The sequence below is a fragment of the Suncus etruscus genome, chromosome 2 (assembly GCF_024139225.1).
Source record: "Suncus etruscus isolate mSunEtr1 chromosome 2, mSunEtr1.pri.cur, whole genome shotgun sequence".
NCBI classification, from domain to species: domain Eukaryota; kingdom Metazoa; phylum Chordata; class Mammalia; order Eulipotyphla; family Soricidae; genus Suncus; species Suncus etruscus.
Genome location: NC_064849.1, coordinates 7615865 through 7724786, shown reverse-complemented (window position 1 = coordinate 7724786; position 108922 = coordinate 7615865). Strand labels below are relative to the sequence as shown.

At 52.0% G+C, this 108922-nt stretch overlaps 3 protein-coding genes across 6 annotated transcripts; 1 reads left to right on the top strand and 2 right to left on the bottom strand.

The window, feature by feature from the left end:
• Positions 1–6713: 6713 nt before the first annotated feature.
• Positions 6714–26494, bottom strand: SEC14L5 (SEC14 like lipid binding 5). Its single transcript, XM_049768553.1, is given in 22 exon segments — positions 6714–6892; positions 7079–7150; positions 7152–7226; positions 8105–8165; positions 8168–8273; positions 8275–8334; positions 8579–8713; positions 9315–9449; positions 9666–9837; positions 10505–10575; positions 10669–10757; positions 11825–11846; positions 11848–11880; positions 11883–11908; positions 11911–12016; positions 12368–12477; positions 13077–13266; positions 14113–14241; positions 15016–15147; positions 15392–15541; positions 25519–25614; positions 26328–26494. Coding segments are annotated over 21 exon segments (2049 nt in total). The 5' UTR covers positions 25582–25614; positions 26328–26494; the 3' UTR covers positions 6714–6780.
• Positions 26495–38803: 12309 nt separating this feature from the next.
• PPL (periplakin) lies at positions 38804–67633 on the top strand. The gene is made up of 24 exons (XM_049768878.1): positions 38804–38865; positions 39674–39879; positions 42940–43171; positions 49322–49421; positions 51736–51890; positions 52110–52230; positions 53238–53363; positions 53435–53476; positions 54092–54253; positions 54338–54445; positions 54691–54786; positions 56951–57073; positions 57156–57302; positions 57483–57634; positions 57904–58001; positions 58093–58250; positions 58968–59146; positions 59222–59360; positions 59757–59950; positions 61768–61918; positions 62538–62621; positions 63444–63560; positions 63817–63909; positions 64970–67633. The coding sequence occupies exons 1-24, from the start codon at positions 38804–38806 to the stop codon at positions 67631–67633; spliced, it is 5709 nt and encodes a 1902-aa protein (XP_049624835.1).
• An 836-nt stretch (positions 67634–68469) lies between these two features.
• Positions 68470–105571, bottom strand: UBN1 (ubinuclein 1). Of its 4 annotated transcripts, XM_049768439.1 has the most exons (17): positions 105129–105571; positions 101396–101482; positions 99981–100076; positions 99377–99511; positions 98470–98573; positions 97365–97803; positions 85373–85443; positions 83402–83531; positions 83161–83279; positions 82775–82900; positions 82449–82595; positions 78208–78258; positions 78077–78119; positions 73587–74798; positions 72501–72744; positions 72166–72255; positions 68470–70569 (listed from the first exon to the last, which is right to left on the bottom strand). In XM_049768439.1, the coding sequence occupies exons 1-17, from the start codon at positions 105375–105377 to the stop codon at positions 70520–70522; spliced, it is 3393 nt and encodes a 1130-aa protein (XP_049624396.1). In that variant the 5' UTR covers positions 105378–105571; the 3' UTR covers positions 68470–70519. The 4 variants fall into 4 exon arrangements, with proteins under 4 accessions (XP_049624396.1, XP_049624397.1, XP_049624394.1 ...); XM_049768440.1 differs by lacking the exon at positions 72166–72255; XM_049768437.1 differs by lacking the exons at positions 82449–82595; positions 82775–82900.
• Positions 105572–108922: the final 3351 nt, after the last annotated feature.

Sequence of the window (108922 nt, the reverse complement as noted above, 5' to 3'; positions counted from 1 at the left end):
GGCAGGGCCCGGTGAAGGAGTTTGATTTTGTTCCCAGAATGTGGAGCCTTGGGGCTCTCTAGAGGGGAGATGTAAGCTGTGGGTGGCGGGTGCCAGGATGGGTTTGTGGGGAGAGCAACAGAGCCTGGGAGGTGTCCAGCCTTCACCCAGCCCTTCCCTTTAGGCTCCTTTAGCAAATTTGTGAATGTGATCTCTGCGCGGACGGCCGTGGGCCACGACCGTAGTGGCCGCCTGCTCTTCTTCCACGCTGACGGGCAGACAGGGCAGCGGGGGTGAGTGTGGCACCACAGCCCCCGCAGCACTCTTCTTGGGGACATCTGTACCCACCCATTCTCCTTTTGTCCCTGTAAGAATCATTGGGGTCAGGCCCAGAGAGATAGCACAGTGGCGTTTGCCTTGCAAGCAGCCAATCCAGCACCAAAGGTGGTTGGTTCGAATCCCGGTGTCCCATATGGTCCCCCGTGCCTGCCGGGAGCTATTTCTGAGCAGACAGCCAGGAGTAACCCCTGAGCACCACCAGGTGTGGCCCAAAAACCAAAAAAAAAAAAAAAAAAGAATCACTGGGGTCTCCTATTCTCAGGACTCTCTGTGTTCCTCACACTCGCGTTCAGTCACCCCAACTTCCACCCTCTCCCTTGAGAGCTCCCCTTGGAGAAAAAGTAGGTGGAGTAGGTGGAGAAGGGACCCTGAGTCCCGTCCTGGCAAAGCATTCACTGACTGTGTGACTGCAGGCAAGTGGCTCCGCCTTTCTGGGCCATCCCTTCTCCCTGTCAGCAGCGGGTACTAGTTTGCCATTGCCTCACTCTCAGGGAGGGATCACAGGTCCCGCTGGGATCCTTGCTGAAAGACTGGGGCCTGGGGTGTCCTTTGGAGCCTCCTGGAAGTGCCCATCCAGAATGCTGGTAGTGTGGTTCCTTGGGACTGGAGGTTCAAGGTCTGCAGGGGGATGTCCCCACTCCTCTCCTGGGACCCAGGCCCATATCTATCCAATTCCCCTAGCGTCTTCTCACTGCCCCCTCCGCCACCAGCCAGAGAAGAGAAAGCCCTGTTTTGAGGGCCCCCCAAGGCACGCATAGAGGGACTTGGTGCCCCTTGGGTGACAGGCCTGCATGGCTCCTGTTTGTGTCACAGCGTTAACTTGTGGGAGGTAGCCGACTTCCTGCTCAAACAGGATGTGGTCAACGCCATCAACCTGGATGGAGGCGGCTCAGCCACCTTCGTGGTCAATGGCACATTGGCTAATTACCCGTCAGACCACTGGTGAGTGCCCAGATGGAGCGGGTGGGGGAGTTGTCTCGAACCCAGGCCTGTCCCACCTGCACCTCATTCCAGTGCTTATTCCTCCAGGGCTGGTACCTACCCGGGAGTCCAGAGCCCAAGTCTCTGCCTTTGCTGTTCTTGGGCATAAGGTGCAGAGGGTCACCAGTACCCCAGCCCCTAAATGGGGCTGAAGGGGAGGGACCCTTAGAAAGAGTCCAGTGAAAGGTCCTCTGCGGGAACTGGGGGCTATGGCCCCTCATCACTGGTGCCCCCTTAGCCAGGACAGCAGGTGGCGCTGCGCCCGCCGTGTGTCCACCGTGGTGTGTATTCACGCGCTCCGCTGCCAGCCCCCCGACTGCAACGGCCACGGGACCTGCGTCGCTGGGCGCTGCCAATGCAGGGGGCACTTCTGGCAGGGTGATGCCTGCGACTGGTTGGACTGTGGCCCCTCCAACTGCAGCGGCCATGGACTCTGTTCCGAGAGTGAGTTGGGGTGCCCGGGAGGCCTCTTATGGGCACTGTCCCCCCAATCACCCGGGCCCTCATCCGGCCTTGTCCCTCTTGCCTTGGCAGCTGGATGCCGCTGTGAGGCTGGGTGGATGGGAACCAACTGCAGTGAAGGTGAGAGACTATGGAGGGATGGAGAGGGGAGCACAGGAGGGGCACAGAGAAGGCCAGTGGTTTATTCATTCATTCATTCATTGGTTTTGGGCCATACCCAGCTTACTCAGGGGTTACTCCTGGTTCTGTGCTTCAAAATTGCTCCTAGCAAGCTCGGTGGACCATATGGTATGCCGGGAATCGAACAGGGTCCGTCTGGGTTAGCTGCATGCAAGGCAAATGCCTTACTGCTGTGCTATCTCTCCCACCCCAGAGAAGACCAGTGGGAGGAAGGGAGGAACTTGGCTGCAGCCTGTTCAAGCTTCCAAGCTTCCATGGTTTTCTGGGGAAACCACAGGCATCTGCAGGCCAAGTTTGGGGTGTCTGGGCCCCCTGCAGTCCCTTGGGCTTGACCAGGTAGGAGAAAGTGGGGTGAGCAGCAATGCCTCCCTGCCCCCCAGCATGCAGTAGCGGCTTCTTCGGGGAGGACTGCGCTCGACCCTGCCTATGCCAGAATGGAGGCACCTGCGACCCAGTCCAGGGAACCTGCTCCTGCCCCAAAGGCTTCAGTGGAGACACGTGTGCACAGGGTGAGCCAGTTGTACTGGTGCTGGGTCTGGCTGAGAAGTCCTTGGACAGCATTGCGCATTGCGGTTGCTGAGCCCTTTGCCCCATGCCCTCTGCAGTGTACCCTGGGCTGGCACGGGCTTGACTGCTGGCAGCTCTGCAAGTGTGAGCATCAGTGTCCCTGCAGTTCCCACTTGCCGCCCCGCCAGCCCTTTGCCCCTCATCAGTCCCTCATCTCTCCTCGTCTCTTACAGTGAAGCAGTTTTTCCAGCTGCCCGAGGACACCCCACAGACCGGAGAGCCCCCATCTGCTCACAGGGTAGGTGCCTCTGGTTCCAGCTGGAACATCTCCCAGCCTCACAGTTCAGGGGCCATGTCAGGAAGGTGGCAGCAGGCACCCAGATGGTATGTCTCCGACACCAATGCGAGGGAAGGGCACCCTGGCTCCTTCTCGCCTTTCTGGGTGCAGAAACCTCAGCTCCACCTACTTGGATCCCTTTTTCCTGGTACTTGGGGCTCTGCATGCAGTTTCTGCAGCGGAGAAGGCGTTTGCCTTGCATACACTTGACTGGGGTCCAGTCCTCAACATCCCCTATGTCCCCCAAGTCCTTCAGGAGTGATTCTTGGGCACAGAGCCAGGAGTAAGCCCTAAGCACCAGCAATTATGTCCCCAAAACAAAAACAAACCCAAGAAATATCTGAAAAGCATTTTCTTTAAAAAGCACACTTAAGGGGCCGGGCGGTGGCGCTAAAGGTAAGGTGCCTGCCTTGCCTGCGCTAGCCTTGGACGGACCGCGGTTCGATCCCCCGGTGTCCCATATGGTCCCCCGAGCCAGGAGCAACTTCTGAGCACATAGCCAGGAGTAACCCCTGAGTGTTACTGGGTGTGGCCCAAAAACCAAAAAAAAAAAAAAAAAAAAAAAAAGCACACTTAAAAAAAAAACAAAAAAAAACAATATCCAGCCTAGGGGCCGGAGAGATAGCATGGAGGTAGGGCGTTTGCCTTTCATGCAAAAGGACGGTGGTTCGAATCCCAGCATCCCATATGGTTCCCCGAGCCTGCCAGGGGTGATTTCTGAGCATAGAGCCAGGAGGAACCCCTGAGCGCCGCCGGGTGTGACCAAAAACAAACAAACAAACAAAACCAAAAGCACACTTTTTTTTTTGGTTTGGTTTTTTGGGTCATACCCAGTGGCGCTCAGGGGTTACTCCTGGCTCTGCACTCAGAAATGGCTCCTGGCAGGCTCAGGGGACCATATGGGAAACCAGAATTCGAACCACTGTCAGTCCTGGGTCAGCTGCTTGCAAGGCAAATGTTCTACCGCTCTGCTACCTCTCTAGCCCAAAAAATACACACTTTTACAAATAGTTTCTATATGACTGTTGGAAGAGGGGACAGGAATTGATGGTACCTCCAGCAGTGGCCCCATGGCTTAGCTGCTCACCCACAATCCTGACTCTGCCTTAGCTCTGGGTCCTGTCTGCCCCCCTTCCCCACATACACACACACTGAGTTGGGAATCTCTCCCACCCCAGGACTGCCTGGCTGGGCCTCACCCTGGCCCTGGGCTTCTGTCTGCTGGTCAGCTTTGCTGTCAACTTGGCCTTCATGCTGGGCTTGAGAGCTGAGCAGAGCCGGCATCTGGATGGCACCTACGACTACCACCCACTGCAGGAGATGAATGGGGAGCTCCTGGCCCCTGAGAAAGAACTGCCCAGTGACACCGGAACCTGCTCAGGGACTGACCACCCTCCTGCCTGCACTCGTGGGGCCACTGAAGGCTGGTCTCCATCCATCCTGCTTCTGTAGAGCTTTGGACCCTCTGAATGTCCACAGCCTGGGCCCAAGTCCAGCATATGTGCCTCAGGCAGCCCTCACCTGTGGTCCACCACCATAGGGCAGCAGCCGCTGGAGGAAATGGCCCTTTCTGCCATTCCTACTCTACAGCGCCCCTGGAGGTGGCCCTCTACCTGCCATCCCTGATCTGCAGCGCCCCCTTGAAGAGGACTGTTATTCCTGCTGGTTCTGCAGCGCCCCCCTGGAGGAGACTTCTTCCCTTCCTGCTGGTACTACTTTGTAGCACCCTCGGAGGAAATTGTCCCTTCTTGCAGACCCCTCCAGAGTCTTCTCCAGGAATGGGGTCTCTGCCAATAATAAATGACTGGAACTCAATACAATAAGGTCAAAGTGCTGGACTGGAAGAGACCCAGGATCCCCCCATCTGGACCTCACCTGCCAACTTCCAGAAGCACAAGTGCTAGAAGTCACCGGCTCACTTCTTCCCATCTCAGGACACTCCTGCTCTTGAACATTCACACCTCGGGGATTTTTTTACGCTTGGAATAGTAAAAGGATGTACCGAAGGGAGGAGCCCTGGCATTGTCTGCATTCTGGAGACCCTGGGATTGGGGGCTGCCCCTACCTGAGAAAGGTGAACCCACCAAAGTGGCCAAAGATGTGGATTAACAGGTCCCTGGGAGATGTGCCTGTGGGATCTGGGACATGGTGCACAGCCAAGGGCTGCACAGGGAAGATGGTGGGGTGTATTCAGGCTGGGGGGGGGGGTGCTTAGCAGGCAGTGGGGCACACTGTAACATGCTCCCCTTCCTGCAGCTCACTCAAGAGTCTAGGAGGCACCTGCAGGTATGCACAAGCCCTCTGGTTGGTCCACAGGGTCTGAGAGTACAGGGTCACACACATATCTGTTCACAGCATTTATTTTGGGAGCTTCCTGTGGTCGGGAGAACAGGATGTGAGGCAGGATGAGGATGATCCCAGAGTTTACCCTGCCGTGTGCTTGCTCTGTCCTGAGAGAAGCAACTACCAAGACAAGATATCAGAGCTACCTACTTGCTGGGACCCCAAGGAGCTCACAACACTTGCCAGAGGACTCCCTGGGTTGCAGAGATTTGGGCACAGGCTTCAGGGAACAAGTCTCAGGCATGGGAGCTGGGTCCCCGCAGAGGAGGCCCTCACACCTCTGTTTCCCTCCTGCTCTGAAACAGGTGCCGGGGATCCCACAACCCAGGCCTTCTCCCCAGAATGTTCAGGCCCCAGGACAGGGTCGTGTCCCCGTCCCCCTCGTCTGCCACACCTTCTCCTGGATACCTGGCCTGTGATATAAGGACCCACCCCAGGTTTCTGTTTGTATATCTTTTTGGTACATCTTTTTTGTCTCAATTTTGGGGCCACACCCAGTAGTGCTCCAGGGACCTTGTGTGGTGCTAAATATTGAATTCAGGTCAACCTGTGCAAGGCAAATGTTGAACTCCTATGCTGTTATCTTCAGCCTCCCCTTTCCCTCAAACACACACACCGGGATTCTTGAGCTGGTTGCACTATAGGTTCCCCCCAGTCTGCTGACAGTTTTACCTTCTGCAAAGCCAAATCCAAGTACCCCCAGCACAGAGCAAAACGAGGCCCGGCACAGCCGTTCTCTGGCACATGTGGGAAGGTGCTGTGTTTTGAGTGACGCCACTAGTGATGCTTGTGGGTTGAACTGGGGGTTCTTGCATGCAGAGCCTATGCTCAGCCCCCTCTCAGCCAGCCCATAGCCCCTGCTTTTGCCCTCAGGAGGGAGTCTGGACTCCTTTGGGGAAGCAGCAATCAGGTGGCCAGAGACCACCTGACATACAGCTTCCCCTGCCGGGCACTGCACCCAGACCCCTATGATCCAGTGGATGAGGTAGGCACTGTCTCCACCTGGCAGGTGAGGAAACCTGAGGCACAGAGGTGAAGGAGGGCCCTCAGCTAGTGAAAGGAAAGGTTTGGGTTTGAAAACCACCCACCCCCAACGTAAAATGGCCAAAACCCTGACTCCTACACCTCACTCTGGCCCAGCCACTACAGAGAAAGCAAAAAGAGGGTCGTCTGGTCAGCTCTCCTGACCAGGGCAAGAATCCCCTATGGCTTGATTTCCTGGGTCCCTAACTGCTGGTCAGGACTCAGTTCTGGGGAATTGCTATGGACATTTGGAGAGAGATTTCCCTGCAGCTAAGTGAAGTTGATGGAAAGGAAGAGAATTCCAAGGATGAATAGGGTCCCCTGAGTGGGGAAGGCACCTGAGAAAGAGGGGTCCATAACAAAGCCATACCCCATATAGCCCTGATCCTCTTGAAACCCCATGCCCCAACTTGGAGCGGTGCCTGCCACCCCTTGGACTTCTCTTTGGGAAGCCCAAGACGAGGTTCTGTCTGGCACTTTCAGCCCTTACCTGCATCATGCTTGCACCAGAATCACTGTTTTTGATCCAGGCTCCCAGGCAAGCCGGGCTCCCCTGCCTCGGTGTTTGCAGCCTCTGGTGGTTTGGAGAGGCACGAGGCTGCCCCAGTGCCCCCCAAGGCTCTGTGCCACTATCTGGAGGGCAGGGAGCTGCTGTGGGACTGGCCAGAGGAGGAGGACGAGGTGGTGGCACTGAGCTGGGAGAAGCCACTGGTGCATGACTCCAGGCTGGACATGGAGCCCCTAGGGAACGAGGAAGTGCTGTGTTAGCGTCTGTGCAGCTCAGCACTGGGCACTGGAAAAGCTGTTGACTCTGTAAATGAGGCTCCTGGGTGTTCGCCCTGCTGGCGGCCCTCCCAAGGCGCACACAGCAGGCGCAGAGGAAATGAGCAAAGTCACTGAGACTCGTGTCCCCCGTCCCGGCCTTACCTGAAGTCCTCAGATGCCAGCACCTCGTAGTAATAGAGGAGTTTGCACTTGGGCCCAGAGCTCTGCAGGGCGTTCGTCCAGGCCTGGGGGCTCATGTGTCTCCCACTGCAGCACGTAGACCCCAGGCCAGCGAGTCACATGGGAGCCCCTGAAACAGCAGCCACACGTGACGGGTTAGAGAATGGAAGTGACGAAGGGGACAGGACGGGCAGAGAGCCTCTCACAATCAGTTCCCCAGCATCCCTCATGTTCCTGAGGCTGTCTGCCCCCCCCCCCCAGCCTGCCTGTTCTCTTATAAAAATCTTGGGGGACCCACGACTGGGCACAAGCAGCTGCAGAATAAGCCAGTCTGGTTCAATGCCCACACAACACTGAGCGGGGGTCCCAGGGACACCCCAGGGTGAGAATCCCGTTTCCCCAGGGTCTGCTCACCTGCTGCATCCTGTGTAGGTACAGATGAGGAAGTGCATCTGGGCAGGGCATGTGGTGTAACATAGTGAACAGCGTATGGTCTTTGTGCTTCTGTGTGTGAGGTATGCATGTGATTTGCTATGAACACAATTGCATGAATCATGCAGTGTATACAACATTATATGCATGTGTGTATGTGTATGGTGTAAAAACCGTGTGCTTATATGTGTGCAAGTGGCTTTTCCTGCAAACACAGGCATTGTGGAACACAGAGGAGGTCAACTCGTGTCCCAGTTCCACCTCTGGGTTTCTCTTCCTGGGCTCTCAGGTCTCTCCTGGGCTAGGCCCCTGAGCCACACATGTGCATCCAGGAAAGGGATGGTGAGAAGCCTCATCTCTGCATCTTTGACCGATGATCAAAGATGAGGCCTGAGACAGGGGCATGTGGTGCCCCTGTGAGATGCTGAGTCCAGCATCTTTGACTAGAGAGAGATGCTGGGGCCTGAGATGGGTTTTTGAATCCCCAGGGCCTAAATCTGCTGGGACCCTTGGGACCACTTGATCACTGCCAGCAGGGTTTTCAAACCTGCCTGCGAGTCCTGCGTGGCCACACACCTGGATGCTCTCCGCCTTCCTTTGCACACAAGTGGGGCCTCCACGCGGCTCCAGATCAGGGCCCGGGCTCGGGCTGGGGCTCTGCAGACTGCACTGTGGGTCCGGGGGCTCCTGCGGGTTGGCCCTGGATGGCCAGCCGCGTGTGGTACAGACTGAATACCACATCGCCTCCTGAGGATGTCAAAGTCCCAGGTGATCACAGACTCCCCCTCCAGGATCTCCATGGCCACCTGCGGGGACAGGCAGGCCCCAAGGTTTGGACTGGAGTCCACAGCAGGATAGGGGAAACCTCAGTCTTGCAGGTACCTGGCACCCCCACCCAGAGGTTTGAGCTCACCCAAATGCCCTGTGCAGAGCAGATGCCTGCCCCCCTCCACTACTGCCTCCTCACGGCGCAGCTCCAGGCTGCCTCCTCTGTGTGAGACCTCGCCCCGGATAGCACCCCTCCGGTCCTCCCAATCAGGACCCAGCAACCTGATGGGGAGCCCCGCGAAGCACACTGGCTGCCTGGTACGTGTCCCGCCACTGCCGTAGCTGGTCCATGTGTCCCTGCTCGTCCTCATTCAGGTAGAGGGACTTGGGGACCAATCCTCCTTCAGGGACATTGCACTGGAGACCAAGAGCAGTGAGGTCAGGGCTCAATCTGACCCGGCGGAGCCACAGAGGGGAGCTGTGAGCCCTCAATAAGCTGAGTACTGGCCACTGGGTCCCCCTTTCCCATCAACACTATTTCCTCTCCGTTTCCACAGAGGAGACAGGCACTCGAAGAGAGGCCAAGCCACTCACCTGAGATCACAAAGCAGAGAATGGCTGAGCGGGGGTGAATGCCCCCCAAATGTGTCAGACCCTCACCCATCTGCTGGTCTGGACTTGGGGTCTCTTCAATAACCCTCAGATTGGGATCTACCCCAACCCTCAGATAGAGGGATAATTTCTCCCAAACCAAAGGCATTCTGGCTAGCTAGCCTCCCCACCCCACACGGAAATCTGCCCCACATGATGAATTTCCCCTGCCCCTAGACTTCTGGCATTCTGGAAACTTCCATCAAGGTCTGGAATCTCCAACAAGTGTGTTAGAAAGCAGAGACTTTCAAAAGTAAAGGCTCTCTGGTAGCTTCTAAAATAAGCCAGCAGAACCTCCCCAGGGACAAGCACCCACAGAACAGGATCCACTCCCCCTGACTCTCCCATTCCCCCTCAAGGTCCTCACCACGCACTGTCCGCCCAGGAAGTCCGGAATCACTTCCTTATCCAGGTAATCCACGAGCCCCCCTGGGCCCTGGTAGTTGTTGCCACTGTAAATAAGGAACTTCTGCCTGGTATTCTCGTTGATGAAGGGGCTGATCTGAAACGGGCAGGTGTGGGGGGCACATCGTTCATGTCACAGATTCATCTTCCAGTGCAATAGTGCAGCAAGGAGAGCATTTGCCTTGCATGACCCGGGTTCCATTTCCCGCAGAGCGACCTCTGGCCACAGTAGCAGGAACAAGCCTCCGAGCACTGCCAGACGAATGCCCAGCCCTCTCCCTTGTGCAGCCAAGATGCTGTGCCCTGAGCTTACCAGCGCCCAGAGCACGGGGAAGACCCGTGGCGCACGAACGATGAGCAGCCTGCCCAGGGTCTCTGGATAGTTCTCCTCCACCACCTCGATCATGCGCAGCAGCGCCTTCACGCCCGGCCGCCATAGGTGTCGCATGTTCAGCCCCTCCAGGTCCACCAGGCAGGTCCATGAGCTGTGGCAAAGGTGAGATGGCTCTCAATGGGATGCCCACAAAGCCAGTGCAGCGGACGCCTCTTTGCAGGCACCTGAGCTCAGTATGCATCCAGGGCCAGCAACTGCTGCTGAGCAGAGAAAGGCAGCAGCTCAGTAAAACTCAGAGTGGCCTAGTCATGGGACAGTAGGTAGGGTCTTTGTCTTGCTCACAGCCAACTCTGCTTTGATCATCGGCATCCCCTAGGGTTCCCTTAGCACTGTTAGGAGTGATTCCTGAGCACTGCCAGGTGTGGCCCCAAAACCAAAACAAAAAAGAACTTGGAGCATTTGTGGCTAGCGAATCTGGTTGAAGTGCAAAAGTTTGGGGGAGTCAGGAAGAGGTGATGGGTGACAGGGTATCCCTGCAAGGGTGTCCCCTAGCAGTCCAGGACATCTCAAAACACAAGGTCAAAGGGGTCATGCAGGGGTCCTAGGGACAGACCCTAGAGCCTGGACCAGGTAGGAAGGTCTAACCCCAGCTCTAGGCCACAGGCTTAGCCACTGTATACTAGGCCATAAAGAATAAAACAAAGCCGGTTGCCCCATGGGCCTGCTGGAAGGACCAGAAGAGGCCATGTTCCACCCTCTGCACCCCCTCTGGTCTAAACTACTTTCAGGTCAGGAGCAACCCCCCCCCCCCATCTTGCCTGATGGGCCGGCCAAACTGCCTGGTGTTGCCTTCACACCGCTTCTGCCCCTCCTCATTGACAGACAGAACCTGGAGGTAGAGAAGATGCCAGCAGGCACTCACTTGGCCACCCTACCCACAGATGGACCCGGGGACTCCAGGAAATGGGCTTCCCCCACTCACGTGCTGCAGCAATGCATCCTCCCCTACAGCCTTCATCAGGCCCTTGGTGTCCATGTGGCCCAGGCGCAGGATGTAGAGGGGACGGCCATCTGGGAGGGCAGGTAAACAGAGGACAGCAGCATTCAGAGCTGGATCAAGGCAGCCCCCTGCAGTTCCCCTTTGGGACTCCTCTTCAGGAGGAGGCCCCAGATGGGGTCAACAGGGGCCCCTTCTGTCCCTGAGTCACTAATATCTGCCTGCTCCCAAAGGGGAGCAAATATTTCAGATCTGGGACCTAGGTATGGCTCAGCAGCAAAAGCATATGCCCTGCATGCAGGAGACCAGAGTTTGATCCCTGATACTGTCCAGGTACGAGCAGAGCCCTACAGCACTGAACTTATCAAACACTCAACCAACCAAAACTAAAAAGATGGTCTCCCCCCCCACCCCCGCCTCTCTGAGCACCACTGAATGTGACCCCTATTTTTTTAAAGTGGGGCCTGTGACTATCATTTGGCAGTTAAATCCCACCTTGTCTGCATGAGTTTGGACTCAATCACTGGCACCACAAAAATAAATAAATAAACAAGAACAAACTGTTAGCTTTTTAACTTCCTGTTGGCTCAAGCCAAAACAAAACAGAGAAAATTGATGCTGAGGGCCAGGGCGGTAGGACAATGGAGAAAACACTGGTCTTGCACCTGTCTGACCCAGGTGTGATCCCTGGCACCAAATATGGCTCCTCAAGCCCCACCAGGAATGATATGTGAGTGTAGAACCCAGGAGTAAGCCTCTGAGCACTGCCAGGTGTAGCAAAAAGAAAAAGAGGACCTGTACTCTGTTGGGTGCCCTGGAAAATGGGAAACAAAGGGGAACATAGAGAGTGCAGCAGAGAGTGCTGTGAGGTGGGAGAGGAGAGATGGCCCCTGAGGTCTCCAGAAGCAGGAGAGGCAGAAAGACCCTGCGCCCCCACTGTGTGCTCTGCCTATGGGGTCGGACCCGCCAGAGTCCATGGTTAGTGGCAGCTCAGGCCAGGGAGGCACAGTCTCAACTCACAGCTCCCCATGAGCAAGGGGACCCACCCCTCCATAAGGCACTCCCAGGGCCCCAGGAGTAGCCAGAGAAGAGCAGAGTGACCATGTGCAGAGATGGGGGCAGCCACTGTGGCAGCACCAACCTGTGTCATGGTAGTGCCAGCCAACCTGCATAAAACTCCTGCAGCAGTGCCGGGGGTCCGCCCAGCTCTGCAGAAGCAGGTCCCCTGGTGCAGCCGGCGCCAGCTCAGAGACTGGCGCAGCATCTCCCGGGCCTTGTCCACGTGGAAGTCGCGGGCACGCAGGAAACGCAGGATGTGCACATCCTTGGGGATCTGGGGGTAGGAATAGAGCGACCAGAGAACCAGGTTCCCCAGGAAGAGAGAGAGCAAGGTCCCCAGGCAGAGGGTCCAGAGAACAGGGTCCCCCAAGCAGGGAGAGAACTGGGTCCCCCATGCAGAGCATCCAGAGAACCATATCCCATACACAGTGTGACCCTGGGGTGGAGCCCTGCAGTGCTGGGGTCCAACTCAGACCTATGTGTTCCAGCAGGGTCCACGACCCATGTCAACCCCCTACCTTCTTCAGATGAATATTGGCACCAAGAGAGCCTCCTTGTTTCCATTGCCTCCCTCACCGGGCAGCAGTGCTGACCCTGTGCTCCAGCCCTGAGCCCTGGAACCTACCTTGCCTTTGTGGGTCTCCTGCAGCCAGAGACGGAGCTGGATGAGACAGCTCTCCTGTAGGGGTGTGAGCTGGCCCAGGCACCTCTCAATGTACTCGGTGTCCAACTTGTCTGAGGAGGAGAGACATCAGGGTAGGGCAAGGGTATACAGCCCCCCAGGAATATCCCAGCACTCAGGCCCCTCCTGGGTGTTTCTGTGACCCCAAGCGGGTCTGGCTCTCGCCACACACACACTTCCCACCCTTTGATTCTCACAAACAAACAGGATTCCGTGTGGGGTTAGGTATGAACATGGCTGTGGTAGGGGTCCCGGACAGCCTGGGGGCTGCCTCTGCTTTGAGTCTTTCAAGAAGACAAAGGCCGAGGAGAGTGAAGGGACTGGACCGTGTACCCCAAGAACACTACAGTGTGGACCCCCTAAAACAAGGTGTAGGGCAGGAGGTTTCTGTGCTGTGTGGGTCCTCAACAGCCCTGAACAAGCCCCCCCCCCCCCCACCCCCACCTCTGGAAACGGGAAGGTTCCTACTTCCTGCTCTGTTCTGCATCTCCCGGGCAGTTATTTCTTGCTCACCATGATCACGCATTACTCACATGATCAAAAATAGCACCAGAGACAGAGGGGGGCGGGGGCCAAAAGCGGGGACCCTTTTTGGTCCCGGCCAGAGAGAACCAGCTCTGGTCTCAGGAGACTCAGGTACCCCCAGACTTACCGTCTATACCCACGGTCTCAGGGGCAAGGCTTTGGGGGCTGCTGGGACTGGCAGCCTCCAGGGGGGCATCCCTGGGCACAGCCTGGGCACGGGGGTCCTCCTCACGGACCGGGGCAGGTGTCCATCGGGGGATGTGCGAGGTACCCTGGGCAATGAGTTCATTCAGGTAAAACTCGATCACTTCTTTCCCCTGAGGACAGAACAGACAGGATGGGACCAGCAGGCAGCAGGGATCACAGCTTGGGGATCCCCTAGATCCTTTCTAGTCCCCGACTTCAGTCTTGGCCCTGCTGTGAGCCCCTGAGCTGGATCCATCTGAATGGAGAAGCGGTGAGCATGGAATTCTCACAGGGGAGCCTGGGAGCTGGGTCTAAAGGTAGACGATGACCCTGCAGGTGGGAGGTTCTGAGTGTGACCCAGAATTACAGGTTCCCCAAGCAGCACTAGGAATGACCTCAGTGGTCTTTATAAAAAATATCAAATGGGTTCGGAGAGATAGCATGAAGGCAGTGTGTTTGCCTTGCATGCAGAAGGACGGTGGTTCAAATCCCAGCATCCCATATGGTCCCCCGAGCCTGCCAGGAGCTATTTCTGAGCGTAGAGCCAGGAGTAACCCCTGAGTGGTGCTGGGTATGACCCAAAAAACATATGCATATTTATGTATATATATGTATATGTATATATATAAAGCCAGGGATGGGAAATGGCTCAGTAGTAAAGCTGGGGTGTCCCATCCTTATCCCAAGTCTGAGGATCAATTCCCTGACTCCCTTCTTGGGGAGGCTGATACCCCTATGGCAGTACAGACAGGAGGCAGGACTATATGAGGATGGGGTGGCCCCCCAGGCTCTGTGAAACCCCCATTGCCCTCTTTTGGGGGGTGTTTGAGGTCACAACCAGTGGTACTCAGGTGTTACTCCTGGCAGGCAAGGGAGACCATATAGGATGCTGGGATTTGAACCACCATCTGTCCTGGATCGACTACGTGCAAGGCAAACGCTCTCTGCTGTGCTATCTTTCTGCCACCCCCCATTACCCTCTTGATGTTGGCTGTGTACTGCTTCATGGCGATCTTCTCCAATGCACTTTCGAAGCCGAAGAAAGAGTGGATGTCAAGTGAGGCAGACTGCTCGAAGGACGTCCACTCTTGGTTCTCGGGGTGTACCTGCAAGCCGGGCACAGCTGGGGTGGGCGAAGACCCGGGCCCTCTTTCAGGCCACACAGACAAAGTTCCTGCCTTCTTGTTGCCCCCCACCCCCGGCTCAGCAGCCCTGAGATCGGTCTGAGGACTGAGATGTCCCACCATGGCTCCAGACCCTGGCTGGGTCCTTCTGTGGTGCCAGCATCAAAGCACAAGTCTGCTGGTGGGTGACTGTGTTTGAACCCGGGACCTCACACCCACTACACTGTCAGCCCGAGACCGCCATGTGGGCCCCTCCTTGAACAGACGTTCCCTGAGGGCACCCACAGGGTGATGGACCTGCACTAGGTGCTGGAGGCTAAACAAAGCCTCGAATAAGAACTCAGCCACAGGACTGAGGAGACACAGGCCAGGTCCCTACACCGCCTGGGTTTGATGGCTGGCCCTGAGCCCAATTCACAAATGTAGAAACTGAGGCACAACTCCATGAAAGAGAGGAAAGAGATAGAGTAGGGGGGCCTGGCTGTTGTCTATAGGATGAGTCTCAAGTCTGGCATGCCACAACCTGGGTTTGATCCTCGACACCCCATACTGTCTCCAGAGCACTGCCAGGAGTGATTCCTGAGTATAGAATCAGGAACAACCCCTGAGCACTGCCGAGTGTGGATGAAAAACAAAACAAAATCCAAGACAATATAGGTAAAATCTCAGCTAGACAAGGGCACAGTTTGGGGAGCGGGAGACAGGTGCTAGGGTGCAGGGAGGAGCTGCCTGTAGGAGGTGCCATGCGGTGCTCACGTGATAGCTGCAGTGTTCCTGGACCACCACGCGATTGGCAAAGGTCTCGTTGTGGGCATCAATGAGCAACGTCCGCTCTCTCCAGTTCAGGATGTTTCGCTGCACGAACACCACATGTTCCACGCCTGCGATCTGCGGGGGCCGAGTGGGGTTTGCTGCAGGGCATTTTGGGGTGGGAGGACAGGGGAACATGCCCCTCCCTAGCAGGTCCTGGTCACTCCCAGGGACACCCAGGGTTCAGGCCAAGACCCTTCCTTCTCCCACGGACCCTGCTCTGCCCTCAGATTGGACTATCGAATCTAGAGTCCCACTCCCTGCATGAGCCCTGGACCCCCGGGTGGTCCCCCCAAGATGCCCCCTACCCCCAGGCTCCCACCTTGCGCAGCAGCCGGGGGGCCTCAACACGCAGCCGGCAGCTTCGTTCCACCACATGCACCGCCCCGTCGGGACTTCGGGACTCACTCAGAACCTCACTTCCCAGGAACACAGGGATCTGTGGGCAGGTGGGGAAGCGCTTCTCATAGGCCTGAGGGGCAAAGCGAGGACTGAGTGAAGGAAATGGGGAGCTGGACTTCTCCCACTCTGGCTGCTGTGTCCCACATCTTCCAGGAAAAACACTCCAAGATCCTGATTGAGTGGCAGGAGGAGAAGGAACTTCCTGGGTGCCCTGACATCATTTGACTGGCCCCATAGTGCTCAGAGCTAACTCTTGGCTCTAAGCTCAGGGATCATTCCAGGCAGGGCTGGAGGGATCATATAGGGGGCCAGGAATTCAACCTGTGTAGGGACTGAGTCCAGGAAGCAGGCATGTATCCTCACTTCTATTATCTCCGGGTCCCACTGTATTTATTTCATGTTAGTTGGGGACCACACCTGGGTTGTGGTGTTGAGGGCTGCTCCTGATACAGTCTCAGGGATCACTCCTGATAACCTGGGGGGACCCCCTGTTACCAAGGTCAAAGCCAGACTCCAGTATGGGCTCTCTGGCCTAGACTTCAAGTATTTTTGTTTTGTTTTGGTTTGGTTTGGTTTTGGTTTTTGGGTCACACCCGGCAGCACTCAGGGGTTCCTCCTGGCTCTACGCTCAGAAATCATTCCTGGCAGGCTCAGGAGACCCTATGGGATGCCCAGATTCGAACCACTATCCTTCTGCATGCAAGGCAAATGCCCTACCTCCATGCTATCTCTCCAGCCCAAGGACATCAACGCTTTTTAATTTTTTTTTCCTTTGTTTTTTGGGCCACACTGATTTCCTGGGACCCTCAGCTGAAGAGGGTGACTGCTCACAGTTCTGTGCTCAGGCCTCAGGCTGGGGTCAAATCTGAGCCTCCTGTGCCAGAGAGAGTGACCGTGCAGCAGGGAAGATGCTCGCCTTGCATGCTACTAACCCAGATTCTATGGCAGGCACCCCATAGAGTTCCCCAAGCACTGCCAAAAGTGATCCCTAAGCTCAGAAGCAGGAGTCATCCCTGAGCACCGCTAGGTGTGGCCCCAAAAAGCAAACATGCAAAATATGAGTCTCCTGGGCCCGGAGAGATAGCACAGCGGTGTTTGCCTTGCAAGCAGCCGATCCAGGACCAAAAGGTGGTTGGTTCAAATCCCGGTGTCCCATATGGTCCCCCGTGCCTGCCAGGAGCTATTTCTGAGCAGACAGCCAGGGGTAACCCCTGAGCAATGCTGGGTGTGGCCCAAAAAACAAAAAAACAAAAAACAAAAAACAAAAATATGAGCCTCCTGTACACTACATATGCGCTCAGCCAGACCCTGGGAACAGCATTTTCTTTTTATATTTTTCTTTTTTAATTTTTATTTTTGGTTTTGGGGCCATAACCTATGGTGCTCAGGGGTTACTCCTGGCTCTGCACTCAGAAGTCTCTCCTGGGGCCCGGAGAGATAGCACAGTGGCGTTTGCCTTGCAAGCAGCCGATCCAGGACCAAAGGTGGTTGGTTCAAATCCCAGTGTCCCATATGGTCCCCCGTGCCTGCCAGGAGCTATTTCTGAGCAGACAGCCAGAAGTAACCCCTGAGCACCGCCAGGTGTGGCCCAAAAACCAAAAAAAAAAAGTCTCTCCTGGCAAGCTCAGGGGACCATATGGGGTGCTGGGGATCAAACCCAGGTCTGTCCTGGGTCAGCAGCGTGCAAGGCAAATGTCCTACCACTGTGCTATCACTCGGGCCTAGAACTTTCTCTTTTTTTTTTTTTTTTTTTTTTTTTTTTGGTTTTTGGGTCACACCTGGCAGTGCTCAGGGGTTATTCCTGGCTCCAGGCTCAGAAATTGCTCCTGGTAGGCACAGGGGACCATATGGGGTGCCGGGATTCGAACCGATGACCTCCTGCATGAAAGGCAAACGCCTTACCTCCATGCTATCTCTCCGGCCCCAAGAACTTTCTCTTTTTTTTAAATTGTTTTGTTATTTGTTTGTTTGGGGGTTTTGTTTGTTTGTTTGGGTTAAGACTACATCTGTATGTGGGGCCAGTCCACAAGGACGGGAACCAATCAGGACATCCAGGTTCTTGCTCCAGACTACACCAACCTTCAGCCTTGTGCAAGAAATGAAACCAGGGGCCCGGAGAGATAGCACAGAGGCGTTTGCCTTGCAAGCAGGACCAAAGGTCCTGGACCAAAGGTGGTTGGTTCGAATCCCGGTGTCCCATATGGTCCCCCGTGCCTGCCAGGAGCTATTTCTGAGCAGACAGCCAGAAGTAACCCCTGAGCATTGCCGGGTGTGGCCCAAAAACCAAAAAAAAAAAAAAAAAAAAAAAAGAAATGAAATCAGCCAGAACCAGAGGCACCGGCAAAGTGGGACCTGCCCTGCTCTTGGGAGACCACTGGGGGCATCTGTGACTGGCAGTGTCCATGCCAGGTCTTGGCCACGTGGCCCAAAATGAGGATCAGCTTGAGCTCCAGAAATAGTGTCGTCAGTAGAAGTCATGTGCCTCCTCCATCATGCCAGAGGCTCCCGGCTCTGCTGCAGGGGTAGGGCCCAAAGAGACAGATGGGTCAGAGCCAAGGCCCTTGGCAGCACCCACCCCCCATCCTGCTCAGATGCATCACACGGCCTACCCAATCTGCAGGCCTGGTAGGGCTGGGAAAGCAGCTCAACAAGCCTGTCAAGGATCCTCCCAGTTATTCTCCTCCCAGTGGAATCAGACACAAGACAAAACCGAGGAGACCTACTCAAGCAAAGGCCCCCACTGCCCGCTCCCTGTTTTTCCACTGTCCAGACAACAAGAATGCATGGGGTTGCCTTCAAGTGAATCACAACTGTCCCAGCTCTGAGAGGTCCCCCCCCATCCCCTGGCCGTGCATCTGGGGATCAGGAGCCTCTGGATAAGGACCCTGCCCATGTCCTGTCCATGTCAGGGCCTGTCTGCAGGGCATCCCTGCCAGCTGCACTGCCATGCTAGCCTTACCAGGGTATGCAATGCCCCACTGATCCCCACTTTGCAGACATGCAAGCTGAGGCTCATGAAGGCAAAGAAGCTTTCGTGGCACCCCAGAGTCATTCAGCAGCCTCCACGACCTGACCCATGCCAGACCTTGAACCTCCCCCTCTGCCCCTCGGGGTTCTGAGCAAAATTGACAAGTATTGGTGGTTTGCAAATACCAGACATCTAGAAGCCAGGGAGAGGGACCTCAAGTGGCTGGTTTGCATCCCTACCCGAGGCCTCAGATGCTGCCCTGAACATGCCCTGCTGAATACTCTTGGCCCCTGGGCAGTCAGCACCAGCAGGAACTTCCACTGACAGGCTCTGAAGCCCGGCCCCTGCTGCCAACATCTTACTGTCATTTCTCTGCACACAGCTTGACATGGACTGAGTCACTCTGACCCAGCCTGGCTGCTCTGTCTCTCAAGGCTCCACTGTTTCTAGAACCTTCCAGAGGGCAGGGCCTCATTCCTTCCTCTAGAGACCCCCTATGAAATTAGAACACGCCTGATCCCCCACCCCCCCACATGGCACTTAGGACAGTCACTGGGGCAGCAGCAGCCAGGCTTCTTCCTTCTGCAAAGAGACCAAAATTGGGGAATTCCATAAGGCACTCAGAGAAGGCCCTGGAAGCCAGGACAGCACCTGCTTCAAGCCCAGAAATGCTATTTCTGCTCAGAGCTCAGAGCCTCCTCCTCCTTCCTGCGCTTCCTCATGCAAATTCAAGGATGCTGTTCTCCCTACCTCCTGCTGCCTAGGGTGTGAAAAGAGGGGACTGTACTCAAGCTTCTAGCCGGAATCTCATCTTCCCTTCCCAGAACCCAGAACACGGAGAGCCTGTTAGGAGATGGGCCAATCCCCAGCCTCTCAGCTGCTGCTTCTACACCGGGGTTAGATAAACCCTCACCCAGAGATGCTCAGAGGCTCCTCTTGGCTCTGTGCTCAGGGATCACTCCTATTTGGGGGGGGGGGAAACACCTGTGATCTGTGCTAGGAACCAAACCAGGGTTGACCATGGGCAAAGCCAATGCCCTCCCCCACTGTGTTCTGGTGCCCGCCCCTTAGATGGTTCATTTCGTTTTGTTCATACGTGGGCCCATGGGACACAGGAGCAGGACTTGGATGTAGCTAGTGTGTCTGTTTGTTTCTAGTCAGCGCTTGTCTCGTTTCTAGGCCTCGCTTCACTGGGGACCCGAGAGGCCGGCCCGCTCATGGGATCTGGGAGGAACCCAGAGACTCACAGGAGGGAGAAAGCGGGGTGCTGGGGAAGTAGGCAGATGTGAGTGCACCAGCCAGACCAGGAGGGGGCCACAGTCCATCTCAGCACAGTGGCTGCTATCTACACTGTGAGCGGGATGTGGGTTCCCAGACAGATCTGGGGACCAAGGCACAGCCCATCTCAGCAGAATGGCTGTTGTCTACACGGCAGGCACCCCCACTGGCAGATTCTGGGCACTGCTGCTCACACTCCACTAGGGAGACTGGGAGGAAGTTGCTGATCTTCCTGATGACTCAGCCCAGAGTGCCCTTCCCCCAGTGCTCCCGGATCAAAGCAGCTGCTCCGGGGCACTGACTCAGCCCACACACACAGACTCCTCCAGCCCTCTTGTCTTTTTATATTTGTCATTCTGGGAGGGAGGGAGAGTCTGGGGCCATGCTGAGTGGTGTCGGGTATGGAGCCTGATGATGCTCCGAAATCCATATGCAGGTCCTGAGACTGGACCAGGATTCGACTACATGCGAGATGCACTCCTTTAGTTTCTACTTTCTACACACATACATGTTCATAGATGCTCACATTCCCTCACAGTGCACGCATGTACACATACACACATGCACATGTTTAACATATGCGTGCACTCTCACACAAGCACACTCACACATATGAACACCCTGCACACACAATTGTACTCGGTAACCAGGAAGAGAGGAGTGACTCCAGGATCAGGCTATTTCTTTTTGTTTGTTTCCTGGACCACATCCGGTGGTGTTCAGGGATTATTCCTGGCTCTGCACTCAGAACTCACTCCTGGCAGGCTCAGGGGACCAGGCTCAGGATGCTGGGATTCGAACCGCCATCCATCCTGGATCAGCTGCGTACAAGGCAAATGCCCTGGGCCCAGAGAGATAGCACAGCGGCATTTGCCTTTTAAGCAGCCGATCCAGGACCAAAGGTGGTTGGTTCGAATCCCGGTGTCCCATATGATGCCTCGTGCCTGCCAGGAGCTATTTCTGAGCAGATAGCCAGGAGTAACCCCTGAGCACTGCCGGGTGTGGCCCAAAAACAAAAAAACAAAAAAAAAGCAAATGCCCTACTACTGTGCTCTCTCTCCAACACCCAAAGTTAAGTTCATCTTGACCAGGGTAGGCTATTTTTGGATGGTGCAGTGTGGAGCCTGTGTTGATACTCAGCTCTGACTCGAATGAAAAAGGCAAGCTCTGTGTTGTGTGTGTGTGTGTGTGTGTGTGTGTGTGTGTGTGTGTGTTGGAGACACACCAGGCTGTGCTTACTCCCCACTCTGTGCTCAGGGATCACTTCAGGAGGTTCTCAGGGGACTCTGTGCAGTGCCAGGGATCAAACGTTTCCACATCATCTTGGTGCCAGACCAAGCCTTAGTCCCTGCGCTACCTCTGCAGCCTGAGGGAAAACATGAGAAACAGAGGAGGCCTTTGGATATGCCAGGAACGGCCACTGCGGCTTCTGTGCGATGCTGCTTTGCACCTCCATCCTGGCTGGGAAGTGTCCGAGGTGATGGGGTGACCTACATGCCTGCCAGGCAGGGTGCTTACACCCTCCGCCCAGTTCTCAGCAGGACTCATCTTCCTATGTCACTCAGCATTCACTTCTGAGGGGGCACTGACTGACCGTGTCACAAGTAGGAATCAGCGGTGAACTCACATGGGTATGTGACGAGTTAAGTGAGCAGTGAGGGCCAGCATGCACCCTAGAACCTCTGAAATCAGAGGATTCCCTCTAGTCAGCAGCTCCTGTCCTTCTCCGAGGGCAAATCAGAGTCCCACAGGGCACAGGGCCCTGTTCAGCTCAGTGATCCAGGGTAGAAAACATTGCTTCTCTTAATCTGTTAGCAACAGGATCAGATGACAGGCCCTGGAGAACTCATTTAAACTCATTTAAATTAGGTCCCTGCTGCTTTATTAAAACTACCTCCCTGGCAACCACATAAGGAAAGAAGGCCCAGGCCCAGGTGAAGGGCTGTCTGTCTGTCTGTCTGTCTGCAGAGAGCACTGGTGAAGAAGCTCTTTGCTCAGTTACAAGCTGTTTACCAACAAGGCAGCCAAGCAAGGCAGGTTCTTAAATATTTTAGCAGTTGCTGGCTGCAGCTGTCACCTTCGTAACCTTCCTGAGACAAGGCAAGTAAACGGTTGGGAAATCCTACTCCCAATTCTAATCCTCCTCTTGCTCCTGTAGGTGATCAGAAGCCAAGCAGGGGCTGAGCAGATTCTAAGTAAAACCTGAACCCCCAGAGCTGCCAGATTCAAGACCATCCTATTGGGCCCTCTGGTTATGACAAGAGATTCCCAAAGCCTGAATAGTGGCTAGAGGGACACAGGACCTGCAGATACAGGATCCCAGATGTCTGGCTGTGAACCCCGACTGAGATGCTTAGTTTTCTGACCTCAAATCTCTGCCACGGGGCCAGAAGAATAGCACAGTGGATAAGTGCTGGCCTTGCCAACAACCAGTTCCTATTCAAATCCCAGCAGCATATATGGTTCCCCCCAAGCACACCCAGAAAAGATTCCTGAGCTCAGAGCCAAGAATAGCCCCTGAGCACTACTGGGTGTGGCCCAAACACCCCCAAAGAAACCTCTGCCATGTACTTTCTGATTCCTCCGAAAGTCGTGTGCAATCCAGACACCTGGACACGTGACTCAACACTGGGGTGGAGTTCAGAGGTCACCGGTTCTAAGCCCCCCTTGACTTTCTCCACCCTCTGATAGGCCTGACTCTGAGGGATGCAGGCACACCCTAGTAATAATAGCCCGTTATCCCTCACAGGGTTCAGACATTAACCTAGTCTCCGTGGGTCCCATCTCTGCAAAATAGCAGGGTCCAAGAGCCATGGGGTACAGCCTGCCTACAGTGCCCTCTCTGAGCTTTGATCTCAAAGAACCTGCCTCTATGGAGAAGTACTTGATAGGACAGTGATTAAGATGCTGTGTGGGGTAAATGGCTAGCTGGGCTTCGATCACTGGTACTGAATAGGTCCCCAAAAATATAAACCTTGAGCATTGCCAAATGTGGCCCTGGTTCCAAACAAAAAATACAACTAATAATGATTTAAGAAAAAAACTATTAATAATAACTAACTGAAGTGATACTCAGGGGCATTAATAACATGCCAGGCTCTGTCTTGGCACCCACTTCCCTTCAGTGCTCACCTGAGACTTGGAGGAGCAGGGCCCAGAGGGTGGGCAGTTCCCCACCTCCTGAAGGGGGTGTCCCGAGAGAGCTTCCCAGGCAGTCCACTCATCAGATAAGCCACACTTTTTTATTTTTTGTTTTTTGGGCCAGACCCAGTGGTGTTCAGGGGTTACTCTTGGCTCTGCACTCAGAAATCACTCTTGGCAGGCTCTGAGGACCATATGGGATGCCGGAGATCAAACTTGGGTTCATCCCTAGACGGCTGCATGCAAGGCAAACACCCTACCACTGTGCTATCTCTCTGGCCCCTAAGCCACACTTTTAAATGAAAGACAGAGAGGATCATATGACAGTGTGTGTAAGCTCACAGACCTACATGTGAGCCTCAGCCACTGGTGGTACCAGTGGATCAATAGAACAGTGATCATTTGGTCAGTGGATCGGATATTGGGAATCCACATGTTAAACAGGACTAGAAAGGATCTCTCAGGGCTGGAGTGATAGGACAGTTGACCTGCACAAGGCCAACCTGGGTTTGATTCCTGGCATCCCATAGGGCCCCTGAGCCCACCAGGAATGACCCCAGAATGAAGAAGCAGGAATAAACCATAAGTACCATTAGTGTGGTCCCAAAGGCAAAAGAATAAATGCATAAAAGAGGAAAAACTGAAGAAGCAAGCTTGTCTGGCTACCCGGAGGCTATAAAGGGCCAAAATGCGCCTGGCATCTCACCCCTGCTGAGGGCCAGTGTCCAGCTGATGAACAAAGCTATACACAGGCTCAGAAAACCCCCTTTGTGCCCACACTGAGTGCAAGTCATGTTGAGCTCTGCAGCTCTCAGGGCACAATGATGATTTGTAAACAGTCAGCAAAGTGGCTTTGTTGCTGAGGTCCGGGCTGAACCAGGCCTGGAGGGAGATAAAAGGAGAGAGGCTTGGCTGCCTCAGAATAATGCCAATAATCAATGAGCAAAGACAGAGGGAGCAAAGGCTGCAATCCAGTTCCCTGCACATCCCCAGAGCCCCCATCAGCATCCACCATGAAGGTTTCTTGCATGAGGGGCTTTGAATCCTCCTCACTGGCCCTCTGGGGCAGCCACACTTCCTGACCAAGGTGGTGAGCCCATCTTCCTGCCCCGCTACCTAAACAGGCATGTTCTACAGAAAAGCCAGCATCAATGTTTCTGAGAATCGCAAATGAACTGAATGATGCTTATGCATACTAAGCCCACACAGCAAGGAAACATTCTGAACTTTCCAACGACTTTCCAGCAATACATGTCCATGGCTGCCTGGACTCTCCCAGAGAAACCAACAGAGTCTCTCATCTATGGAGTGAGAGAATGAATGAATTCCAGGGCCTAAGAATGAGTGAGCAGTTAGGAGCCCTAGACAAAGAACAAAAAAATATTCATCTTTAGTCCCCTTATAAGGGGGCTTCTGGTTTGCCCCAACACTAGCCGCAGCAAAAACTACCTTTAATCTCCAGAAGCAGCAACAATCTAAAAAAGTGCCAGAAACATCCCAGCTCCACAGCAAAGGACTCACACAGAGAACTCAGCAATACTCCAAATCTCATTCCAGGTCCTGACTCTTCTTTCCCAGGTTCGATCCCCACCACTTCCAAAGGGTCACCCAAACCCCACCAAGAAGGTTTCCTGAGCACAGAGCCAAGCAGGACACCTGAGCACATCTGGGTCTGCTCCAATAAACAAAAAAGGCAAAGAAAAGAAAGGCAGGTTCTTAGAGTAAAATTGTGCGGGACACACATGTGCACACAGACACATACGCACCTGAACACACATAGTACAACATCACCCGATATGCAAGTCCTCAGTGGGAGGGGCTGGGGTGAAATGCAGAGGTTGGGGGACACTTGGGAGTTGCTCAGACTTTCGATATAAATGGGGACAAGGACCATGTGGTAGAATCCGCTTCCCACAAATGCCTATTTGTGCCAGCCCTGTGAAAGAGCCCAGAAAGGGCACATTTGCTCCTCAATACACCACCAGCAGCTGCCCCTATACTTCTAGGTGCAAAGCCAGTGATCCACTGACCCCAGGATCACTGATCCACTAAGCCCCTGATGACTGACCAATGGCCACTGATCCAGGAGTAGAGTCTTTGAGCCACACCAGGGACCTGTTGACAGATCCCAGCTGGATCATGTAGTGCTGGGACTCAGCTCTGGAGGATGGTGCCTGGACCGTGCCCCTGACAGCCCTGCTCTCAGCTTATTGCAAGGCAGGACTCAAGCATTTCTATTTTCCAGACACAGACCTCAAGGGTCCTTCCCATACCCAGCCTCAGTTTTGCGGTAGCAATGTGGGACTTCTGCAGGCGAACTGGGAATAAAGACCATCCAGTGAACCCTGCTGGGTGTTCTCGGCCTCCTTCCAGTCATTGTCATTGTCATTATCACACTTAAGGACATCACTGGCCTGACCACCCCAGAAGCCTACTTTTCAGGGGTATGTGTGTTCAGGGGGGGCAGAGATGAAGGAGCAGACACTGCTCCATGAGGGAAAGACAGACCTTGGGATATGAGCAGTAGGCAAAAATCTAGGACGTAGAGGGGTCAGGGACAGAGGGGTCTCTCCCAGGTCAGCTGAGAAGGCCCCCTGGGCACCTCCTTCCCACCACAACTGTTCTCCTGCACACCCAGACATCTCCTACTCCCCACTCACCGCCATCACCAGCTCAAAGGGGTACTTGTAGATGCGGACAGGAGATTGGTACTTCTGTACCATGGCCTCGCAGTAGCCACTGAAGGAACACAGAGCCTGGGGCAAAGAGCGGTAATGAGACTGCAGTTCCCAGCCCACTGTGGACACCCTTCTGCCAGACCCTCTGGTCCACCCACACTAACCCCCCCCATCCCATCGTCAGCAAAGCCATGGGAGCATGTTCTTCAAGCTGGGCCAGGCCTACCTCTCGCAAAGCTGTGTTCTTCACTGGGCCACCCAAGCACCTGCCTTGTTCATTACCCACCGTTCCTCCCTGAACATACTCATCCCTCAGCAGGCAATTTGCACCCCCAAACTTTTCCCCTTCACAGCAAGGGCCCAGAAGCTCCCTTTGCTGCCACCCACATGCACGCATGCACGAGCATTTCCTGCATTTCCAGGATTCACTTCACCCACGCATCCGGCCATGCCATGAAGGCATTCTGACCCTGGAGCCCACCCCACCCCACCCCCAGAATCTCTACACTCGGCCCCCCTGCTTTGCTCCAAGTCACCCTGATACACTCTGATACAAATGCCCTCCCTGGAGACCACACAACTTTGCACATGTTCCCCCCTCACCCCCTAGCTGCTGCAGCCAGCGCCTACCCAATGCCAGCACGCACAGAATTCCTCCGAGGCACGCACACACACACACACACACACACACACACACACACACACACACACACACACACACACCCGCGGGCACGCACGCACACATCTGCACGCACAGCCTCCTGCCCCCAACCCCCTCCACCCTCACTCACCCTTCAGGATGAGTCTCCGGGGACACAGCCCCAGGGGATCGCAGCCCCGTGAAGGTGTGGCCTGGCCTCCTCGGCCGCTGGGTCTGGGGCGTCCGGACCCGCTGCACGCGCTGCGGCGGCCCTTTGATGCGGCCTGGCGGGGCCAAAGCGAGACCTGCCCGCTGAAGCCTTCCAGGACCCGGGACAGCGGAGACCCGGCCTAGCCCCGCCCCCGCATGGCCCCGCCCCTACGCAAGGGCCCGCCCCTCGCTTGACAATTTCAGCCTTTTGACCACGCCGCCACCCGGCCCTGGCTCCAGATTGGCTACATCTCAGGAGGCCACGCCCCTCCTGGCCACGCCTCTACGAGCTCCCAACCAACGGAAGGCCCCTCCCCTGGAAGGCCCCGCCCACAGCCTACGCGGCCACGCCCATGTATCTTTCATGTATCTTTCATTCACTGCAGCTGTGACCGAACGTCAGAGATTACTAAGGAGGAAACCGAAAGCATCGCCTTCGCCTCCGTGGTTTATATTCCGGTGGAGGGGACAGACATTGAATCAGGCAAACTTATGAGAGTGAAAGAGGCCCAGGGGAGAAAAAAGAAAATACTAGGGCTGGAGAGATAGCATGGAGGCAGGGCATTTGCCTTACATGCAGAACGACGATGGTTCGAATCCCGGCATCCCATAGGGTCCCCTGAGCCTGCCAGGAGCGTTTCTGAACGCAGGAGGAACCCGTGAGCACTGCCGGGTGACTCGAAAAAACAAAAACAACAACAACAACAACAACAAAAAGAGGCCCAGGAAAAAGAAAAGAAGCAGAGAGGCAAAAAAAGGAATGTGACTGGGCCCGGAGAGATAGCACAGTGGCGTTTGCCTTGCAAGCAGCCGATCCAGGACCAAAGGTGGTTGGTTCAAATCCCGGTGTCCCATATGGTCCCCCGTGCCTACCAGGAGCTATTTCTGAGCAGACAGCCAGGAGTAACCCCTGAGCACCGACAGGTGTGGCCCAAAAAAAAAAAAGAAAAAAAAAAAAGAAAAAGAAAAAGAAAAAAAGAAAGGAATGTGGCTCAGGAGTGGAATATTTAGACTCATTTTATTTTATTTTATTTTATTTTATATGAACTCATTTAACACACACCAAACCCCTCCAGCTCTCCCAGGATGGCCTCAGGTCTCCATCTCCCTTCCCTCCAGATCCCCATCTGTGGATTCTGGAAGCGTCTGAAAGTGGTCTGTGAGATAGACGTCTTGTCAGCATTCTGTCTTGTCAGAATGTCAGCATTCTATTCAGTAAATAGAATTCATTTACTTGGGTTTGCTGAGCACCTGCTACTGCCAGCCTGTGGTGGCCTTGCCCGTGCACAGGTGACTCAAACAGGCATATCTGTCCCTTGCAGGCCCACAGTCCTGGGCGTGGTACTGAGGGAGTTGTGGGCGATACAGCTGATACAAGTGTATCAGCCAGCTCTGATCACAGTCTCCGTGATTCATTCCTTTTATTTGTTTTGTTTTGTTTTATTTTGTGTTATTGCCACTCCCAGTGGTACTCATGACTTACTCCTGACTCTGCGCTCAGGAATCACTCCTGGCAGTGCTCAGGTGACATGGTCTAACCTCAGTCGGCCATGTGCAAGGTCCTTCCTGTTCTACTATCTCTCCAACCTTTCACTTGTGGGTCATTCATTGTCTCTTTGGGGATACTTGTGCTCTGCCAGGGCATGGATCTGTGTCTAACCAGTGTCCTAAGGGTTTCACTGGGATCTTGGGACTTAGCAGCATGTGCGAGGTAGGGGATTGTCTTGACAAAGGTCGAAGATGGGGATGGAACACGAGATTCCTGATATTACCACAAGGGGGCAGCAAACAAGAGTTCATGAGTCCCGGGTCTGCACAGGTCTGGGTTGAGGGGTAACAATGTCCAGGGACATTTCTTGGAACCCCAAAACCTCAGGGAGATGCCCAGGTTCCCGGAGAACAGTTTTTGCCTGGCACAGACGGGTCACAAAGCCTGTTATTTGTTGGCAAAGTATAAAGGGTGAGTTGGCACAAATCACAGGTACATTCTGTGCCTAAAAGAATGTGGGGTGGTGGTCTGTCCAGCCCTTCCATTTCCTAACACTGCCCTCCAGGATGCTCAGTGCATGGCAACCCTGGAGTAGCCAAACTGGGAGGTGGGGGAGGCTCTGTTCAGAAACGCCACCGCCTGGTCCATCCTACAACCCCTGCATGAGTCTCCTTAGCCACAGGAGGTGACAGATGTGGGCCTAGAGAAAGGGGACAAAGGAACAGGGAGGAACCCCCAAGGCTCTGGGGGAGGCTTTGGGCTGCTTTCCTGGCCTATTCCACCCTCCCCAGTCCCCAACAGACTCTTGAGTAGGAGGGGCCCAGCTCCTGGGGCCCCAGGGGAGCAAGTAATAACACCACCTACCATGTGGTGCCTATTATGAGCTGTTTCCCCACTAATTATTCCTGCCATTACCAGTCCTCGTGGTACTTGCTGTACCGGGCTTACTCCTAAGGCCTTACAGATGTTCATGCATTTAATTCTCAAAAATCAGCCCCCCCCCCCCCAGAATGCAGAAAATGTGTGGGATTCTGGGGAAAAGGGGGTACAAATGCCCCCACATGGTGTGAATCACACAGAGCCACACAGGCATTCTGTAGCTGTCACCCAAATTAAAAACCAAAACCAGAAACAAGCTCTCAAGGTCAACCCTATTTTTTATTTTATTTTTGGGACACACCCAGCTGTTGTTAGGGCTAACTTCTGATGGTGCCCAGTCAAACTGAGCTGGCCACATGCAAGGTAAGCACCTTTTAGTTTTGTTTTAGGGCCACACTCAGCTTTGCATTCAGGAATCACTCCTGGTGGTGACCAGGGAAACATATGGGATTCCAGGAATCAAATTCAGGATGGCTGCATGCAAGACCTCCTATGTTTTCTCTGGCCCCAGATCCAAAGTATGTTCATCGTTGTTTTTGTTTTGTTTTGTTTTGTTTTTGTTTTTGGGCCACACCCGGCGGTGCTCAGGGGTTACTCCTGGCTGTCTGCTCAGAAATAGCTCCTGGCAGGCACGGGGGACCATATGGGACACCAGGATTCGAACCAACCACCTTTGGTCCTGGATCGGCTGCTTGCAAGGTAAATGCCACTGTGCTATCTCTCCGGGCCCTTTCATCCTTGTTTTATTTATTTCCAAGAGGAACCTAGGAGGCCCTGGGACTCCATTGTCAATTCTCAGGTGACAATTTAATTGTGGGGTATGAGAATTGGGGGTATCCAATATAGTGAGCCATAGGTATTAGTTAAAGATCCCCCATCTCTTGAATTGGACAATATGGTGAAGCCAATGTCTTTCCTAATCCACATCTCTCAGAGCTGAAAAGCAGTACCCGTGTCTCTCCATATGGGAAGTGGACCACGTGCCCTACCAGCTCCCAGAGTGCCCCCAGGATGGGGGGGTAGCAGTATAAACCCTAAATGCAAGCTTCCTTCTCTGTTTCTCCTTCTAGGGTGACCACTGCCACACCCACAAAAGTAGAGCCCTCATCCATCAGTATGTGTGGAGACTCGGGGCTCCAGGAGAGTTGGTCCTGGAATTGGGGTGCACCTGGCTCGCAAGATAGATGACCCCTTGAAGGGAATGAGAGGAAGGGCCAGTGAGATAGGGGCAGGGGTTAAGGCACCTGCTTGGATTGTGGCAGATGTGGATTTGATCCCTGGCACCCCCCAAACTACAGGCTGGCTCAGAATTCCCTGCAGGCTTGGTCCAGATAGCATCAAGAAGTGCCTGGAGGAGGCCCTAGAAGCACCGCTTAGCACACATACCTCAAATAATAGTGCAGAGGGGCCGGGCGGTGGCGCTAAAGGTAAGGTGCCTGCCTTGCCTTCGCAAGCCTTGGACGGACCGCGGTTCGATCCCCCGGTGTCCCATATGGTCCCCCAAGCCAGGAGCAACTTCTGAGCACATAGCCAGGAGTAACCCCTGAGCGTTACCAGGTGTGGCCCAAAAACCAAAAAAAAAAAAAAAAAATAGTGCAGAAAAGAAAGGAAGGAAGGATACTAAAGGTGCAGACAGCCTGGGGTCAGAGTGATAGGGCTCAGGGGGCTGAAAGGCTGGAAGGATCAAGCCTGAACCCCCTGTCCCATCCCTGGATATGCCCACTTAATTTTTTTGGGGGGGCCACACCCGGCGGTGCTCAGGGGTTACTCCTGGCTGTCTGCTCAGAAATAGCTCCTGGCAGGCACGGGGGGTGGGGGGACCATATGGGACACTGGGATTTGAACCAACCACCTTTGGTCCTAGATCAGCTACTTGCAAGGCAAACACCACTGTGCTATCTCTCCGGGCCCTGACCACTTAATTCTAAGATCCAAGTGAGTTGATCCAGCCTTGGCTTTCAGCACCAGGGAAGTTTCAGGAGCAGCTGCCTGAGTGGAAACTTCACCCCCAAAGTTCCAGGACCACCCCGCTTCCCAAAATGACTCCTCTGCCCTTTTCCCACCCTCTCCGACAGCAGCCTCACCATAGCCTCACGGAGAAGCCCCATGACTGTGAGACCTGGGAGATCTGGCATGAATCCCGTGTCCTGGTGCATGAAAGAAACATCCTGAGATTGTCTCTCACTTCCCCTCACTGCCCCTCACTTCTGCTCACTTCCCCTTACTTCCCCTTACTTCCCCTCACTTTTTTCACTGCCCTTCACTTCTGCTCACTTCCCTTCACTTCCCCTCACTGCCCCTCACTTACCCTTACTTGCCCTCACTGCCCTTAACTTCCGCTCACTTCCCCTCTCTTCCCCTCACTTCCTCTTATTTCCCCTCACTTCCCTTCACTGCCCTTCACTTACCCTCACTGTCCCTTAATGCCCCTTACTTCCCCTCACTTCTGCTCACTTCCCCTTACTGCCCCTCACATCCCTTCATTGCCTTTCACTTCCGCTCACTTCCTTTCACTTCTCTCTCACTTCCCCTTCCCTGTCCCCTCACTTCCCTGTCACTTTCCGACTCCTGCACCACCACCAGCACCTCCGGCCCCATTATTTGGCCCCCAACGGAACAGTTTGGCCAGTACTCTTTCTTCTCCCTGAGTGGCTGCAGGCTGGCTCCAAGCCTGGCGGCTGTGACCTGCATGGGTGTAGATGCGCTTTCAGGGTGAGTTCCTCGGGCGATGCCCTGGAGTGGTATCGAGGCTACACAATCTCCACAATCTCCATTTCCTTCTCTCTCTCTCTCTCTCTCTCTCTCTCTCTCTCTCTCTCTCTCTCTCTCTCTCTCTCTCTCTCTCTCTCTCTCTCTCTCTCTCTCTCTCTCTCTCTCTCTCTTGCTCCCATTTCTCTCTGTCTCTCTCTTCTTCCCCACTTCCCCACTCTTTTCTCTCCACACCTTTCGGTACTCAGGGCTGACTCCTGGTGAGTCTTAGGGGACCATACTAGATGTCAGGGATCAAACTCTGTGCAAGGCAGGTATCTTAGCCATGTCCTATCTCTCCAATCCCATTTCCTCTTTTTAGAAGAGTCTCCATTTCCTGTTGGGGAAGCATTTTGCACCCATTCTCTCTCTCTCTCTCTCTCTCTCTCTCTCTCACTCTCTCTCTCTCTCTCTCTCTCTCTCTCACACACACACACACACACACACACACACACACACATACACACACACACACACACATGGTTCTCATATTTTCTTTGTTGCAATCCTCCCTGAAGCTCCTTTCCCAGCTCTGAGAGATGTAGGTCTTTCCAGGACTGGGCGGGGTGGAGCTGGAGCAGGGACCCAAGAGCTAGGAGGACTGGAAATGTGACCAGAGCCAATTGAGGTGACTCGAAAACTGCACCCCCAGCAGGGATTAAGTCTTAGCAGAGCTAAGGGAATGGCCGGAATGTAGCAGAGTGGAAAAACGCTCGCCCTGCCCAGCTATAGCAGGCAGAAGGCTCCCAACTGAGAGGGCAGATGACTGCAGATGGTAAAGAGCCAGAACTACAGAACAGGAGGTGGTAAGCCTGCCACCCCCAGGTGGGCCCCTGGTCCTGACTGAAGAAGTGGCTAGTCCTGGAGCTGCTGTGTCCAGCTGGGTCCCAAGTCCTGTAGGTGCTTCATGATAGTGCATTCTTGGCTTGTGCTGAAAAGCTGAGAGTTCAGACTGGTCAGGTTGAAACTTCCTGTTGAGAGCTTAGCATAGCACAGGGTTGTTGGTAGGGGTCCCTTTCCACCCCAAACCCTGATCACCCTCAGTCTTGGGTAGAAAGTCTTTTCTCCCAGTGTCCCCAGACCCTGGGACCATGACTTTGTTGGCTAGGGTGGTCTACTGTTGGGGACCCAGAAGAAATACCATCAGCACCCATAGCCAGCCCCAAGCCTATATCAATCCAGCCAACCCTGATCCTCTAAAACATTTCCCAGATCAGAACTATATTCCTATACTCTATTACTTTATATCAAGGGCCACAGCTCTTATTACATAAAGTGCTCAACAGATGGCTGCTTCATGAATGAATGAATGAATGAATGGAAATTCTCTCTCCCCCACCAAATTCTGACTCATAATTGTCCTGTTGGTTCTCTGGAAACTGTCCATAGGACCCTCTCAGTGCATTAATCTTCCAGCCACCTACCCACCATGGCAACTTCTGTTCATGTGTCCATTCATTTGTCCATCCCTCGATACGTGCATCCACTCAGTTAGCTGACTGTCCATCTATCAATGCATCTATTTGTCTGTTAATCTATCTATCTGTCCATCTATTATTCTACTTTTGTATCCTTCCATCCCTACATCTATCCATTCATCTGTCCCTCTCTACAGTTATATATCTACTCACCACTCTATCTGTTACAATATCCCCCTATTCACTCATACTCATTCACTCTTCCATCCATCCATCGATCCACCAACCATCATCCATCCTCCTTCTACCCATTCATAATTCATCCAATTATCCATTCATCTACTAATCCACCTATCCACCCATCCATCCATAAACTATCCATCCATCCCCCATCATCCAACTACGCATCCATCCATCCACCCACCGTCCACCTACCCACCCAAATGCTCTCACTCATCCATTACTTCAACAAAGCCTCTCTCCTTCATTTCCCTGCTGAGTAGTGGCAAAAGTAGGGCAGGCTGAGGTTGCAGGTTTAAATCCTGCGATCCCCTGAGTGTCTTGAGCAGACATTTTTTTTGTTTTTGGGGGTTTTTTGGGGGGGGGCCACACCCGGCGGTGCTCAGGGGTTACTCCTGGCTGTCTGCTCAGAAATAGCTCCTGGCAGGCACGGGGGACCATATGGGACACCGGGATTCAAACCAACCACCTTAGGTCCTGGATCGGCTGCTTGCAAGGTAAACACCACTGTGCTATCTCTCCAGGCCCTTGAGCAGGCATTTAACATATTCACATCTGAAGATGGTGAGCAGAGGAGGCTCGTCCAGTATCTCTATGTGGTGATGGTCCCCTCATAGAAACACATGTGCCAAGAGTCCCTCAACTCCAAGTCTTAACACGGGGCAGGATGCAGCTCCACTGTCTGACCCACATGCTTTATTCACCAAGTCCTTCCAACCTTTGTGCAAAGGCTGGGTGACTTGCAGTGGTCGGTTGGGAACTGAGGGCCAGAGCAATCAGCCCTCCCATGAGTTCTCATGGAGGAAGGCTCCATGGAGCAAAGATTCTAGCCAAACAGGCTTCCCACCAAGCAAGGGGCAGCTCATGGTCTGCCCCGCCAGCACAGAGTCCCTGATCCCCCAAGCTCAAGAGGGCATGGGGTCCTGACCTCTTGACCTGACCACTTCCCAAGGCTACCACACCCTGGATGGACGAGGCCCCAGAAATGCCACCCCACCGGTCTGGGCAGTGGATGCCCCTGCAGGCTGGGCAGGTGGGGTGGAGGAAGTCATTTGGGTGGTGAAGGGAGGAAGAGAGTTTTGGGGTGGGGTTGGGCTGCACGTCCTGCAAGAATCTCAGGCAGTGAAGAGCCTGTGGGGCCTCACCCAGGCACCCCCTGCTCTGACAGAGTGACCTGGTGAGGCACTCTAGGGGAGTTTTTGGTGGCTGCGCCTGGGTTTGGGGAGTGGTCAGGGAGACTGGCTGGAGATCACTTAGCTGCCTGGATAGCCCAGGACAGCGCCTATGTGGAGGGAAAGCTGGGGTGTGGTGGGGGACCAGCTGCCAGGTGGACATTGGGCAGCCAGGTCAGGAGCTCCAGGGGCCCTGATGGGTGGGGACATGATTACATTCTTGGGACCTGACTCAGGGTGGGCAGAGCAGCTGATTCACCTCGGACCCTCTCCTGGTTCTGCCAGGGCTCGGGGCTCAGCCTCTCCTGCAGCTCAGCCCCAGGCAGGTCCCCACTGGTGACTCAGTGTCAGGCCCCAGGGCCAACCTGACTTTCCATCCTTCCCATTGTTCTGGAGAAGAACAGTAAACATGTGTTACCAAACATGGTGCTACACCAGCCCCTGTCCCCACCTCCTGGACCGAGCATGGAGGGGGCAGCCAGAGGACCTCTGTGCCAGGAGGCTTCGAGCACCCCTCCAGCGCAACTCCATCTTACAGTTGGAGATCTAGGGTTCAGAGAGGGCAAGTCCCTTACCCATGCTCACACAGCAGAACACAAGGCAGGCAGCACTCAGACTTGGGGGGCTTAGCATTCTTGGGGACAGACAAACCAAGGGGACATCCTGCTCATAGCCCCCCTCTCTTGACCCTGAGTCCAAGTCCTCCTTCCACCCCGGATCCCCTGGAGGCTGACTGACTCTGGGCCAGGGACCCAAGCTTTGCAGTGTTCAGGGAAGCAGTGGGGACAGCCCTGCGAAGTTGGGGAGGTTGGGTGCCCACAGGAGCACGCCCCTGAACTGGGAGGGAGGACGGATCCTGCACAGCCCAGGAATGCTGCCCTTCTGGTTCCAAACTGGTTCACAGAGCACCGAGGAGAAGGAGGAGGAGGAAGAGGAAGAGGAGGAGGTGGTACCCCAGTTGCTGGGAGACAGTGACAGCTACAGGTGGGGTGCTGGTCTCCCCTATAGACTTGATACTTCCAGGGTGTTCGCAGCCTGACCCTGCTGATGAGCAAAAGGGGACAGAACTCAGGGCTGCTGGGGGCACTGACCTCTGCAATCTCCACCCACTAGGGACCCGCCAACAAGAGGCTGGGTCCCGGCCAGGTGGCTCCAGAGGGGATGAGTCACTTGGCAGGAGAGGGGCCCCCAGAGCTAAACAAACCCATCTGCCTGGTGTAGAGGGGAACAGGGCCCGGCCAAGCTGGCAGCTCAGGCCAGCTGATGTGTGTCTTGTACAGGCAGCTGTACTGGCACAGATGTCAGGAAAGGAGAGGGAGGAGCTGGGTGGTGAGGGGACCCTGCAGTTTCTCCCCAATTGGCTCCTTCCTCCCCACTGAGCTCCGATGAGTCAACAGGAGCCCTGCCAGGTAGAGGCTGTGGCAGGAGTCCAGTTGGGGATTCAGGGTCTTAGTGGCCTTTGGGGATAAGAAAAACATTGGTGCAGCCCCGCCCAGATACGGAGATAGTCTCCCTCTTCCTGGCATGGCGTGTGTGTGTGTGTGTGTGTGTGTGTGTGTGTGTGTGTGTGTGTGTGTGTGTGTGTGTGTGTGTATGTAGGAGCTTGAGGACAGCCCCTTGCTGGCGCCACGCCATGTGGCTGGACAAGAAGTCGCCAGCAATAAACCCCACAGGGCGGGCTCAGTGGCCATCACCAGCTGTCATTGTCACCATGGCCAGGGCCTCCCCAGCAGTGATCGTCACCTCCCCAGGAGCTGTGGAGACAGGAACAGTTCCAAGTTTCGAAACAGCCCTAAGACCTGCCAGTCCTGGGGATACCCCAGCTGGGCACTGCCCTCCCTCTGCAATGTTCTTTCTGCTCTTGTTTCTCAGGTGTCCCAGTGTGGGCCACAGAGGGGGTCCTGCTGTGCCCGTCTCGCAGACGAGAAACTTGGAGACCGCCCTGTGAGCTTTCACTGCTGAAAGGAGCAGAATGTGTCTCCTCCATAGCTGCCCACGCCTACCTTCGGCCTTTCTGCCTGAGCCCACCTGCCACCTCCCACCTGCCTGTCCCCGCCCCTGGTTCTGCTTCACTTCTGTGAGTCAGTCTGTCCATGCCCTTAGTCAGTGCCACCCCTGCCCCAGTGCACCCAGACACACACACACACACACACACACACACACACACACACACACACACGTAAGGAGAAAGGTCAGGGGGCATGAAGGATGCTCCCCTCTTTGAGCACAATTCACAGGAAGCATCTGTGGCACAGAGCAGCTACTGCAGAACTTGGGTCCAATCCCTGCAGTTGCTGAAACCTGAATCAAATTGGGCACCTAGGAGGTGAAGCCCAAAGGGTTTCTGAGTCAGTCATAAAGAGGAAAATGCTCCCTTTTCAGCTGTAAGGAGTCTCTGGGGGCCAGCCTACCTTCCCACTGCACACAGATCGAAATGAATTATGTCCAGTAGCAGACCAAACTCTCTGGCACCCAGAGTTTCCCAAGACAGAGCTCAGGTCTTACACAAGTGTGCCAGAGAAAGACTGATGCCCAGTGCCATGCTCTCTCTCTCTCTCTCTCTCTCTCTCTCTCTCTCTCTCTCTCTCTCTCTCTCTCTCTCTCTCTCTCTCTCTCTCTCTCTCTCTCTCTCTCTCTCTCAGGGTGGTCCCTAGAAAACAAAGAGTGTGGGGTGGAGAGTTAGTAAGGCAGGAAGGGTACTTGCCTTGCATGTGATAACCTGAATTTGATCCTTGGCATCCCATACAGTCCCCTGATAGAGCGTTAGGAGTAATTCCAGAGTTCAGGGCCAGGAGGAACCCCTGAGCAGCATTGGGTGTGGCTCCAAATCAACAACAACAACAACAACAGCATTCCAGCTGTTCCAACAGGAGGCCAGAGGCAGTAGCACAGTGGTAGGGTGTTTGCCTTGCATGTAGCTAATCCAGGATGGACCTGGGTTTGATACCTGGCATCCCATATAGTTTTTTAAGCCAGGAGCAATTTCTGAGTGCATATCCAGGAGTAACCCCTGAGCATCACTGGGTGTGGCCCCCCCCCCAAAAAAAAAAAAAACACTGTTCCAACAACTGAATTCCAGCTCTGGGGCTGGAGAGAGAGCACAGGGGTTAAGGCATTTGCTTTGCATGTGGCTGATCCTGGTTCCATCCCTGGCACCACAAACAGGAATGACCCCTGAGCACAGAGCCAAGCACAGATCCTGAGCATTGGTAACTCCCAATTTCAATTCTGGGGCCTGCCATCCCAATGGGGACCACAGGGGTATCTTCCCCACTTAATCTGAGGTGAGGGCATTGGCTTGATGACTCAGAGTGGAGCTAAAATCTGCTCTGCTACCCCCTACCCCCTTACCCCAACCTCTCCTGAGCCCTGAACATTGCCCCCCCCCCCCCCCCCCCCCGGCCAGACTCTGGGCTCCAAGTGCTGCAGCATAATGTAGGGACATGATGTCAGGGTTGTGTGCCAGGTCATGGTGTCAGGGGAGTGTCAGATCAGAGTGTCCAGAGCTGGGGTCCTGTCTGGGGGAACGGACTATTCCAAATAGGAATCTGGTGACATCTCAGCCCTGAGTTACTGCTGTCCCCAAGAGCTGGAGTTAAGTTTCAAAGGAGGTTTTATTGAGCCACAATGATGAAATTTCTCTGCTCTCTCAGAGGGGGGCTGGCCCTGATGTTCAGATTTCATTGCCAATGACCCCCTAGGAGTAATCTCAAAATTCTTTGGGATGGGGCCAGAGAGCCAGTACAAAACTAAGGTATTTGTCTTGCACTCAGTCCTTCGGGGTTCAGTCCCTGACATCATCTAGTCTCCTGAGCACCAACGGGAGTAATCCCTGAGTTCAGAGCCCGGGAGTAACCACTGAACACCTCTTGGGTGTGTCCCCAAAACCTAAATAAATAAAAAAATAATAATCTTCGGGGGTGGTGCAGGTGTGGCCAAGTTGACAAATGAAGACACTGTAGGTGAGGACAGTGGAAACCTCGCCAAGGCGGGTGCAGGAGTCAGGCACACTTGGGTAGGGAGAAATTGGGTAAGGAACCCCCTTTTCTTCAAGGTCATCCTCTCTGCTGCTCTGAATATGAATAGCTGGTCCGGGCACACCTTTCTGGGGATGCGGGACTGAGCGAGCTGGGAAGAGGCTCCGTGCCCGCCAGGTCGGTCGGTGTCACTCCAAGGAGTGTTTGCAGCAAGGCTGGGAATAGCGGGGTGTTGTCCGAACCCCGAGTCTCCGCCCAGCCTGCCAAGCAGGACAGCCCCGCCCTGCCCTGGCGCTGGCGCTGGCCCTGGCCCCTCCCCGGGAAGGTAAGCACCACCTTCTGGGGTGCGGCCGGGGAGCAGTGGGACTGGGGTGCAGTGGCCTTCCCGCCTGGGCCAGTAGTGACCCCGCGCCGCCTCCGCGCAACACTCGCATTCGGGGCTCCAGCGCCGCCGCCGCTCGCTCGCCTCCGCCCCCCTAGGGCCCCCCGACACCATGAACTCGCTCTTCAGGAAGAGAAACAAAGGCAAATACAGCCCCAGGGTGCAGACCCGGAGGTGAGCGGCGCCGGGGGTGGGGTGGTCAGGGAAGGGGCTTCCCAGGTTCGATCCCGGAGCGCGCGGAGCCAGGAGCGCAACTGCGGGGCGCGCGCGCGTGGGAACCGGGTGTCGGGGAACCTCAGCGGGGTGCGGCAGATCTGGGGGCATAGGACAGAGATTGGAACTTGCATCCTCCAGAGTTGGCGAACCCCGAAGTGCTGACTGAGACGCCTACAGGGAGAGACCTAAAATTGGGGTGCAGGGGATCTGCGTGTTTTGGAGTCACTTTGGAGATGGGGGGTGAGACCTAGGGCCCAGGAAGACCCTCCAGGGTGAGATAGGGCGAGGTGGGGGTACAGCCAGACCAGAGCTGGCATCTGGAGGAGACCCAGGAGGTATCCTGGAGGATGGGGCTGGGACATAGGACTATGGGGGTGAGTGGGCACACCTCCCCCACTCTGCACTCCTGAGGGGTTGGTGGGCACAGGCTGGGTGGATGGGGCACAGGCTGAGTGCTCTGGTCCTCTGGGGACCCCCTCCGTGCCAGCTTCTCAGGCCTCTGTTGTCCCTCCTGCCAGCCCCCTTTCACACACACACACACACCCCCAGCCGATACTGGCATTCCCAGGGCAGCCTCGGGGGTGACAAGTCTGGATGTGTCTGCGCTGCTGCCACTTCGTTTGATAAACTACACGGAGTCAACTCACATAATAACCGGTTTGGGGAACCTGGTGGAGATGCTGAGATTGAGGGAGGGCTTTTTTTTTCCTAGTGTTTTCTCCCAGGGACCCCAGGCACTGAGGGGGTGCTGTCCTCCTCCTCACAGTGCTCCCCCCCATTCAGGCCCCATACAAGGCAGGAGACTAGCAGGAGACAAAGAAGGCAGGAAGGAGGCCGGGCAGGAGGAGACGTGGCCGCCCCGTATGGTCCAGCCCAGTGGACCTGTCAGACAGGTGCAGCCAGACCCAGTCATGGGGCGCTCCGGGCTCTCCAGCGTCCTCCCTGCATCCTGCTCTGGAACCCCCAAGTCCCGTGAGCCCCCCCCCCAACTACCCTCGGTGCTTTGGCGCAAAGACATTTCTTCCTTCTGCCCTCCCCTTTGAAGCCCTCTTCTGTGCCCCCTTCTTTCATAATCCCCGAGGCCTGTGTGTCCAGTGCCTGAGCCTTGCACAATCGCTTGCTTCCTGCCAGCCTCTGAGGTTGTGCTGCCCCCCTTAAGGACTCTGTGCCTCCCTCCCCCAAACCACAGATGGTGAATTGTCAGAAGTAAGCCGAGCTCGACTAAGTGAGTTCCAACTTCCCATCCCAATCATATCTGTCAAATTATACTTGATGAGCCAGAACAGAGATGATGGTACCGGGAGGAGGTTAAGCCACATGTCTTGCTTGTGGCCCAGGGTTTCCCTAACACAGCCAGGAGTGAATCTATCCCTGATAAGTCCTGAGCATTAGCCTGGTGTGTGTGAGATGTTCCAATAATAACTATATTTGATGGAAGTAAATATAGTTAAATTTTAACCTTAGGGGACCAGAGTAATAGCACAGTGGTAGGGCATTTGCTTTGCACGCAGCCCGACCTGGGACAGGCCTGGATTCAATCCCCAGTATCCCATATGGTCCCCAAGTCTGCCAGGAGCAATTTCTGAGCACAGAGCCAGGAGTAACCCCTGAGCGTGGCCGGGTGTGGCCCCAAAACCAAAAACAGTAAAATTTAACCTTAGGTGAGGTATATGTGTATGTTGCATCCTGTCTCTATCAATTTTCTTCCTTGTGATCATAATGTCTAGTAGCTGCTTGCAGATTCCCAGCCTCTTTCTCGAACTTTTCTTTCCCAATCATGAGAGCATTGAGGAGCTTGGCGCCTCTCTTTCGGGCCCTGGGCTGTCAGGACAAGCCCGTCTTCCTGGGTTAATAGCTGGTTAATATCTAGGGGTGCACCTGGGTCCTTTCACTCCTTTGCTCCGCTCTGCAGGGTCTTGAGTGTCTCTGAGCTGCACTTCCTCATCCTGGTTGCTGAGTCCCACATTTTTTCTTCACCCCAACTTTTGTTTGTTTGTATGTTTGTTTGGGGGCCACACCCAGCGATGCTCTGGGCATATGTCTGACTCTATTCAGGGATCACTCCTGGTGGGGCTTGGGAGACTCTCTGTGATTCTGGGTTGGTTGTGTGCAAGGCAAGTGCCCCCCATCCTCTGTGGGGCCCAGGCCTCACTTCTGGTCCCCGCAGATACTGTGGAAGTTGGGTATCTTATTGGCCCTTTTTCTAGTCAGCAGAGCAGGGTGGTGCTTGGGGTGGGTAACTTGCACCCAGAACACCCTGGTGCACAGGCACAGCAGATGAGGTCATTCTCATTCCCTCAGCTGAGGTTTCCCTGAACCACAGACCTGCACATCCTGGGCTGGGGCACTTTATACCACCCCAGCCCTGCCTCTCCCCACTTGCCTAGCAGCTCCCTACTGAAACCAGGAGCACTGGGTGTGAGCCTGGTTCCTAATGATGGTGTGTGATCCTATGTCATACCTGCACTAATGACAGGGCCCGGCTGATGCACAGGTCAGCGGGGACAGTGTCCAGCCTGACAGGAGGAGGGTCTGGAGGAAACAGTGTCCAACCGAACAGTAGGGTTTGGGGGATCGATCACTGTCCTGCTGGAAGTGAGCACCACAAATCTCGCACCCCAAAATCAGCTCAGCCTTGGGCAGGGCTGGGGAGAATCAGGAGCAGGAAGGGTGTGAGAGTCTGACCCAGGGACAGTCAGGCACCTGGGACAGGGTCTATGCCAGCCCACCCCATGACCCCTGGTCCAAGCAGGACAGAAACGGCCTGCTTTGCTCTGTCTGGGTTCCTTGGTGGCACCATCGGGCCTAGATGGAGGCTCCTAGCTGCTTCCCTGAAGAACCCAACCCTAGCTCCAGCCCTGGCCCCTCCTTCCAGCACTAGTGCCCATCCTCTCCTGCCTGTTCCTCTGTCTCATTAGATCTGAGCCTGGTCTTTGACCCTGCACCATGGCCTAGGATGCCCCATGCTACTCAGCCCTTTCTCCTTGCTCATTCCCCTCTTCCCTCCTCCCTGCTTACCCCCTCCTTCTGTACCCCTTGGCCTTTCCCACGCCCTTCCTCTTGTGTCTTCCTCTTGCTTTTCCTCTCCAGGCTTGGCATCTGCTTTGGGCCACCCCAATTGGCCTTGCCTAGCCTCTCCTCACCCCCTATCTCTATACCCTCTGCCCATGCCCACCGGTGGCCTGTCTTTGAGCCCGACAGGGCTGTGCCCACTGAGCAAGTGATGTGAACCTCTCACATTCTCGCCCTCCTCAAACACCTGTTGGGGGACCCTGGGTGTGCCCCTCATCTATTGAACCAAGAAGGTAAATGTGGGTAGAAAACGAGAACTGAAGGGGGCTGGAGAGATAGCATGGAGGTAGGGTGTTTGCCTTGCATGAAGAAGGACGGTGGTTCAAATCCCAGCATCCCATTCCATATGGTCCCCCGAGCCTGCCAGGAGCTATTTCTGAGCATAGAGCCAAGAATAGCCCCTGAGTGTTGCCGAGTGTGACCCCAAAACAAACAAACAAACAAACAAAAACAAACAAACAAACAAAAGAAAATGAGGCCTGAGCTGAGAGTGAACTGTAGCAGGAGCCCCGGAACAGCAGTGCAACGCCTTGGGCTGGGGTCAGACTGAGATAGTAGTGAGGGGGCCTGGATGCTGTGTGGGGAGCATTGGTTGTGGGGCCAGCGCAGGGGCAGAAGGGCTGAGGGCCCACCCAGAGGTACACAGGCAGTATGGTCCTGGGAGGTGTGGCTGGACTTTTGTCCTTTTGGGTCTGAAATGGAGTTGGGGGTCTTATAGAAACTGCCAAAGTTCATATTTCTCCATAAACCAGGGACCTCCAAGACCCCCAAGGGCTTGGCATGCAGGACTGGGCATAGGGCACATCTGTGGCAGTGAAACTGGTGACAACAGAAGGCACAAGGGCAGCATAGCAGGGCCCAGAGACCTGAGGGGGTGTGGGAACACGGGGAGTGCCCAAGCCAGTCCTCAGGGTGTGGGGAGCAAGGCCCAGGGCTGTGTTTTGCATAGTGTCCCAATAGGCCACAGCTCCAAGGTTTCTGATGGGAAGGTTCCAGATGAGAAGGTTGTAGACGACAAGGTTCTGAATAGGAAGGTTCTAGACGGGAAGTTTCCTGATGGGAAGGATCCGGATGGAAAGGTTCCGGATGAGAAGATTCTTGAAGGGAAGTATCTGGATGAGAAGGATTTTGACAGCCCCACCCCACCCCTGCCTGACAGCCCCACCCTCCTTTCTGTTTTCAGCCCAGCATGGTCCCCCCTGGCTATGAGGAGCATTGTTCCTCTGTTCCTGGGTGGGAACTTTCTGTGTCTGTCTCATGGTTCAGGAAAGATTCCTAGTTTGTACCACCAAGGACAGAGCTTGTTCTTGTCCCACTGCCCAGACACAAAGCCAAGCTCTTCCCAGGCATCAAAAAGGGGCACTTATGGGGGAGGAGAGGAGGGCAAAGAGCCGGGCACAGACACCGGACCTAATGCCTGGCGTCCTTTGTCTCTCTATATCTCTGTCTCTTGCTCCGGTCTTGCTGGTCACTAAAAGAACTAATTTCATGGCCAGAGTGATAGCACAGTGGTAGGGCATTTGCCTTGTATGGGTTCAATTCCCGGCATCCAATATGGTCCCCTAAGCCTGCCAGGAGCGATTTCTGAACACAGAGCCAGGAATAACCCCTGAGTGCTGCCGGGTGTGACTCAAAAACCAAAAAAGAATTAACAGGGGCTGGAGAGATAGCACAGAAGCAGGGCATTTGCCTTGCATGCGACTAATCCAGGACTGACCTGGGTTCAATTCCTAACATCCCATATGGTTCCTTGAGCCTGCCAAGGTGATTTCTGAGTGCAGAGTCAGGAGTAACCCCTGAGTACCGCCAGGTGTGGCTCAAAAAAAGCCAAAATAATAATAAATAGTTTCCTGTCCCTGTGTCTGCCTGTCACTACTCTCTGCAGGTGCTGGGACGTGGGTTTGGGATGCACAGGTCACAACTGGGCTGGCAGTGTGAGACAGGTGGCAATTCCCTTGATGTGGTTGTAGCTGTGTGTAGGGTCCATCCTCCTGTCTACCATGTCCTCAGTAGTGACCCTCAGTGCTCAGAGGCTGCAGTGTGCAGAAAAGTGCAGTTAAGACCCTGTGCTCCGGGGCCAGCGTGGTGGCGCTAGAGGTAAGGTGCCTGCCTTGCCTGTGCTAGCCTAGGATGGACCGCAGTTCAATCCCCCGGTGTCCCATATGGTCCCCCAAGCCAGGTGCGACTTCTGAGCGCATAGCCAGGAGTAACCCTGAGCATCACCGGGTGTGGCCCAAAAACAAAAAACAAAAAAAAAGACCCTGTGTTCCTCTGCGTGGCTGGGACATTTCTTTTGCCCAGGACCACGCTGGTATTTGTACCATCTCTCGAGCCCACCAAATGAGCAGCGAGCTCAATGGCTGTTGGAGACACTGCGGGATCCCTCCTGCTGGACAACCCCACCCTGCTGTCACCTGAACACCTGTGCACGTAGAGCAGGGAGGGAAAGAAGGTCTGACATGGCTGAGCCGTCTAAAGGGCTGGCACAGAGTCACCCAGATCAGGCCGCTCAATAGGGCATCCCCGTGCCAGCCATCCCCAGTTTAGGACCTGCCTCCTCCAGACTAATGCTGGGCATGGAGAAATGGAGAGCGGGACTAGCGTGGGAGTTCCTGGCAGGGAGAGTGCCAGTCAGTGGAATCATTACGCAGGCATTCACCGGATGTCCGAGGGCCTAGGACCTAGGACTGCTACTCATTGGACAGGCTTCCAGGGCGGGGTAGACAGTTCCAAGGGCAATGCCTGCTTTCTAGGCTGAAACCTGACTCCCACCTTCCACACCACAGGTCCCCCAAAGCCCTCTGAGAGGAGAGTCCTCCAAGCTCTAAACCTTCTCATGCACTATTAGATGTAGCCCTCCAAAAAAAGAAACTTCTGCTCACGATCTGGGGCTTCTTCATTCTTCTGCCTTCCTCACTTTGGAGCTTGGAGCTGAACTGTGGGCCATGATTTACTCTCGCTCTCCAGCCTGGTTGCAGAACAGAGGAGCAGTGAGGGGAGAACCATGGTGAACCGGAGGCCCTAACTGCCCCATGTCATGTGTCTCATAGGCTCATCCTGCTGAGCCTATGCCTTTGCTTTCAACCCTCGGGCTCAGCCAGGTGTCATTTATTCACTAGGAAGCAAGTTCTGGTGGGGGCCCCTCAGCAGTGGGTTGACACCCCACTACTGGCCACCACCTCCCAGCCATGTACTCCTCATTCTTTTTTTTTTTGGGGGGGGGGGCTCACACCCAGTGGTGCTCAAGGGTTGCTCCTGGCTCTGTGTTCAGAAGTTCCTCCTGGCAGGCACAGGGACCATATGGGATGCCCGGATTCGAACCACCGTCTGTTCAAATCAGCTGCGTGCAAGGCAAGAATGTTTTACCGCTGTGCTATCTCTCCGCGTCCCCTCCTTATTCCTAAGCATGACCACTGCATGTTGGTGGACTGGAATGGGGGGAGCCAACCCCCAGCATGCTTCCAAGTTCCCTTGTATGTTGGCCAGAGAGATACTGCAGGGGTTACAGTCTTGCATTGGCAACCTTGGTTTGCTCCCAGCACCTGATGGTCCCTAAGCACCACCAGGGGTCACTTCTGTGCAGCAAAGAACAAACTCACAAGCGCCCCCAAGTAACAGAGTTCTGATGCTCTATGCCCCCCACTGTTCCCCATCTCTGCGTGGTTGTGTCCTATTCAGATGTCCAACAGGGCAGCTAGCAGTGGGTGGGTTCCACCCTGCGGACTGTCTGGAGTTACTGATGACAATCACTGAGCTGTCTCCCTTGCCTGCCATTGGGCTGTACAAGCTAGATGCATTCAGGGGATGTCAGAGCCCTTCGTTCCAGGCCTTGCAAGAGCCCAAGGGGTGCTGAATGGGGCAGAGGGTTTATCCTGGTGGGCGAAGTGGATCCTTGGAGGCTTGTCTTGGGAGAAGGGCCTCGCCTGGGCTTTGGGGTGACACAGTGGCACTGGGACACGTCAGCTCTTTTGGGATGTCTAGAGGTGCGGTCCCTCCTACTCGTGTAGAGGAGAGTCTGGTGTGAGGGGGTGAGAAGGAGGTTGTGCTAGGCACCATGGGGGAGGCGAGGCTCATAGAGGGACCCCCCAGGCCAGTTATTTTCCCCTAAGCCCCCAAAAGTCTCAATTAGAATGATGGTTTGGGAAGCCTGTGGTTGGCCACTGATGGACAGGAGAGCCCTGACCCCATGCCCCCAGATAGCAGGGCTATGTCTGGTGATGAGTGCTTGCCTCAACACCTGGGGGCCCCTGTCTGAAGAGGGAACTGACACCACCCATCGGGCTACAGGGGTGACCACCAGACCTCAGCTGCTGTCTTCATTTCCATGGGTTTCAGTTGTCTTCACTGGACCTCGGGCAGAAGGGGGCAGCTGTTGCTTGGACACCCCAAGTCTCTGCCGGCTGGGTCAAGGGTCACAGAATCTGCTACACACACACACACACACACACACACACACACACACGCACACGGCCCCAAGAATGAGCTGCATATGCCAAACACTAATTGTCTAAAAGGTGGGAGGAAGGGAAGTGCCCCAAGACCACAGAGCCTGTACCTGAGGGCACCCCCATAGGGCTGGCAGGGAACCCCGGAACAGAAGACTGTGCAGCAGGCAGGGAGCCAGACTCAGTGGGGCGGGGTTGTTGGGGGTGTGCCCTCCTGGCCCTCCTGAGCATTCCTGCCATTCCCAGGGCTGCTCCCCACCCCTGCTGTGCCTCCCTGCACCCCATTAGACAGGATTAACTCAGAGGCAGGAGCCAACCCCTGGTCCCTGGGGTTGGTAGGTTGGTCGAGGGGTGGGAGTGAGTCAGGCACCATAGCTGGGGACAGACCTTGTTTCTGCTGTCACTAGGCTGTGTCTGCCCCCCCCCCACCCCAGGGAGAGTCAGGGCTGTCCTCAGCACTTCTGAGGCCCCACCCCAGGGCATGTGCTCTGTGGGCTGTAGCTGGGCCCTGAGTTGGAATTGGGCCAGTTTATGCCAGGTGTCTGAGCAGTGGGCGTGGGCACCTGGCACAGAGCTTGCAGACAGAGGTGTGGCAGAGAGGGGGCGGGGCGTGCACAGAGTAGGGTGGGGGATTCCCTGAGCCTCCTCCACCTCTCATTTCAGAACCCCCAAAAGCCACTCAGGAGCCACATAGAGGACTTTGGGGGGGGGAGCCAAACTCTCAGGTCCCAGGGGTGCCCTTGGCTTGACGGATGGAAAAAGAACATGGGATGTGCAGTGAGTCATTTGGGCCTGACTGCCAAAATGGTTTCTCTGCATGTGGGTAAAAATCTTTTTTTTTTTTTTTTTGGTTTGTTTTATTTTGTTTTGTTTGGGGACCACACCCATGCTCCGGGCTTGGCAATCACTGTTGGCTCTGCTTAGGGCCCTGTGGGGTGCTAGAGACCGAGCCCCCATTACTGTTCACATGATCAGCACCTTCCCCGATGTCCTGTGGCTCCGTGAGGCACATTTCCTGAACTCTGCTGCCAGATGAACCTGAACTCAGCCTCTCTTCTCTCCCCCATTTTCTTCCTCCTCTCTCTTCTCTTACCCACCACCATGATGACCCCTATTCACAGAGCGGGAAACTGAGGCTCAGAGCCACTTCCTAAAGATGAAGCCAGGATTCATGTCCAGACACCCATACTCCCTTATCGACAAGTTGCAGAGTGGCTACCCTCATGTGACTATGGGCCAGGCTTCCCTCAGTCTGCTCCTCCGTGTAATGGGCAGGTGGACTGGACTACCTCCAAGATCTCTCAGCCCCAGTAGTCACTGCCCAGCACCCACATTCAGTTCTGGCTTCCCTCTGGGCAGGAGATGGGATTGCTGAAGGGGCTTGTCCCCTCCCTCTTGGGAGCTGTTCTGGCCTCTTCCCCGTAATGGGAGGCACCTCTGTTTTCCTGGCCTCATGGGGTAACACTGTCTTGGGGCCAGGGCAGGCCAAGAACAGCCGTATCTCAGCCGCCATCAGCCCTGTCGCATGTGGCTCATTGGTGAGATGGAAGCCAGCCCGGACCAACCAGTTCCCGGCCTCCTGGGGCCACACCCAGAGCGCCCGGTCTGTGGGTGTCCAATAGTGCTCAGAGGGTGATGCAGGAAGGAGCAGGACTCAAGTCTTTTGTTTTGTTTTGTGTTTTGGGGGGCCACACTCATTGACGCTCAGGGGTTACTCCTGGCTATACGCTCAGAAATTGCTCCTGGCTGGGGAACTATATGGGAGGTGGGGGGATCGAACCAAGGTTCATCCTGGATCTACCGTGTGCAAGGTAAATGCCCTGCCTCTGTTTTATCAGTCCAGCCCAAGGACTCTGGAGGACCCCAAACCCAGGACTCCAAAACCCCAAAGGGTTTTAACAGGACCCCAAGCCCAAAGGGCTAAATTGCCAGGGCTCTGGATTCAAATTCCAGCCCAGGATTTGCTACTTTCTAATAGTGGACAGGGTCCTAGTTGTCTCCCATTCTGTGCCTCAGTTTCCCCATCTATTAAGAGGCGAGCAGGGCTGCATCAGCAGGCAGCAGGATTCCAGACATGGTCCAGCTGGGATTCTCTGGGGGCCACTCAGCTCCCTGCATGCTCCCTCCCAACTCCCAGAGCAACCAGGAGAGGGTGAAGAGCTTCCACAGGGCATGGGATACTTCTTACTGGTTATTTGTGGGGCACGCCTGGCTGTGCTCAGGGCTTCCTCCACTATGGGGGGTGCATATCACCAAACCCTTGGTAGGGGTGCTACCGTGATGCCTCTGGGGTCATGTGGGGAAACTGAGACACCTGTGGCCCCCCCCAACTCACTTTTGTACCCTTCCTAGAGTGCCCAGCCCCTTGGGGTAGAAAAGATTTATGCACTGAGTCCCATACCATGGGGGACTCCTGTGTACAGTTGGATGCAGGGGGTTTCCTCCCATCAGTCCTTGTCCAGGGTGGGACTGGATGCCAAGGATGGCCCAGAGTTGAGGAGGCATATGATACTCAGGGTGAGGCAGGAGAATGATAGGAGCCTTGGCCCCAAAATGGTCCCAGTTTCCTCCTCCCTGAAGAAGGAACTTTCAGGTCCTACTTCCCAATACCAGTTTTCTCCCCCCATGGGGGTTAGAGGGTATAGCAGCCAATAGTTGGGGAGTTCTAACTGCTTCCATGTGCCCTGAACCCCTTCAGGGAGTGGCCACTCTGAGGGCTGCACATACTGTCCCAGGGCATCCTGGCTGATGCCTGCAATCTCAGTGCCGTAAAGACTTGCTTTCCTGGCACAGACATTCCAGAGCAGCTGCCCCTTTGTCCATCCATCTGTCTGTCTGGTTATTTTTTTTGTCAGTCTGTCTGTCCCCATTTTGCTAACCCCTGGTTCTGCCTACAGCATCTCCAACAAGGAGCTGTCAGAGCTGATCGAGCAACTACAGAAGAATGCCGACCAGGTGGAGAAGAACATTGTGGATGTGGAGGCCAAGATGCAGAACGTGAGCTCAAGCCCCAGCCTGCCTGCCCACCCCTGCCTGCTTGCTGCCTACCCCACTGCTCACTCCCTGCCCACCCGCTGCCACCCCTGCTTATCTCAGCCAGGGATGTGTCTGGCCCAGACACATCTTTATTTTGAGGTGTTCTGAGCTCCTGCAACATGCAGATGCTAGAGAAATGTTGACTCAGGGCCAGAGGTGCTTGCAGATGTCATATTTGTAGTTCCACACTTAGGACAACTGGATCTTTCACTCGTCAAGGTGCTTTTAGGTGTCAGAGGTTCAGTGTTGTGGGAAGGTCTCCTACGAGTCCCGAATCCCATGGATCTGGAACTGTTTCCTCAGCATGCCCCAAGGGGCACCAGCCAGAAAGGCTAGGCATGGGTAAAGCCTAAAGGCAGGAAACAGGGTGCAGGGAGAGAAGGGAGAAACAGAGCCCTGCTCCTTGCCAGCAGCCCTGAAGCGTTTCCGGAAGCTGTTTCTCTGATCCTCTCTGTGCTCCCCAAACCCCACTACCTCCCCTTTCCAAAATAAAAACAGCTGTGCAGGGTGTGCCCTGTTTTCCTTCTTGCAAAGCAAGGGCTGAGAAACAAACTGAGTGAAGCCAATTAAAATAGTGTTTAAGGGGCCGGAGAGATAGCACAGCGGTAAGGCGTTTGCCTTGCATGCAGCCGATCCAGGATGGATGGTGGTTCGAAACCTGGTGTCCCGTATAGTCCCTCGAGTTTGCCAGGAGTGGTTTCTGAGTATAGATAGAGCCAGGAGTATCCCCTGAGTGCCACTGAGTATGACCCAAAAACCAAAAAAAAAAAAAAAAATTGTGTTTGAGTCCACCACCAGGGATCTCAGATCTGCAGGTGTGAATGAATGCAAATATATAGAAGTGCAGTTCTGTGTGCGTGCGTGCGTGTGTGTGAATGCGAGTATATAAAAACTCAGCTGTGTGCGTGTGTATGAATGCACATTTGCCGTGTGTACCCATGTGTACCTGTGATTGCATGTGTTTGAACGTGTGTGTGAGTGACTGCGTGAGTAACCGGTGTGGATGTGTGTGAGGGAGAGAGGTGCGGAGGGAGGGTGGAATTTGGACTTGCCCTCTCAGTTTATTTGCTTCATGATTCCAAGGAACAAGAGTGTATTTGGAGCATAATTTTGAAATGATTTTGAACTTCAAAGGAGCCAAGTTGCAAACAGAAACATGCTTTGAGTGAATCAGACAACCCTCCCTCCCTTCCTTCCTCTTCCTTGCCTCCCTCTTTCCGGACACAGCATTGTTACCCAGAGGATCTGGAATCTTCTTTTATTTATTTTTTTTGAAGTAAAAACAGATTTTATTCAGAGGTACTGAGGAAAGGGAGGGAGAGGAGAGAGAGAGCGAGGAGAGAGAGAGAGAGAGAGAGAGAGAGAGAGAGAGAGAGAGAGAGAGAGAGAGAGAGAGAGAGAGAGATCAATGTGCTCAAGAGTGTGGCAGAGAGAGCCCTGGCACATGGCCCAGCATGAGAATAGAAAAGTCCACAGCTCAGGAGGGGAGATGTAGGTGCCATGTGCTTAGGCACTCTGGACCTAGGTAGCACACGAGTGCCTGGAATTCGTTTTTTTGTTTTTGTTTTTGTTTTTTTTTGGTTTTTGGGCCACATCCAGCGGTGCTCAGGGGTTACTCCTGGCTGTCTGCTCAGAAATAGCTCCTGGCAGGCACGGGGGACCATATGGGACACCGGGATTCGAACCAACCACCTTTGGTCCTGGATCGGCTGCTTGCAAGGCAAATGCCGCTGTGCTATCTCTCCGGGCCCTCATTTTGTTTTGTTTTGGGGTCACACCTGGCAGCGTTCAGGGTTACTCCTGGCTCTGCCCTCAGGCATCACTCCTGGCGGCTTAGGGAGTCATATGGGATGTCGGGGTTCGAACCCAGGTCAACTGCCTGCCAGGCAAATGCCCTACCACTGTGCTATCTCTCCGGCCTGGCCCTGGAATCTTTTTTTATTGAGTAGAGTGAGTCACACCAAGTCTCCCATCGAGGCAACTGCAGTGGCATGATGCACTCTCACAGCCTTGCAAGATGTTCCAGAATAGTCTCCTGGTCCCGAAGGGGAACCCCATATGCGTTCGCCATGACTGCCCCCTGACCCCACAAATCTCCTGAGCTCTCTGGCTCAGAGTTCACTTCCACAGGACTTTCATAGCAGTGCAGAGCAGCCCCCACCAGTCCCACCTCAATTTGTGGGGTTCCCTGGGAGTGCAGTCCATGTCACTGCCATCTGGGGGGTCCCCAGAAGGAGCAGCTCTGCTGATTCTGCCTCCTCTGCCCCCCCCCCAGGACCTGGCGCGGCTGCAGGGGGGCCGGCAGCCTGAGCACCGGGATGAAACCCTGCAGAAGGTGTCGGACTCGGAGAAGCTGCTGTATGTGCTGGAGGCCGACTCAGCCATCGCCAGACACATGAAGCACCCCCAGGGGGACATGATCGCCGAGGAGTAGGTCCCCCACCCTGGTCCCCCACCCATCCCCTGCTGCCTCCTAGTCCTGTCCCTGCCGGGTGATGGGCTCCAGGGAACAGTGGTCTACTTCTTCAGGGACTTTCTAGGGCAGGATGGCAGGCAGTGGGTGGGCAGCAGGAAGTTCCTGTGTTCACCTGGGAGACAGGTGGGTGTGCCCCTCACATCTCCACTGACACGGGCGCATCTCCCGCTCAGCATCCGCCAACTGAAGGAGCGTGTGAGTCGCCTGCGCGGGAAGCACAAGCAGATCTACAACCTAGCAGTGAAGGACACCGACCCCCAAGTCAACTGGGCAGCGCTGGTGGACGAGAAGCTGGTAGGGCCTGCTGGGGAGGGAGTCCTCCTCCCGACGCCTCCCAGTGTGTGTGCACAGAGAGGGGGGTGAGAGGTCCAGGGCCAGCCCTGCCAGAATGGGACGCCGCATTTATGACTCACTCTGGCCACCGGGAGGAGAGAGAGAGCAGCCAGACCTCAAATTAGTTGTTCTTGTTATTGTTTGGGGGCCATTCAGGATTTACTACTTACTCTGTGTTCAGGGATAGCTCCTGAAAAGCCGGAGGGACCATATGGGGTTCTGGGGAGCAAACCTGAGTGTAAGCAAGGCAAGCACTGAACCCGCTATACAATTGCTCCTGAATTCCCCCTTCTTAAGGACCTCTTTTCCTTTTTTTTTTTTTTGGATTTTTGGGCCACACCCGATTGATGCTCAGGGGTTACTCCTGGCTAAGCGCTCAGAAATTGCCCCTGGCTTGGGGGGACCATATGGGACGCCAGGGGATCGAACTGCGGTCCTTCCTTGGCTAGCACTTGCAAGGCAGACATCTTACCTCTATCGCCACCTTGCCGGCCCCAGGACCTCATTTTTTTTAACTTTATTTATTGATTGATTGCTTAATTTTTATTGATTGATTGGTTTTGGGGCCACACCTGGCGGTGCTCAGAGAGGTTACTCATGCCTCTGCACTCAGAAATTGCCCCTGGCAGCCTGAGGGACCATATGGGATGCTGGGAATCGAACCGGGTCCTTCCCGGGTAGGCCGCATGCAAGGCAAACGTCCTACCGCTGTATTATCTCTCCGGCCCCATGGACCTCATTTTTTTTTTGGTCTTGGTTTTGAACTACACCCTTGTGATGCTGGGACTCTAACGGGGAGGCTCTTGCATGTAAAGTGGGCCGAGCTAATTCCCCCCATCCCACTGGAAGAATAATGCCTTTGGGGGTGCTAGGAGCTTAAGTCAGGGGGGTGAGAGCGGTCAGGCAGGCGGAGGCTCCCCTGGCCCCCTGGAGCCAGGCAGGGCTGAGCTGCCTGCACTTGCACCCAGGACCAGCTGAGCGCCCAGACTTTTGGTACGGACCTTCCGCTGGTGGAGCATCAGGTGGAGCAGCACAATATCTTCCACAACGAGGTCAAGGCCATCGGCCCCCACCTGGCCAAGGTGCGTTGCGGGGTGATGAGAGGGATGCGGGGAGACGGGGCTCCCCCACCCACCTCTGATCGCATCCCTGGCTCTGTCCTCAGGTGCAGAACAACGAACTCCAGGCCAAGTACCAGAAGCTGCTGGTGAGATCCTGGGAGGGGCGTGGCCTGGGCGGGCGTGGGGTGTGGCCAGGAGCTGGGCCAATCCCCTTGCAGAACGGGGCAAGACCTACTCGGGCTCTGGGGACGCAGCGCCCCCTGCTGGTATTCGTCGGTCACTTCTCAGAGCGAGTTTCCCTGGGAAGCTTGTGCAGAACCAGGCTGCCTGGCTGCAAGCCCAACGTTAGGAGGTTCTAAGCTTCTTTGCCCAGTTTCTGAGAACCCCAAGTGCCCTCAGCTGGAGTGCTAGGCTTGCACTTGTTTTGTGGAGCGGTGGAGGGCGTCAGGCCACTGAGTCTTTGGCACAGCTTCTGTTTGTAGAGCAAAATTTTGCACGCCTGTCCCTGCCCTCTTCCTGCCTGCCTGCCCTTTCTGGCTCCCAGAAGCTGAGGCTGCAGATTTGTTTAGGCACCAGTTCTGTATGCACTTGTCATGACGCTGTCCTCACCCCAGTTTCTCAGAGGGCCAAACATGTCACCTGTCCCATTGGATGTCCAGGACTGTGCCTGGCACATCTGCAGGACGAGTGGATGAGTGGCCAGTTAGGGCTGTGGGTCTCTGGGGGCTCAGCCAGTGGCCCTTCTCCCCTCTCCCCTGTAGGCTGCCTCCCAGGCCCGGCAGCAGCACCTGAGTTCGCTGCAGGACTACATGCAGCGGTGCACCAATGAGCTCTACTGGCTGGACCAGCAAGCCAAGGGCCGCATGCAGTACGACTGGAGTGACCGGAACCTCGACTACCCCAGCCGCAGGCGCCAGTATGAGGTGGGCAGTGAGGGGGATATAAGGGGACCTGCCCGGAGAAGCCCTGAGACCACCCCCTGGAGCCTGTCCCCTACTTTCCCGCAGAACTTCATCAACCGGAACCTGGAGGCCAAGGAGGAGAGAATCAACAAGCTGCACAATGAGGGGGACCAGCTACTGGCTGCTGAACACCCGGGGAGAAACTCTATCGAGGTGCACAAGCCAGGAGGGGCCCTCCTGTATCCCTGCCCAGAGCACGTACCCAGAATACGTGCTGAGCTCTGCTCTGTGCCAGCCCCTCATCTCCAATTGCTCCTGTATAGTGCATGGCCCGCTCTCTCCATGCCTGTCAGCCCTGTTTGCTCTCCCATGTCCTGCTCTTCTTCTTCCTTATGGGGGCAGAATTGAGTGTTTCCACATCTGTAGAGGCCCCCAGCAGCACCTGCTCCATCCCACAGGCACATATGGAGGCAGTACACGCAGACTGGAAGGAGTACCTGAACCTGCTCATTTGTGAGGAAAGTCACCTGAAGTTCATGGAGGACTATCACCAGGTAGCCATGCCCACCTTGTCATCTCCCAGTCTGGGTGCTAAGACCGAGCAAGTCTGTGTGGGGCCCGAGTAGCCCTGGAGCTTCATGCTGGCATGGTGGCTGCCAGAATATCTTGGTTGGCAGGGCCACTGCAGCAGCCCCAGGAGAGAGGCCTGTGGGGCTGGCATCAAGCTCAGAGCCTTGAGAAGGCTGAAACATGTTCCAGCCCTGAATGTCTCCCACCCCCCAGCAGGTTCCTTTAAAACTACCCATTTGGAGGCCTGAGACATAGCATAGCAGTAGAGCATTTGACTTGCATACAGGACAGATGGTGGTTTGAATCCTGACATTCTATATGGTCGGTCCCCCGTAGCGATTTCTGAGTGCAGAGCCAGGAGTAAACCCTGAGAGCCGCTGGGTATGGCCCAAAAACAAACAAGAAATTTACCCATTCAAGGACCAGAGTGATAGCACAGCTGGGAGGGCATTTGCCTTGCATGTAGCCAACCTGGTGTTCGATCTCCAGCATCCCTTATGGTCCCCAACCCTCCCAGGAGTCATGTCTGAGCACAGAGCCAGTAACCCCTGAGCACTGTGGGTTCAGGCCCAAAAACCAAACCAAAATCAAACAGAACAAAAAAATAAAAACCTACCTCCCAAAAATCTGCCCATACAGAGGACTGGCGTGATAGTACACGAGATAGGGTGTTTGCCTTGCATGTTACCAATCTGTACTCAATTCCTGGCATCCCTGAGCACCACCAGGAATGATTCCTGGGTGCAGTCAGGAGTAACCTCTGAGCAAAATCAACAAAACAGAAACTGTTCAGTTGCACTGGGGTCTGTCAGCCCAGCCTCCAACCTCATGGCCCCAGAAAAGAATCTGTGGGTTTGCCAACCTGAGACTTTCAGTTGTGGGTGCCCCAGACCTTGGGCATGGTGGTCTGCTCTAACCATAGTGTTTCCTGGGGCTTCCTATCTCTGGAGACGTGTCGTGATTGACTGGGTACACAGGTCATATGGCCGTGGTTATTCCACAAGAAGGCTTTAAACAAGAGCGATGGGTGCTTCTGACAAATGGGGACTCTAGATTTGGGTACCCTGGTTTGGTATCTAACCCCACTGGGCAGTGAGCTCAGGGATCCCCCATTTCTCAGGGGGCCAGTGGATGGACTGAAGGGTGGGTAAGAGAATGTTCTAGCACAGGCTGGAGAGACAATACAGGGATTAAGCAGCTCACCTAACAATGAGTGTGTGAGTGAGAGAAATAGGATGCTTGTCCTGAACACAGGCAGGAGGTGGGGGAGAGGGAGATGGGGTGGGAAGCTTGCACTGTGGAAGAGGGGTATTTTGTTCTGTTTTTATATGTGAAACCCAACTACAATCATGCTTGTAATCATGGTGCTTAAAGATATTAATAAAAGGGGCGGGAGAGGTGGCGCTAGAGGTAAAGCATCTGCCTTGCAAGCACTAGTGTAGGACAGACTGCGGTTCAATCCCCCGGTGTCCCATATGGTCCCCCAAGCCAGGAGCGATTCCTGAGCACATAGCCAGGAGTAACCCCTGAGCATCAAACGGGTGTAGCCCCCCCCCAAAACAAACAAAAAAGATATTAATAAAAAATAAAAACTCGCCTTGCATGAGGCAGGCCCCAGATAAAACATTGCTACCACATAGCATTCTCTGAGCACTGCCAGGGGTGATCCCTGAGTACAGAGCCAGCAATAAGTCCTGAGCACCACTGAGTGCAGGCTACCTCTCCCCAAATAGAACTTTGTTTATTTTTTGGGCCATACCCAGCAGCGTTCAGGAGTTACTCCTTGCTCTGTGCTCAGAAATAGCTCCTTCCAAACTTGGGGGGCCATATGGGATGCCGGGAATCGAACCCAGGTCTATCCTGGGTCGGCCGCATGCAAGGCAAATACCCTACCGCTATCTCTCCAGCCCCAACAACAAAGTGGGAAGACTTGACCTAGAGCGGGAAGCTGGGTATCCCTGGTGTGACACCAGAATAAGATGGTAGGAGCCTGGCATGCATGGTTAGACATGGGGCACAATGGACAAGGACCCTCCTCTTCCCTCTGAGGTGTTCTATGCAACCAGGCAGGACAGGGGAATATAATCACAGGGGCCCTAGATCCAGGGGAGACTTGGCACTTCATGGCCCCAATGTCCCCACCCCCAGTTCCACAAAGACATGAAGGAAGCCCAGGAGCTGCTGCGCAAAGTTGACTCAGACTTGAACCAAAAGTACAGCCCTGACTTCAAGGACCGCTACCAGATCGAGCTGCTACTGCGGGAGCTGGATGTAAGTGTGGTGGTGGTGGTGGTTGGAGGGCTTGGCCATGATCCCGTTGAGGGGAGCCCACTGTGTGCCCCCTGCCCGTTAGGACCAGGAAAAAGCGCTGGACAAATATGAGCACGTGGTTTGGGGCCTTCAGCAGCGGGGCCAGCAGGTGGTGCCCCTCAAGTACCGTAGGGAGACGCCCCTCAAGCCCATCCCCGTGGAGGCACTCTGCGACTTTGAGGGAGACCAGGTGAGCTGCACCCCGAGTCACTGAGAAACCTGGGGTGACACAGGGTCTGTGGGGCCTCTGATGGCCTCAGGACCAACCCCTTCTTTAGTCCCCCAGTGCATTAACGTTCCCACAGACACTTGGGGCAGTATCTGGGGCGGGCTCTGCACTCCTAAGCAACCTGTCGTCCCCCCCGCTAAGGGCCTCATATCCAGGGGCTACAGCTACACACTGCAGAGGAATCACGGGGAGAGCTGGGACCTGACAGACAGCGCCGGCCACAGGCTGACTGCCCCCGCCATCTGCTTCATGATCCCCCCTACCGACCCCGAGGCCCTGGCTCTGGCCGACAGGTACAAGACACGGAGGGAGGCATCCCGGGAACTCTGAGCAAGGGCTGTGGGCTAGCCATGTGTCCTTGGCCCATGTCCTTGGTCCTCTGGCCATTCTGGGCACTCAGCACACAGGACAGAGAGGATAAGCAGGGGAAGGAAAGAGGGGGTCCAGCCTGCACTTGCCCACCTGCATCCTCACTTCTCAAAGCAGTTTAAAGGTCCTGTGTGAGGCTGGGTGGGGAGATGTAGTGAGCTGCTGGGGTCCCAACCTATCTCTGCTCTCGAAGCCTGGCCACCCAGTACAGGGCCGTGAGGCAGAAGGCAGTGGGTACCAGGAGCGCCCTGCAGCAGCGGCATGAGGTGCTGAAAACTGAGAACCCCGGTGGTGAGTCCGGCAGGCAGCTAACTGGCCTCTGGGGGGGGCGGTGAGGGTGCTGGACTCCGGGCCACGGGCAAGCTTGGCTTCTCTCCTGCAGATGCCTCTGACCTGCAGGGGCGGCAATTGCTGGCCGGCCTGGACAAGGTGGTCAGCGACCTGGACCGACAGGAGAAGGCCATCACAGGGGTCCTGCGACCACCTCTGGAACAGGGCCGCGCTGTGCAGGACAGCGCTGAACGGGCTGAGGCCCTCCAGGTACCCCAGCGTGAGGGTCGGGGCCCACCTATGCCCTTGTCACCTGTGATCTCTGCGTCCCCTGGCCTGACAGATACACAAATGCGCACTAAAACCCTAGTTTCGGTGATAAAATGGGCCCCAGTCCCCAGTCACCCCGCAGGCACTTGGGAGGGTGAGGCCAAAAGAGGCAGTCACCCCCACTCACACAAATACCTACATACATATGGACCAGAGAGATAGCATGGAGGTAGGACATTTGCCTTGCATGCAGAAGGACAGTGGTTCAAATCCCGTTATCCCATGTGGTCACCTGAGCTTGCCAGGAGCGATTTCTGAGCATAGAGCCAGGAGTAACTTGAATGGTGCTGGCTGTGGACTCTCCCCCCCCCCCAAAAAAAAAGCAAATACCTACATACTCTCATACATAGTAACGGTCACTCACATAACACCTACAAACCCTCATACCCACAGCCAAACATGCGCTCACATATACTCACCTACATACTCTCATACCCACAGTCACACACTCACACACATACTCACATACCCACAGTCACTCAACAGCCATTTAGTGGTCCGACCAAGTCAGAGCAAAGGGTACGGGGCACAGACACTGCAAGGAAGGTCCCTAGCACTGAGGGTTCCCCAGGAGAAGGGAAGCCTGGACATTCCCTCTGATGGCCCTGGGCGGGCATAGGGAGGGCATGGCTGTGGTGGACTGAGGTTGTCTCACAGCGCCTCGCAGCCGAGCTGCAGCAGATGAAGGCCGAGGAGGCTCACAGCACGGCTGAGTGTGAGGACTTCGTGCGGGCCCTCCCTGGCAGCGGCAGCGCGGCCCTGCTGCGGACGCGGGTGGATGACACCCACCGCCGCTACGAGTTCCTGGTGAAGCTGCTGGATGCTGCCAGAGAGAAGTAGGTGCCGGGCAGGCCGTGGGAAGGCCGGGAGGGATCCATGGCCGAGCGGACACTCCCACCCTATATCCTCAGGGTGGACACTGCCCACCGCCTAGAAGAGAGTCTGCAGCAGTGCCGGGAGGTGTTAGCCGCGTACGAAAACCAGCTGACCCAGGAGGACACTGTGCCCGAGAGCGGCCGTGCCCTGGACAGCAAGAGGCAGGAGTTGGCAGTGAGTGGGGGCCCTCTGTGAGCTGAGTATGGGGATGACAGGGCAGTGCATGATGACTAGGCCATATCACCTGGAGCTTGCCCTGTTCGGTGGATATAAAATCAAGCAACTCCACTACTTCTGGAAACTTGGGGACTCTGGCATGGCCTGTTCTTCCTCTTCATCTGGCCCTGGGCCACATCTCATAACTGGCCACCTCACTGTCATGTCCCTCTGTGCCTGTCCTCCCACTGCAGCCCCAATACAGAGGTTCTCGCTGCAGGGCAGAGAACGGAGCACAGAGAGGCGAGCCAGGGCCCAGGCCTTGGGCTGTGTTCACGGTCCTGCAGAGCGAGGCTGGCCCTCCTGCCCTCCCGCACCCCAACTTAGCCGATGACTGTCTCCCTTGCCCTGCAGGCCACAGCGTCAGAGCTGCAGGCACAGAACGCGCTCTTGAGAGAGGCAGAGCAGAAGCTTCTGGCAGTGAAACAGTGCTCAGGCTTGCTGGCCAGCAGCTTCCAAGAGCACTGCCCAGACCTGGAGCGCCAGGAGGCTGAGGTGCACAAGCTGGCTCACCGTTTCGACAACCTCCAGCAGCAGGTGAAGCGCAGGTGAGCTGTGCCACCCCATGAAGCTGTTCTCCAGCAGCACTGATATGTCTATGTCCCTCCCAAGTGGGCTCTGTGAAGGCCAGGCTGGGCAAGTGACATGCAGCTCCCTACTGGGAGCCACTGTTGGGCTGTATCTTATTAGGTAGAAAACTGTGTCCTCTTCCTCTTCCGTTTTCTGAAACTGTGCAGCATCAATTTCTTCCTTTCTGGTGCCTGAATATTCCTGGTGAAGCTGCCTGGGCCCACCCTCAGTTTGAGTGACAAGGTTCTCACTTATATCAACTTCCTGAACAGACTCTGTGGCTGTACATAATGGCAAGCGGTCATTAGTGACAATCTAAAGGGGCGTCAGCTTTGGTACTCATTGGCCTCTCATTTCCTTCCCTCTTTTGTGTTCCCCCTTCCTTGTGGCCAGGGCAGGATTGGAGCACATGCACCCCAGGGTCTTTGCTCTTCTTCTACCGCTGTTGCTCACCATGGCTGTGCTTTCTGGCTGTGGCATTTGCACCTCTCCAATTGCAGTGCCGACATCCCATTTTCCTGATGCTCCCACATACTTGACTGGGGTGTAGTGCAAGGGATCCGGGGTTTGACCTCTGGCAATCTCAGCCCTGCATCTCTCCTGGGCTCTCATCTGATCACATGTCCTAGGTTCTGCTACTCTTTATTCCCTGTACTGCTGAGTGAGTTATTTCCGTAAACTAAGACTGACTGGAGATTTCTCTACTATATCTCACGTTACATCCCCCCCTATAAACACTACTTTTAGCATAGGGGTTGAGGGCCACACCTGGCGGTGCTCAGAGATTGCTCCTTGCTCTGCACTCATAAATCGCTCCTTGTAGGCTGGCTCAGCACCATATAGGATGCCAGGAATTGGAATCAGATTAATCATGGGTTGGCCATATGCAAGGCAAATGTCCTATCACTGTGTTAACACTCTGGCCCCACTTTTATAATTTTTATCACAAATTATCATTTTTTGGGGGGAGGTTAGGGGCACATTTAGATAGGACTCTGGGGAATAAACCTAGGTCAGCCACATGCAAGACAAGCACCCTCCACACTTTACTATCACTCCTGCCCATGATTTTTGGGGTGTGGGGGAGAACACCTGGCAGTAGTCAGGGGTTACTCCTGGTTCCATGCTCAGAAATTACTCCTGGTAAGTTCAGGGAACCAAAAGGGACGTCAGAGATCGAACCTGAGTTTGGCCACGTGCTATCATTCCTTCCCATGATAGTTTTTTGTTTGGGGTTTTTTTTTGGTGTTCAGTGGTACGCAGGGCTTACTCCTGGCTCTGCACTCAGAGATTACTCCTGACAGGCTCAGGGGACCATAAGGGATGCTAGGGATCAAATGTGGGTTGACTGAATTCAAGGCAAGAGCCAAGTCTGTGGTACTATCGCTCCAGCCACCCATGATGTTCTTCAAAACCAAAAACACTTTTTTGACAAAATTATGGTCATACTCAGGGGCACAGTATACTGGATAGAGCCCAGGAATCCCCTTGCCAGCCACGTGCTCTGTGGCCTGTGCTGTATTCCTGACTCCTGCAGTGTCTGCCCTCCCCTGGCCGTTCTCAGCTGTGAGGGCTGCTCATGCCACACGACTGAGGAGGTTCTGAGGCCAGCACCTTCATGCCTCCCTGTGCTCACAACCCACAGCTAACTCAGCAGCCTTCGTGGCAGGCGTTAGGCCACTTCCAAGTTCTTGAATCTGGCTCCTTCTTTGATGGAGACTGAGCGCCAATACTCACGCTTGTATAAAGGGCTGGAGACAGGTCTCAGGGGACTCCGTGACCATTTTGCCCACAGGGCCCAGAGCCTGCAGAGTGCCCAGGCTGCATATGAGGAATACCGTAGCGGCCGCGACCGAGTACTACACTTCCTGTCCAGCATCCCCAGCTATGAGCCGCAGGAGACGGACAGTCTTGGTCAGGTGGAGACCAAGCTCAAGAACCAGAAGGTGTGGGGTGCTTCTATGACCTTCAGCATGGGGGGGCACCCAAGTCCCTTCCAATAGGTGGGGAGCGGGCAGTTGCCAGTCTTAGAGACCTTCCCTCATGGGTCTGTCCTCCTGGCACCAGACTTAGAACCAGAACTCTATCCCATACTAAGCTCTCCACACTCACCTCTTCCCCCTTGGTGCCCTGCTCAAGGCCCAGCCCAGTGGACACCCTGTATTGGATTAGATGAATGAGCACAGGGCCTACAAGAGCTCTTGGGGGAAAATGTTTCAGGAACAAAGTTGAGGGTTCCATCTCCTCAAAGGGAACAATCTGTGAGATGAGGGACAATGGAACCTCAAAGCCAGGACTTAAAGCCTGGACTGAGACTCGCTGTTCCTCCACTTCCTCCGCAAACTGGAGTGAAGGATGGTGCTCAGACTGGCAGGATGGTCCACAAGATCACCTAGGTGAACCACCAGCATGTACTTGCAAGTTCTTAACAGCACAGATCACTGTCTTGCAGTCTGCAAGTGGCCTTCTGGGATGCCTGGTGGAAAGAGGGAAGCCATCCACCATCTGCCACTTGGTGGCCCTGAGAATACCGGTAGCTTATTCAGGTTTCCCTTCATTGCACAGAATCTTCTAGATGAAATGGCAAGATGGGAAGATGAAGTACAGAAGGTTTACACCCAAGCCCAGCAGTACCAGCAAGCAGTCAAGGTAAGAAGGGGAACTCCTGGCCACATGATCCAAGGGCCTCATTCCAAGTAGCTGAGACAAAGGGTACCAGAACTAGAAGGAGCTTTCCACTGTTAGGAGGTACACACATGCACATGCCTACATGTGTATGTGCCTGCCTGTGTGCGTGCGTGTGTATATGTGTGTGTACAATAGGAAAATCAGAGTGTTAACTGCCTGAAGTTAAGCGGGGAAGCGAGTTGCCTTGTATGGGCTCAACCAAGGATTCCATATGGTCCCCCCAAGCACTATCAGAAGTAGTTCTTGAATGAAGAGCCAGGAGTGACAGCTGACCCCCACAAAAAAAAAAAAAAAAACCCACAGACATGTTAAGGCAGCATCCTGTACCAGGCTGAGTAGAGCCCGAGAAATAACCGAAATGTCCAAGAGCAGAGCAATGGCCGGGGCTTTCCAACTATCCACAGGATAAATGGGAGGAAGAGGTGCCTCCTGAGAAGGGAGACTTCTAGCTAGTGTCAGAGACAGCTGTGCATCACAACCCCATGTGTGTGGGTGTGGTGGGGCCTGGTCAGGGACATCATGATGGCATCACACCTCCTACAGTTGGGGACGGAGAGATAGCATGGAGGTAAGGCGTTTGCCTTGCATGCAGAAGGACGGTGGTTCAAATCCCAGCATCCCATATAGTCCCCCGAGCCTGCCAGGAGCGATTTCTGAGTGTAGAGCCAGGAGTGGTGTGACCCCAAAACAAAACAATACCTCCTACAGTCAGCACAGGGACAGTGAGCGCAGGAAGCCTCCCCAGGTGCACGTGACCCTCTGCCATGGTGTCTCCTCCACCAGGACTATGAGTTAGAAGCGGAGAAGCTCAGGTCCCTGCTGGACTTGGAGAATGGAAGGAACAGCCACATGAACAAGAAAGCCAGGCTCCAGTCTCCTGCTGCCAAAGTGAAGGAGGAGGTGAGCTCAAAGGCCTGGTAGCAGTCGGCACCACTGGCTCTTCCCTTTAGTGAGGGCGGGCAGGAGCTGATTCATTAGTTCCTCGGTGCCTGAGAGCAGAAACTCAGAGACAGCTGTGGACTGTGATCCTTCTCATATAAACTGTAGGGAAGGGGCAAGAAGTTCTTTCTTGGTCCTGAGCACCTGCTAGATGCTTTCCCATTCTCTCAGCTCTACCTCACTGTGCCTGTTCTCCCTGTCTAATGCTCTCCTGAAGGAAGCTGCTCTTGCTGCCAAGTTCACTGAAGTCAGCGCTATCAACAGACAGAGGCTGCAGAATCTGGAGTTTGCTCTGACGCTCCTGAGACAGGTAATGTATCCCAACAAGGAAGGAAGGAGGTTCAGCCTCCTTCAGCACAGGGCCCCGAGTGCATTGCTAGCGGCACTGATGCAAAAACAGGTCCCCAAAATGCTCCTGTTGACAGCATCACCAAATACCAGTCCCATTGGGTCCATACTCTATGAAAGCATCATAAGAGCAAAAAACCCAGGGGCCAGAGCAATAGCACAGCAGGAAGGGCATTTGCTTTGCACAGGTTCACCTGAGTTCAATCTTTGGCATCCCATATGGTCCTCTGAACCAGAAGTGATTTCTGAGTGCAGATCTAGGAGTAACCACTAAGCACCACAGGTATTAGCCACCCCAAAAATGAACAAAAAGTCAGGTGCAACTCAGTTGACTACCAGCTGTGGGCAAGCTCCCACCATGGCACATGTAAGTGCTACCAATCAATAACATTGGCTCTCTGTACCACCATGGAATTTTCTCCTCTGGGGCATCAGAAAAGATGAATTATGGGGCAAAGCAATAGCACAGCAGTACCGCATTTGCCTTGCAAATGGCCAACCCAGGACGGATGGTGGTCCTGGACAGATGGATATGGTCTCCTGAGCCTGCCAAGAGTGATTTCTGAGCACAGAACCAGGAGTAACCCCTGAGCACCACCAGGTGTGATCCCCCCCCAAAAAAAAAGAAGAGAATTAGAGGGCTGGGATGATAGAAGAGCAGAGAAGGTGTTTGCCTTGCACATGGCCAACCTGGGTTCAATCCTTGGCATCCCATATGGTTCCCTGAGTCACCAGAAGTAACTTTTGAGCACTGCTGAGTGTGAGGAGGGAAGGAAGGGAGGAACTGAAGGAGGGAAGGAGGGATGAACTCCGTGCCCCCAAATTATATGGGTCTCAGGATGTTGGCAGCCTCAACACTGGCTCCCCTGTCTCTTGCAATTTTATGCTTTTCACAATTTTGTCCTCACCCTAGAACCCTAGTCCCCCTTGTCCTTGTATGAACCTGGCACCAGCCTGCTCTGCCCGGCATGAGGTTGTAGAGACCTGTTCTATGCTCAATCATCCTGTCTTCTCCTCCACAGCAGCCAGAGGCAGGCCCAGCCTATGAGAGCCTACAGAGGAACGAGCCAGTCTCTGTACAGGAGGAAACATGGAAGATTCAGAAGGAGCTGGACGAGGAGACAGAGCGGAGGCAGCAGCTGGAGAAGGAGGTGCAGAGTGCACAGGACGAGATCCGGGCCTTGCAGAGCCAGAGTCCGCAGGAGTCGGTGGTGAGGAAGGAGGTACTGAAGAAGCTGCCGGACCCCGCACTGGAGGAGAGCCTGCAGCACATGCAGCATAGCCTGGCGGAGGAACAGCACAAGAACCAGCTGCTGCAGGAGGAGCTGGAGGGGCTGCGTGCTCGGCTGCGCGGCCTGGAGCAAGAGGCCAGGGCCGGGGGCCAGGAGTACGTGGTCAAAGAGGTACTGCGTATTGAGCCTGACCAGGCCCAGGCAGACGAGGTCCTCAAGCTGCGGGAGGAGTTAGAGGAGCTGAGGCGGCAGAAGGGCACCCGGGAGGCAGAGGCAGCCCTGCTGCAGCAGCGCATCACAGCCCTGGCTGAGGAGAAGAGCCACGCTCGGGAGAAGGTGACAGAGAAGGAGGTGGTAAAGCTGCAGAACGACCCCCAGCTGGAGGCGGAGTACCGGCAGCTGCAAGAGGACCAGCAGCGCGAGGGCACACTCAGGGAGAAACACGAGGAGGAGCTGAGCTTCCTGCACGACAAGCTCAAGCGGCTGGAGAAGGAACGGGCCATGGCCGAGGGCAAGATCACCGTCAAGGAGGTGCTCAAAGTGGAGAAGGATGTGGCGGCTGAGCGGGAGGTGGGTGAGCTTCAGCGCCAGTACGAGGATGAGGCGGCCAAGACGCGTGGCAGCCAGCGGGAGAAGACGGAGCTGCTGCGCAGGATCTGGGCTTTGGAGGAGGAAAACGCCAAGGTGGTGGTCCAGGAGAAGGTGCGAGAGATTGTGCGGCCTGACCCCAAGGCCGAGAATGAGGTGGCCAACCTCCGGCTGGAGCTGGTCGAGCAGGAGCGTAAGTTCCGGGGCACCGAGGAACAGCTGAAGAGCTACCAGGCCGAGCTAGAGGCGCTGCGGAGGCGGGGTCCGCAGGTGGAGGTCAAGGAGGTAACGAAGGAAGTCATCAAATACAAGACAGACCCCGAGATGGAGAAGGAGCTGCAGCGGCTGCGTGAGGAGATCGTGGACAAGACCCGGCTCATCGAGAGGTGTGACGTGGAGATCTACCAGCTCAAGCAGGAGATCCAGGCCCTGAAGGACACCAAGCCCCAGGTGCAAACCAAGGAGGTAGTGCAGGAGATCCTACAGTTCCAGGAAGACCCACAGACCAAGGAGGAAGTGGAGAGCCTGAGGACGAGGCTGGCTGAGGAGCAGAGGAAGCAGGTAGACCTGGAGAGGGAGCGGCTAACCCAGGAGGAGAAGATCAAGCACAAAGAGGAAGAGCTGGCACAGGTTCGGGAGAAAGTAGTACAGCAGGAGGTGGTCCGCTACGAGGAGGAGCCTGGCCTGCGTGCTGAGGTGGACGCCTTCACTCAGAGCATCGATGTGGAGCTGCGGCAGATTGACACCCTGCGTGGGGAGCTAAGGCGGCTGCAGCGACGCCGGGCCGAGCTGGAGCGGCAGCTGGAGGAGCTGGAGCGAGAGCGGCAGGCACGCAGGGAGGCTGAGCTAGAGGTGCAGAGGCTGAAGCAGCGACTGGCTGACTTGGAGAAGGAAGAGGCAGAGGCCTGCGAGAAAGTGACGCGCACACAGAAGGTAGTGCTGCAGCAGGACCCCCTGCAGGCCCGGGAGCATGGGCTGCTCCAGCTCCAGCTGGATGAGGAGAGGCACCGGCGACAGGTCCTGGAGAGCGAGCTGGAGACCCTCAAGAAGCAACTGGACCGCCTGGAGAAGTTGGAGGTCAAGGAGAAGGTGGTCTTCTCCGAGAGCGTCCAGGTGGAGAAAGGGGACACGGAGCAGGAGATCCAGAGGCTCAAGAGCAGCCTGGAGGAGGAGAGCCGCAGCAAGCGGGAGCTGGATGCCGAGGTGAGCCGGCTGGAAGCCAAGCTGTCGGAGCTAGAATTCTCCAACTCCAAGTCATCCAAGGAGCTGGACTTCCTCCGGGAAGAAAACCACAAGCTCCAGATGGAACGGCAGAACCTCCAGCTGGAAACCCAGCGGCTCCAGTCGGAAATTGAACTGGCCACCACGGAACCCCGAAACCTGAGAAGTGTGACGGCTGTGGGCTCGAGGGCCAACCTCGACTCCAGAGTGTGGTCCCTGGAGCGAGAACTGGATGACCTCAAGCAGCTGTCCAAAGACAAAGACCTAGAGATCGACGAACTGCAGAAGCGCCTGGGCTCAGTGGCTGTCAAGAGGGAGCAGCGTGAGAACCACCTGCGGCGCTCCATCGTTGTCATTGACCCCGACACTGGCCGAGAGCTGTGCCCAGAGGAAGCCCACCGGGCCGGGCTCATCGACTGGAACATGTTTGTGAAGCTCAGGAACCAGGAGTGCGACTGGGAGGAGATCTCAGTGAAGGGGCCCAATGGCGAATCCTCTGTTATCCATGACCGGAAGTCTGGCAAGAAGTTCTCCATCGAAGAGGCCTTGCGGAGTGGCAGGCTGAAAGAAGAACAGTATAACCGCTACGTCAACAAGGATATGTCCATTCAGGAGCTGGCCGTCTTGGTGTCGGGGCAGAAGTAGCACAGCTTCTGGCATCTAGGAACTTCCCTAGCTCCTAATGTGGTGTCTCCTCCTTGGCCAAGTAGGCTTGCGGTCCAGAAAGCCTTCCCCACTCCCCATCAGGCAACTCGAGACTCGCTCATATACAAGCTGAACAGGCAACTCCTCTCCACCCCTCAGCTTGGCCCAGGCACCATGGACCCACTGCCTTTCCTGCACATTCAAGCCAACAGACTCCTTACGTGAGCCCTGAAAGTCATCGGAGAACTAATACCAAAGTGACAGGGCACACATAGCTCACTCCATGGCAGCACCGGCCTTTGCAACGGGGTAAACCTGCCACATCCCTTCCTGCCCAGCAAATCAGGGACCCAGGGTGTCCCTCTCCAGGATTCTGGCCAAGGGCTCACTCTCCTTTGGAGGCCTCTTTGTGCCCAGTTCCAGTCTTGGTTCCAGGAGAGGCCAAGCATGGCCTTGGTGCTAATGTGGAGGCCAGTGCTGGCTGCTGCCTGGGGTGTGCAGCCCATTTGCAGAGTAATCGGTGCAGTGCTCGGCCACCCCCAGAGCCATCAGCCCCACTTGTTATCTATGGGTATTTTGGTAAGCAGTTTTCTCACCAAAACAATGTTCAGGTTCTCTGGATCTCATGTATCATGTAAGAAATGGGAAATAATAGGGAACTATTTATAGCACAAAAATAAACCCCCTGGTGGCTTGACTCTATTTCATGTAAGTGTATTTTTTCCTCTCCCAGGAGGCTCTATCCCCAATTTCCCATGGCTCTCAGCCAAACAGATCTATATACCTCAATTCCTATAGGAGGATTACTTGCAAAGACAAAAGAACCAGAAACCATGTTTGGAAACCTTGAAACAATTTATTGAGTTGCTTTATACAAGATTAACAATTCCACAACCACCCCGAACACCAATATAGTCGCTGCACCAAGCCACAGTTCCTCTCACACTTAAAAAAGGGCTGCGCCAAGAAAAGCCCGAAGTGCCGCAGCCCCAGGCCCTGTAGCCTGCCCTGCCTGTCTGCCTAGCCTGGCAGTATAAGTCACTCACTCGCTCGTTCCCACAAATAAAGCATTAACAGGAAAAAGAAATCCCATAAACTCCCCATCAAAGAAACAATTCCCTGAGGCAAGAGGCATCAACTAGATTCCTAGAAAGGAGAGAATTTTGCTCCAGCTGCACTCACAATGATACATGGAAAGGGAGCCTGTGGGAGGGGACAGGGGTTGGGTTGGTCCCGGGCTACGGTCCCCAGGTGTCCTTGGGCCAAGAAGCCTGGAAAATCTCCACTGCTCTCTTAGCGGTCATGGACGGCCTCTGCTCAGCTTTGAGCTCAGCATTACAAATCTCTTCTTTGGCTCTTTTGCTACTACCTAAGACTATTCTGTAAACAAACTGGAAATCCGAGTGGCAAAAAATATATATAACAAAGGGATATGGGATATGGAATTCACTTAACTCGATGTCAAACAGATTCGTTCTTACACAAAAAAAGTCAGAGTAGGCCGGATAGCTGGCAGATGTCAGGATCCCCATGAAACCAGGCAAAAAACTGTGTCATCATATTGTGAGACTGCTGCTCACCCAACTCACTTGAGACCACTTGGCTGAAGTAGTGGACATGAACACAGCTCTGACAGACTTCACAGGGCAGCCGTCTCCCTCATACTCCTTGTGAAATAGCCACTGGTGAGCATGAACAGCTCCCAGGCAACTGTCCCAGTCTGTCGTCTGCACTTGGCATACCACCCCTACAGCCAGTGCAGGCCCCACAGCCTGAAACTCCCTAGGACTTGCAGGCCTGATTCACAGGGCAGGTGCTTCAGAAAGCAGTCCTGCAGCTCTGCCTGAAAAGGATTCTCAACCAACTGGAATGTCTGTCTGGGACGCGGGACCCCTGTATCCTCAGTCCTCAGAGATGAAAACGGGCTTTTGACTCCTTACAGTCCACCTGTATGAATCTAGAAAAACAAGCTGGCTGAATCGAGACCTGGATGAGGGACTTAGGGGGCCCAGGCGACCTTCAAGTCAGGATGACACAGATTATGATGTGCAATCATAAAAAACTTGTTAAAGGTTAAAGCACACGGCTATGTCTGAAATGCAGACTTATGTTTAAAAAAAGGTCTTCATCTGAGATCCACTCAGAGGGCCGAATGGCTGTGTGGTCTGTGCTGCTCCAGCATAAAGGCACTGGAATTATGTCTTCCGAGAACATGACGAAGAACAGTCCCTTTCGATCCAATGCATTTAATGGTAATGATGAAAACTGAGCCAAAAATAAGTCTTTAAAAATCCTATCACAATGGTTGAATCTACAAAGTCTTTTCTCCAGAAGAGCTTCATTGTCATTTTCAGCAGAGGAACTCAGCCCCGACCATGATGAAAGTAATCTGTTTCCAAACAAGCCATGTTTCCAAGCTGTGGCCTCAGCCTGGGTGGGCTGGTGTCTTGTGGAGCATACAGCCTGAGGGGAAGACAGACTCTGTGACATCCAGGGAGCTGTCTGTGGCCAGAAGGAGGCCCTGACCAGGAGGGCGCAGTGAGGTACTCTGACCAGGTGCTAGGGCTCAGGATAGGTATCAAACACAGGTGTGCCAACAGCTCTGCCCTGACAACAGGGCTCTGTGCCTAAAGCACACCCCAGCCTAGAGTTGCCCCTCCAGGGAGTGTCCACCACAGCAGGCAGCCTGGAGAACCAGCCAGTTAGTGCCCCAGAGACACACAGGGCAGCTCCCCTCATAGAAGGCACATCACAAGTGCCAATAGCACTCACGCCTTCTTCAGAAGAAAACCATGAGCACAAAGAGCATAGCAATGATCTAGATTCCAAGACCTACAAGGTCAGCTTCCACCCAGATCCAAGTCAGTGGGCCTTTCCTAGAAGCGGTCACAATTTCCGTGGGACGCCAGGCCCTTTCCCATGAAGCTGAGAAGTATCTGGAATAGAATAAGCAAAGAAAAAGAACGTAAGTCTTGCAGGGCCTCTGATGATCTTAGAGCAGCAGCAACCAAAACTCGGGGGAATCCAGGGAATTCAAGTATTCTAGGGCCTGAGCAGCAGAGACCACTGACAGTGTGTGCTACTGCAGGTGTGTGTGAAAACAGAGCTCTGAGCCTGGGGAAGGTGCTGGGAGGGGAATCATGTGCAGTGACTAACAATTTCAATAACACCATACTGAACCCCCAAAACAATCATTCTCCACCACTGACTGGCTCTGGGCTCCATCAAGCCAACTCAGGGTCCAGCGTTCTCAGCAGAAACTGAACACATGAGTGAGATGCACAGACATACACGGCTCAGACTTCTGAGCCAGCTGACAGGGAAGAGATGTTTGAAATGGCTCTCAGCATAAACAGATACTTTCTGGATAGACTTAACACCATGAGGAGTAGCAGGAGAGAGATGGAACAAGTAAGCATTTTTGCTATGAAGTGACCAGTCAGGATCAGAGAGAGTTAAAAGGGCTGAAGCGCAGGCTTTGCAAACGGGTGCTCCAGACTTGGTTCCTGACACTTCATGGTCCTGAGCATTGCCAGTGTCTCCCAACAATAATGGGGAAAAAATACAAAGTCCTGTGGGCAGGACTTGGGTAGGTGGTTAAAAGCTAGCAGGGCAAAGCCCTTCAACATGCAGTTCTCATCCATGAGGCTCTAGGACCCTGTCAGAGTCACAGCGATGGTGCTGCCACCCAGCTGTGGGCTGTCACCTCCAACGGCTGCTCTAGAAATGGAGTCACTGTGATAAGACTGATAGACTCAGAACCTCCCAAGGAAAACTCCATCCTGGGGGTTGACATCCAGTACATGTACCAGTGTGCTAGCCCCAGGACACAGCAGATCTGGAGGTGTTGGCCAATGCTCCCCCTCTTATTTCCCTGAGCTCCAGTCCACCACATTACCCAAGGCTCAGCCTCCTACAGTACATCCCGTCACTCTGGAACAGGTCTAGAGTAGTCAGAGAGCAGAAGGTCAAAACCAAGGCTCTGCCTCCAACAGCTGTTCCTAGAATGAAGGTTCCAGAAAGGCAAGCAGCAACGTATCAACAGAGATGCCCGAGGATATTGGCCTGCTGCCCTGGCTGCACACCTGGACTGGCAGATATCTGTGGGAAAGCCAGGGAAGATAGGAAGATCGGCAGACCTGCTGAGGCCGTGGAGCTCCATCACTCAGCTGAGCTCAGAGAGCTTCTGGGGAACTAGGAGGCTTACAGGGGGAGCTTCTGCTCAAAGGCCTTGAAGATCCCAAATTACTACCCTTCTCAGAGCTTTTTATCCCCACGGAAAGCTGAGCTATGTATGGGCCAGAGCTCCCTCACCTCATACTCGGCCACTTTGACTGCTCACACGGGGGAAGGCCAACCCAGGGACACCTAATGGCAGCAGCTATGGGATCCTCTCAGTACCTGCAGAGCCAGGGCCTCAAGAACAGAGCAAGACAATACAGCAATGAGAAGGACACAGAAACCCTTGGCAACAGAAAACGGGCAGGGACTGGTGCCTGGTGTGCATGGCACTCTGTCCACCTGACAATTACCTGGCAAACTCTGCGGGAGGTGGGTGGACACGGCAGCGTGCGGGAGAGGCGCTGCACGGGGTGGGCTGGAGTGCAAGCCAGCCAGGAGACCTGAGGGGAAACAGGAGGGAGAAGAAAACAAAACACACACATTGGAGACAAGAATGGGAAAGCAGCCTCAGAAGAGTCCAGACAGGCCACTGGCCAGGCTCTGGGTGGGAGTGCCCAGGGCAGGGACTCAGCCTGATATTCACGACTGCACAGCAGATGATTGGTCACCCCGGAAAGATAACAGCACAGTGCCCAGGTAGCATAAACAGGGCCTCAGCATGGTAGCAAGAGGAAGAGACACTTACTGTGACTCAGGCCGTGGTGGAAGGTCCCAGGGGCAGGACCTGTGACGATTGCATCCTTGGAGACCCCTGCTTTGGCAGAGGTGTCAGCGTTGAAGGAGAGCACATGGAGAGGGAACTGGGAGATGATCCCCAGGGAGCTGGAGCTCATGGCCCCTGGCAGCTTGGGGCTGCCCGCCTTGTAGGATGAAGGCAGCAGGTTTAAGGGAGATGAACTGGTCAGCAGCACAGCCCCACTTGTTCCTTTCTGGGAAGGAAACAGAAGGTTAGAGCTCCCGCACCATGCAGAGTCCACACACAAGCACAACAAGGAGCATGTGGGCCAAAGCCCCGGGTGGTACATGGAAGAGGCTGGCTCATCTTTGTGACTTGGCAGGGCATGCAGGCTCCACACAGAGAACATTTAGCAAACCGTTTCTTGAACAGGCCCCTCTGTGTTAAAAAGGAAGATGGCAGGTGAACCTAGGTATAAGTATATACAGGGTAGCAAAAATGCAGAAGTACCTATAGGCACTCAACTTGGTTTGGGAAAAAGCCTTGCGTGGGTGGCCGGTAGGGATCCCAAAGGCAAGCAAGACCTCTCTAAATGTTCTTTCTCTCCTTTTATCCCTCCAGCCCCATAGCTACTAAAATACTGGGGGAAATGAGAGTATTTCCCCCACCAGTATCCAAGCTTCTCACTTCCTAGAGCAAGACCAAGCTTTGTAAAATGGCCTCTGTATGGCCTGTAGAGCCACTTGAAAGTCAATGGAGGGACTTCCTCTTAGGCACAAACTTCTCTACAGAAATCATGATCTCAGAGCTGAGGCCATGTCCATTTCCCTCACCTGGAAGCCAGGAAAGGACAGTTCCTTGGCTGGTCTAGGCCACCCAGAGGTAGAGTTCCTTTGCAAACAGGCCTGTCTCCATGATTACCACCAGAGAAGAGGTTCAGGTTGGCTCCCAAAGACTGTAGCCACCAAAAGAGGAAAGATCTGACCAAGGCAGATCTCCTGGCTCCAGACCCTGACCAGACTCCTGGCTCTCTGAGCCTTTCACCTGCGACAAGGCAGATGGCCCTTCCCACAGGGCCCATAGTGGAATACTCACTGGCAAGGAGGTAGATGAGGTGGCGCTGCTAACTGTGCTAGGCTTCAAGGAGGAGGTCAGTAACTTGGCCACTCCCTGGGTCCCACCACTAGAGTCTCCATTTGGCCCCCCAGGAGGAGCCACCAGTGTCAGTTTCTGGGACACAGGTGGCTTTTTCACGGCGGCACCAGGGATGGGACGGCTGGAAGACTGTCCCGTGGTCGAAGGCTGCACTCCAGGGAGTAGGCCCCCGGAAGTTGAGCCCTGAATGGACATTCCTCCAGAGGAGGAGCTGCCAGGAGGGACGCAGTGTTTGGAAACGGAGCTGGCAAAGGCGCTGCTCTTGTAAGCTGGTGAGGAAGAGCTGGCTCCATGCTGCTTTGCTGGGTGGCTCAGGGTGGTGGTGGTGGAGATGGTGGTTTTATGAGAGCTGCTGCTGGTGGCTGACAAGCCTCCTGAGGAGGAGGGTGTGGAGGAATGGAAGCCCTGGCCTTTAGCAGGTGTCTTTACAAGCTGGAGGAGGGATCGATGACACTGTGGGGATGGAGCCTTGGGGCCCTGGAGCTTACTGACCAATGGAGCTGGGGAGGGGAAGTTCTTCTGCTGAGAGCCTGCATGAAAGACTTTTACTTGGGGATTGGGCAGGGGAGTTGCCTGGGGTACATGAGACGTCCGTGGCACACCGTGGTGTTTTGTTTTGGGTTGGTGCACTTCTGGCAGGCCCTTGTTGATGGAAGTCTGACAAGACAACTCTTTGTAGCCAGAACTCTCTGGTTTCTTCTCCTGAGAAGACTGTGCCAGAGCTTGTTCGGCCAGAAAGTTGAGGGGTGAATGAAGCGAGCTGGAGGGTGGAGGAGCAGAAGGGCTGGGTTTTGCAAAGTTCCTTTTTTCTTCAGTACATATAATACCCGTGATTTTTTCCACAGGCGCCTTTGAAGGTGTGGGGAGTGTGAACTCAGAGCTCCCAGAGGCCCTGCTGTTCAGCGCTGCCAGTTCCTTGGACACAGCCTCCAAGGAGGAAGTGGAATTATGGATCAAGTCACCCTCCGACGGTTCCTCTAGGTTGACAGGCACGGCTGTGTTGACAAGGTTGCCTGATGCCTGGCATGAAAGCTCCCTGTTCACACACCCAGAGCTCTGGCCTCCTCCCAAGTGTTCTGAAGGCAAAGCAAGGGGGCCGCCAGTCTGACCTGATGGGACCAAAACCTTTTTATCAGGCTTGACACACGATTCCTAAAAGGAAGCAAAAATGGGGATGCACAGCAATGTCAAGGCCCAGGCTATGAGGACAGTGTGAGAAAGTCACATGCCTAAGAACCCCGTCTCCCAGCACAATCACATGACGAGTTGGCAGAGAAGCACGTGCACATTCTAAGGACCCCAGGCACAGCACTGGCCAGTGTCACTGCTGGTCCCCAACCTACCCACCCAGGCTCTGACCCCAACCTCATCCCAAGACAGGTTCCTTGCTTCTGGAAAAGAAGAACTGAGTGAAGAAACCCTCTCACCACAGTCACTCACACTCCTTGGGAATAAGGAGGGCTGTATGTTGGGAAAGATGATGTCAAGCACTGGAGCACATCTTTGCAAGTGGGAACCCCATGTCCAATCCCTAGCATGGTAAAGTCCCCAAAATACCACTGGGAACAACCACTGAGCAAGCTGGCATATTCCACTCAAAACAAAACAACAGAACATGGAGCCAGAACGACAGTACAATGTATAAGTACTTGCCTTGCTGGCCAACCCATACTTTTTCACCAGCATCTTAAGTGGCCCCTTAAAACCTATCAAAGGGATCTCTGACCGCAGAGCCAGGAGTAAATCCTAAGCACTGATGGGTATGTCCCCAAATGAAGAACAGTCCCACCAAAAATTAGAAGTGTTTCTTTTAGGGGCCGGGTGGTGGCGCTAGAGATAAGGTGCCTGCCTTGCCTGTGCTAGCCTAGGACGGACCGGACCGCAGTTCGATCCCTGGCGTCCCATATGGTCCCCCAAGCCAGGAGCGACTTCTGAGCGCATAGCCAGGAGTAACCCCTAAGCGTCACCGGATGTGGCCCAAAAACCAAAAAAAAAAAAAAGTGTTTCTTTTAGTTAATAGATATGTGGGAAAGGGGAGTAGAAACCTTTCTCTTTATGAATAAATCATGAAACAAAATTCAATGCAATTTAAATATCTAGGCTGCCTTAATATGCTAATGTGTATCTTCAATCTCCAAGACAGGATTTAGTAAAAGGCATTCCTAAACCCAGTTGGTCAGAAATTCTTTGATTTCTGGGCCGGAGAGATAGCATGGAGGTAGGGCATTTGTCTTGCATGCAGGATAGTGGTTTGAATTCCAGCATCCCATATGGTCCCCCGAGCCTGCCAGGAAGTGATTTCTGAGCGCAGAGCCAGAATTAACCCCTGAGCACTGCCGGGTGTGACACAAAAAGAAAGAGGAGAGAGAGAGAGAGAGAGAGAGAGAGAGAGAGAGAGAGAGGAGAGAGAGAGAGAGAGAGAGAGAGGAGAGAGAGAGAGAGGAGAGAGAGAGAGAGAGAGGAGAGAGAGAGAGAGGGGAGAGAGAGAGAGAGAGAGAGAGAGAGAGAGAGAAATTCTTTGATTTCCTAGAGTCCAATTAATCAACATTTTCCTGTGTAATGTGTCTACAGAATTTAAGCTACAGATGCAGCAGCCATGTGGAGGATCCTCTGTACAAAGCTATTAGATTATAAAATGTGTAATTACTGTATGTATATGCACTTTATTTTTATACCTAAGTCAGGGGTCTCAAACTCAATTTACCTGCGGGCCACAGGAGGCAAAGTCGGGGTGATTCTTGAGTGCAAAGTCAGTAGTAAGCCTTGAACATTGGGGGGTGGGACCCAAACAAGACAAAAAAAGATTCCTCTAGGGCAGGGCCACAAAATGTTGTACGAAGGGCCGTTTGTGGCCCGTGGGCGGCGAGTTTGAGACCCCTGCCCTAAGTGTTCTAAAATTGAATATGACTTTAAAACATTAAAAATAGATTAAACAGGGGTTGGAGAGATAACATGGAGGTAAGGCATTTGCCTTTCATGCAGGAGGTTATCGGTTCGAATCGCGGTGTCCCACATGGTCCCCCGTGCCTGCCAGGAGCAATTTCTGAGCCTGGAGCCAGGAATAAACCCCTCAGCACTGCCGGGTATGATCCAAAAACCATCAAAAAAAAAATTAAACATTAAACAAAATAAAATAAGTTTTCTAAAGAAAAGTGTTTCAGGGGCCGGAGAGAAAGCACAGCAGTAGGGCATTTGCCTTGCATGCGGCCAACCCAGGACGGACCCGGTTCAACTCCCATATGGTCCCCCAAGCCTGCCATGAGCAATTTCTTTTTTTTTTTTGGGGGGGGGGGTTTCTGGGTCACAGCTGTGCTCAGGGGTTACTCCTGGCTTTGTATTCAGAAATCACTCCAGAGCCTGAGCGATACTCAGCAGTATGGCGTTTGCCTTGCACATGGCTGACCCAGGACAGAACTCAGTTTGATCCCCAGCTTCCCATATGGTCCCCCAAGCCAGGAACAATTTCTGAGCACATAGTCAGGAGTAATTTGAGTGTCAACGGGTGTGCCCCCCCCAAAAAAATACATCACTTCTGGCTGGCACAGGGGACCATATGGGATGCCAGGATTCTAACCACCATCCATCCTGGATTGGGTACATGCAAGGCAAATGCCCTACCGCTTATGCTATCTCTTTGACCAAGACATAGCTCTTTGGCAAAACACTGACACTTCATGTATGAAGTGGCTTCAATACCTAGCAGTGTACAAATGAAGGAAAAAAAGCCTTCACAGTACTTAGGAGGCCCCAGCTGCAATGAGGACACAAGAAATGAGTTTTTGTTTCCTCCGTCGGTTTTCCTAGCACCTGTCTCCTTTCCTGGGAGCAGTAATGGGGGGAGGCGGCTGCACTCCTGCACCCAAAGTTCAGAACACAGTGTTCAGAGGAACTGCAGGCACTAACAATCATAGGTATACGCCACTCAGAGCTTATTCTCACAGCACTCAGATACAGTGAGAGGACAACAAGACTCACGAAGTTGTAAACAGCTATTTCTATCCCCAAGAGACTTCTGCAAGGTCCAGGATGCATTTCATGGTCTGTTTCCAGCCACCATGCCACACTTCACTTCTGTTCAGCCCTCAGTATAGCTGTCTTCTCTGTCCCCCAGCTTGAACTGCCCTAAATAGTGGTATATTCCTTCTAGGACTGTCCTCACGTCTAGATCCTGCCTAGAGGCAGGGATGCCCCATTCCTCAGCCACTGCCAGGAAGACACTCCAGGTGAGCAAGTCACCTAGGACTATCTTCAACAATGGAGGTGCAGGGTACTAAGTGGCTTGGTTCAGGTCTCTATCCTGACACTCTCCTAAGGAGGCTGCTTCTTGGCACTTCCAAGAAGTGTTATTCTGAACAGCTGTTCCTGGACCAGCAAAGCTCAATGATCAATTGAGAGGTATGATGAACAGATGGCCAAGCAGAATGACTTACCTTCACTTTGATTTTAGGAGGAGCCATGACTTTCTTCTTGGCCCTGTTCAAAGGGAACAAATACAGAAAAGGTTTAGAAAACACAAAGCAGACAGACTGACCCTGAGATGTGAGAAGATGGGGACACTCACAGGATTGAGGTCAGGTGCCCGTGGCCTCGCCTGCTCTCCTTGAACAGAGTCCTGGAAGAAACAGAACCAGCAGTTTTCAAAGACCTGAGTGCAGACTCTGCTGTAGACTACTCCCAGCCCGAGGAGTGGATATGCAGTCAATGTAGTGGCCTGGTGAACTGAGTAGCTGGAGAGAAGACCTAAGGACCTAAAGTGAATGCAGAGGCCACCAAAAGCCAAGTGAGGGAAAAAAACCCTAGAGTGTTGACTGCAGACTTCTCAGAGTGACACGTGTCCTGTGGCAAAGACCACAACCAAGCACAAGCACCCTGGCCACTGTAGCCAAAACAAAGGGAAAAGGAAGGACAGACAGACAAACTGGACCACACAAAAATTTAGTTGTACTGTACATCAAAAGACATAATCAGCAGAGTAAAAAGATAGCCTATAGGGGAAAGAAGTATTTTGATAACATCAAAACATCTGATAAAAGAACGGCCCAGGTTCAATCCCCAGCATCCATTTGGTCCCCCGAGCCTGTCAGGAGCTATTTCTGAGCACAGAGCCAGGAGTTACCCCTGAGTACATCCCGGTGTGGCCCCAAAACAAAACAAAACAAAACAAAAACCCAAAAAACCCCAAAGGACAACAACTTCTAAAGGAGCCCAAGCAATAGCACAGCAGTAAAGCATTTGCCTTGCACTTGGCCAACATAGGACAGACTAGTTCGAATCCTGACATCACATATGATCCCCGAGCCTACCAAGAGTTCACTGAAGATACACAGCTAAAAAGTATGTGAAAAGTTGCTCAACATCTTTAATCATTTGAGAAATGCAAATAAAAACTGTACCAAAATACCACTATTAGGATGATTACCATCATACAGAGCAGAAAGCAGGAGCCTGAGGGATAGCTTAAGGGTTATGGTCCAGCTTCTATTTGGGGAGGATGGGGAGTAGGGGCTTGGGGTTTTACCATACCTTGTGGTGCTCAGGGTTTACTTCTGGCTCTGTGCTCAGAAATTGCTCCTGGCAGGCTGTAAAGTCTGGTTGTGTAAAGCAAATGTCCTCGTCACTGTACCACTGCTCCAGCCCCACAGCCAAGCTTCTTAAATTGGCTCATGACCCTACCTAAGGCTTTGTAAATGAATGTGAGGTCTCAAAAATCTCTCAACAGTAAAACGTTTCAGAACACACAACACCAAAATTTAATTTAAGTGTCTGGAGAGATAGTACAGTGGAGAAGGCACCTGTCTTGAATGCAGCTGACCTAGATTTGATCCCTAGCACTGCATATGGTTCCTGAGTCCCTAAGTACTACCAGGAGTGATCCAGGGGTGCAGAGACAGGAGTGCCTTAAACACAGCCAAGTGTGGACTCCCCACACCCATAAAACGCGTTTCTGGCAAGGTTTGCCATGGCTGCATTTCTTGTCCTATGTGAAGAAGTTTCAGCAGCATTAGCCTGGGGATATCTGCACTGCACTTACCTCACACATTCAATCCAAGGTGCAGTCAAATGACCAAGCATGATGAGCCTGGCAGCTCTGAAGTCTAGGATTCCTGGTGATGAAAGCCATTTCCAACCAACCCCCATGAAGGATGGATAAGCAATGCAATTAAAGGGAATTAAGGGGTGCAATTTCAGAGAGCATAGAGGAAGATGTGAACAACAAGCCAGGAAGCATGACCCCTGGAAACATACATGAGCACCACCACAATCCCCAGCAAACTCTACAACCAGAATGTGCACACACACAACTAAAGTGTGCAAGCACTGGCACATGATGTGCAAATCCAGGCAAGCAACACAGCAACAACAGCAATTTAAAGAAAGGGAAGAACAGAAATCCAGTGCTAGAGAGTATGTGCAGAAGCTGGAATTCTTGTGACCTGCTGACAGAAATGTAAACTGATATACCTTTGTGGAGAGTCCTCAGCTAAACAAAGAATAACCACACGACATGTCCACTTCTGGGTCTGTTCCGAAGACAACCGAAAGGAAGGTCTCCCAAGAATACTGCTCACCCACATTCATAGCACCATTGCTCACAACAGCTCAAAAGAGAAAGCAGTCTAACAACCCATCATAGGATGAGTGGTGAAGCAAAACATGGTATAGGAATACAATAGATTAGCACTCAACCTATGATAAGGAAGAAAATTCTATGTAGCATGTATGAACCTTGAGGTCACTGTGTTAAGGAAATAAACCAAATAGAAAAAGTGAAATAGGGCCGAAGAGATAGCACAGTAGCAGGGCCTTGCACGCAGCCGATCCAGGACGGATGGTGGTTGGAATCCCAGCATCCCATATGGTATCCTGAGCCTGCCAGGAGCGATTTCTGAGTGTAGAGACAGGAGTAACCCCTGAGCACCACTGGGTGTGACCCAAAACAACAATAAAACAAAACAAAAAAAAGAAAACAGGCATGGTTTCACTTCCACGAGGCACTCACAGAGTGCCCGGGAAAGATAGAAAAGAGAAGGGAAGCTGCCAGTGTGAGGGAAGAAGTCAGTGCTGAATGTAGATTTCAGTTTTGCAAGATGAGAAGAGTGGCAAAAATGGAAGGTGGTGAGTTACACAACAATCCAATAGTCTTTATTTCACTCTAAACTGTGTGGAGTTTTTATTTTATTTTATTTGTATTTTGGGTTACAACCCACAGCGCTCAGGGTTTACTCCTGTCTCTGCGCTCAGAAATTGCTCCTGTCAGGCAGGGGGGACCATATGGGATGCCGGGATTCGAACCACCGACCTGCATGCAAGGCATGCAGAAAGACCTACGAAAAACCACGGTTAGATCCCCCGGTGTTCCATATGGTCCCCCAAGCCAGGAACAATTTCTGAGCACATAGCCAGGAGTAACCCGAGTGTCACCGGTTGTGGCCCAAAAAACAAACAAACAAAAAAAGATGGTATTTTTTTTTGGTTTTGTTTTTTGGCCACACCCGTTTGATGCTCAGGGGTTACTCCTGGCTAAGCGCTCAGAAATTGCCCCTGGCTTGGGGGGACCATATGGGATACCGGGGGATCGAACCACGGTCCTTCCTTGGCTAGTGTTTGCAAGGCAGACACCTTACCTCTAGCGCCACCTCTCCAGCCCCAGATGGTACATTTTAAGTGTATTTTATCACAATTACTAGTGGCTGCAGCTAATCCTTCTCTGGGCTCTCTGAACAGTCCTATGGGACACTGCACCACACAAAGGAAGCTGTGAGATGGAAATTTGGTGAGAGAGGAGAGAGGGGAGGGGGGGAGGAGGGGAGAGAGAAAGAGAGAGAGACAGAGAGACAGAGAGAGAGACAAAGAGAGACAGAGACACAGTGACAGAGAGTCTGTTTATATATAAACTTAACACTCGACTTGCATGAAGCTGACCCTCTGTGTTTCTATTTATATATAAACTTAACACTCGCCTTGCATGAAGCTGACCCTCACTGAATCCCTGATGCTACATGGTCCCCTAAGCATCACAGGATACACTGAGCAAAGAGCCAGGTGTGACTCAAAGAAAACAAAAATGTCTATGACCTACTACAAGTACATCATTTTTATTTATTATTTTTTGTTTGTTTGGTTTTTTGGGTCACACCTGGCAGCGCCCAGGAGTTACTCCTGGTACTGTGCTCAGAAATTGCTCCTGGCAGGCACAGGACCATATGGGATGCTGAGATTCGAACCAACATCTGTCCTTGATCAGCCGTGTGCAAGGCAAACGCCCTACTGCTATTCTATCTATCCGGCCCTCTACATCATTTAAAAAGACATAAACAAACAAACAAAAATTAAAAGAAATCTGGATCTGAGAGTACTTATTTGCCTTGCAACAACTGACCCTGATTCAATCCTTGGCACCCTACACGATACCCTGAGGGAACCATGAGCAGAGCAGAGCCATAAGTAGCCCCTGAGTACCAATGATGGTCTAGCACTCATCTCCCTCCAAAAAGTTAAAGACTTAGTCAATCTCTCCACTTGGAGCAGAGGCCATCCTCTCCTCTGTAAATGTCTGCTGAGGCAAAAGTGCACAATCATCTCTGGACAGGAGCAGGATAAAGGAAGGCAAAGATAACATCCCACAGAAACTCCTAAGACCGAAGACTACTTTCCAGAGACCAACATGCTACCAACGCCTCAAGTGAGACCAGAGCCAAGCCCACGAGGCAGTGCCTGACAAAAAAGCAGCACTCCATCCCCTCCTGCACAGGAGGTACCAGTATCATCACTAAGACCATCCTGGCAACCTGCAGGCCTCACCTGGCCTGCATCCAGCCTTTGGGCCACAGAGGCTTGACCTCAGCATCCAGAAAGACCTTCATGTAGTCCTCCAAGGACTGCGCTTTGTTGTTCCTCTCCAGATCATAGCTCTCCAGTTTGATCTTCACCAGGTGGCAGAGCAGCTCCCTGAGGGGGAGGGAGAAGTCAAACTTCAAACAACCCCAAATCCTTCAAGGGTATAATCCTGTATCTCCAGCAGCCCTGATTAAAGTAATTGTTTCTAATTTTCATTAGAAATATGGGGACAAGCTCAGACACTGGACCCACAAACCCTCCAATGAGGTAAGGTCCCAGTTTGGGCACACCTGATTTCATCATTCCACTGGAACTTCTTCCGGGGTCCCATTATCCTCCTGCCCCCCCTTTCTTCATCTTCCTCATCAGAACAAATCCGTTCTCTCTGCTCCTTGTCTTTCTCCTCTTCTAGCATCCTACAGGGTGAACAGAAATAAATGGCCCCCGACAGTCACTACAGGAGAACTGCTTCCTCCTGTTCATCAACTCACTCCTTAGCCCCAGGACTTCTAAAATAAGGTGGAAATACTGAAGTCAAGAGTCTCATTCAGAAATGAAGAGGAAAACAAAAAACAAGAGCGAGAGAGAGAGACAGAAAGACAAAGAGAGAGAGAGAGACAGAGAGAGAGAGAAGTGGGGAAGAGGGTGCAAGATGCAGATACCAGGACCTACTTACTTAGACACCTTGGCTTGTGTGTGTGCCTGGCATTCATCTTGGTACTTGGTCATCTGCTCTGGCATTGCCCTGCCAATGGCTTCCTTAAGCTTCTGGAGAGGCTCCTTTAGCCGCCCCCCCTGCAGAAAAAAGGACACATTGTGAATGGCTAATTCCTGAGACAGCAGCAGCAGCAGAAACAGTGCCATGAAAACTCAGGCATCTCCAGCCCTGAGCCCTGAAGCGAGTTTACCTCACCCACCTGCTCATAAAGGTGAAGTTTCCGAGCACGTTTGACCAGAGTATCTTTGCTGCAGGGCAGGAATGAAGCAAGATAGGCATAGACACCAGAACGAATCTGACTACTCAGCTCCCGAGTCTGCACCTCTATGCTGAAGAACAGAACAGAGTTATCAATGACTTGCAGCTCACTTCAACTTCTCTGGTGGTTGGGACACCCTGGCATGGAGGAGAGCTAGAAGGTCCCAGAGTAGTCAAATATTAGTTCATGGGTCACGTCATGTAACTGTGGGCATTGTAACACATCTCCTGCAGTTAACAAACAAGAATACCCATAGCTGATAAACTTGGCATGTAAAGAAGCTCAAGACACTGACGACAAAGTGAGAGCAAGTCAAAGGGAGTCAAGAAAACAGAACCCAAGAGAACAAGCTTTGCAAGTCTAGATTCCATAAATGAAAAAAACACATTTTCCAAGTGGAAAATTACTGAGTTCCTTGAGATGGACAGAAAATACTTGGTGGAAACAGCTCTCTTTGTCCAGATTAGGAAGGGGATTCATTGTGCCCTCGGGTTTCCTGTGTAGTAAGCAGAAAACCATCTTCACTTCCAACCACTCCTGACTTGGCAAGTGTATACTAGCTGCTCCATGATAGTAGACTGCTGCTCTAAGATGACACTCTTTTTTTTTTTTTTGTGGTTTTTGGGTCACACCCGGCAGTGCTCAGGGGTTATTCCTGGCTCCAGGCTCAGAAGTTGCTCCTGGCAGGCACGGGAGGACCATATATGGGACGCCGGGATTCGAACCGATGACCTCCTGCATGAGAGGCAAACGCCTTACCTCCATGCTATCTCTCCGGCCCCTAAGATGACACTCTTGAGAGCCAGGCCTGCTAATTTCTTGCCTGGCCACCAGGTAGCTTGAAAAATACTTTTTTTTTTTTTTTTTTTTTTTTTGTAGTTTTTGGGTCACACCCGGCAGCGCTCAGGGGTTATTCCTGGCAGGCACGGGGAACCATATGGGGCACCAGGATTCAAACCGATGACCTCCTGCATGAAAGGCAAACGCCTTACCTCCATGCTATCTCTCCGGCCCCGAAAAATATTCTTACACGTGCAAATTCTGCACAACAAACCTCATTAGCTACATAAGCCCCTGGAGAAGAGATGGCAAAACTAGAGGACAAGCACCCAGAATCCAGTCTGAGTTTGAAAAATGTAGGTTTGGGGACTGGCAAAGATGCTTGCCTTGCATGCACCTGATCCAGGTTTGATATTGGCATATATATGGTGCCCCGAACCCCATCTGAAGTGATCTCTGAGAAGAGGGCCAGGAGTAATCCGAACATGCTGTGTGTAGCCCACAAACACAAAACAGTGTGGGTTTTTCTTTACTTATAATCCAAGTACTGTCTACAATACTTGTTTGCTCGGAGAAATATGACTGGTGATGAGACACCAGCACAGGGAGGAAAAGAGAAAGGAGGAGGAAATTAATCTACTCAGGCCTGCTTAGGAGACCCCAGGAGGGCAGACTGGGTAGTGTCTGTTTTTGCTCACTTTTGGGGATCCACAGTGACAAGCAAGTACACCTATGCTCTATCTTCCTCTTGTCTCACAAATAAAAAACTCTCATATACAAGATTCCAGAAATGCCTGCTGGCTCACATCTATGGTTTCTTGGAGACCTCCTCTTCAAAGGAACAGTAAGAAATAAACCAATTTGGAGCCGGAGTGATAGTACAGCGATAAGGCATTTGCCTTGCACATGGCATACCCAGGACAGACCCAGAATTGATTTCTGAGTGCAGAGCCAGGAGTAACCCCTGAGCACTGCTGGGTGTGGTGGCCCCAAAACCAAAAAAATAAAGAGGAAATAAACCAATTATTTTGTTATTATGTTATTGGGGGCACCCTGGAGTGCCCTTGGAGTTTAGTCATATCCCCGGCCTGCTCACCCCAGGCATGATATGAAAAAATAAAAGGTACTTACTCTAGCAGGATGCCATTAATATCTTGTGTAAAGAACTTCTGTCTGCTCTCCCCCTCAGCAGCTCTGGCAGCCTGGGTCACAGCACAGTAATACCTGTTAGTGAGCTGTCCCCACAAGGCCCTCACATGCCCCCCCAGGTCCAAGAACAGCCAAGCCAGTCAAGCCAGTCTTTTTTTTTTTTTTTTTTTTTTTTTTTTTTTGGTTTTTCAGGGCACACCCGTTTGATGCTCAGGGGTTACTCCTAGCTAAGCGCTCAGAAATTGCCCCTGGCTTAGGGGGACCATATGGGATGCCGGGTGATTGAACCGTGGTCCTTCCTTGGCTAGCGCTTGCAAGTCAGACACCTTGCCTCTAGCGCCACCTCACCGGGCCCACCAAGCCAGCCTTTTACAGAAAACCTGTCACCTCTCCAAGAAACCTTTCCTTCCCTCCCCAGCCTTAATCCCGGGTCCAGTTCACCTATGATCACTAAATGTATGCTCCAGAAATGGTTTACCCCTTTCAAACACAGCTGAAGCTACCTTAGGCTACCTTAGGCTACCATGACTATAAACATGGTCACATTATTTCCTCCTGTGTCACCTGTGTGTCCAGCACAGCCTCATCTAGATTGTAAACTGGAATATCCATACATCTACAGTACAGAAAACAATCAAGAATTTTAATAAACAGGTAAGGACATAAAGATTGTTACATACTGCCCACAATAACAGCATCATAATGCAAGGGTATCACAATTAAAATATAACCTAACAAAGTCATCAAAAATATTACTGCTGGGGCCGGCGAGGTGGCACTAAAGGTAAGGTGTCTGTCTGCCTTGCAAGCGCTAGCCAAGGAAGGACCGTGGTTCAATCACCCCGCATCCCATATGGTCCCAAGCCAGAGGCAATTTCTGAGCGCTTAGCCAGGAGTAACCCCTGAGCATCAAACAGGTGTGGTCAAAAAAAAAACAAAAAACAAAAAAAAAAAATTACTGCTTTAGCATATAAAAACACTCATTTTTTTTCTTGAAGAGTCACATCAAAATCACTGCAGAGGAGACCCAAGAATATATAGTCTGAAAAAGAGGTCCCATCCAGTGCATGGATATGGGGAAAGAGAAACTTTTGTTACTGGCAGAACTGGTCTGACCTTTTTGGAAAACATATATGGATACTTGAAAATTGAGCTCCCATAGGACCCAGAAATTCCACTTTTTGGCATCTACCCTAAGGGCCCAAGAACTATTCAGAAAACATTTGCCCCCTACTATGTTCATTGCCATTCTATTCATAATAGCCAAAAACTGGAAATATCCCCAAGCATCCAAGAATAAATTACTTGGGGCTACAGAGATAGTACAGGGGGTAAAGTATGTGCCTTGCACATGGCTGACCCAAGTTTGATGCCTGGCATTCCATACAATCCAGTCCATTTTCTGCCAGGAAATGATACTTGAGCACAGTGTTAGGAGTAAGCTCTGAGCACAGCACAGTCAAGTTGGCCCCAGAACAAAAACAACTAAAAATAAAGTGGAAGGAAGCAAACACTCTGATGGAGGGTATGGTGCCGAATGTTTTGTGCATGAAATCCTATTATTAACAGTATTGTAAACCTTGATGCCTAAAATAAAACTTAATAAATAAAATACACTGGAGGCCGGAGAGATAGCATGAAGGTAGGGCGTTTGCCTTGCATGCAGAAGGATGATGGTTCAAATCCCAGCATCCCATATGATCTCCTGAGCCTGCCAGGAGCGATTTCCGAGTGTAGAGCCAGGAGTAACCCCTGAGCGCTGCCGGATGTGACACAAAAACAAAATAAATAAATAAAATACACTAAGAAATTTTAGCATGACAGAGCTTCTGGATTTTGGTAGAAGGAACTTGGGGCCACATCAAGCAGTGCTCAGAGCTTAAATCTGGCTCTATGCTCAGGATTATTCTTGGCAGGCTTAAAGGACCATATGTGGTGATGGGGAAAGAACCCAGGTCAGCTGCATGCAAGCTGTACTATAGCTCTGGTCCTACTATATATTTATTTACTTTTGGATTTTGGGCTACACCCAGTGATTTTGCAATTAGGAATCACTCCTGGCAGGCTCAGGAGACCATATTGGAGGCCAGTGACTGAACCCAGGTTAGTTGTATGCTATTAAAAGCAAATGCCTACCTACTCTTACTATGTACTGTAATATAGCTCCAGCCCCATACTATGTAATTTTTTTAATCCTTTTTTTTTTGGTTTTTGGGTCAGACCTGGCGGTACTCAGGGGTTACTCCTGGCTCTATGCTCAGAAATCGCTCCTGGGAGGCACGGGGGATCATATGGGATGCAGGGATTTGAATCGCTGTCTGTCCTGTAACAGCTGCGTGCAAGGCAAATGTCCTTCTCCTGTGCTATCTCTCCAGCCCCGCACTATATAATGATTCTCGGGGCAGGAGAGAGAGCATGGAGGAAAGGCTTTGCTTTGCATGCAGAAGGTCAGTGGTTCAAATCCCAAAAACCAAAAAAAAAAAAAAAAAAAGGATGATTCTCATTGAGCTATTTTGAATTGTGGACACTGTCCCAATTCTTTTTTTCTCTCCTATTATTTAGGAGCCAAACCCAATGATACTCAGGAAAACATGACATAACATGGATTGAACCTCCTACATGCAAAACTTGCACAGCAGCACTTTGAGCTCTCTCCAGCCCAGTTCAAGGTTTGAGTTTTCCATTTTTAATTACAGTTTAGGTAACATGGATATAACAGTGTTATAGTTTACTGCTTGGATATACCGAAGTTACTGCATACCACTACTACCATGGTCACTGCTGCCGCCATGAAAGTTCCCCTGCCCCCACCACCACCACATTCTAATATTTACCCATTTACCTGATACCTTCACTTAATCTAGCTGGGGTTTTATTTTGTTTTTGTGATATACCCAGTGGTGCTCAAGGATTTCTCCTGGCTCTGCCCTCAGGAATCATTCCTGACAGGCTCAGGGGATCATAGGACTGTCAGGAATAGAACCAGGGTGAGGCCAGAGAGATAGCCTGGAGGTAAGGCATTTGCCTTGCATGCAGAAGGGTGACATTCGAATCCCAGCATCCATATGGTCCCCAGAGCCTGCCAGGAGCGATTTCTGAAAGTAGAGCAAGGAGTAACCCCTGAGCACTGCCAGGTGTGACCCAAACAAACAAACAAAAAGAACTCAGGATGATTACAAGCATGGCAAATACTCTACCCACTGTACTATTGCTCTGGCCCTCAAATTTATATTTATATATTATGTATTTTGGGGGGGGGGTTTGGGCCACACCCGGCAGTGCTCAGGGGTTACTCCTGGCTGTCTGCTCAGAAATAGCTCCTGGCAGGCACGGGGGACCATATGGGACACCGGGATTCGAATCAACCACTTTTGGTCCTGGATTGGCTGCTTGCAAGGCAAACGCCACTGTGCTATCTCTCCGGGCCCTATATTTATATTTTTAAATAAACCTTTATTTATTTTTGGTTTTGGGGCCACACAAGGCAGCACTCAAAGGTTACTTCTGGCTCTGCACTCAGAAATAAGTCCTGGCAGATTCAGGAGACCTTATAGGATGCTGGGGATCAAATCAAACACCCTACCACTGTGCTATCACTCTGGCTCCTAAATAAACCTTTATATTTTAAAAGAGCAAAGGAATCAAGCAGTTAGATAGGACAGGAGGAAGGGCGCCTGCCTTACACATGGTCAACTCAAGTTTACTCTCCTGCAGCTCAATGGTCCCCTGAGACCTATTAAGAATGATTCTTAAGCACAGAGCCAGGAGTAACCTGAGCATCTGAGTGCTGGATGTGGCAAAAACAACAAGAAACAAAACCCACAGCCTTGAGTCCCTAGTTAATAAGCTCACAATGTACCTTTTTCAGGAAAAAAAAAAAAAAAGTAACTCAGTGACTTCCTGGAAATCTCTTGATGAAGCAAACTAGCAGAAGGCACCTCCACCAGCTCCAAGGTCCCCTACTTCCCTGCCCATCATTCCAGCAACCTAGGGAAAGTAGCTCTGAGAAGTTGCCCTAGATCAAAACCATCACCACTAGACCGGGTTTTGCTGGCCAGGATGAAACCTAGCACGGTCTCCTTTCTTTCAAAAGATCAAACAGGCTCGGTTTCTTTTCAAACTTCTTGGATCATGTCTCCCTGAATGGTGATGCAGTTCCAATGCTGCGGGAGGAAGTAGGTACGTGATACCCATTTTGTTTCTATTCTTAGTATTGTTTCCATTTTTTACATCATACCAAAAGACCAGAATAGACCTGGGTCATCTGTGTGGACCAAGCAGCACTGATGCTGAGGGGCAAAACCTAAGCTTCCCAACAGAATATATAGTAAGACAGGGAAAAGGGGTTGGACAAAATCACGGCACTTCCTGGGACCCAGAGAATATACCACAACAGAGTAAGAAGTTAAACCATAAACTACAGAGAAAACAGCACCACTGTGCTCCTCAAGTGCCTTTCTTTCCCCACCCTGGGGAATGGGCCGAGCCATGTGTGCTCAGGGATCATTCCTGGTAGTCCTTGTGGTGCTAGGGATCCAAGAAGGGTCAGATAAATGCAAGAGAAGCATCTCTCCAGCCACTGAGGCATCTATTTAAAACATACTTTTGATCCAAGCCGAAGTCAACAATATTAGAATCGAGGAACCTTAACTTTAACAATCTAAACTCAAAGGGAGCTGTTACACTAGCAGGCCAGAGAGCAAAGAATGGTGGTATAGGACGCACTCTGGGTCCACTGGTGGAGGGAGGTTGACACTGGTGGTGGGAAGGGCCCTGACTTATTGTATATCTAAAATTCAAGTATGAAAGACTCTGTAGATCACAATTGTCTCAATAAAATAATTTTGAGGGTCAGAGCACAATAGTACAATAGCACAATAATACAATAGGTAGGGTGTTTGTCTGGCATGTGGTTTACCTGAGTTTGACCCCCAGCATCCCTTATGGTTCCCCAAACCCACTGAGTTATCCTTGAGCAATGAGCCAGGAATAAACCCTGAATACCACTGAACATGGCCCTCCCCTAAAAAAAAAAAAAAAAAAAGAAAAAATTTTTTGAAAATGTTCATATGCTCATTTCAAATATCACTTTTTTTGGGGGGGGGAGGCTCACCTGGCGGCGTTCAAGGGATTACTTCTGGCTCTGCGCTCAGGAATCACTCTTGCAGGCTTGGGGAACCATATGGGATACTGGGAATCGAATCCAGGTCCATCTCAGGTTGGCCCCATGCAAGGCAAATGTCCTATTGTTGTGTTATCTCTCCAGCTCCTCAAATATCACTTTTAATCATAAGGTAAATCAAATTTTGATTCCCTCACACAAAAGACAGGGTTCCTAAGGAATCAGCCGGTATCAAATTTGTTCACACATCTTGGTAGACTGCAAACATGCTAAGACACACCCATCCAGTGTATGCTTTCCACTACTGATCCCAGGAGAGTGCTCAGCTCTCCTTGAAAACCTGAAACCTTGGCAGCACCTATGATGCACATTAAGGCAAAAAGAGGCAGGAGTACAGAAGTACATACAACTTCTAGAGCTCAATCTTAAGGGTCTTGCAGCTTCTACCTCCGTCCTCCTGGAATGTTGCTAATGTTGCTAATGTTGTCATGTCCTGAAGGAGCTCAGGATGAAAGACCAGAGGAGAGACAGGTCTTGTATTTTAGTGCCCAATCAACCTGCCAGATAAATGCCACCTCAAAAGCAAGCCCAAGTAGGACCAGAAAAGGCCCTCCTGGCCAACTGAAGTCAGAAAAAATGAAGCACTATCTGAAACACCATGTTTGGGTGTTTAATTTAAACAGCTCTTTTAAACAGCAATAGACTGGCATGTCTTCTACAACAGTGATCTTCAGCCACCAGCCCCAAGACCAGTGCTGGTGTGTGGAGTAGAAAGATTGAAAACCACTGTTCTGGGCCCGGAGAGATAGCACAGCGGCGTTTGCCTTGCAAGCAGCCGATCCAGGACCAAAGGTGGTTGGTTCGAATCCTGGTGTCCCATATGGTCCCCCGTGCCTGCCAGGAGCTATTTCTGAGCAGACAGCCAGGAGTAACCCCTGAGCACTGCCGGATGTGGCCCAAAAACCAAAAAATAAAAAAAAAAAGAAAGAAAACCACTGTTCTACTACATTAGGTATAACTACCAGTACAGTGTGTTCAACAAGTACTGGCCTGCAGGTAACAAAAAGCAAAACACTGATGCACGGTAAAGGAAATATTAACAAAAATACAAGAAGTAATGCTTAGATGTGGCTCAAGTACATATGTACGTAGGATATACCAACACCAAGAATTCTCTTAAGAAAGTTATCCTGGGGCCGGGCGGTGGCGCTGGAGGTAAGGTGCCTGCCTTGCCTGCGCTAGCCTAGGACGGACTGCGGTTCGATCCCCCGGCGTCCCATATGGTCCCCTAAGAAGCCAGGAGCAACTTCTGAGCGCATAGCCAGGAGTAACCCCTGAGCGTCACAGGGTGTGGCCCAAAAACCAAAAAAAAAAAAAAAAAAAAAAAAAAAAAGAAAGTTATCCTGGGGGCCGGAGAGATAGCATGGAGGTAAGGCGTTTACCTTTCATGCAGAAGGTCATTGGTTCGAATCCCGGTGTCCCATATGGTCCCCCGTGCCTGTCAGGAGCGATTTCTGAGCACGGAGCCAGGAAAAACCCCTGAGCACTGCCGGGTGTGACCCAAAAAACCAAAAAAAAAAAAAAAAAAAAAAAGAAAGAAAGTTATCCTTCTCAAAAGAAAAAAAAAAAAAGAAAGTTATCCTTCTCACAAAAATAATGTCTTTGTATGTAGAAGTGGATTCTTTTTTTTTTGTTTTGTTTTGTTTTTGTTTTTTTTTGTTTTTTGGGCCACACCCGGTGACACTCAGGGGTTACTCCTGGCTATGCGCTCAGAAGTCGCTCCTGGCTTGGGGGACCATATGGGACACCGGGGGATCGAACCGCAGTCCGTCCTAGGCTAGCGCTGGCAAGGCAAGCACCTTACCTCTAGTGCCACCGCCCGGCCCCAGATTCTTTTTTTTTTGTTTGTTTTTGTTTTTTTGGTTTTTGAGTCACACCCAGCAGCTCAGGGGTTACTCCTGGCTCTATGCTCAGAAATTGCTCCTGGCAGGCTTGGGGGACCATATGGGATGCCGGAATTCGAACTACCGACCTTCTACACGCAAGGCAAACACCTTACCTCCATGCTATCTCTCCGGCCCCTAGAAGTAGATTCTAATTGGAAAGGCCATATATGGATAATTGAATCTTTAATGAGCAACCCTGTCCTAGATCTTTATTCCTCTCCTCCCTCAGGTTTTTGAGCTACATCAAGGGATGCTCAAGAGTTACTTCTGGCTCTGCACTCAGGCATTACTGCTGGTAGTGCATATCTTGCAAGACCTTAAGTTGGATGTGGTGCCTGGGATTGAACCCAGAGACTCAGCACTGTGTGGTCCTAGCATCCTGAGCATCACGGAAAGACCCCAACAACAGCAACAAAAGTAAATAAAGTATCTATTTCCCGAGTATAAGCCAAGTTTTTGTGCTGAGAACCCCAAACTCGGCTTATACTCGGGTCATACAGGACAGGAATCAAATGCACGGAGTCTTCAGTCATCTTCTGCCGTCTGCTGGAGGGGGCAGTGCTTCAGCTCAGCCCACAAGACGCAGCTGAGCTGAAATGGATGCCACTGAACTACTTAACCCACAATATTCTGCGCTTTGTATGAGACCAACAGCAGTGATGATATCTGCGAACTCAGTGATGATGACAATGCCTATGCTGATACCCTCACATCAGATACAGCTGAAACTCTATTTCGACGTACAGAGAACGAGGAGGAAAAATCCAGTTTTGAAGGATTTTAACCTTTGTGATTTAGCTCAATTACCTGTTAAGGCCGGGTGGTGGCGCTAAAGGTAAGGTGCCTGCCTTACCTGTGCTAGCCTTGGACGGACCGCAGTTCGATCCCCCGGTGTCCCATATGGTCCCCCAAGCCAGGAGCAACTTCTGAGCACATAGCCAGGAGTAACGCCTGAGCATTACCGGGTGTGGCCCAAACCCCCCCCCCCCAAAAAAAATTACCTGTTAAGATACAGTTTTCTGCAGTTTCAAGTTTTTTGGTTTTTTGGGGGGAGGGTCACACCTGGCAGCGCTCAGGGGTTCCTCCTGGCTCTATGCTGAGAAATTGTTCCTGGCAAGCTTGGGGACCATATGGGATGCTGGGATTCGAACCACCGACCTTCTGCATGCAAGGCAAGCACCTTACCTCCATGCTCTCTCTCCGGCCCCACTTTTCTCTCCAGCCCCACTTTATTTAAAGTTTTAAAGTTATTGTTGCTAGTTTACAGTTTTTCTTTAACAATAAATATTGAAAAACATTTAACCTACTGAATCCTCAATTATTTAACTGTTTTGGGTATATATTTTTATTTTTGAAATTTACCAGTGGCTGCTAAATTTTCCACCTCAGCTTATACTTGAGTCACTAAGTTTTCTCAGTTTTTAGGGTAAAATTAGGGGAAACAGGTTATACCTGGGGTCAGCTTATACTCAAATATATACGGTATTTTTAAAAAAAGGGAAGTACTGGGGGCCGGAGAGATAGCATGGAGGTAAGGCGTTTGCCTCTCATGCAAAAGGTCATCGATTCGAATCCCGGAGTCCCATATGGTCCCCCGTGCTTGCCAGGAGTGACTTCTGAGCATGGAGCCAGGAGTAACTCCTGTGCACTGCCGGGTGAGACCCAAAAACAAAAAAAAAAAAAAAAAAAAGGGAAGTACAAAACCAATATGTATCACTGCTAATTTTAGTATTATATACAAGATTAAGCTAAAAATTGTAAAGATTGGGAATAGAGAAATAATTCAAGGATTAATGCTTGCCTTGCATGTGTCTGAGCATAATTTTATCTCCAAGTACTGCCAGGAGTCATCCTTGGGCACTACGGGTGTGGCCCAAAAAGCCGTGCACCTCTACCCACCACCAAAACGCTAAAATCAATTCAAGATCTAGGTCAGAATGGCCAGAGAGATAGGATAGTACGTAAGGGGCTTGCTTTGTATACTCCTGACCCTGATTCAAACTCCAGCACCCCATATGGTCCACAGAAGTTTGTCAGAAGTGATCCCTGACGAGAGTAAGCCCTGAAGACTGCCCAGGAGGCTCCCAAACAAAACCAAAGAATAAAGGGGCCAGAGAGGTAATACAGTGAGTAGGGCATTGCCTTGCACACAACTGACTCAGGAGTGACCCCAGCATATCGTATGATCCACTGAGCACTAGCAGGAGTAATTACTCAGTGCAGAGCCAGGAGTAAGCCACAAGTCTCCTGTGCATCCCTGGATGTAACTCAAAAATCTGAAGGAGGGGAGAAAAAAGATCTAAGACAGAGCTACTCATTAAAGATTCAATTATCCACATATAGCCTTTGTAATTAGAATCCACCTCTACAGGGGTCAGAAAGATAGCACAGTGGTAGGGTGTTTGCCTTGCATGCAGCCGCTCCAGGAACGATGGTGGTTCGAATCCCAGCATCTCATATGGCCTGCCAGGAGCGATTGCTGAGCACAGAGCCAGGAGTAACCCCTGAGCACCGTCGGGTGTGACCCAAAAACAAACAAAAAACCAGAATCCACCTCTACATACAATGAGAAAAATAATTTTCCAAGAGAATTCTTGGTGGTGGTACATCCAGACCATACAAACACACACAGGAGGCCCCAAGGCTCCAAGCACAGGGCCTAGGAGAACAGAGCACCCAGTGAACCTTTAGAGAAGCATTAAGTAATTTTCTGAAATAAGCCTTCTTTCTCTTGCAACCACTATAAGTAATAAGGGCTTTACAGTAATTTTTATTAGGCGAATAAGGCAAGGGAACTATTTGCAGCAATAATTACATACCCAAAGGTTCAACAGGGATCTGCAGTTTAAAGCAGCAACTTTCAGACTGGTGGGATGATGGGCAACTCCCACTCAGTACTCCACTTCCTCAAGTATCTCAGTTATGCTATGGAAGGGCCAGGTGCTAAGTAAGATACTCATTTCACACTGAACACTATGTCCCCAGTCCTGAACACATCAGACTCTGCTCCTACCCTCTCCCACCACGTCTACCTCCAGTGTGATCTCCTGTCCTATCTCTGTGTGCTGGAAAGATCTACACCTGGCAGTCATTCAGGGAGAACTGGCTCATAAGGTCCATCCAGTGGACCTCCCCTGGAGGGTGGTTTTCTGACCCAACACTTGTGCCATTTGTTTTCACTAAGTACGTTCATCTTTTCCCAGGAAAGTGAAATGATGAATGTATGTTTTCAGACTATAACACAACTTATGTCACGGTTGAAACACTTCTATAAAACTGGCTACTGCTACAGCAACCTTCAGAAGTTAATAAAAAACTATCTGATTCTAAACCAGAGCATTAAAAAGAACCAGATGTGTTTTTGGGTCACACCCGGCCATCGCTCAGGAGTTACTCCCGGTTCTACGCTCAGAAATCGCTCCTGGCAGGCTCAGGGGACTATATGGGATGCCAGAATTTGAACCACCGTCCTTCTGCATGCAAGGAAAATGCCCTACCTCCATGCTATCTCTCCGGCCCCCAAAAGAATCAGATGTTTTTTAAATACAAGTTTCAAAGCAAACACAGAACAGTCTACTTAAATGTGCTAAATTTAGGGGCCGGAGCAATGGCACAGAAGTAGGGCGTTTGCCTTGCATGTGGCTGATCCAGGAAAGACTGCAGTTCGATCTCCCAGTGTCCCATATGGTCCCCCAAGCCAGGAGCAATTTCTGAGCGTATAGACAGGAGTAACTCCTGAGTGTCACTGGGTGTGTCCCCCAATGGGGCCAGAGCAACAGCACGGCGGTAAGGCATTTCCCTTGCACACAACCGACCCAGGTTCGATCCCAGCATCTCAAATGGTCCCCTGAGCCTACAAAGGGTGATTTCTGAGTGCAGCAGTAACCTGAGTGCCATTCGCTGTGGCCCAAACCCTCCCCAAAAAAGATATACCCTGAATCCTAAATAAAGTACAATTTATTTCAAATACTTAAGTCTAAGAGGTAGATAAATGAGAATAGAATCCTGAGCAATATGTTTACTTACTTTGTATGCTGCATTCATATATTTTGGAAGTGAGAAAACAGCACTTATAGCCATGCTTATTTTATGGCACTTGCAGCACTTATTTTATGGCTATAGGTATAAGTAGCTACCTTACAACATAAGGTTAGTACACATAATAGTGATTCTAAAATCCCATGAGCATCACTGCTTTAGAACTTAAGAGCTATTGGGTATAAACGCCATAGGAGTTACAAGGCATGACACCCAAGACAAAGCATTATTTTGACTAAAAGGAAAATGGCACCATATCGAAGAATCTATGCTTGGTTTATCGCCAGTAATATACTGAACTGATGATAAACAATTCTGCTATCTCCGACTATATCCTGAGGGCTATGGCTGCTTTTAATGGGGCATGAACATCATTTAGGACTCAGCTTTTATTGATCACAACTGTGAGTTCCAGTGATCACACATATCACCAACAATGTTTAAGGCCAGGAAGCAACAGACACCCAAAGGGAATGAAGCACAGACTGTGTAACTTATGCCTGTTCACTTGTGCATTTTCTTCTCTTCAAAAGATGACTAAAAAGAGGGCTCTGACTCATGCTTCCTGCCAACACTAGAGTCCGTCTGTCACTCACAATGAAAGATACTTTGTGGGACAGGAACTGAGAGGCAAAAGACTGAAACTCTCCGCCTCAAAAAAGCACATTTTTCAGGATTAAAAGAACCTAATAGTTTAAAAGTGAGGCCCAGCAGGCAGAGCTAACACTCTCCCCTCACTCGGGACTAGAAGAGGGCTGGGAAAGCTTACACTCCCAGGGACTCTGGCCAGCAAGTTTCCCAGAGAGCAGGGCCAGCGCCAATCTGCCCACATACTTGCAGAGAAGCCCAGCCACACATTTCACCGTACCTGAGCCAACTCCTTAATGCGCTTCTCCAGGGGCGTGGGCAGGCCTTCAGGAAAGGAAGAGGGCTGCCTGAATTCCTGGTCCAGTCCCACCCCAAGGGAATCGCTCTCCTCCTCCATGTCATGGAAGGGGCTTCCTTCTGGAGACTCACTGAGGAGCTGTTCCAAGTCCAGATCAGTAAGTGAGTCCATGGCAGTGGCTGCCTGGAGCAAGTCGTTGTCAGAAGTGGAGCCAAAAAGTGAGAGCAAGGGGTCAGAGGTGCCCTCCAATTCCCGGAGGGTCTGAGACTCAGCTGCAGAGACCACCACAGTCTTGTGATCTTCGTCCCTCTTCTTTTGAGCCTCTTTCTCCTTCTGAAATTTCTTTAGCATCTCTTTCACGCTCAAAGCCCCAGAATATTTCTTTTTCTTCTTCTCCTTACTGGCATTGAGGGCTGTGAAGCTGCAAGGGGAAAGTGGTTACTAAGGCTGCAGGTCAGCCCGGAAGGGCAGTCACAGAGAATGGATTCCGCCCTGTTCCCAGCGCAATGATCTCCAGGAACCTCAGTCACAGTCCACCCTGTCATTCCTCCTCCCTCCTCTTGACATATGGAGCAACTTCTTGCTGAGACCAAAGCTTGAGATTTAACGCAGGTCAGCAAAACAGTGTCACATAATGCTAAATATCCGATGGGGTCTTAAAAACCACTGCAGGCTGAAATAAAAGGTTGCAGAAAAGGGGCCAGAAAACTATTAAAGGGAGAAAGCAGGAGCAGCAGCAACTTGAAGGGCAGCTGGGGAGATGGAGGGAGGCAAAAGAAGCAGAGCGGAGAAGACAAAGGGAAACGCAGAGAGAACTGGGGCAGAGCAGGGGTGCCCAAGAGAACAAGAAGCATCGCAATCACATAGTGACAGAAATAGCTGCCAACACTGACAGTGGGACAGAGACAACGCTGGCTGCCTGACAAAGATGTGAGATGCGACTAGGCCCACAGTGGCCCCGGGGAGGTCTGGGGGGACGAAAGGCTAGGCCCTGCTGCCTCTTCTGAAGCTGTGAGGAGGGTGCGGCAGTTCCCAGGTGTCCTGCCCTGACTGTTCAGATTTTAGCAAAGAAGCTGCTGCCTCTCACCCGGCTTTGGAAAACTTGGACTTTTTCGATTTCTTCTCCTTGTCATAACTGTCATCTTTTTTCTTCTTCTTTATCTTCTCACCACCTTCCTTTAACTTCCGCTTCTGAGAATTAAAGACAAGGCATGATTAGCAGCTCCCTAACTCAGGGAACCAATGCACTCGGCAGCACTGGCCTTGAGCCACCTGGGATACTTGCTGAGAGCTGTTTCCTTCAGGAACACAAGCTTTTAGATGCAGCCAGAGTACTAGTACAGTGGGAGGGGGGCAGGGTACTTGCCTTAAATTCAATGCAGAGCACCCCATATTGTCACCTGTGCTCTAAAGGAATGATACGAGTGCAGAGGCAAGGGTAAGCCCTGAGCATAGCTGGCCGTGGTCCAAAAATTAAAATAAAAGTTTTCAGATGGGCCCCTAGACCACCTTCCCAAAGCAGGTCCATATAGCATTAATTTCCACTGACAGGGCTCCTGGAACACCTAGAATGAGGCAGCCCAGGCTCTCCTGCAGCCTAAAATGAGCTATGTGTGGGCCCAAACCTCTTTGTTTTAAACATACAGGCAGTGGTAGCTTTTAAAATCAATTTATCTTGGGCCAGAGAGATGGCACAGAGGTTAGAGCACTTGCCTTGTACTCAGAAGATGCCAGTTTGATCCCCAGCACCCGATATGCACCCTGATCCTTGCCCCTACTCTGACACATTGGGAAACAAACCCCTGCTAAGCATGCAGGACTCAGGCACGGACACACAATTGAGCTCTCCAAGTTCACATCATCCTGTCACAGCAATATGAGGCATGAACTGCCAACCAAGCACAAACACACAGACCTCCTGCGTCGTCCTAAACCATCATAAAGACTGGCACGTCATGGAGGATCTTTGGAGAGATCCTAAGCCACGTCCTAACCTTTGGAGATTTTTTCTTCTTTTCTTTAATGAAGTCATCCTCAGATTCTGATGCTTGTCGAAACTGCAGGGTTCCTGAATTAATGTAAAATCCTCCATACTTGGTAGTCAAGGAAGCTGGAACAAGCTCATCATACTGAAGGGAAGAAAAAAGAGTCGATTCAAGAGTCCTGACACGACAGTCCAAAGGTGCAGGTGGGTATGGGCAGAGCAGAAGGGACTCCTTTTCTCTGTCCCAAATGGGCATGCTAAGATATCCTGCTGGTCAGTCAGGAAAATGCAGCCAAACACTATTTTGGTCAGGGAATGGAGAGATAGTTCAGCAGGTAGACCATTTGCCTTGCATGCAGGCAATACAGATTCCATCCCTAGTATACCATCTGGTTCCCATGTACCCCCTCTTATCCTAAGCACCTCCAAAACAAATAAACACTGTCTTGGAGAAATCTGGTCATTCTCAGTTGAGGGAATCCAAGGGCCTGGTCAAGGAAACAACTGTGTCTTTCCTTCTGCTGAGGGAATGCCCAGTCTGACCCTATTTCTGCCTTCAGGGATTGTCAGATATGGTGTGGTGGTTCTGAATGGAACTGTTATTAAATACTTACTGCCTCAGAATTATCGATGAAGGAATCAGATTCATCATAACCATACCCCATATCAATCAGGTCCTGTAGTCGGTCTTTTCTACGTTTCTTTCCACCCTAAAATGTAAGAGCAAGATCACTTGCTTTGCATTTAATTATGCTGCACAGAACGTAACTTGAATTCTAATCTTTTAAGGTAACGTGCATATTTTTATTTCAAAGAACCCATTATTCTCAGGACGAGAGAGATAACACAGAGGTACGTTATTTGCCTTGCACGCAGCCAACCCAGGACAGACCTGGGTTCAATCCCCAGCATCCCATATGGTCCCTCGAGCCTGCCAGTAAAGATTTCTGAGCACAATGCCAGGAAACTCAAGTGCCACCAGGTGTGGCTCAAAAACCAAACCAAAACCAACCAAAACAAAACCACTGTTCTTGAATTCCATCAACTGATGTCTAACACATACACAAACACACTCAAACCTTCATACCTAAAAGTCTATAACAGAGATTTATGTTTGCATAACTTTTTTTTTTGGGGGGGGGGAGGGCCCACACCCAGTGGTGCTCAGGGATTACTCCTGGCTGTCTGCTCAGAAATAGCTCCTGGCAGGCACAGGGGACCATGTGGGGACACCAGGATTCGAACCAACCACCTTTGGTCCTGGATCGGCTGCTTGCAAGGCAAACACCGCTGTGCCATCTCTCCGGGCCCAACTAAGGGCTTCTTATGCTTTGTATCAAAGTAAGAATTTTTTTTTTTTGGTTTTTGGGTCACAACGGAGAACCTCAGGGGTTACTCCTGGCTATGCGCTCAGAAATCGGTCCTGGCTTGGGGGACCATATGGGATGCCGGCAGATCGAACTGCAGTCCGTCCTAGGCTAGTGCAGGCAAAGCAGATGCCTTACTGCTTGTGCCACCGTTCCATCCCCTCAAAATAACAATTTTGTTTTGTTTTGTTTTTGCTTTGTTGGGTCACACCCGGCAGTACTCAGGGGTTACTCCTGGCTCTTCTATGCTCAGAAATCACTCCTGGCAGGCTCAGGGGACCATATAGGATGCCAGGATTCGAACCACTGTCCTGCATGCAAGGTAAATGCCCTACCTCCATGCTCTCTCTCCAGCCTTTTAGAATAACAAATTTTAAGGACAAATTCTAAGGATAAGAAAGGCCCTTCATCCATTTAGCTCCATAGACCAGCTCCTACCACATGCAATGTCTGAATCTTCATGAAGCAAGGGATTAGAAGCACCAATCTGTAGAGCCATGGAGAAGAAAAATCATTGCCTTTATGCATTTAATAATTGTATTCCCTTCTCTCCAAACCTAAACTGCTCCTTATCAGTGCTGATTAGATGATCATCACAAAAGGGACAGGAACTGTATAGAAACTTCTCCCACCCTACTGTGTTATAACCCAAGATAACTTACATATTTTTCTTCAAATTTTCGGGCAAGGGCCTCCACTTTATGCTTTTCCTTTTCTTCATCATTGAAAGGATCCAAAAGATCTTTCTTCTGTAAACCATTCAATCAAAAAAAAAATTTAAAAAATTTCCACAATCATATTGAAAATACTTTAATACTCTATTCAATGACTAGAAAACACATGATAAAAGCAATTTTTTTCCAGAAGATAAACTAGAACCCCTGCTATCTTCCCATCAGTTTTGTTTTTTGTTGTTGTTGTTGTTTTTGTTTTTGGGCCACATCCGGTGATGCTCAGGGGTTACTCCTGGCTATGCGCTCAGAAATTGCTCCTGGTTTGGGGGACCATAAGGGATGCCAGGGTTCGAACTGATCCATCCTAGGCTAGCACGCAAAAGGCAGACACCTTATGGCTGATGCCACCACTCCGGCCCTTCCCATCAGAGTTAATCTACAAAAAATAAAGGGGGCAGGAGAGGTGGTGCTAGCAGTAAGGTGTCTGACTTGCCTGCGCTAGCCTAAGACGGACCTCGGTTCGATACCCTGGTGTCCCATATGGTCCCCCCAAGCCAGGAGCGATTTCTGAGTGCATAGCGAGAAGTAACCCCTGAGCTTGCCGGGTGTGGTCCAAAAACAAAAAGGAAAAAAAAAATAACCCCAGAGTTAATCTAAGTTAAGAAAGTAAAATTTCGAGCCAGAGAGATGGCACAGTGGTAGGGCATTTGCCTTGCACGCGGTGACCCAGGACAGACAGTGGTTAGAATCCTGGCATCCCATATGGTCCCCCAAGCCAGGAGTGATTTCTGAGCGCAGAGCCAGAAGTAACCCTGAGCGCTGCTGGGTGTAGTCCCAAAAACCAAAATAAATAAAAATAACAATTAGCGGGGCCGGGCGCTGGCGCTAAAGGTAAGGTGCCTGCCTTGACTGCGCTAGCCTTGGACGGACCGCGGTTCGATCCCCCGGCGTCCCATATGGTCCCCCAAGCCAGGAGCGACTTCTGAGCGCATAGCCAGGAGTAACCCCTGAGCGTCACAGGGTGTGGCCCAAAAACCAAAAAAAAAAAAAAAAAAAAACAATTAGCAATAACAAAAACTCAGTCAGTAATTATTTTCTGAATGTACAAAGATCTAAGTAAACACTGTATCCAGGATATAAATTTTTCCCTATGCAAGTCCTCAAGGACAGTACGCTGTATCAGGACTTAAACAATTGCCACATTATGGCTTATGTTGGTATAACTGTGTTAGTATAATTCTCCTAAGCACCTGTAAAATAGTAACTTCCTTGTTGTTAGGACAGTACCTTCCCACTGTAAGAAATACATAAGTAAATTAGCACACACCTGCGTCAGATTATGTGTACTTTGAACATTGCAGAATAGACACAATGATTCAGGGATTCTGAACACAAAGGTCAGGTATAAATCCTCCAATTGGAGTTAAACTTCTCTGCATATGTACCGTGCATATGTACCAAAACAAATAAAATAAAAAGCATTAGTGCCGGGCCTGGAGAGATAGCACAGCGGTGTTTGCCTTGCAAGCAGCCGTTACAGGACCAAAGGTGGTTGGTTCGAATCCCGGTGTCCCATATGATCCCCCGTGCCTGCCAGGAGCTATTTCTGAGCAGACAGCCAGGAGTAACCCCTGAGCACCGCCGGGTGTGGCCCAAAAACCAAAAAAAAAAAAAGAAAAAGAAAAGCACTGACAATGTTAAAGTACTAAATGGTAGAAGGATCAACAGCTGAAGCTGGGGCCCAAGACTTCTGTTGCATACAATGTTCTCTACTCTGTACATAGTGGGAAAGTGCTATATCAAAAATGTAAACAAATCTGCCAAGGTTAATACATAACTTAAAAGGAATTTTGGAGGAGAAATAGTTCAAAGAACTGGAGCACATGCCTGTCACACAGAGTCCAAGTTTGACCCCCAACCACACGAAGACCCCTGAACCAGTAGGCCTGTTTAGCAGCAGGAATGACCTCCAAGCTCTGAGCTCTTGCAGAAGCCTCCCCACTTGAGGTTTCAACCTAATTTTGGCATCTCTCTCTCTTTCTCTATCTCCCTCCCTCCCTCCCTCCATCCCTCTCTCCCCGATCCTCCCACCTTGAAGGTTTAGAAACACCCCCAAATTTAGCTCTGTTTATAAGAGCCATCTGTGTCTTTGCCTTCCTTTATTCTAGGCAGGAAGATTCCTTTAAAAAAGAAAAATGTTGGGGCTGGAGAAATAGCATGGAGGTAGGGCGTTTGCCTTTCATGCAGAAGGACAATGGTTCGAATCCCAGCATCCCATATGGTCCCTCGAGCCTGCCAGGGGTGATTTCTGAGCATAGAGCAGGAGTGACCCTTAAGCGCTGCCGGGTGTGACCCCCCCAAAAAAAATGTCGGGGCCAGAGAGATAGTATGGAAACAGGGCATTTGCCTTGCGTGCAGAAGGATGGTGGTTCGAATCCCAGCATCCCATATGGTCCCTCAAGCCTGCCAGGAGCGATTTCTGAGCATAGAGCCAGGAGTAACCCCTGATGACTGCCGATCTGGCCCAAAAAACAAAAAAACAAAACAAAAAAAAAATATATGAGGGTGCCAGAGAGGTGGTGAAAGCAGTAGGGCATCTGTCTTGCATGCACAAGTGTAGGACAGACCACAATTCGATACCCTGGCGTCCCACATGGTCCCCCAAGCCAGGTGCTATAGAAGAGTGCATAGCCAGAAGTAACCCCTGAGCGTTACTGGTGTGGCCCAAAAACAAAAACAATTCTGGCCTAGGGCCAGAATAATAGCACAACGGTGGGCATCTGCCTTGAATGCAGCCAACCCAGGACCAATCTGGGTTTAATCCCCAGCATCGCATATGGTACCCCACGCCTGCCCGGAGTGATTTCTGAGTACAGAGTCAGGAGCAGACCAGGAGTGCTGCCAGTGTGGCCCAAACACAAAACAAACCAAAAAAAAAAAAAAAAAGAAAAATAATTGTCCAGCATGAACTTCCAGCACTAGAACACAATTATTTATACCCTTTAAAACCTTGACATTAGGGCTAGAGCGATAGCACAGCCGTTGTGTTTGCCTTGCACAAGGGCGACCTGGGACAGACCCAGGTTCAATCCCTGGCATCCCATATGGTCCCCCAAGCCTGCAAGGAGTAATTTCTGAGTGCTAACAGATGTGTCCTCCCAAGAACCCTTGACATTAAAAAATGTTTCTCTAGGAGCCGGAGCAATAGAACAGCGGTAAGACGTTTGCCTTGCACGCGGCCAACACAGGACAGACCCCAGTTCAAATTCCGGCATCCCATATGGTCCCCTGAGCCTGCCAGGAACAACTTCTGAGAGTAGTGCTAGGAGTAACCCCTGAGTGCCACCAGGTGTGACCCAAAAACAAACCAAAAAGTTTCTCTAGGGTCAAAATGATAGCACAGTGGGTAGGGTGTTTGCCTTGCATGTGGCGAACTGAGGTTCAATCCCCGGCATCCCATATGGTCCTCCCAAGTAAGCTTAGAGCCAGGAGTAAACACTGAGCACTGCTGGATTGGTCCCCCAAAAAGTTTCTTATCTATATCAATTAGCCATAATTCAAATTAGCCTTACATGTACCATTATGTTTTCTCTGACAATAATGAAGAGAAGTCCTAGAAGAGTTCTCTAGCAAGGGCAGCTGAGCTCTGAGTCTCACTCACTCCCTCCAGTAAGTCCACAAACATCAGCTCTGCAGGTTAGTCTGGGCTACAGAAATATACCTTTTCTGTGACCTGAAGGCCTTTCACCTTCCCTCGAATGTTCTTCACCAGCTCTGGGTAGAAGAACTCTGGGCAGCGTTTGTGATCTGGCTCGAAGAGGGTGAGTGTAATACGAACAGCTGCAGCAGGTGGCTCAGAGTCCTGATGCTGCTCTGCTTCCCCAACCTCCTCTTTCCGGGATTTCTTCAAAAATGCAGGATTCAGAGAACCTGGGAGCGAGGTGAAATGGACCCTGTGGGGCTCCGACATGGCTACCAAATCTTAGCAGGTGTCACTGCATGACTTCTGTTAATACTGAAAAAAGAAGAGCCAGAGGAAAACAAAACAATGAGATTTCCTGCACAGTTCACAGATTTAAGTTTAAAAGATTTTCATTGTCACAAGGAACCCACCATTAATTCTCATCTTAATTACCACTTGATGCTTCTTCTGCTTAAAATACTATTCACTCTAAATATATCATTTTTCATCAAGATATGAAAATCACCACAATCCTAGCATTCAGAGCTATATTAAAGCAAAAGTCCTTCAGATAACTTCTTCATGCATGTTCATTAGAGAATCCTATGCCTCTGAACATCCATGAATCCATGGCAGAATATTTTAAATTACAAAGATAGGGGCCATAGTAATAGTCCAGCTGGTAGGGTGTTTGTCTTTCTCACAGTCAACCTGGGTTCTATTTCCAGCTCCCCATATGGTCCCCACGCCTGCCAGGAATGACCCAGTAACAACACAGCTGGTGGTTGTCTCCAAAACAAGCAAACAAAGCAAAACAAAAAATTGCAAAGATCACCAGAGAACCCTGGTTTTCATTTGATTTACCTCACACTTAGCTTTGCAGGCTACAAAAAAATTTTCTTCATCACCAGCAGTTTTTTCTTTATTTATTTGTTTGTTTATTTATTTTTGGTTTTTGGGCCACACCCGTTTGACACTCTGAGGTTACTCCTGGTTATGCGCTCAGAAATTGCTCCTGGCTTGGGGGAACCATATGGGACGCCGGGAGATCGAAGGCACTGGCTGTGCATATAGCTAATGTCAATTCAATCCCCCAGTACTATATATGGCTTCCAAACACCGGGCGGAGGGATTTCCGAGGGCAGAGCCGTAATCACCTTTGGTCCACCTTTGTTTGGAGAATCAAGGAGACAGCTCAAGAGCTGAGTCTATATTTTGCGTATGGGAGGACCAAGTTCAACCCCTTCACTGCATGGTGCTCCCATCATTGCCAGGAATAGCCTCTCGACACCATTTTGTGTGTCCAAAAACATAAAGTATGTGTGTGAAAATGGTCAAAACAGTTTGCAGGTCAACAATAGTCGGCAGGGCAGTTGCTTTGCATGCAGCTGACCCAAATTCAATCCCCAGCACCCAAATGGTACCCAAGAACCGCTAGGAGTGATCCTTCAGTGCAGAATGAGGAGTAAGACCTGAGCAATGCTTACTCCTGATTGGGGTCACAAGAAACAGGTGTGACCCAAAAACCAAATTAAAAAAAATTTTGTGAAACCCAAAATTCTAAGAATTTACAAAACATATCTAGCAAACACATTATAATATAATCCATATGTAATTTTGGGTGGTGCTTTACTTCATCCTTTGGAGGCATCCAAGCATGCTTGGGGAGTGTGCGTCGGGCTTGCAAACAAATTGGTGTTTAGTGCTCAGGCACTGTAGTGCTGGGGTTTCCAGGACCAGCCCTGTGGTGCTCAAAATCTCCAGGGTCCATGCTTTGCAATGCTAAGGTTGTGTGGTGCCAGGGATCAAACTCAGGTCAGGCACATACAAGTCATGTGTTCTAATTCTAGACCCCCCCTTTCAAAAATACTCACTGTATTTTACCGTTCTACTGTAAACTGTTCGTTTCATTGGCTTCTAAGAGTTTCAGTTATTAAGTACTGTAGGTGTACAATACACGTTACTCTCTTGTATATCAACTCATCTTTAGTTATTTCTTTATGTATATTGCAAGACATTTTAACTTGCACTAAAAAACTTCCCTTAGAACTTACGCCATTTATTTCAGATCTAGTATATCTCCCTCCAACTAGATCAGTCTTGCACAAGAAATTACCTCCGGTTTTTTACACATAATGAATTTAATATTAAACTCTCTAACCCAAGTTGAATCTATTGCTAAATGGTGCAAGGTCAAGGTTCCAATTGTGGGGCCGGAGACATAGCACAGCAGTAAGGTGTTTGCCTTAGACACAGAAGGACAGTGGTTCGAATCCCAGCATCCCACATGGTCCCCCGAGCGTGCCAGGAGGATTTCTGTGCATAGAGATAGGAGGAACCCCTGAGCGCTGCCGAATGTGACCCAAAAACCAAAAAAAAAAAAAAAAAAAAGGTTCCAATTCTTTCTCCCAGCTCAATAATCTTTCTAGGACCCTGAACTGACAACAGAAGAACACATATTTTGCATGCTTAAGTCCTGGATTTGGTCCCTAATCTCCCCTGCTCCCCAAAGGCACTCTTCCAGGACCCACCGATTTGGCATAAACCAATCCTACATTGACTATGAAAAATTGCATCATATTTTATTGTATATAACATGGGGCTAGGAATACACACTTTGCATGACAGAGACCTGGGTTCAGTCCTAGCACCGCATGTTCCCCCCGGCTGTTGCGTGTGGTCTTGAGAGCAACTTAATCTGAGCAGTAAAAAGCGGGGCTGCATCACAAGCATCACATCACCTGAGCACTGAACCTTCCATCTCCACAGTCAGGCCAAGTATTTGGGAACCTGGAGAGGTCCCAAAATCCAAGTATACTTTGGGAGGCCCCAAAATAGCTAACTAGGAGTTGGTAATACTATTAACGCTAGAGCACTTGCTTTGCATGTGTTGATCTTGTTTAGATCCTAACACTTCAAATAAATGAGTCCGTAACTTCTAAGAAAGCACACTGAACATAGAAGTTTGAGGGGAAAATTATGTTATATGACCATTCCAACTTGGTTGTATTATTCCATATCAATTTTAGAATCAGAGTCCCTTGGGGCTGGAGAGATGGCACAACGATGGAGCATTTGCCTTGCATGTGGTCTACCCAGAAGGAACCTGGTTCAATGAACAAGTGTTCCACTGTGGTTCCCCAGCCTGCCAGGGGCAATTTCTGAGTGCAGTAGGCAGGTGTGACCCCCCCCCCTGGGCGCCACTGGGTGTGGCCTGGGGGCCAACCAATCAATAAATGAATAGTTTAAAAAATAATCATTGGGGCCCAGAGAGATAGCACAGAGGTGTTTGCCTTGCAAGCAGCGGATCCAGGCCCAAAGGTGGTTGGTTCGAATCCCGGTGTCCCATATGGTCCCCCGTGCCTGCCAGGAGCTATATCTGAGCAGACAGCCAGGAGTAACCCCTAAGCACAGCCGGGTGTGACCCAAAAACTAAAAAAAAAAAAAAAAAAAAAAAACTAAAAAAAAAAAAAAAATCATTGAGTCCCCAAAGCTTACTATATTTTACAATAGGAATTCAGAGACTTTCATTTATACATATATTTGACGTATATACGCAGTATTCGTTCTACTATGACTACAAAATCATAATTTACAAGCTCAGACAAGTAAAATATCTAAAAACAAAGTGTTGAGGGCCGCAGAGATAGCATGGAGGTAGGACGTTTGCCTTGCATGCAGAAGGACTGTGGTTCGAATCCTGGCATCCCGTAGGTCTCCCGAGCCTGCCAGGAGTGATTTCTGAACTTAGAGCGCTGCTGGGTGTGACCCAAAAAACAGTAACACAAAAAAAGATCATCAGACTAAAACTTAGAAAGCAATGATAAAGGTCA

What these genes read in the sequence shown, in the direction of transcription:
- PPL (XM_049768878.1), top strand. Translation starts at nt 38,804, where the DNA reads ATGAACTCGCTCTTCAGGAAGAGAAACAAAGGCAAATACAGCCCCAGG. An exon ending in GCCCTGGCTCTGGCCGACAG is followed by an intron (nt 57,635 to 57,903) that starts GTACAAGACACG and finishes CTGCTCTCGAAG; the next exon opens with CCTGGCCACCCAGTACAGGG. An exon ending in CTGGATGCTGCCAGAGAGAA is followed by an intron (nt 59,147 to 59,221) that starts GTAGGTGCCGGG and finishes CTATATCCTCAG; the next exon opens with GGTGGACACTGCCCACCGCC.
- UBN1 (XM_049768439.1), bottom strand. Translation starts at nt 105,377, where the DNA reads ATGTCGGAGCCCCACAGGGTCCATTTCACCTCGCTCCCAGGTTCTCTG. An exon ending in CTCCTAAAATCAAAGTGAAG is followed by an intron (nt 74,799 to 78,076) that starts GTAAGTCATTCT and finishes GCTTCCTTTTAG; the next exon opens with GAATCGTGTGTCAAGCCTGA. An exon ending in CCACCACGGCCTGAGTCACA is followed by an intron (nt 72,256 to 72,500) that starts GTAAGTGTCTCT and finishes GTTTCCCCTCAG; the next exon opens with GTCTCCTGGCTGGCTTGCAC.